At 43.9% G+C, this 121,896-nt stretch overlaps 1 protein-coding gene across 1 annotated transcript; it reads left to right on the top strand.

The window, feature by feature from the left end:
- The first annotated feature begins 1,937 nt into the window (after positions 1–1,937).
- SLC15A4 (solute carrier family 15 member 4) lies at positions 1,938–62,187 on the top strand. The gene is made up of 8 exons (XM_044990264.1): positions 1,938–2,591; positions 18,454–18,749; positions 20,186–20,354; positions 23,474–23,551; positions 32,693–32,861; positions 39,104–39,259; positions 54,922–55,080; positions 60,617–62,187. The coding sequence occupies exons 1-8, from the start codon at positions 1,986–1,988 to the stop codon at positions 60,763–60,765; spliced, it is 1,782 nt and encodes a 593-aa protein (XP_044846199.1). The 5' UTR covers positions 1,938–1,985; the 3' UTR covers positions 60,766–62,187.
- The last annotated feature ends 59,709 nt before the right edge of the window (positions 62,188–121,896 follow it).

Genomic DNA, 121,896 nt, shown 5'->3' with positions numbered 1-121,896 from the left:
CAATAATTTACAAACATAAGATCCTTCACCCACATTTGGCTGTATGAACTTTGCTGCACTTTGTCATTCAGTTTAAACATTAAATTGAGCAAATATATTTCATGAGTCACTTCCACGGGGTCGGTATGTTATTTACAAAAGCCCTTCTTTAAAGATAAGTGCATTTTTTACTGGGACCAGCTGTTTAATTAGCAGCACTTAGCTACACTCCTTTACTGACAATATAAAATCTTATAAAATCTTGATTTGCTACCAGATGCCTGGGTGTGGTGGTATATTGTCAGTCTGCCTTTTTACTGAAAACAGGAAGAGTGCAATATCTCTTCCATTTTGTTCAGAGAAAACATTTTACCTTAGGGCCTGATCCTATAACACATACTTCTGAGCATAGTGTTTGCCTTTGTGACTAGTCCCAATGAAGTAATTAAATGCCCTTATTCATGATAAGTTGCACTTACTCACAAAATTAGGCCCATTAACTTCAACTGCTAATTAGCATAAGCGAAGGTGGCAAAAGGGGAACTTTAAGACCCTGATCCAGCAAACACTGACACGCATGGTTAATTTTACTGCCTGAGTAGTCCCACTGACGTCAAGGCCTTAATTTCTTCAGGTGATCTGGTGACACACTGCAAAACTGAAATACAGTGGGAGAAAAAAATAAAAGGCAAGTCTAAACTATGCTTCCTAATCACTTATCTTTCACATCTTCCACAACACCAGCAAACGCTAACTATAAATATTAATAATTTTGAAGGTGTGTCAATTGATCAGTTTATAATATCAGTGTGATGCAAAAGCATTACATAAACAATGGGACAGTTTAAACTGAGAATTCCATTTTTTCCAACATGATTTTTTCCTGTCTGTCATTCCTATTTTCTTAGTTTTCTTTTTTCTGACTATGAAGAGCAGCAAGAGCAAAAAATCACATTTTCATAGTAATATTTTATTGTGATCATACAAGCAAATTTAATTTTAATTCAGTGTTGAAATCAGAAAAGGAGAAGATTAACTGGTCCATCTGTTTCAAAGTATGAAGACAGGATCTGTCTCAGGCTATGACCATTTAAAGAAGTGAAAATGAAAAAAATTATCAGAATTAGGCTCTATATATACCATGAAGATAGCAGCATCATAAGAACCTAAAAAGAATAGAAACTATGTGGGTTTTCCTGGAAATGAGTGAGAGGCAGCAGGGTATTTCATTGTTTATGGCCAAAATTTATTTCCAAAGAGGAACTCATAACGTACTTGCTTGACATAAAGTGTGTGTAAAATCATGATCCTTTTCTGTTATACCATCCCCCCCTCAATCCACTTGTCCCATTCTTTGTTGTTATCCCTTGTTTTGTTGAGTGTGGAATTACCACATAAGGTCCTGAATCGATCATTTCATCTTTCAAGTAAAGTGGTGTGCACGCCTGTAGGACTGTATAAATACAATAAAATCAGAGAGCGTAATAAAGATTATCCAGTCCATAGAATAATATGCCAAAACACAATCACAAGAGAGCGGTTCCTGGTCCTCTGAAGACAATGCAGGCCCAAGAGCTTCAGGAACTCAGGTGGGTGGCAAGTAACTATTGTGTGGCCCCCTCATTGTAGCACCTGGAGTCCGAACTGACCCCACAGCCAAGCTAGCCAGGGAAGGAGGTGTTTATTATTGCCACCCAGGGCTCACATTCCCCCTGCAATCCCTCCCTCCAGTCAGCCACGCCCCCACCCAGCCACGTCACTCCGCCCCCTGGGCGGGACCCGGCTAGGGGCAGCCCCCGCTCAACACCTGCGCGCGGAACCCGGAAGCGCCAGCGCGGAGTGACAGCCGAAGCAGCCAATCAGCGCGTACGGCCCGGACCGAGCGGGCGGGGCTGGAGCCCTCACTAGAGACCCGAGGGGGAGGGGCAGGAGAAGTTTCTTGGCCGGGGGAGCGTTGGCTGAGGGGGCTCCGGGCGGGGACGGCGGCGGCGCTGGGCGTTAGCGCCATGGAGGGGCCCCGCGGGGCCGATCCCGGCGAGCGGAGCCCCCTGCTGGGGGGCGGCAGCGGCAGGTGGCGGGGCCGGGCTCCGCCCGGCGGCGGCGGCTCCTTCCAGGGCCGGCGCCTGGCCTGCGCCGCCGTGCTGCTGGCCGAGCTGCTGGAGCGGGTGGCCTTCTACGGCATCACCTCCAACCTGGTGCTGTTCCTCAACGGGCCCCCCTACAGCTGGGAGGGCGCCCAGGCCAGCCAGGCCCTGCTGATCTTCATGGGCATCACCTACCTGGTCTCGCCCTTCGGCGGCTGGCTGGCCGACGCGCTGCTGGGCAAGTTCGGCACCATCCTGCTCAGCCTGGCGCTCTACCTGCTGGGCATGCTGGCCTTCCCGGCCCTGGCCGCCTCGGGCCCGCGGCAGGCGCTCTGCGGGAAGATCGCGCTGGTCCGCGTGGAGAACGCCTCCTCCTCCTCCTCCGCCGCCGCCAACGCCACCCTCGCCCCCTGCTCCCAGGAGGGCGCCGGCCGCTACTGCTCCGTCGCCGTCTTCGCCGGCTTGGCCCTGGTGGGCTTGAGCGTGGGCTCCGTCAAAGCCAACATCACCCCCTTTGGGGCCGACCAGGTGGGGTATCGCCCGGCCGCCGCCGCCGCCTCGCCCGGGTATCGGATCCAGGGGGGTGGGAGGTGACTGGCCCTTTGGGACTGGGCAACCCGCCTATCGAGGCAGACACTTCAAGGCTAGGAGAGGGGCCAGTTGATCATCTAGTCCAGTGGCTCTCAAACTTTTTTACTGGGGGCCCCTTTCACCTACCGAGTCTCCGAGTGTGACCCCCCCCCGCCCCTTATTAATTAGAAACACTTTTTTTTATATATTTAACACCGTTATAAATGCTGGAGGCAAAGCGGGGTCTGGGGTGGAGGTTGACAGTTTGTGATCTCCCACTTAATAATCTCGTGACCCCTTAAGAGGTCCCAACCCCTGGTTTGAGAACCCCAGATCTAGTCTGTCCCTCTGTCGAACACTGCACCCAGAACTTCACTTTTTAACTTGTAGCAATTACGTTAATCCAATGTAGGGTCTTTATGGCCCTAAATTAGCCACCACAGCCACATGCAGCTGTTCTCTTGACTATCCAGATCAGGTTTTCCATATCTCCAAGCAACATTACTCTTATATAAATGTTGTAAGGGACCTAGTGTCGTGGGGTCCATCTGTGCCGCATTATCCCCCTCAAGGTCCAGAAGTACCTGACATATGGGAATTGTATTAGTTTTATGGGTGTTTCAGTTGGATTGTGTGGGTCCCTTTAGGATTAGCTCTGTATAATCCCCATGATAGTTGCTTGTTTAACAGTGTGTCAAACTGAAGCCTGGCAGGTGAAAGAGCTGCTGTAAACACAGTAAATTCATTATCAGCATTGTCTTTTCATGCAGCTATAGGTCCTGTCAACACAATATCTCTCTTCAGATTGGGTGAGGGATCGTTCATTGGATCATCACTGCAGAGCAAAATGACTACATGAAATATTTGACAGACAGTACAGCATAATCTAACTTTGGATAGCATATTACATGCTGTTTGTATAGTCCTCTTAGGCTGTGGGTAATAATAATACAAAGCACTACTACTGCACACTCCAGTTAGAGATGTAAAATTATTTTACAAAGAATAGCAATATTATTCCCACTTCATGGATTCTGAATCTCAGGTATAAAGAGAATGTGTCTTGACTAAGTAAACAGTTTTAGTTAGTGGCATAGCAGAGAGTAGAACTGATTTCTTAACTCCTTGTGCTGTGTTCCTTCACTGGACAATTGAGTTTTGGTCTCTGTGGATGTTACAGTATTTTTCGTAAGAAGGGATTATCACAATGTCTGTGCCAAAAGTCCTTCCCTTCTCCCTATATGGAATGTTATGCAGTTTATCGTATGTAGCTTGGCTCTGCCCTTCATTGGCATATAACTTGGGAAGCTCTTTGGGACCTGTCTGGGTGAAAGATGTTATGTAAATACTAAAAGTGTTGTGTAAACATTGTCATAGCCGAGAATTGAACATCCTCAGTGTATGGGTTGTGTCAAAGCAAGTATAACTCCCTCGTGAGCCCATCAAGTAAAGTAGCTTCAATACGACTTTATCTTGTAAGGCATTTTTCAAACTGTCTGTCCCCCAAAACATTTTATGAAGGTAAATATAACAGATGAATGATGGCAGACACAGAGTAAAAAAAGAGCTATCATCACTAAAAGTGAAGCTGCCTTTAAAGAAAAATAAAAAAGCTTTCCCCACTGGTGTTCAATCAAAGACATCTATGTCTTGCAGGTATTTTGCAGTGATTTATTAGTACTATAGGCTGAAGCAAAGGAAATTTTCTCTTCTGCTGCTTAATAATCAGTAACTTTCCAGTAAAGGTGTGGATTTTTCCCATTCTTTGTTTTTCTAGCTTATTATTTGTTACATATATTACAACATGCTATTTACCTTGTTCTGTAGTTTTGAGCTCTTTAGGTGGTTCTCCCTACCTAGGAATGTCCCAAAATGCAGGGTAGATGGATATGTATTGTTTGGAATAAAATCTTTGATGTGATGCTAGAATCAACTTTGGAGGCACCTGTGCAATATAAAGGTTTTGTTGTCAAGGTGTGCTGACAAGTTGAATTTTTTAAGGAGAGAAAATAGTAACTTGATGAAATATTTAGACCTGTAGTGTATGCTTTAGTTCTCATAAGTTGATTTCCAAATGTTGTCTGCAAATATATTTTATTATAGGCCTTAAAAATTACTGTAAGTACTTCAGTATTCGCTTGGTAGCTGGAGGATCCAAATTAGTTTTTTGGGGGTGGAAAGGGTGGCAGACCTTCAAAGTAGAGTAGGACTCATACCAAATATGATACTAAACTATTTAAAAATCCCTTCAAGACACACAAATGCATTCTCCAAAGTTAGGGAGAAAGGAGCGTAATTATCGGTGTTATTCTGTTAAGTACAAATTTAGAGGTATTTACAGATATTTTACAAGTGGCTGTTTAGTACAGAACAGTTTTTGCCAGTCACTTTAACACCCACAATTGCCATAAATTTAACTACTGAATTTTGCTTATTCATAGATTCTAAAGTTGGATGCGACCATTGTGATTTATGTAGTCTGACTTCCTGTATAATACAGACCATAAACTTCCCTAAAACAATTAATAGAGCATATCTTTTAGAAAAACATCCAATCTTGATTTAAAAATTGTGTGTCATGGAGAATCCACCATGACCCTTGGTAAATTGTTCCAGTGGTTAATGGCTCTCACTATTAACAATTTATGTCTTATTCCCAGCTTCCAGCCATTGGAATGTGTTATACCTTTGTCTGCTAGAGTGAAGAGTTCATTATTGTATATTTGTTCTTTGTGTAAATACTTAATAGTACTTTGCAAGACTTGGTTTTTGTAAATGGTTTGGCATGATGCAATATATTGTCCTAAGACTGAGACTGGTGGTTCTCAGAATAGTGTTTATAAACATGTGATTTAACATGACACTTTCCAGTTCCCCTTTTGAGTGTACGTACATTGCAGTTACTTCCTGTTTTGCTGGGTAAGGGTTCATGATTTAGGCCCTTTCTGCATTTGGGAAAGTTTTTCTAAAGCTTTTTCAGTGTTGCTAAAGCTACTTCAGCTCCATCAGTATAAGCAACATTGGCAATGATGTACATGTATTGTCATCTACCACCATTGTTTTGATCACCAGGACAATCAGACTTCCTTGGAAAAGATCTGCTTAAACTAGTGATTTAGAAGGGCTGGTTCATCTGTACTGAGAAAATCTGACAGGCATATAGAGTGGTTACATCTGATGGCAGCTAGTGGCCTAGCAAAAGTCCTGCAGTTTGGTAGCACTGATGCAGCTAAAGCAGTGTTAGCAATAGTAGGAAACTTTTAAACATGTTTTCCTAGTGTAAATATAATTTAAGGCATGGAGTTCAAATCCGTGATGACCTAAAATTGACAGTGAGTTTAAAAACAAAAAAACTGCACAGACAAGTTAAATACCGATGTGATCATGAAACGGGACAAAGCCTAACAGCAAACTGTCCAAATTTTACTGTAAAGGTTTGAAATTATGGAGCTGAACTGATATTGGATAAACTTGTTTTCTGAGAGCTCATCAGTATATTCTCAAAACAGTACTGTGTCTATAGTAATGAATGGAAAGGTGTAAAGAACAGCTTCATAATCTTATAGGGGTGAATTTGACTACTGAACTGTCCTGCATCACTCGTTCCTTCTGTATGCTGGGGACAGAGGAACATTTTAAGTGTTTAGTCCTTTCTGTCCTGTATGGCCACTCACCTGTCTTGCTGTGCTGAGAGCTTTTTATTTATTTATGCATATGTGCTGCAGGTGGCATGCATGTATCTATCAGTACTAGGAAATATTCTGTGTGCCAAATAGCCTCTGTACAGCACTTTACTCAGCTAATAAGTGAACACTGACAGTGTTAATATTTTGGAAACACACACAGTTTTTGGTTAGTTTTTGTAAGTGACTACATGAGGAAGCAGTGACTTGGGAATGAGTAACTAGAAGGAGTGAGATACATTGAAACTTAGAAATGTCAGGGACCCAGGAGTCATTAACAGCTGATGTCGGGATCAGATTTCATTATATTCTTGTGCTAGTTGGTACCAAATAAGAATTCTGTTTGTGCAGAATTCAGTTCCGGTGTAACCATCTGATCTGCAGTTTTGTATATTTGTGAACATAAAGTGTCACTGTGTTTGATTAAGAAGCATGCAGTTTCATAACCATTAAGATAAATGTCATTTGGGGAGCGAGCTCACTGATTTATCTACCTGTGGAAGGCACAAGATGAGGGATTTTGCCTGGGATTACTTCAAGACTCTCCTAACCACGGAGAACTGGGACACTACTTTATTTAACAAAGCAAAACAACTAGATGCTGGAGAAAGGAATAAAGTCTGCTTGAAGTGCTGATTCTACTCTTCCAACCATTTTCTATGGATCTGCAGGCAGGGCCGGCTCCAGAGCCCAGCGGGGCAAGCACCCGCCTGGGGCGGCCCTTTCCCGGGGTGGCGGCAGGCTGGGCCGGCGGACCTGCCGCAGTCATGCCTGCGGGAGGTCCACCGGAGCCCCGGGAGCAGCGGACCTCCCGCGGGCATGACTGCGGAGGGGACGCTCGGCCGGCGGCTCCAGGGGACCTCCCGCAGGCATGACTGCGGACGGTTCGCTGGTCCCGCATGACTGCGGCAGCTCAACCGGAGCCGCCGGACCAGCGAACCGCCCGCAGCTGCGGGAGGTCCAGCCGAGCCGCCCGACCAGCGGACCCTCTGCAGTCATGCCAGCGGAGGTCCGCTGCTCCCGCGGCTCGGGGGCGCCTCCCGGGCATGACTGCTTGGGGCGGCCAAATTTGTAGAGCCGCCCCTGTCTGCAGGCATGATACTTCGGTCTGTTGTCTCACTGGTTCCTAAGACCAGGGTCTGGCCTGGTCAATACTTTGATGATGGCTCTCTAAAGAAAACACTGGTTCAGCAAGATCTGATTCAGCAAGTGGCCATCTGCCCTCTAATTTATTGTTTAACCAATATCTAAGCATAGTGTTAAGGGCAGCTGTTCTGCTATAGGTCCTGACAGATGAGACTTAAAACAGCAGTCCTCATCTAATGTGGAAATTAAAGATCTGATGATTCTTCTCTTCCAGTCTGTCTACTTTGCCTACCTAAAATTTTGTCATAGTTGCAATGGGCTAGGGCATTGGCTTCCTACCCTGAACTGTTTTGTAATGTTGCAGTGCACTGTTAAACAGCTAGGATGTTCATCCCAGCAGTGGCTGCATTTAATTGATTTAAGTTATTCCTATGTGTAGATTGGTGGAAATATAGTTGATAAAGCACTTTGGGATTCTTGAGGATGAAAGATGTAAGTGAACATCTCTGACAATAATCAAATCTAAGTACAAAATTGTATGTTTGAAAACATGGTCATGGACTTTCCTGTTACTCTTTCAATGAGAGCTTCTCTTTTATATTGACCCCTCATTTAATACTAACTCTGTGTGGTGCTTTACAGCTCCGTATAAATTATGCCTCACTATCTTATGAAAGAGGTACTATCCCCATTTTATAACTGGGGAGGTGGGTTAAGTGATTTTCCCAGGAACCCACAACTCTGGGAGAACTGGGGCTGGAAATCAGGCAGTGGAAGTTCCTGGCTCCCAGCCAGTGTTCAGATCCTCAGTGCACACCCTTCCAGTTCAGCAAAATAGGTGAAAACCTGTCCAGAAGCTGCTCATCCTGTGGAAAACGGGGGCTGTTCATGAACTCACTTGCAGAAGTGTACAGAGTGTTCTAAGTGTTTGCATTAGCTATTTGCTTCTGTTCAGTGTTACCTTGGAAGCCAATATATTTGAAGTTATTGGTCTGTATTAGAAAGCCAAGGGGTTGAGCCATTGAGTTTCTCTAGCATTAGCTGTATTAGTAAGGCCGTTTTAGCCAAAGTCTGTAGACACTAGAAAGATGACCTTACCTTATCTCCAAGAGGCCAGCTGAGCATTGGACAGCCAGCTGTCCAAGTGTCAGCCACATTTAGAGCAGGGCGTCAAGCAGTGGCTGTTTTGCCCATTTGTTCTGGAAGAAGGGAGTCTCTAACAGCAGAAGTGGTGAAAAGTCTTTGTGCAGAAGAGCTGTTCAGTAGATTTAGAGGAGAGGGAGTCTCACATATGGGCAAGAAGTTTGAAGTTTTCCAGATCAGCAGAGTTGACATCTGTAATTCTGCCCAGTGATTGACGTGGGTAATTTTTATAGAAATTAGGTAAGGACCGGTAAGTATTAGAAATTTAGTTTTCCTGCACATGATGCTTCCCTTCCTGTAAAATGTCTGGATGATTTTAACTTTATTCTCTTGGAAATAAACAGTTTCCCTATGGCCTTTTTTGAGATGGAGCTGGCGATGATAGATTAATTTGTTTTACTGAAATATTCAAGCCAACTAAGTAGTTGTCGCACTTTACCTTGTAGCTTTTGAATTTCTTGGACTTTGCACAGAGAAAAGAAGGTGGTACGTTGAAGTAGCGACACTTCATTGTGAATGCTCACAACTAAAAACATCTTGCATTTTTATACTGAATTTGTTGTTGCTGATCGGTTACTTTTATTGGACAGTTTTATTGGTACATGGTTATTTTGCTGTAATAGAATCATAGAAGTCTAGGGCTGGAAGGGACCTCAATAGGTCATCTAATCCAGTCCCCTGCACTCAAGGCAAGACTATGTAATAACTAGGCCAGTGGTTTTCAGACTGGGGGTGTGTGTACCCCTATGGGTTTGTGAGCTCTCATTAGGGGGTACGCAAGAAAAATCCTATAATGGCGGACAACGCTTTTTATTTAGTGCAGAGGTTTTCAAACAGTGGGGTGCGCCTCCCTGGGGGCGGGCGGGGGCACAGAGGAATGTTCAGGGAGGCAAGCAGCAACACCAGGCGGCTCGGGACAGCCCTGCATGGTGGGACTCGCCACTTCCACCCCCGACTCACCTCAGTGGGCTGCTCAGGCTCTCTGGGTTTAACTGAGACCCCCTTTGAGTTACAATTTTTGGTTGTCCGTCCCCCCCCCCCTCCACAACCCAGACAGATTGGGTGGCCCCCTGAGGTGGTTCGGGGGGAGAGAGGGTGTTCTCTCCCTGAGGCCCCCCTGCGCAGGGCTGGCCTGAGACACCTGGTGTTGCTGCCCCCCCCCCCGACCCCTCTAGAAAACCTCTAGAAACTGTTGCTAACTGGAAGGGAGAAATCGGGGGCGGGAGGGGAGTATGTGACCCAGCGCTAGGCCATTCCTGACAGGTGTTTGTCTAACCTGTTCTTAAAAACCTCCCATGATGACATTCCACAACCTCCCTAAGCAATTTGTTCCAGTGCTTAACCCTGACAGTTATGAAGTTTTTCCTAATGGCCAACCTAAACTGCCCTTGCTGCAATTTAGGCCCATTGCTTCTTGTCCTGTCCTCAGAGGTTGAGAACTATTTTTCCTTCTCCTCCTTGTAACAACCTTTTATGTACTTGAAAGCTGTTATCGTGTCTCTCTTCTCCCTCCCCCTGTCTTCTTCTCCAGACTAAACACCCTCCCCCCCTTTTTTTCCCCCCCTAATCTTTCCTTATAGGTCATGTTTTCTAGACATTTAATCGTTGTTCTCTGGACTTTCTCAAACTTGTCCACATCTTTCCTAAAATGTGATGCCCAGAACTGGACACAATACTCCTCTAGCTGAGGCCATATCAGCACAGAGTGCAAGAATTACTTCTTGAGTCTTGCTTACAACACTTCTGTTAATACACTCCAGAATGATGTTTGCCTTTATTGCAATCATGTTACAGTATTGACTCTCATTTAGCTTGTGATCCACTATGACCCCCAGTTCCCTTTCCACAGTTACTCCTTTCTCGTTAGTCATTTCCCATTTTGTATGTGTGTAACTGATTGTTCTTTCCTAAGTGGAGTACTTTGCATTTGTCCTTATTGAATTTTATCCTATTTACTTCAGACCATTTCTCCAGTTTGTCCAGATCATTTTGAATTTTATTCCTATCCTCCAAAGCACTTGCAACCCCTCCTAGCTTAGTATGTTCTGCAAACTTTGTAAGTGTACTCTCTCTGCCATTATCTAAATCATTTATCAAGGTACTAAACAGAATCAGACCCAGGACCAATCCCTGTGGGACCCCACTCAATATGCTCTTCCAACTTGACTGTGAGCCACTGATGATTACTCTCTGGGAATGGCTTTCCAACCATTTATGCACCCACCTTACGATGGCTACATTTCCCTAGTTTTTTGAGAAGATCATGTGAGACACTATCAAAAGCCTTACTAAAGTCAAGATATACCACTTCTGCTTCCCACCCATCCACGAGGCTAATTATAGGTATGAAACCTTTTAATAATACCAATTTCTACTTTCTGTGTGCCTGTATAATGTTCTTGGAAGCATAGGGAAATGGCCATGCCTGTGCCTCTTGCATGCTAGCACTGTCCTGCTGCAGCAGTCACCAGGTCTTAAGAATTTAATCAAACTGTTGGTACTGCTATGCCTGAGCACAGATGAAATTGAGCAGAGTGAGCTAAGGAATTTTTCTGCTTGGGTGAATGAAAATAATGGGAGTGTGTGGAGAAAAAAGTAGGATTCCTGCAGTGTTGTGCCAAATATTTACTCCTTAATAAAAATCCTTGTGCAATTCTCTAGTACTTAATCTCTTAGTAAAATTTAGTGTCTAGAATGATAGGAGCAGAAGGGGTAGATTTGCCTGAAATAAGTAAAAATATTTTGGTCTATTAATTCATAAGTGTTTTTTTAGAAACTGTAGAGACTAGACTAGTATTTTTCCTGCTGTCACTCAGCTCAAGTCATTGCCAGCCAGGTGAATTACAGGGTGAATTACTTAGGCTTAAATAGGACTGGGAATGGCTGAGCCATTACAAACATTGAATCTGTCTCCCCTTGTAAGTATCCTCACACTTCTTATCAAACTGTTTGTACTGGGCTATCTTGATTATCACTTCAAAAGTTTTTTTTCTCTTACTTAATTGGCCTCTCAGAGTTGGTAAGACAACTCCCACCTTTTCATGCTCTCTGTATGTGTTTATATATCTCCTCAATATATGTTCCATTCTATGCATCCGAAGAAGTGGGCCGTAGCCCATGAAAGCTTATGCTCAAATAAATTTTAGTCTCTAAGGGCTTGGCTACACTTACAAGTTGCAGCGCTGGGAGTTACAGCGCTGGTCATGCAGCTGTGTAGGGCCAGCGCTGGAGTGTGGCCACACTGACAGCTACCAGCGCTGCAGTGTGGCCACACTTGCAGCACTTTCCAGCGCTGTATTTAGAGGTGCATTGTGGGCAGCTATCCCACAGAGCACCTCGTCCCGTTTTGGCGCCGTTTTGGCGCTGAGTATTGTGGGAAGGGGAAGGAAGTGTGTGGGTCATTCCGCTTCCTGTTCCAACGCCCCGTGGTGCATCGCTTCACATCCCAGCATTCTGTCTTTCTGGCAACGTTTGGCGCCATTGTGAGTGTCTTTCTGCTCTGTGTGTGAATCGCGATTTCTGTGGGAAATGGAGCCCGAGCTGCTGAGGACTGTGCTGATGAGTGTCGCCAGCACAACACGTTTGGCAGTCGAGCTATTCCTTCAGCTCCAAAGTGACAGTGAGGAGTCTGACGATGATATTGATATCGATTCTCCTGCCGCGTGTGACACTAAAGTGCTTGTGGCATTCACGGAAATGCTCAGCACCGTTGAACGCCGCTTTTGGGCTCGGGAAACAAGCACTGAGTGGTGGGATCACATCGTCATGGAAGTCTGGGATGACGAGCAGTGGCTGCAGAACTTTCGTATGAGAAAAGCCACTTTCATGGGACTGTGTGCTGAGCTCGCCCCCACTCTGCGGCGCAAGGACACAAGATTTAGAGCTGCCCTGACGGTGGAAAAGCGGGTGGCTATTGCAATCTGGAAGCTGGCAACTCCAGACAGCTACCGGTCGGTCGGGAACCAGTTTGGAGTGGGAAAGTCGACCGTTGGAATCGTTTTGATGCAAGTTTGCAAGGCAATTAATCGCATCCTGCTAAGAAAGACTGTGACTCTGGGGAGCGTGCAGGACATTGTGGATGGCTTTGCACAAATGGGTTTCCCTAACTGTGGAGGGGCGATAGATGGGACGCATATTCCTATTCTGGCCCCCCCCACCTGGCATCAGAGTACGTTAATCGTAAGGGGTATTTCTCTATGGTTCTCCAGGCGCTTGTGGATCACCGCGGGCGTTTCATTGACATTTACACAGGCTGGCCTGGAAAGGTGCATGATGCACGCATCTTTCGGAACAGTGGCCTGTTCAGGAAGATGCAGGCAGGGACTTTTTTCCCAGACAGGAAGATCACAGTAGGGGACATCAAAATGCCCATTGTGATCCTTGGAGACCCCGCTTACCCGTTACTGCCTTGGCTCATGAAACCCTATACAGGGAAGCTTGACAGGAGCAAGGACCGGTTCAACTACAGGCTGAGCCGGTGCCGAATGACTGTGGAGTGTGCTTTTGGGCGTTTAAAAGCTCGCTGGAGATGTCTCTATGGGAAGCTAGACTTGGGGGAAAGCAGCATCCCCGCGGTTATATGCGCTTGCTGTACCCTCCATAATATTTGTGAAGGGAAGGGTGAAACATTCAGTCAGGCATGGACCACCGAGGTTCAAGTCCTGGAGGCTGAATATGCACAGCCAGAGAGCAGGGCTAATAGAGAGGCCCAGCACAGGGCTTCAAGGATTAGGGATGCCTTGAGGGAAGAATTTGAGGCTGAAAGCCAACAGTAATGTTTGCTGCCTTGCATGGGAGTGAATTGCACTGTTTACACTATTATTCTATTATCCCTAAAATGATTTGCAGTGCCTCTTTCTTTACTGGGCTAAGGTATCTTTCACTATCTGCTATAATAAAGACTGTTTTCAAAGCCAAGAATTGTTTTATTGAAAAGAAAAAAACTTCCTTGACAGACAGACACACAACATTTCATGAACACAAGAGGGCAGGGGTGTGGGTTGGTGAACTGTACAGTCACAAGTTTGCATATGCCCTGTCTGGAGTGCTGTTTAATGAATCCTGCACTTCAGGGTGCATATACTGCATGGTGATGGGGGTTGAGTGCAGAGGGTAAGGGTGGTAGGTATCAGGGCTGGTTGGTGAACGTACAGGTGTTGGAGGCAGCTGGTGGTGGTAAGAACCTGAATGCTGGGGAAAGGTGGTTTGAGCTGACATTGGGGCACAAGGCAAAAAGCTTTGGGACGGGGGGGGAGTAGCACGGTAGTGCTCTGCTTGCATGGCAACGAGTGACTCGATAGAGTCCGCTTGGCGCAACAGGATGCTTAGAAGCTGCTCTGTGCTTTTCCTTTTGGCCACTGCATTTCTCTGCCGGTTCCTGCTTTCCCTCTGGCGGATCTTGCTTTCCTTTTCTCTCCACTCCTTCAATTCTTTACTCTCTCTAGCAGAGTGTTGAAGAACAGTTTTCAGCATGTCCTCTTTGCTCTTTCGGGGATTTTTTCTCAAATTGTGCAGCCTCTGTGCTGTGGAACATCTGCTCAGTCCAGTAGTCAAGGTCACTGTAGAAACCCAGAAATGACAACATTTAACAGGGGCAGCATTGTATCCACTATCTCCAGACATGAATTGTTACACTGAGGGAGTTCTCACTTTAGCATTCTTTTCCCACACACATAACACAACAGAAGCCACAAAATGGTGAGTGAGGGGTGCTTATAGAGGGAGAAGTGGGGCTTGATTGATAGAGGGGAGCTGGTTGCTTCGGGTAATCTGGAGTGATAGAGGGGTTGAGTGAAGATGCAGCTGCAGGGGTGATCTTCACTATCTCCCTATCTCTTCACTAAAGAGTCTCCCAACATTTTTCACAGGAGTTAATCCTGGAAGATGTCTCCCTGCTGCGAGTCACTAGGGAACAGCGGGAGGCTCTTTTACAGCAATGTGGATTCCGCCCGGGACCCTATGCGGCTTGCCTGTGTTCAGAAATGGTCCCCCCCCCCACTCGCAGCACAGTGGCGCGGACGCGTCAGCGTGACTGGGACAGGGAACACAGTGGCTCTGCCTATAAACCTGTGCAGGCATATTGCCCACGCTCTGGCTGAAACTTTTGCTGAGATAACTGAAGCAGATTACCGCGACGTGATAGACCACATCAACGGGCTATTCTAGTCTGGCATGCATGCAGCCATAACCCCCCTTCCTCTCCAGAAACATTTCCACCCAGAAAATAAAAGCCGCTTACCGGTAACCCGCTCCTCTGCTTGTCCTTCTGCAACTGCTGGCTGCTGCGATTGGGTACTTTTCCTCCTGGCTTGAGAAGAGCTCCTGGCTGCATGCCCACTCTGGGGTGTCTTCCCCCATCCCAGGAGCTTCACTCGCGGTTTCCTCCCCCCCCCCCGCCTCCGCCTCCTCCTCCTCCTGTCCCCCAGCCTGCTCAGAAGTGTCCATCGTTGTCCTGGGATTGGCAGTGGGGTCACCCCCAAGTATCGCGTCCATCTCCCTGTAAAAACGGCAGGTCGTGGGGGCAGCTCCGGATCGGCGATTGCCCTCGCGGGCTTTGTAATAGGCACTCCGCAGCTCTTTAACTTTCACCCTGCATTGCAGCGCGTCCCGATCATGGCCCCTATCCAGCAAGGACCTTGATACCTGCTCAAAGATATCGTAATTCCTACGGCTGGAGCGCAGCTGTGCCTGCACAGATTCCTCCCCCCAAACACTGATGAGGTCCATCAGCTCGCCATTGCTCCATGCTGGGGCTCGTTTGCCGCGTGGAGGCATGGTCACCTGGAAAGATTAACTGATTGCACTCCACACACACCTGGCTGCAGCAAACAGGAAGGAGATTTTTAAAATTCCCGGGGCATTTAAAGGGCGGGTCACCTGAGGCAAGAGCAGTAGAGTGCAAACTGATGAGCAGAGTGGTTGAACAGGAATTCTGGGATAACTCCTTATTCCCTGGAGGACACTTAAAGCGCTGGTGAGTGTCCACACCTGCTGAGCAGCGCTGGATCACCAGCGCTGCACTCCTTATACCCCTGCCGGGATGGGTTTTCAGCCAGCGCTGCAGCCAGGGAGTTGCAGCGCTGGTTGTGCCCTGCAAGTGTGGACGGGGTGTAATTGCAGCGCTGGAAAGCCTCCACCAGCGCTGCAACTTGTAAGTGTAGCCAAGCCCTAAGGTGCCACAAGTACTCCTGTTCTTTTTACAGGGTGGAGAACTCTGCATATACGGTATATCTAATCTCTTAAGGAACCAGTGCTACATTTGAAAGGAAATGTATTGATTGCCTTTTAACTGTGCTGTATTTTCTGTAACTGACAAGAAATTATCTTCTGCCCCTTTGCTATAACTAACTTTCTAACAGGTAGTTTTACTATGGTTTTAGCCGGCGAACCTGCTTTGTCAAGGAAGTGGTTAGTAGAGACACTTCATCGTGGAGGGAGATCCATTTTATTGATGAGTCTGGCTTATTCAGCTCACACACTTCCTTCCTTTTTCCATTCTCAAACTCTGCTTTCGTTTCCCCCTTTTCTCTTTTGACAAGGTGACTGAGTTAACTCTGTGCATGGAGTGGCACGTCATAATAGTAGGGGTAGTGGAACTGACAGGGCAGAATGAGAGCTGATTTTGCAAAGGGAAAAGGGAAGTCGTCTGCCAGAAACGTACTTACTCTTATGCAAGTTGGAAGGTTGTGTTTAATGTAAATGGTGTATCATTCGCTAGCACTTCACTGGCATGTATGCCACTTTGATTTAAAAAGAAAGTTGATGTGAAGCAATATTGAAAGTGTAACTGATGCCGATAAAGTGATCCTGAACAGGTGGTAACTGTCCTGAAGCCTGAAAAAGAGAAGTGGCTGGCTTGAGGCGTTAGCCTGTAGTATATGTATTCAAATGCTTAACAATGCTAGTAGTTATGTATAGCAGAAGCAAGTGCTTAATACTTCTTTGTTTATACCATTTGCATATTGTCTGTTCATTACCATAAGAAATACAGATTCCTAGAGGGGAATAATATGCATGTATCTAATGGGAACAGGACCCAGGAACCTCAACAGCAATCAAAGTTCAGTCTTATTCTTTCTTTGGTCTCTTATAGACCAAAGTATCTTGGAAGGGGCAAGGTATTCCTGCTGTCTCTGACCTAGTATATCTATTACTTTCTGCACTGATCTGTTGGCCCATGATCTATATTTCACTGTAGCATCCTTCATTTCCCTCTTTTTTTTTTGTGTGTGTGTCAAACCCTTGACTGAACAACAAAGATGGATTATGGGTCTCTCTTTTCATCGTAGATTTAGCATTTGATCAATGAGTGGAAATCGTAGTCTCCTCTATAAAGCTTTTTTGCTTGTATAACCTCTTGCCAGTTTATATAAGTAAAGCTTGATGACTGTGCATCCTCTCCATGGCCTACTGTCTGAAGCTCAGTACAGGCTTAACTTTGTTTGTATGGAGACACCTTCTCTTTGAGAGAGTTGTTGTATGTAAATTTGGAGAAAAAATAGAAACTGCAAGGGGCCTCCAGTCTTCCATGGTCCACACAGCAGCTTTGTCAGACTAATGGTTGCACCTCCTCCTACCGCAGTCTAGTCAAATAATGTAATCAAGGTTTTGAAAGGTACTTTTCACTGCTTTGGATACAGAAGCTACAGAGCAGTACCAGCAAGAGAACTTCTTTTCTGTAGAAAAAGCTGGATTTTCCCTGACAGAGCTGGGTTTTCATAGCATGTACGTCCAGTTTTTTTTGAGTGCCAAGGGAAATGACTTTTGCTTCTCAATCATAAGACATCTGACTCCACTGAGTTGGTACATGATGCTGATTCATTAGTTGCTCTGAGTTGATTTTCAGCTACAGGGTGCTGACTTAAGTGTTGCAGTCACAAGAGTTATGGGATGCTGTGGATTCTGTTGCAGAGTAGCTGATTCCTTAAGTAAATTTCCTTCAAATTTTAGCTTCTGGTAAACCGCATCCTGTCCTGAGTCATACAGAGCTCCTATGATTTAACTAGAAGCAGTGATTGTTTACACTATTTAGTATAAAATAAGGAGCACTTGGGGGAATTGCACAGGTTTAAAAAAAAAAGCATTATCTTGACTGTAGAGATGTTCAGTTAAAGCTTCTGGCAGAAGAATGAATTATGTTCAATTATGTCATACGAGGGGAAATATATATTGTAATCAGTTTGGTGGGGCCTGTTGGTGATAAAGATAAACCTCTTGAAACCTAAACACTGCATTTTTATAAAATGAGTTAGAGTACGGTTGCAGTAGGAATAATATTTAAATTTAAAGTTTGTGCCTTATTCTTCAAGTGGTCAGCTGCTTACTCTTAAGACTTTTTCCCTATAATTATAGACCACTTTTTTAGGAAAGCTGTTGAAATCTCTGCAGCTGACCTGTGTGATATTGGAGAGCAGAGAACTTCATTCAGATAATCAAATGTAATAACTAAAGTATGTGTATTAGAGCACGATAATACTCTTAGCTAACTTATAACTGCCTTATTGGAATGTAAAACATGAACATTATTTTGAATCCTTCATGGACTGCATAGTTGTCAGAACATTTCATTTTAGGAATTCATGTTTAGAGATGTACCATAATCAAGAGATACTAATGTTGTGGAAGTAATTACTGTAACTAAGAGCAAAGTAGGTCTGCTCTGATACAGCTCTTCTGTCCATGTGTTGAATATGTACTAACTTAATTGGAAGGCCAATGATGTCATGGAGAACACAGTACAGTGTGACTTCATTAAATACCATATTAAGCCTAGAACATTTTAGTCATTTTAGTTTGACTATAAATTACACTTAACTTTTGACTGTGTATTGTAGTTGACTGAATTTTAATAAACAGGCTTCAGCCCTTTCAAAAAACTAATGACTTGTTTATTTTTTAATCTCTTCCAGGTCAAAGACCGAGGTCCAGAAGCCACAAGAAGATTTTTTAATTGGTTTTATTGGAGCATTAATTTGGGAGCTATTGTCTCCCTGGGAGGCGTTGCATACATTCAGCAGAATGTCAGCTTCGTTATTGGATACATCATCCCAACAGTTTGCATTGGGATTTCGTTCTTGGTGTTTTTGTGTGGTCAGAGTTTCTTCATCACAAAGCCACCTGATGGCAGTGCCTTCACAGACATGTTTAAGATTCTGGCGTACTCTTGTTGCTCACGAAAGAGATCCAGGGAACACCGAACTAATAGGTTTGTAAAAAAAACTCTTCAGTACAGGCTTAACTCACTTGAAATTTAAACTAAGGTCTCAAGCCACTTTGCTTAATGGCTGGCTGGCTGCTGCTTCATATTCTGAATCTAGTCTATTCTGTACCGTTTTAGACTTTGACTTTCATTTAGATCTTTGAGTGCTTGAGGGTATATGTCCTAATAAAGAATAGATCATTGTTTTCCATCTAGTTCCTGTGTACAGCAAAATCAGACTTGCTGTTCTTCCACTACTCCAAAATTTTGCCTGTGGTTCCTCTCCTTTCAAGCCTGGTTTATACCTATAGCTTAGGCTATGTCCTCTCTAGCAATGCTGCAGCAGCCCCACTGTAGCGCTTCAGTGTAGACACTCACTGCAGCGACAGGAGGGGTTCTCTCTTCACTTTAGTTAATCCACCTTCCCAAGAGATGGTAGCTGGGTTGATGAAATAATTCTTAAGCCAACTAACCCCTGGTTTAAACCGTGTTAGGTTGATGTAACTGTCACTCAGAGTGTGGATTTTTCACCCCCTGAGGGACATAGCTGGGTTGACTTAACTTTTTTAGTGTCGACTTGTCCTTATGTCGACCTAGTTATGTCACGAAAAATTTTGTGCCTAAACACCATAGTTAGGTCGACCTGGCCCTTGGTGGCGATGTGGCTAGGTCAATAGAAGGATTGACCTACATTAGTGGAAAACCTCCTTCTGTTGATCTAGGAAACATCTACTTTACAGTGCACAGTTGCAGTGCTGTAGCTATGCCACTGTAGTGTAGACATACTCCCAGTGAATCTGGCCACACCTCAGACTCTGGACTAGCATTTGCTAAATACGTTTTTTCACAGAGCACTAATTAACCATTTTTCTTTTGTGCTTTGCTCTCTCCATGGGCACATCTTGATTTTAAAAGGGCTTTTATTTGCCTTCGTATCCCAACAGACTGGATGAGGCAACTGAGCAGTATAATTGCTTTTTCTAATGACCTCTTAGAGCTACTGTCTTCCACATGCTATGAAGTCCTCGTGAAATGGTGGCTTCAGCTACCCACTGTAGAGTTTCAGGTGCCTCATGCAGCACAGAATTTCATGTGTTCATTTAGTCAAGTGCATAAATTAGAATAACTTATTTTCTGATGTCAGTAAACCAGTTGTTACTTTCAAATGTTGCATTTTTTTAATGCTTAGTTATGTCGAGGGACGGAGAAAGATTTTAAAATGTCTAATAAACTTTTATAATGAATACTTCATTTAATTTGTCCCTTTCACACACTTCTGATCCACTTTGACTGGCATGTTTTCTCTTCTGTATCTAGAAGTAGTTCCCACTTCTGAAACGCACAAGGTGTTTTTATGATGAAAAAGCAATACAAAGTTGTCCATGAGTGTTTTGTGGTTTTGGTTTTTTGTTTTTAATTAACTTTAACTTTATTTTCAAAAGTGAAATCCAGGAAGTGCTTCAGCAGCCTCGTAAGCAAAGCCTGTTTGAGATGGCGAAGATGTCTCATGGAGGGCCGTTCAGAGAAGATAAAGTGGAAGATGTGAAAGCCCTTGTCAAGATTATCCCTGTCTTTTTGGCTCTTATACCTTACTGGACAGTGTATTTTCAGGTGAGTGACTCTGACCAAACATAAAGACCATACGTTTACATTCTCAACACTGCAATTGGAAGCTTTATAGATGCTATCATTAAATCAAAGCTCTGCGTCTAAACTGTAAAAATTCATTCCTCTCTGAAAATTGCCTTAAAAGCATCAACTTTGAAGGAACATTTAAAAAATAATTGGGGAAAATGTTCCATAAGCTTTTTGTTAAATAGAATCGTTTAGCAATGTTAATGCCTAAAATTCTGAAAGAGGCTGGAAATCTAACAATTTTTGCCTAGCCTTATTTTATTATGGACTAGCTGACTTTTATGTTAGGTTTGGGGTTCACCCCAAACCAGTTCTCAGAGATGTATATTTGCTTGCACAATGTGATTAGAATTTATGTAACAAGCCAGTGCTTAGTAATGACCAAAATGTTTGCTGGCTCATTGACTTTTTAAACAAAAAGGTCCTGGGGCGAGGTGTATCAGTTCACCAATATGCCCATATATCTAAATGTATATTGCTACGTAGTGTCTTTCACGAATGTAAAATTCCCTTTGAAGTTGAGGGATGAATAAATGGTCTAAAAGGATATTAAGAATATTTTCAAAATGTGTATTTTAACCTGACAATTGGAGTCTTAAAGCTAAAATTTGTAAATCTCTAATGTACTTTTCAACATTAAACTGTTTCCTTTTCCAATTCGCTTATCTTTGTCAGTGAAAACAGTTTAGTCAGTTTTACTTTTAGTCCCTTTCACTGTATTTCTCTACCTTGGCAGGACGCTGCAGAGCATAGGTTGCAAACACTTTAGACGGCTGTTTAGAGCTTTAAAAACTTCCACATAAAAGTAATTTAAAATTGTTTTTTTCTGTGAATGGTTCTGTTGCTCTTAGGTCTTGTACACCAAGATCTGGACAACCTTGAAAAGTGGAGTAATAGAAATTAAGTGAAATTTAATACTGTAGTGCAAGGTCATGCACCAAGGGCTTGTCTACACTACCAAGTTTTGGTTGAAAAAAAACTTGTCAAAGCCCAAAAGTCAACAAAACAAAAATTGTCAAAGGTGTTCACACTTGCTCCCTCTGTCGGACAGATCACATCCACACTGGGGACACCATCATTGCTGGGTGAGCAATGCACTCTGGGTATGTATCCCACAGTGCAGTGTTGTGGGAAGGAAGAGCTGATCGCAGCACATCCTGGGATTCTCTAGAAATTCTCCCACAACCCCCTCAGCTCCCAAGAGCAGCATCATGAGCAGCTCTGTGAGCTCTCCCTGCTGAGGAATGGCAAAGCAGCACGGCAGTCTGTCCCCGTCTCCCTGCAGCAGCAGTCTGCTTGCTGCTGTGTTCCTAGTGCAGGGCAGAATGGGAGCATTCCAATGACTTGCTCTTTGTTTGTTCCACAAACGGAGCAGCACACAGATACTTCCCGGAGCTTCTAAAGGGAAGGGGCGCATGCCTGCAGGGCAGCAGAGATCAAAACACCGAGCAGAGCAATTGGGGCAGGCATTGTGGGATACTGGCTGAAGCCGGTTCTGTGGACAAAACAATCAGCAGTGTCTACACTGGGCCTTTGTCAACAATAAAGGGAAGGGAAAAGACAAAAGCCTCTCATGGGGTGGAAGTTTTTTGTCACCAAAACTGGGTGGTTTTTTTGCAACAAAAGTCCCATTGTAGTATGTATGTTCTTGCTGTTTTGTCGCTAAAAGGCAATTTTTGGCAACAAAATTTGGTAGTGTAGACAAGGCCTTAGCAAAAATTCTTGTTGTTAGTCGCTATCAGCTGGGGACTTATCAGTTGGAAGAGACAGAGCGAGAGAGAGACTTGGTTGTATTGGTTGATCACAGGATGACATGAGCTGCCAATGTGATGCAGCTGTGAAAAAGGCTAATACCTCCTGCTGCATCCTAGGATTGCATTTCCACTTGAGATAGGGAGGTGGTAGTACCAGTATACAAAGCACTGGTGAGACCTCATCTGGAATACTGTGTGCAATTCTGTTCTCCCATGGTTAAAAACGATTAATTCAAACTAGAATAGGTGCGCTGTGCAGAGAAGGGCTGCTAGGATGATCATAGGAATGGAGAACCAGCCTTATGAGAGGACCAAACAAAGGCTAAAGGATCATGTGTTTGCTTTCTGTAAATACATCAGCAGGATAAATACCAGGAAGTGGGGAGAGGAATTATTTAAGTTAAGCACCAGTGTTGACACTACAACAAAGGGATATTGCTGGCCATCAACAAGTTTAGGTTTGACGGTTTCTAACTATCAGATGTGAAGGTCTGGAACCAGCCTTCCAAGGGGAGCAGTGGGGGGCAGAAAACGTTAACTGGCTTCAGGCCTGAATGTGATAAGTTTATGGAGGGAATGGTATGATGAGACTGGCTACATGCCACTGTAGGAAATCTGCAATTGCTAGTAGCAGATATCCCCAGGAGCCAGTGATGGGATACTAGATGGGGAGGGCTCTGGACTACTACAGAGAATTCTCTCCCAGGTGTGTATTTGTTGGGTCTGAGCCAAGCTAATGGTCCAATATAACAAGTGGTGATATGGACACTAATTGCTTTTGTTGGGGTTAAATGGAGTCTGCAGGGAAACTTCACTGTAGTGTCAATTTTCCAGTACAAAGCTGAAATTTGTATTTGCTCAGGGTCTAACTGATCGGCATCAGAAAGGAATTTTCTCCTGGTTCAAATTGGCAGCGTGCCTTTTTTTTTTTTTTTGCTTTCCTCTAAAGCATGGGGTGCAGGTTTAAACTAGTGTAAATGGTGGATTCTCTGTAACTTAGTCTTAAAATCATGGTTTGAGGACTTCAGTAACTCAGTCAGAGGTTATGGATCTATTACAGAAGTGGGTGGGCGAGGTTCTGTGGCCTGCAATGTGCAGGGGGTCAGACTAGATGATCATGATGGTCCCTTCTGGCCTTTGACTCTAAAAGTTTGTGCTTTTTACAAAACTCCAATTTTGGGCCTGACGAGATGTGGCACGGTCTGACTGGAAAACCTTGTTTTGAACCACTCTCTAGTACATACAAATGCATTCCTTGTGAGTCACTGACATTTTAAGTAGTTTCGCTTCGGAGTATGACTTTATCAAGTAACAATGTCAACTAATTTTTCTTAATGTTAGATGCAGACTACATACGTTTTACAGAGTCTACATTTGAAAATCCCTGAAATTTCAAACGTTACCACCCGTATTCATACGGTAAGTTGGGCAAAATGTGGAGGGTACTTTTTGTTCTTTTTAACTTGTTTTGTTCAGTTGAAACTCCCTGAGCTAAGCTAATGGTCCAAAATAACAAGTGATGATATGGACACTAATTGCTTTTGTTGGGGTTAAATGAAGTCTGTAGGGTAGCTTCATTGTAGTGTCAATTTTCCAATACAAAGCTGAAATTTGTATTTCCTAACATTAAGTAGTAGAATTGTAATTTACCTAACTAAACTTAATTTTTATTAACTTAAATATAGGCATTAATCTTCTACATGCTGTTTTGTTCATTTAGGCATATTTCAAAACTAAACCACTAGGTCTGTCAATCAATTAAAAATATTAATGTTACCAATTGAAATGTATTTGATTCTGTTGTTTAACAGTGTGATTGTGATGAATTTTTTTAATCATGTGAGTTAACCGATTAATCGACAGCCCTACTAAACGTTCATGATACTGCAGTCCTTACCTACATAAAAATTCCAATGAAGTACATGATGAATTGACTCTACAGTAACCCCTGAATCTCCTCTTAAATTAAGCAAGTATAAGTCAGTCGGAGCCCGGCAGATGTAAAATATGAGACTGTATCTGTGGTTACTATCTTAAGGGCCCAGTTTTGCTTTTGAATGCATGCAGGCAGCTGCCACTGACTTCGCCGGGAGTCTCCATGTTCCTTGGTGGCAAAATACGTCCATTAGAAGAGGCCTTTAAATACACACAAGCTAAGTTCCCTGTAAGCTGCGTGGCAGACTATCAAGGGCTGCACAGACAGGGAGAGGCGGCCCTGCTGGAGCTGCCACTGCAGTGGGCTGTGGGGAGTCCTCCCTCCCTCTGGGGCAGCCTTCACCCCAAACCCCTCATCCCTGGCCCCATGCCAGAGCCTGCATCCCCAGCCGGAGCCCACACCCCAGCCCTGAGCCCCCACTCCACACATTACCTCCATGTTGGTGCACGAAAAAGAGTTAGAGGGAACACTGCACACAAGTAGTCCCACTCAGTAAGATAACTCATGGTAAAAGTGAAGCACAGGTCATCTACACTGCAATGAAAATCCCACAGCTGACCTGTGTCAGCTGACTCAGACTCATGGGGCTTGGGCTGTGGGGCTGCTGAATTGCAATATAGACATTTGGAGTTGGGCCCAAGCCCAAACTTCTACATTGCAATTAAACAGCCACTTAGCCTGAGTCAGCTGGGTTGGGCCAGCTGCAGGTTTTTAATTGCAGTGTAGACATACCCTTACTTATATTTGCATTTTATCTTGGTTAATCAGTAATTGGAGGTAACATGGATAATCTAGCATATTGAAGGACATTATGGAGCCAACTTCAAAGAAGAGCTTGCAAAGTCTAACATGAAGTGGTTACTGAAACAATCATCATTTCCATTTTACACACAATTTATCAGTATAAATTAATTACCAGGCTTACTAAATATGCCTTTGAAATTAAACCCCTGGCATAAATTTGGTAATATGAATAGGTCACAATTGCTTTCATTGTTTTTATTCACAAATGCAAATAAAAGTAAAATTAAAGTAACATTAAATTTTGAAAACCATCTTTGTGTTTTGATCCTCTTCTAAGTCTTAAAAATGATCTCATAAATGGAAGTAAAATTGGTTAGGTGCATCAAACCAACTTCTCAGCTACCTATGGCTTCTGTTTGCCTGATTAGATAGAGTTAATAAGTTAGACTTAGTGTTCTGAGACTTCTGCATGCTGAAAGGGATGCAGTCAACTTAAATCTATATTTTAAATTTTTTCCTCAGCTATGTTACTACTAATAACATGTTAGATGATGAAAAGTGAAGGTTTTTTAAAATTCTGTTCACTAATTTTCTGCTGCTTATTTTTAAATTGCCCTTAACTTGAACAGTGGCAGTGATTATGTCAATTTAACTTCCAGTTTTTTAGTGCTGCAGTGTTTGAGTTTCAGTTAGTGGAGGGGAATGTTAATGTAATTTCCAATAGAAATTTTTAAAAATGGAAATACTGTCATTGGTCCAAGGTTTGTTAAATTTAAACTAAGCATGATCAAACTTTGGGCCAAATTTGAGATGTCCATTTAAATAGAGCACAGTTTATTTCAACTTGACCATAGGTCCCTGGTAGTTTTACCGGGTACTTTATTCTTACTATGAAACCCTTCCTTCTTTATTAATATTAATACTTGCATTTCTATAGTGTTTTTTTTCATGAGACAGTCTCAGAGCTTTTTCAAATATTAATTAAGCCTCACTTAAACTGTCATGTTTGAGCTTCCTGGTTGCTAGGCTGAATAAAATGAATAGTTTTTCTCTAACTTAAAGGCACAGGCCTGTTTCATTAAGTCTTAGTTATCTAATATGGGGGAATTAGTGAAGTGTGGACTGATCACTGCAGTAAATGTTCTTTTTAAACAAAGCACAGTGTGATCCTTCTCTGCTTAGGCCCATAAGGAATATTATGGATATAAATATGCATTAAAAAATTACAGAAGGCTGTGTGTACACACCCCTAACCTAGTGACTCTAGAGATGCACTGTAACTTTAAAAATACTGTAAGTGTGCGTTTCTGCTTTGGGAATAAACGTGATCAGTCAGAGACTTATTCTAGCCTTTGGCTCCTTTATATTTTGGTAAGCGGAATGTTAGGTTCAGAAATTGAATTGGTTCAAACAGGGCCGGCTCCAGGGTTTTTGCTGCCCCAAGCGGCGGGGGGGGAAGCCGTGATCGTGATCGGCGGCAGCTCCACCTCGCCGCTTTCTTCTTCGGCGGCAATTCGGTGGCAGGTCCTCCCCTCTGAGAGGGACCCTCCGCTGAAGAGCCCGACTTCCTGCCCCTTCCCCTTGGCCGCCCCAGGCACCTGCTTGCTGAGCTGGTACCTGGAGCCGGCCCTGAGTTCAAATAAGCAATGAAGATTATTACTAGCTTTGGTTGAAAATGGTTGAAAATGCCACTCATACCATAAGACCATTTCTTCTAACTTTAAACTGTGGCTTTAAAAATTAGTTCAGTTGTTTTTAGTGTTTAATAGTGTGGAATTTGAGGCATGGATAGTGGAACATCATCCTAGTGTGTCTGTCTTGATATTTTAAATGATTCTTCTACCAGCTACTCTGTAAGTGAATGTCAGCTCCATTTTCTGCAGTGCTTCCATTGCAGCCCTTTTGCTGCTTCAATCTGAAATCTTAAAAATAACTCTGCAAATATATTTTTAAACCATCTCAAAGTAGGTTTGTGGTTTTATCACTTTTTTTTCTATTTGGGTGATATCAAAGGCATCATACAACACTGCATTTCTAAAAATATGTGTACATGTGTAGTCTCTCTTTTAAAGCTATCAGACTTGCTCTTAGCCATCAGGCTATGATGATTTGCGGTAGCTAAGTAAAAGAGCAGTTGAGTCATGACTCATCAGAGCTACATTTTTCTTAGACAAAGATGCACACAACATTCAATGTAAGCATTATTGTATTTGTCTAAAGTGAACAGGATAAAGATTGTACACAGTTTCTTGATATGGAAATAGTGGAATATATAAATATGTGCATACTCCCCATTTCTACATATCAGGAGTTGGGATATTGAAAGGAGTGAGTCTCTGGAAAAACTTGTGATTTAATTGTGTGAAATATAGCAGTGCTGATGACACTTGCTCATTCTGTTGTCCATTATCAAATTCAGTAATTCCAAAAAACTTTCTACACTTTTGGATAATACAGTGTAAAAAAAAAAAAAAAATAAATCAGTCTTTTTGTTCAAGTTTTGTGATACTGGTTAATGTTGTGGTGAGATAGTAAAAGTTGGTTACGCTAAACACATTTTGTGGGGGGTGGGAGGACACAACCAACTGTGTGAACATTTTCCTGAATGGGGTAGATTGAATTCAATCAGTGATTTTAAAGCCACTGATTTTAATTTTGATTTAAATAAGCTTGAAACCTTGATTTAAATAAATTTCAATCTTGTTTTGCATTTGTACTCTTTATTTATTTTCCAAAAAGAGAGGTTGTTCCTCTTTATTTGATAACCGTTAATACACATTGATTTGCAACTAAATATAGCCTTCACGCTAAATTTAGTACCTTTTGCTAACCAGGAGGATATATATCTACACACATTTATATAAGCAATTATATAATTTAACTTACATTTATTTAGTTTCTTAATTCTTATGTTACAAAATGCATCATTCACCATTTTCTATTAAATAGACTAACTTTTTTTTATTTGTGATTTTGTGTCAAACTCTACTTGGATGGTAATTCAGATTCAATTAAAATGTACAAAAACATTTTAAATGCTTTTTTGTTAAATAAAACTGCCTTAAGTGATGGATACATAAGAATTTTTTTTATCAAAAATGTATCAAACCATTTTGCATTTAAAGCTAACTGATTTAATAAACAAAGGAAATATCTGTAGCTAATGAATTGAACTGATTTTTTTGGTCACCATAACCTTCAGAGTTTTAGAACTAGTAGATCACACCGCTTCCCATCTAGTTTCTATTCAGAGATTGGAAGAAAAACAATTTTTCCTACTTTTTCAATTCTTAATTGGGTTTTTAACTTTAAATGAACGAGTAATTGAATAAATATTCCCTCTGCACCTGCCAAAAAACTAATTTAGCACTTCAACAAATTCTGGTGTCAGGTGCTTAACTAGTGACTTCCACCCATTCAGTGCTTTGACTTTCTTTAAAACTTGGCAGTAAACATGTATTGCTTAATATTTTTGGTATTTAAATGAAATTTGTTTTAATATCAAATGTATTTTAAAAATTAAACCTATTTAACTTTAAAAATCAATTTTTAATATTTTTTAATCATTTGTTTTAGACCACTCTTGCTGACTGTCTTTAGTGGCAAGCAAAAAGATGATCAGGTCAGCAGAATTTAAGAATTTTTATTTTCCAGAGTATGTGATGGTCCCTTTAACCATAATCTTGCAAATTTGATCTGTTTGGAAATATTTAACAGTTTGAACAGTAAATCATTCAAGTCTTTTGAATCCATGTCTTGAAATAGTTGGAACACCAGAGTGCTATATGGAATAAAAAAAATTTCAAGCATTAGTTGTTGAATTAATTTTTAAGGTAACTTCTTGTCCCCCCCAAGTTCTTAAGCATAATTCTATCCTTCCATGAAAACATGTTTGGCACAGTTCAATACAACGGCTCAGTCTCTGAGGCTTTCCAGATTCACAGCAGAGTTAAGCAAGGCTGTGTACTTGCCCATCTCTGTTTGGGATCTTCTTCTCCTTCCTATTGAAACAAGCTTTTGGTTCCTCAATTGAGGGAATCTACTTGCACACAAGATCTGATGGAAAGGAGTTCAGTCTTGCAAGACTTGGATCTAAAATGAAGACTCGGGAGGCCCTTATCCAGTATAACCTCTTTGGTGCTGATGCAGCAGTGACAACCCACACAGAAGTGCATCTTCAAAACTTTCTGGACAGTTTTTCCAAAGTCATCCAAGACTTTGGGCTTACCACAAGCCTAAAAATGATGAACATAATGTGCCAAGGAGTTGAGGAAGCACCCTTCCTCAAGATCAACTATGAACCTGAAGTGGTGAATGAGTTCACATACCTAGGGTCCACTATCACAGTCAATCTCTCACTTGAAATGGAACTAAACATCCACATTGGAAAAGCTGCCACAGCGATGTTTAGACTGAACAAGAGGGTATTGCAAAAAAACTGACCGAACACATACAGATCTGTATGTATTGTGCATGCATTATCAGCACACTTTTGTGTGGGAGCGAGACATGGACCTTATACTCATCTGGAAAAGAGGCTCAACAGCTTTTCATATGCATTGCCTTTGTCGAATCTTTGGAATCTCCTGGAGGGACAGAGTCGCTAACACTGAGGCACTCAAGCGGGCCAGCATACCTGGCATGCAAACACTCCTCAAAAAGAGATGCCTCTGCTGGCTTGGGGCATGTGTGCTTAATGAATTATGGACACATCCCAGAGGACATCCTCTATGGCGAATTGGCATCTGGAAAAAGGCCCAAAATTGCGTTTTCAAGGATGTATGCAAGCAAGACCTCAAAGAATGGGCTTGGATGTGGACAAATGGGAAGATCATACAAGACCGCAGCCTTTGAAAACAAGAGCTTAAGAAAGGTCTCCAGAGTTAGGAGAGAAAGCAGTCCAGCTTAGCAGAGGTGAAAAGAACTCGCAGAAGGCAGAGCCCAGAGGGTTGAAACAACATCACCTTTAAATGTGGCAGAGATTCTCTGTCTCGAGTGGGTCTCTTTAGCCATGGTTGCAGCTTCCGTAAAACCAACTGGGTTTCAAACGCTCAAAGTTGAGTTATGTTATTTAACTTGTGCACACAGCCTCTCCCCAAACCTGACTGGTATGGTAGAAGGATTTAATGATGTTAAATTTTGCATCTTCTCTCCAGGGGTCCAAATCATATGTATAGCTCCTAGACTTACATGGACTGTCCCCCGTTGCTGGCACAGTCGTGAGGCTTTATATACAAAGATTCTGCTTTTTAGAGTCCTCCTTTAACAAAAACAGTGGCTGGAGAGTTAGATGCTTGGAAATGTTCTAAATTTTCATTTGGACTTTACTAGTTGGAATAGTATTTATAGTGGAAATAGTGCCATCGGATAGGTTGAATATTTCTAAAGCTATTTTTGGAGTTGCATAAGAACATTTCCTTAGTGCTTAATGGAATATCTTAGTTTGCCCATATAGAACTGATTCTAAACATTTTAAAGCTTGGTAGACTGGGAATCTCATTGTGAATTACTGAATCTTGCAAATTAGAAAGGATAAATGTATCCCACAATAGACTTTGTTCATTTGACAGATACAATTAAAATGAAATGAAATTATATTTTGCATTTTATTAGTAAAATATTCTTTCTACTATGCTGTTGGAACTATGAAAAGTCATAATCTTAATGGAAGAGCTACAGCACCTGGCTACTAAATATTTCTCATGATTAGAATAGAAACAGTTGACTGACAGGAAATATAAACCTATAGTCAGACTCAAGAACGCATTTTTGGAAGCAAAATAAACAAGCAGGGAATACTTAATTGCGTTAAATCATTTTCTACCATATTTGCCATTAAGATTGCCTTTGATTGCTGTTAGACACATCGTGGTGTATTTGTTTAAATAATATATAAGTATTTGTTTACCAGACATGAGTTGCACAATCAGTCATTCAACAGACAGGTGCTCTCTGATTGATGGATCTTAATGGCATGAAAGTTCCCTCAGGATAATAAATTTTCTATTAAGCACGTTTCAAGACTTACAGAAAACAAGTGTTAAGATGCTAAAGCTCCTCCCTCAAAGAGGCAGCACTGATCATGACATTCTATCAGTTATTCATATTTTTGTTCTATCCTGTGATGGTTCAGGTGATGAGTCTGGCTCTGTCAGCCCTCTGAAGCTCATTGGAGTTCTGTTTAGAAGTGATAGCATAATCTAATCACGCCCATTGAAATTCATTAGTGTTGAACGCCCAGGTGGCTTGCAGCATGGGGCCTGTAGGCAGCAGCTGGCTAGAGATAGAGGGGCTTAGTCTCCCCAAATCTGTGTCTACCAGCCAAAACCCCTTGCCAGCTATCATGACAGAGGGGCAGCTGAACCAAATCTGAGTGGTGTTATGCATGGGCTTCTGCTCCCCGTCCAAACTCCATGTGGTGGAACCTGTGCCCGTTAGAGAGTTTGAGTGGAGGCAGAGGTGAGGAGCAGCAAGGACCCTGTGTGCCAGGTTGCAATGCCACACAAATTTGGCACAGCCACTTTTCCATCACACCAGCAAGGAAGGGGCTCCACAGTTAAGCCATCCAGCTATGGTTAATGCCCACTCCCCTATATGAGTGACAAAGAGGTGGTTGAGCCTGTGTGTTTTGACCTAGTGAATGGGCGGTTCCTCCCAGTCCAAGGGCTCCATTGTTTCCCATCGACACAAGCTTCAGCTGCATCCCATGCCACCTGGCTCTGCTTACTTCCTCCCCATTGGCAGAGGTATGGCCTGCCCACTGCTCTCATCTCCCAAATAGTCCACCAATGGGAAGGCAGACAGTAACTGGAGGTGGGTGGCATCAGCTGGTGTCTGAACCTGTGTTAAAGGGGAAGTGGACGTGAGCAGAGTGCTCTGAGGCAGCAGCAGCTTTACTATAAAACCGCCCCTCTCAGTAACCTGGCTCAATCTTTAAATACATTTTTTTTTCTGGGTCTGCAACCTCCCTCACTTTAAGCATTGTTCCTGGTGCTCAGATTTGGCTGGGGGTGGGTTCTAAGTGCATGGGCCATGGCCCACCAATGGGAACAACCCTATTCAGCTCGGCCCCTCTCCTCCAAGGAAAATTTTACCAGCCTCCCTGATTGGGCTCTTAAGTGTTTGAGATGTTTGCATTAGAGTGCCTGCCAACTATATTACTGTGCATCCTGATAGTCTTAAAGGTTTGATTAGTGGACCTTCTTTTTCAGTTTTATCTGCAAACAACCAGCAATCTAGTTAGCTGAGGTACTCCATTTAGTAACATTCCTACTATGCCCAAAGGTGCAACCATGCTGTGCCATCATTTTCAAAGCAGAAGTCCAGTGACTTATGAGTCAGGTGACTTTTGGAGAGTCTCTTCATATTCACACTCTGTGTCCACCTTTCCCTCTTCCTCTGAGTTCTGCTCTCAAAACTACTGGGTTCAGTAGAAGGAACTGAGGCAGTTTGGTCTCTTTTATAATCTTGGTTCTGAACACTGGATGTTGCAAGAGGATGCCTGTACAACCCCAGTGTGCACTGCTTTCTGGAAAGCTCCCAAAGCTCAGCACATGTGGATGTGAATTCCAGGAGTGGGAGCATGCAGTGGCATCCTACTTACTTGGGAGAGGAACCCTTTTTTACTGTTGTAAGCCAGAATTGTAAAATACGGTAGCTAAGTAAAACCTGAAGAGCTAAACTAAGAAATATGTATTAAATGTAGTGTTGAAACGACTGAACAATTTTATTTTAATGTGAGTCTGTAACTTGTAACACATACTTTGGTTTCTCCCAGGTTTTCATTATTGCATGACAAATATGATGCTATTTTTAAAGAGAAGAACAAATCGGGTGGTAAGTAGAACATGGCTGAATTAATCCATTTCCTCTGTTCTCAGTTTCCTGCAGCCTGGTTGACTATGTTTGATGCAGTGCTTATTCTGATCCTAATACCCTTAAAGGATAAAGTGGTGGACCCCATTCTGAAGAGGAATGGCTTGCTCCCATCATCTTTGAAGAGGATTGCAGTTGGAATGTTCTTTGTGATGTGCTCTGCATTTGCAGCAGGTAAGAAGGCAACTTAGATACACATTTGATTAACTTCTGCAGAGTCCTGTTGTGAGTATCTAAAATGTTTCTGGAGTCTTCAACTGATGACTGCTCAGGAGTCTCTTGGATGGGCTGCATGAATGTGTGTGCCCAACTGTTACTGTTACTCACACTATTGCTAAACCTTAACGTTTTTATTTATCATGTAAAACTACTAGACCATTTTTCTGCTGAAACAAGGTTATACATTAAAACTTTTAAAGAAGCGTAACTTGCGGCAGTTTGTTAACTAACAATCTCCAGGATGAGGGATTTGTCTTCTCTGGTAAGCTTACTATCAAGGTCAAGCATACTGAAAAGTAGCAGAAGAGCTACTTTTATCATAATCAACCATATTATATCACTGAGTTCAGCCTGTTTTGGCTCACAGCTGGTGATCAGATGGCAAAGAATTCCACTTCATAAAATAAATGCAAAATTCTGATTCCGTATTCTAAATATTAAGGAGGCCCCAAAGCAAGGTAACCTGACTTTAATCATCTCTTCACTTAAAAGTTAAGCACAGGAAAAACAAGGACCTGTAAAAATCAGTGTTTGCCCTTAATACAGTCTGATTTTCAAATATTAAATAAACTTGAAACTCTGTTTAGAACTGTTTGTCTTTAGCTGAAGTAATAAAATTGGCTTATTGCTGAGCAAGACTTTCCTCCGACTTTGGCTTTTTTTCCCCCTTGCCTTAATGTTCCCTAATGTTTGGAATTATTGTAGTGTAAAATAGCTTAGCTGTTGCACGAAAGGAAAAAGATGGCATCGCTGTTGGAACCATAAATCATCTGCTTATGAGGATGATTTAAAGTTGTTAAGCACTGCTGATGTGGAACTGAACATCTCTGAGCAATGCTTCATAGAACCTATACCCTTCACCCAGTATCACTATAATGAACATATTGATAAAGCATTATAGCATTAAATAAATTAATCTCAGCACTTGTAATCTCCTATATTTTAGAGAGAGGGACACTTTATAGGGCTATTAAGGTTTCTCCCAATGAGAGAGGTAATTACCTTATTAGACCAAGGTCATTTTTTTGTATGTGGACAAGTAAAGTTCTTACTGTAAAAGTCATTTGAACTTAAAATAGGAATATTTCTCTTATTCTATGGCACTTGAGAACACGTGGGTAGAGCTCCCCTCTGCCAATAGGGGGTGACAGTGCCAGAAATGTTGAATGTCAGCACTATAAATAGAACTTGCTGGCTCAAAATTCTTACTTAACTTGACTTTAAAACCACAATTCGTGTCCTCACTAGTGTAATTGAGCTGCAGACTGGTTTTATATAATAGAACCCCACAAAAAGGTTCAGATGACTTAATTTTCAGGATTAATATCTGACTTAGAAATGTGATATCTGCCTAAAACCACCAGCAGAAGTCCAGTTGTTTTGGTTCATTTGGGCTGGGAAAAACTAATGTGAAGCCAGGTGGAGAAATTCAATCTTGACCTCTGGTTGGAGTAAGCTAGAATGTGAGAACCAAGTCAGATGACTTCTGGGGCTGAAATTAATGCACATTTACTCCCATTGGTCTAAAATTCATGGAGTGTTTCATCTTATAGGGCAGGCTAATCAATTGGCATTTATAAAAGCTCTTTTCATTTGACTCTGAAATTGCAGCATAACTACCAAACCACCACCGTTTCTCTAGACAGAAGTCTTGGTGACAATATGGAACAATATGAAGATACCAATGTCTTTAATCTGTAGTCTTGGAAATAACTTGTGTGCACCTTATTTTCATTTTTAATATATTTGCCTAACTGGCAGTAGTTCTGGACACGAGTTAGGCTGCCTATTAGGTTGTTTAGATTATTTTAAATACCTTTTAAATTGAGTAAATACAACTGATTAGATTTAATGAACATCTGCTGTGCTTACTTCATGCATTTTATTGTAAATTCTTAGCAGCAGTATTTAAGGTTATTCAACTGGAAAATCGACTTCATTTATAGACTCTCTAAACAATTACAGCAAGAATTTAATCTGAAAGTTTTAATAGTTAAAAGAATCTTAAACTTGTCTTGAAACTTGTCGCATTCAAATACAGTCTAACAAAGAATCAATAGATTCGAGCTTCTAAAATCTTCAGGTTTGAAGAGAAATTTATGGTAAGTTAGTCTGAAGTTGAAGGTTCATAAATAGTAGCCACGTCTTGGTCGCCGGATATCTGCTGAAGTTGCCTATAACTAGAAGAGTATAGTATACATAAAGGATCACCATACACTTTTGAAGTGAAGTCATTTCACACTATTATATATGACATAATTACATTTCAGCAAGACTTTAACTGGTTTTGCAGCTTAGTTTATTTGTAAACATTCTAAAATTAGAGTGAGAATCTGAATTGTCAGTTCTCTAGAGTCTCTATTGCCATATTTTTTTTAAAATGTAGAAAACTGGCTACATTTTAGTTACATTTTTGCTCGGTATAGCATGGTGCATTGAAATGACATTGGACAGCTAATGAAAGATCTCTACAATAAAGATGGGCAGATGTTCAGCTAAAAAGAAATGAGGGAAATATAGATGAGAGAGTGCTTTTTGGCACAAGAAAATGTTGCGTTCAGAACCGCCTTTGCCCTAAAGCTGTTCATTGTTGATGAAAACCGGTATTTTTTTAAAAGTGTGGGGATGACATTTTGTTTAATCACTCAGATTAGTAGGGGGCTCTGTCGCTGTCTGCCCTGTAACCTTGAGTACCTTAATGCTATGCTCAGAGCCCTGACTCCAGCAGCCAGCCTACAAGCATAAAGGTCTCATCCTGGCTTCTGCCAGCCTCGTTACTCCTTGCAGGGTGACCCCAACAAGGAGTTTCCTTGAATCCACCTACCCCAAGATCTTAACTACCAGACATTCTCCTCTGGTTGTCATCCCCCAAGGTGTGAAAACAGCCCCCAGTTATCATGGGGGGGGGGGGAACGGCATGCCACATAGTTTGCACAACAGAGATATTGCATGGAGTAAGAATAAACGAAAGGTTTATTTCATAGAAAAATCACTGGTTCAGAGATGAAATAGTAAAGAAAAGCAAACGCATACAAATTACCCAGGAAATAAAGATGCGACTTCACGTTTTACTGTTCTATATTAGCTAAATTCCCTTTTCTACTATAAGTTAGCTGTTGCCTCTGAACAGTCATAGAGGAAATCTGGTGTTTCACTCCACAAATGCTGGCCCTCAGTTTCTGGATGTCCTTCACTTCAACTTCCTTCTCTTTTAAGGGTTTGCATTTTTTTTTCTCTTAGATTGTGGTGCCTCACGGTGGGGGAAATTCCCTCCTCTCTGAGGGCTGGTCTACACCTAAAACTTAGGTTGACCTAGCTACGTTGCTATGGGATGTAAAAAATTGACACACCTGAGGCCAGGTCTACACTACAACCTTGCATTCATATAACTACGTTGCTCAGAGGTGTGGAAAAATCCCCGAAGGATGTAGTTATACCGACCTAACCCCAGCAGAGACAGTGCTTCTCCCATCCATAAAGCTGCAGCCTCTTGAGGGGTGGATTAACTACATTGATTAACTACATCAAGAAGTTCTCCTGTCAGTGTAGTAGCACCTTCACTGAAGTGCTGCACCACTGCAGCTTTTTTAAGTGTAGCCCTGGTCTACACTAAAAAAATTAGGTTGGCATAACTACGTTGCTCAGGATTATGAAAAATCCACACCTCTGAGCGGCGTAGTGAAGCCAAGCTAAGGGCTTGTCTATACTTACAGCACCACTGTAGTGCTTAGTGAAGACACTACCTGTGTCTATGGGAGAAGCCCTTCCGTTGACCTAGCACCATCTACAGCAGGGATTACATTGGTATTACTGCGCCGCTCAGTCGTGTGGTTTTTTCCATATCCTTGTGTGATGTAGTTATACATATATACATTTGTAGTGTAGACCAGGGCTAAGTCCTTGTGTAGACAGCACTAGGATGGAAGAATTCTTCTGTCGATCTAGCTGCGCCACTGTAATGCTTAAGCATAGACAAGCTTGTCAGCACTAGGTCAATGGAAGAAAGCTGGATTTGCTACAGCTTCTAACTACAGCAGCATGGCTGCAGCTGTTGTAGACATACCCTCGTGTTCCAAGACGGGTTTTCTTTTCAGTTTCAAGTGGATGTAATGGCTTCCCATTAACTCTAATGGTCGTCCATTGTCTTTTTCTGGCTGGACAATGGATGGTTACTTGAAGTTAGTTTTGCGTGAACAACTGGCTTGGAAGGAGCTTTTCTTTGCTGAGAGAGGTAATTGAAATTGTTGTACTGCTCATGAACATATTATTCAATATACATATGTTCATAACCACAATCTGCATACATATCTTGTGATGACCATCAAGTTCAGAACATTACAGCCTTTCATAAAAGATCTTACTTGACATTTTTTCTACACAATAAGATTGCGTACAACCAGTTGATGCAATTGCTTATTATTTGGGATTTGCACCCCTATTGTCTCCTTCGGGTGTGTGGACCCTGGTTGTTACAGGGGAAAGTATATTTTGAAATGTGTTCAAGGAGGTAGTTGCACCACAAGATATAACTGAAGGAGTTTCAGGATTAATAGTATCCATTTTCCCCCACCTGCTATTTCAATAAAATAGACTATGAAACAGTTAGGAGCTTTCTTTTCTGCAATTGATTCTGAACTAACATTAATGGTTAAACTTGTGCTATGGTACAGGAAGCTTTCCACCTTTCTCAAGAGCACGTTACAGACCACTTACTGCACATATAAGCATGCTTGAACCTTTTGGCTCACTCCCAGAGCTCGAGACCCAGCACAGCTATTGCACAGCAGTGAACTACAAAATTATCTTTAGTATGAAACTGTAAGCACCTCCATTCTAGAATCCATTTGCTCAGTTTTGACACCACATTCAGACTTTCAAAACAAGAGCAGAGTTTTTTGTTTTGTGTCCTCCCCCCCCCCCCCCCAAAAAAAAAAAGCTTTGGCTGATGTCATATACATGATTTATCTTATCAGGGACTCAGCATTATGGCACCTGTCTGGGTAGTGCATCCACTGCTTTTTATCTGGATCAGATAAAAGTGAGGAAATTGATTACTATACTTAGTCATTTTAAGCACAGTGTACCAGCAGTGCCTTATACATGGTATGCTGCAGATGTATGAAATCTTTATTATTATTATTATTTATTCCATTGTTTTGCTGCTTGGGTATAAGGTCAGATCTTGATCTTCTAACCTAAACAGGGCTGATCCTTATCTGCACTCGGATGGAGACCTGCCCGTACAACCTGAGTACTTCAGGAAAGTAGAGTTAATGATTCAATAGGTCCTGCTCTTCCCTTTGAAATAGCAATGAGCTAGTGTACCAAATTGGTTGGGTGGTGGGCTCTGTGGTACTGGTAATTGGAAGTGTATTCTTTTGGATGAGGCATAAAATAGAAGCCCTGGTCACTTGTGGTTATTAAAGAGCCCAAGCATTCTTTGTAGCAGTATGCCTAATTTCAGTCTGGGTAAACTGTAAGCTAACTGCTGAAATTTCCCCTACAATTTCATTGGGATAAGATTTACTTTCTGCTCTGAAGTGTCCTATTGCACTGATGAGCACTGTTAAACTATTGTTGCATTTCACACTCTGCATGACACTGAAATGCAGATACTAATGTGATTTCCATGTACAGTATAACTTGTAAATCAGCTTGTAAACAGCTTTGGAATTCTCTGTGATGAAAGGTGCTATGTAAATGTAAGCGATCAACAGTAAACCATTATGAATATGGTAAACAACATTTGTGTAGCACTGGTGACCATTTTTAAAAAGTAATATAGTCACTGATGTATACTTTCATGCTTGCAGATGAAATAATTCAACTTTGCGAAGGAGTAGTTTGCAGAAGTGAGATTGCCTTTAAAAAAAAAAAAAACCTCTTAAGTTTGTATTAGAAGGCTCTGTGAGCTAATCCACCTGAAATGGGGTAAAGATTTGTGTAATTATAGCTGATAAATAAGAATAGAATAACTGTAATCCTGTGGCAGAGAAACTGGATTTTTCTGAAATAGTAATAGCAAAAGTAGACTATGTAATGCTTGATATGTGAATATTACGAAGTACTTATTCCTGGTACCTAAGCTTTTGTTGCATGGTTCAGGTAATCACGTCATGCAGTAATTTGATCGTAATTTAGTCCTACGTATGAAGAAATAGCTTTTGCATTTTAGGATTCTTTTTTTTTTCTTTTAGGAATTTTGGAAGGCAACAGACTGAGTATTGTAAAGGTTAAAACAATTAATCAGACAATTGGAAATGTTACATATTATGCTGCTGATTTGCCAATATGGTGGCAGATTCCTCAATATGTACTGATTGGATTCAGTGAAATATTTGCAAGCATAGCAGGTAAGTGTGTTTTGTTTTGTTTTTGTTTGTTTTTTTGGTGGTTTTGTTTTTTGTTTTTTTAAATCATAACTTTTTTGTCCATCTCTGATCATTTTTTCCTAATACATTATAATTATAACATAAAAAGATGCATAGTAATTTTTAAGGGAAGGGAACTAAATTATTGTAGGTTACACTGGGTCAAAAGATTAGCAGACTGCTTTTAATTGTTTTGACATAGAATCACAGAATTGGAAGAGACCTTGAGAGGCCATCTAGTCCAGTCCCCTGCACTCATGGCAGGACTAATTATCTAGGCCATTCCTGACAGGTATTTTGTCTAACCTGCTCTTAAAAATCTACAATGATGGAGATTCCATAACCTCCCTAGGCAATTTATTCCAGTGCTTAACCACCCTGACATTTAGGAAGTTTTTCCTAATGGCCATCTTGAACCTCCCTTGTTGCAATTTAAGCCCGTTGCTTCTTGTCCTAGCCTCAGAGGTTAAGAAAAACAATTTTTCTTCCTTCTCTTTGTAACAGCCTTTTACATACTTGAAAACTATTATGTCCCTCAGATCCCTTTCTGCAGTACTCCTTCCCATTTTGTATGTGTGCAACTGATTGATTGTTCCTTCCTAAGTGGAGTACTTTGCATTTGTCCTTAATGAATTTCATCCTGTTTACTTTAAACCATTTCTCGAGTTTGTCCAGATCATTTTGAAATTTAATCCTATCCTCCAAAGCACTTGCAACCCCTCCCAGCTTGGTATCATCCACAAACTTTATAACATTTACCAGTTAGATTAAATGACCAGTTGTGATAAAATTAATGCACAGTAGGACATATATTAATACTTTAGAGGAATAAGAGGCTTATTTAATCTCAAATGCATCAGATAATATAATGGCAGCTTGATTAAGAACTTAAGTTTACAATTTAGAAATGGACATGAAATAATGAAGGTAACTAGTTGAGGGTTTAAAGCATGTGAGACAGTTATTATGTACATAGAAAATGTTTATTTAGAATGCAAGATCCAAAATTTCTGGGATGCAGACGAGAGAACAGTGGCATCCTGATAAAGATAATGGATTAACTGTACCTTTCCTATGACCAAAGGTAATTGTCCTTTTTCCAGCCTTTCTTAAAGATAATGAGGGAGGTAGTATGAAGCAAAGGATGCATCCTTGACCAATGTGAACCACTAGCAGCAGCAACAGGTGAAATCCAAAATGATCTATAGTTGAGTGTGATCCCAACCAGTAAATATCCATGTTGAAGCTTGGAAGTGGTGGGTGCCAGGTCAGAATCTCACTAGAAGTTTTCTCTTGTTGCTATTTATTGTCTAGATATTACAAAAGATGAACCTTTGTAGCTTTTACTGAGACAAAGTGAGTTTTCCCAGAGTATGAACTACAAGCCTGGGCCAATAAACAGTCAAGGTGTTTAATTAGGCTTCTTCACAGCCACAGGCTCTTTGACACTAACCCAGGTTATTATCCTACTGACCATAAGAATAGCTTGGAAAACTGCCTTTTAGCAGATGTTCAGAAGATGGCGAACACATTTACCGTTCTTTATAAACATATTCCAACTACCAGGCAGGTGCAGGGAAGGAAGAAATGCATTTTCTGTTAATATTAATAGTATCTATAGTAGAAAAGCTGATTTCCTCCCCCCAACCCTTCAAGTGCATTTCAGATGTTGTGCTACATGTATGTATCAGACACATTGTTTGGATCCTAGCTTTAGGAACTGATGTGCTGTTCTACCTCTAATGTGGAGAGGTAAAATTATTTAAAACGTATTTAAAATTAAAACAGCAAGCGTTGGTAGGGAGTGGGGGAGAAGCAGGACGTGGTGGCATGCTCAGGGGAGGAGGTGGGGTAGGGTGTTGGGGGGGAGGTGGGCCATGGAGCTCACCCACCAATTTTTCCCGTGGGTGCTCCAGCCAGGAGTTAGCGCCTGTGCTCTGGTCAAGAAAAGCCACGGGGTAGGCTAGCCTCAAGATGACAGTGGTTTGAGAAAGCTCTCACATGGCTTGCTAGTGCAGCAGTTAATCTTTTGCTTTCCTGAGCATGAAACTTACCATGAAAAGTTAAAACAAATGTCGCCTATTGTTAATTTACCATACCATTGGAATTGAAAAATGAATGCTTTTAGCCCTCTAGCCCACAATAAAAACAAACATTTTTGATCAATCTTTCTGGATTGAAAAAGAATCTTTCAGGATCACTGCCTTGGCTTGGCTTGGCATGCAGACTGCTGGTTTGTTCTTAAAGCAGGGCTGATGGTTAGTGTGGCTATGCCAGTCAGGAGGCATTGGTCTATAAGTCAACAAGGTCAAAGGACACAGTATTCTGCTTACTGTTAAGTAGCTCTAGTAAAAAGCTTTAAGGAATCTGCTGGAAATGATTTTCAAGACCTGCTTTTGTCTCTAGAATTGTCCTACAGGCATATTTTTATTTAGTACTTCATGTGGTAAGTACCAGGTAAACTGAAGCACTATTCAAACCACATCTTCCTGGAACTGAATCACAAGTCTCTGTAAATCTCTTGGATGCCATCCTTGTGTTATGTAGTGGACAGCACTGTGAGATCATATTGATTTTAGGCTGAAGTGGGAGGAGAGTGTGAATGAGACTATAAAATCTTATTTTCTGGTCTGTTTCACACACATTAGGGTTCATTAGCACAAAAAAAAGCACAGACCATTTATCTGTTGTCGCTGTTTTGTACGTGACATGGCTTGCATTGGTTTCTTCTTATAATTCAACTATAAATGCATTGCTGTTGTGATTCTTTCAATAAATTTCTGTTTACTATTTGGAGCTTGTGAACAATATTCAGTTAATAACACTAGCAACTTACTGCAATTAGATCTATAAATAGGTATTTTAATACACTATGAACATCGTACAGCTAGCTAGTCCTAATGCGAGATCACTCCCTCAGTGACCTTATTCCAGTTAAGTCACATGGAGCTTTTGCTTAGAGCCATAACATAAAATGATATATTAACAGCCACAGTAATTCAGTATCTTAAACTTTAAACATCTTTAGGGGTTCCTAACTTAGGTTCCATACAGAAAAGTTTAAGAAAAACCAATTTCCCCCTCCCCCGTAATTTATTGTGACAACACAAAACTGAAAAATTGCATACTTTGCAAGAATACAAGTAATAGTTAAAGGGCTTTGATTGGTATATAGGTTTGAGTATTTGTCAGAAGTACCAATTTTATTTCATAAAGCACCTTTTGTGTTCAGAAAATACAGATCAGAGCAGCTAAAATAACACTGCCCAAATGCTTTTGGAAACCGTAATGCTGACTGACACTGCAACTCCTCCCCAGTTTTCAGAGGCCGTGGGAAGAAATGACGGGGTTCATGGATGCTGGGCTCACAGGTAGGGAGCAGGGCCCCCCCTTTAGTGGAGGTGGGCAGGAGCAGTGGGGTTCCTGGGCAGTGAGGCAGAGTATGGTACTCACTGGTCCAGCAGCACTATGAGCTGTGCGTAGGTCCAATCCAGCAGGAAGTCGATGAGAGTGCAGAGCCGGTAGCTGGGATGGGTCTCTGCTGTGGTATGGTCAGGGAAGCTGGGGCTATACCTGGCGGAGACCAACTGGTTACTCTCCAGCTGCACTGGTGCACTGCAGAAGTCAGCACATCATCCAAGGCAGGAACTGCGCAGGACCCTGTCTCTTCCTGGCACCTGGCGTGACCAGGCACAGGCGCCCTGTGGCACCAGGGAACAGGGAGGAAGGTGGTTCCAGGAGCTGCGGCAGAGCTCAGAGCCCACTTTGCACAGGGGCTGCTGTTGTGATGTGGGTGCAGAACTGGAAGTTAACAGCTGCAGCTGATCAGAAAGAGAGCCCTCCTCGTCATCCTAATTTACCCAGCCTCACTGCCTAAAGGTGAGCAGCAGATCAGTAGTGAATGGACGGGAGCCCTCAGAATACAATGGGAATGAGATGGGACCTGTGGGAATGGAGAGGAGCCTTTCTGATGCTGTATAGGCTACTTCAACCAAAGAGAGCACAGGGGAGATATGGGGGTGGCTGGGGGAAGACAGGGAAGCAGGAGAGCCCCTGCATTGCTGTGGGCATAACCAAGCTGAGGGGCAGAGCACTGGGTGAAGCTGCTTTCCCTAGTGTCCACCCCTCCCGGCCAGCGCCCACACCAAGCGGAACTCTGAATCCACTCTGGCAGCACTACACCCTGGTCAAAAGACACGCAACTGGCACTTCCCTGGCTCAAGGCTGTGCCGTCTCAGGGAGTCTGAGAACGTCTGCCTTAGATGATTCCCTCAGATAGGATTTCCCATTATGGGACAAGATGGTTTTCAGAGGCTGCTACTCCTTTTGTCACACTTGACTAAATCAATAAGTTAGAATCAGAACATGTGACCCCAGTTCCCATATAGTCTGTTTTCCCCCTCAGGTCAATAGCAGTGAGCCTTTAGCTCATCAGCCCTTTGCTTCCATCTGTCCTGCTATGGCACACCAGTACTAGGAAATGGTTAGACTCTCTGAGCGGGCTGGGTTTTGGTGCAAAAGGAGAACATAAGAATGGCCATACTATGTCATACCAATGGTCCATATAGCCCGGTATCCAGTCTTCTGACAATGGCCAATGCCAGGTGCCCCAGAGGGAACGAACAGAACAGGCAATCATCAAGTGATCCATCCCCTGTTGCCCATTCTCAGCTTCTGGCAAACAGAGGCTAGGGACACCATCCCTGCCCATCCTGGCTAGTAGCCATTGATGGACCTATCCTCCATGAATTTTGCATGTGAAACAAGCAGCGTGCATTTACATGAATGGGCGCTAGATGCTGGGGTTTATGATCACCTTTTACAATATGAAGGTGCATGAAACTATCTCAAGTCATCTAAAAGTCCACCATATTCAGATAGGTGCGGCATGGCCTCAGAGGCCATCTTGGCTGTAGTGAACTGACCAATGTTGTGGCCTACTTGGTACTGATTTGTGTTCCCAGCCTGACTCTCTTTGGAATAGAAAGGATCAGCAGCTTTCATTTCATGCTTTTTACATGTTTATTTCATAGCCTTTAATTCTCTGTACCTCCGGCTACGTTCTCCTCTACTTCTGAGGCACTTGTCCTTTTACATGTTTTCCCCAACGTTTGACTTCATTTTGCTCTTCATTACTTAGGAGTTGTCATGAATAGTTAGTAAAGGGTTAAAGCATAGTACCTGGTGGGCATCTGACCTGAGGACCAATCAGGGAAGAGAATTTGAAACTCCTAGGAGGGAACTTTTCCCTCTGTTTGGGGGGGTCTTTGTCTTTAGCCGTCTGGAGTTACAAGGGTCCAGATGTTTTAATCAAGTCTACAAGTTTCCACCTTTCTGAACTAATTTCTTCTAGTCAAGATAGTGAGTATTAGAAAGATACGTTGTGTCCTCACCTAATAATCCTATGCTTGCAATTCTGTGTGTTTGTTATTGATTATTCTTATTCTGCTGTTTTGTGTACTGAGAAAGGGAGAGGATTCTCTCCAAAACTTAGCAAGGTTATACCCTATGAGTGTCCAGCTTGGGCTCATAGAGATTCTGTATTTTCTTGTTTTCCTTTTAATAAATTCTTTCTATAAAGACTTGATTAAATCCCTTCTACTGTGGATAGGGGGAGGGGCGAAGACACTCTCTCGGTGGTGAGACAGGCTTATCTCCGGGCAGAGAAGGGAGGGGGGAGATAGTTCCTCCTGGGTTTGATTCAAACAGTTGAATCAGGTATCTCTTTCCAGTGGCTAGGAGAGAGAGAGGGGGGGGGAGGTTTCCCTCCGATGAGTGGATCTGTATTTCCCCAGGGAACGTCTCTGGAAAGGGGAGTGGGAGGGGGAATATAGGGGTGTCTCGGCCCACGTAATCGACCGAGTGGTGGCAGCCTGAAGGAGACCTACCCTAGGATTTTGGGGTGGGGGGGAAGACATGCGGGTCCTCACTTTGAAACCGCCCAGTTTCAAGTGAGGGTAGACTCCTGACATGGTGGCAGCGGAGTTTCGATCCCATTGTTAGAAGGAATTTTTTTCAGCTGGGCTACGCTGAAGGGAGCATTCTCTTTTTCTTACTTGTTGCTTGGACAGGCAGCTTGAGAAAAAGGTGGTTTTGAAGCAGTTTCAGGGTTAGAAGATTTTCAGTTTCTTCCAGGGCTTTCTGTTACAAAGCCCCCTGTGGAGCGGTGTTTTCGTCCATTGTGAGACGAGATATCACTCAGGATTCCTAAGGTGGGGGGAAGTGCTCGACAAAGTACATTCCCATCCAACAGGAAAAACAGGTTTGGGGGGGGGAAGAGACAAACCCTCCAGCCAGGTTTTGGAGAACACCAATCCCTGAGGAATAGACCAGATTTTTCTCAGGGGTATTGTTAGCAGCAGCCTTTCAGCTGGGCTGCTGAGTACAGCAACTCAGAGCAGAGGGAGACAGAGGAATTTTTTTTTTTTTACTCTTTCCCTCTTTCTCAGTACAAAGCAGTAACATTACACAAACCACAGTTTGCTATACAGAGGATTGCTTTATCTTTCTGTACTCAAGTTATCATAGCCAGGGTTAGGGACTGTCAAACACCACAAACAGTTCACGGACTGCAGAGGGGTGTGGCCAGCGCCAGGACACAGACACAATGAGTGCCAAGGCCGCATCTAAACTGGAAACAAGACACAAAGAACTGCAATTACAAGACATGGAATTACAATTAAAACTCAAGGAGATTGAAATGAAAGAAAAAGCCAAACAGGCTGATCACAAGAGAGAAATGGAGATAATACAAGCCAAAGAGGCTGAGCACAGAAGACAATTAGAGTTAAAAGACAAAGAACTGGAAATCCAGAGACAGGCTCTGGAATTAGAAAAAACTAAACAGCAAACGCCACCCAATCCAACCCCTCTTCAACCTAATGACCAACCTTCTCGGAGAAAATTTCCCGCCTACAGGGCCGGGGATGATGTTGAGGCCTTTTTAGAAAACTTTGAGAGGGCCTGTATTGGATACCATCTTCCTAAAGATCAATACATGCTGGAGCTGAGGTCACAGCTCAGCGGACAATTATCCCTGGTGGCAGCTGAAATGCCTAGAGACCTGATGGACGACTTTCCACTGTTCCTAACCAAGGCCAGACTCAGAATGGGCATCACCCCTGATCACGCCCGTCAGCGTTTCAGAGCCCAGAAATGGAAACCAGAGATGTCATTTCCAGAGCACGCTGCTTACCTGGAAAAACACTATTTCTCCTGGATATCAGGATCCAAGGTTAAGGAGCTAGACGACCTACACCTCCTGATATTGATGGAACAGTTCCTAGATGGTGTTCCTGAGAACATTAGACGCTACATCCAAGATGGTAAACCAAAAACTCTCACTGAGGCAGGAGAGATTGGAGCCAGATGGATGGCATCGGTAGACAACACGAAAGCTACTGCCAAGGGGAGCGAATCCAACAGGGTACACACCGACACTAAACCCTACCGTCGTGGACCAATCAAACCCACACCTACAACCCACGGACAGTCACACTCTACCTCTTCTTCTACCTCACCAGTCTCCAGTAGACCAACACAAACCGGTGACCCATCAACTGGGCGATGTTTTCAATGCAATGAATTGGGGCATATCAAAGCCAAATGCCCAAAGAACCTAAACCGAGTGCAACTCCTTGCACCTTCACACCAAGGAAAGCCGGACATAGATGTATCTCAAATACCCTTAGAACATAGGGAAACTTTGAGAGTGGACGAAAAGGAGATCATCGCATGGAGAGACACTGCAGCACATGTGTCAGCTATCCACCGAACCTTCGTGGACCCCAAATTCATCAACCAGAAAACCAAAGTGACAATTCGACCCTTCATGTCAAAACCTGTAACATTACCTACTGTGCGTTTACCTGTCCAGTACAAGGGCTGGTCAGGGAAGTGGACTTTTGCTGTCTATGACAACCATCCGATTCCCATGCTACTGGGGAACGACTTGGCCCGACACATTGAACAGCAAAAAACAGAGGGAGTGGTTACACGCAGCCAAGCCAGACGAGCTGCCGGACCCATCCCTGTTCCTGAGCCATCCACCGAGACCCCGTCTGTATTACCAGAGACCCAGACAGAGGTGGTGGAACCGGATCCCAGGCCAACACCTACAGCAGCCATAGTACATCCAGTCCCAGAACCGGAACTGGAAGAGCAACCAGCGCCAGCACCGGCGCCAGCGCTTGCAACTCCACCGCCAGAGGGCGCCAACGGGCCTGAACTGGCAGAAGCAGCAAACAACCCTACCCAAGAGGCTCAGCCGGAGCCTGAAATGACACTTTGTGCACCAGCGGGGAGCGGTCCACAGTCAACGGAAACAACCTCATCACCTACATCGCTTCCAGAGGAACTGGTGTCTCCCGCCTCAAGGGAACAGTTCCAGAAAGAGCAGGAAGCTGATGACAGCCTCAAGAAAGCATGGGCGGCGGCACGCAGCAACCCACCGCCTCTCAGCTCTACTACCCGATCCCGGTTCGTTGTGGAGAAAGGACTGTTATACAAGGAATTTCTTTCTGGTGGACACCAGGAGGGCTGGCATCCTCAAAAACGGTTGCTCGTTCCGACCAAGTACCGGGAAAAGCTCTTAAGCTTAGCCCATGATCACCCTAGTGGCCATTCTGGGGTGAAACGAAGCAAAGACAGGTTGGGAAGGTCCTTTGACTGGGAGGGGATGGGCAAGGCGGTAACCACTTACGTCCGGTCTTGTAAGGTATGCCAAACGGTAGGAAAACCCCAAGACCAGATCAAGGCCCCTCTCCAACCACTTCCCATAATGGAGGTCCCATTTCAGCGAGTAGCTGTGGATATTATGGGTCCTTTCCCAAAGAAGACCCCCAGAGGAAAGCAGTACATACTGACTTTTGTGGACTTTGCTACCAGATGGCTGGAAGCAGTAGCTCTAGGCAACACCAGGGCTAACACTGTGTGCCAGGCCTTAACTGACATTTTTACCAGGGTGGGTTGGCCCTCTGAAATTCTTACAGATTCGGGAACAAACTTCCTATCAGGGACCATGAAAGACCTGTGGGAAACTCATGGGGTGCATCACTTGGTTGCCACCCCGTACCATCACCAAACTAATGGCCTAGTGGAAAGGTTCAATGGAACTTTGGGGGCCATGATCCGCAAATTCGTCAATGAACACTCCAATAATTGGGATCTAGTGTTACAACAGTTGCTGTTTGCCTACAGGGCTGTTCCACATCCCAGTTTAGGATTCTCACCATTCGAGCTGGTGTATGGCCATGAGGTTAAGGGGCCATTACAGCTGGTAAAGCAGCAATGGGAGGGGTTTACACCTCCTCCAGGGACTAACATTCTGGACTTTGTAAGCAACCTTCAAAACACCCTCCGAGACTCTTGGGCCCTTGCTCGAGAGAACTTAAGAGATGCTCAAGCGGAGCAAAAGGTCTGGTATGATCGACATGCCAAGGAGCGGTCCTTCAAGGTAGGAGACCAGGTCATGGTCTTGAAGGCGCAACAGGCCCATAAGATGGAGGCGTCCTGGGAAGGACCATACATGGTCCAGGAGCGCCTGGGAGCTGTTAACTACCTCATAACATTCCCTGATTCCTCTTTAAAGCCTAAAGTGTTTCATGTTAACTCTCTAAAGCCCTTTTATCCCAGAGAATTACAGGTCTGTCACTTTACAGTTCAGGAAGGAGATGACACCGAGTGGCCTGAAGGTGTCTACTACGAAGGTAAAAGAAATGGTGGTGTGGAAGAGGTGACCCTCTCCACAACCCTACAACGTCTACAGCGGCAACAGATCAAGGGACTGTGCACTGACTTCGACCCCTTGTTCTCAGCCATCCCAGGACGGACTGAGCAAACCTACCACTCCATTGACACAGGTAATGCTCACCCGATTAGAACACCACCCTACCGGGTGTCACCTCATGCCAAAGTTGCTATTAAACAGGAGATTGACAACATGTTGGAGATGGGTATCATCCGCCCTTCTACCAGTGCATGGGCATCTCCAGTGGTTCTGGTTCCCAAACCAGATGGGGAAATACGCTTTTGTGTGGACTACCGTAAGCTAAATGCTGTAACTCGTCCAGACAACTATCCAATGCCACGCACTGATGAGCTATTGGAAAAGTTGGGACGTGCCCAGTTCATCTCTACCATTGATTTAACCAAGGGATACTGGCAGGTACCACTAGATGAACCCGCCAGGGAAAAATCTGCCTTCATCACCCATGCAGGGGTGTATGAGTTTACTGTGCTTCCGTTCGGACTGCGGAATGCACCTGCCTCCTTCCAAAGGCTGGTGGATGGTCTACTAGCAGGATTGGAAGACTGTGCAGTTGCATACCTCGATGATGTGGCCATTTTTTCTGATTCATGGCCCGAACACCTAGAACATTTGAAAATGGTTTTAGAGCGCATCAGGCAGGCAGGACTAACTGTTAAGGCCAAAAAGTGTCAAATAGGCCACAACAGAGTGACTTACCTAGGACACCAGGTGGGTCAAGGAACCATCAACCCCCTACAGGCCAAGGTGGAGGCTATCCAGCAGTGGCCTGTCCCAAGGTCAAAGAAACAGGTCCAATCCTTCTTAGGTTTGGCCGGATATTACAGGCGATTTGTACCACACTACAGCCAAATCGCTGCCCCACTAACTGATCTGACCAGGAAAACCCAGCCAAATGCAGTTAAGTGGACTGATGAGTGTCAGAAAGCCTTTACCCAGCTTAAGGCGATGCTCATGTCGGACCCTGTATTAAGGGCCCCAGACTTTGACAAACCCTTCCTAGTTACCACCGATGCATCTGAACGTGGGGTAGGAGCGGTACTAATGCAGGAAGGACCGGATCACAGCTTCCATCCTGTCGTGTTTCTCAGCAAGAAACTGTCTGAGAGGGAAAGCCACTGGTCCATCAGTGAAAAAGAATGTTACGCCATTGTGTATGCCTTGGAAAAGCTACGCCCATACGTTTGGGGCCGGCACTTCCAGCTACAAACTGACCATGCTGCGCTAAAGTGGCTTCACACCAACAAGGGAAACAACAAGAAACTTCTCCGCTGGAGCTTAGCTCTCCAAGACTTTGACTTTGACATTCAACACATTTCAGGAGCTTCCAACAAAGTTGCTGATGCACTCTCTCGTGAAAGTTTCCCAGAATCAAGTGGCTAAAAACTGTTCTTAATATGTTTTCATGCTTAGTAGTCGATGTAATAGTGCATGTGTTTTATTACTCTGGTTGTTTTACAGTTCTAGGAGGAAATCGCCGCCAGTGGATCCCACTGTGACGATTTGGGGGGCGTGTCATGAATAGTTAGTAAAGGGTTAAAGCATAGTACCTGGTGGGCATCTGACCTGAGGACCAATCAGGGAAGAGAATTTGAAACTCCTAGGAGGGAACTTTTCCCTCTGTTTGGGGGGGTCTTTGTCTTTAGCCGTCTGGAGTTACAAGGGTCCAGATGTTTTAATCAAGTCTACAAGTTTCCACCTTTCTGAACTAATTTCTTCTAGTCAAGATAGTATTAGAAAGATACGTTGTGTCCTCACCTAATAATCCTATGCTTGCAATTCTGTGTGTTTGTTATTGATTATTCTTATTCTGCTGTTTTGTGTACTGAGAAAGGGAGAGGATTCTCTCCAAAACTTAGCAAGGTTATACCCTATGAGTGTCCAGCTTGGGCTCATAGAGATTCTGTATTTTCTTGTTTTCCTTTTAATAAATTCTTTCTATAAAGACTTGATTAAAACATCTGGACCCTTGTAACTCCAGACGGCTAAAGACAAAGACCCCCCCAAACAGAGGGAAAAGTTCCCTCCTAGGAGTTTCAAATTCTCTTCCCTGATTGGTCCTCAGGTCAGATGCCCACCAGGTACTATGCTTTAACCCTTTACTAACTATTCATGACAGGAGTATAATAAACTGGCCTGCACAGCTGGTGCAAGCTTTTCTTTGTTGTTTTTCTGTCTGCTGGGATGGTGTAACTTGCTGTCCGGACTAGCATTGTATTGGACTAGAAGAAATAAAATTTAGCACCTTGGGGAATTAAGTAAGTAAAACACCAGGCTAGTAGTCTGTGGGGTCTGTTCCTGATCTTGCCGCAATAATATATAAGAGAGGTCACTTAACATCTTTGTCTCAACTTAACTGCTTGTAAAATGGGGAATGGTGCAACTTAAGGTGCTAACTTAAGATGTGCTGTGGGAGTGCAGAGCGGATCCTTTGCAATAATCAGTGCTGCCCTTTATCATGTTAAGTTTTATTGTATGTGTAATAACATCCATAATATCTCCTGTTATCTTAAGATATTTTCCTACCCCCAGCTACTAAAGACTGTTTCTATCACTTCAGAATAAGCAATTGGAATTCTTGCTTAAACAAGTCACTTTCTGAATGTCATCTCTGTTTTAATATCTTTCTCAACTACAGAGAAAGCTTAAAGCAGAGAATAAAGCAGTAGTTGCTTAGCAACATTAGGGGAATCATGTTAACTCTAAATCTGAATTCATGTACGCAACTGACTTACAAGAAATGCCTGTATATTTGAAAAAGGTATTTGAGATGTCGTCTTTCTCTTTTGACTATCAGAATTATTACACAGTTTATAAAAGTTCCCAAACAAAATATAACAAATATCTTCAGTGTATTTGTCAAAGGATCAGTGGTTTAAAAAAAGAGTGATAAATTCTTCTGTTGAGTTCTAGATTCCAGGTTGTTTGTACTACTTGATTTAATAGACAGAAAGTAAAACCTTTTAAGTCCTGTCCTATTCTCATGCAATTACACTGCTGTTCTTTTGCACTTGTTGCAGCTCTAATAATGGTTTTATAACTTGAGCATTGGCCTGCTAAACACAGGATTGTGAGTTCAGTCCTTGAGGGGGCCATTTAGGGAACTGGGGTAAAAATCTGTCTAGGGATTGGTCCTGCTTTGAGCAAGGGTTTGGACTAGATGACCTCCTGAGGTCCCTTCCAACCCTGATATTCTATGTGAAAATCTATGTGAAAACCTGTATAGCCAATTTTTTTTTTTTGGTTGGCAGGTGGAATATAAATGTGCCTGTTTGAACTGAGGAGTTCATGCACATCTTAATTGTTCTTTATATTACCCTTTCCTTCCATTTAGTTTACAAAGCTTTGTTTCAATCTTCTGATCATTAGAAGGTGCCTTAAGATTGAATGGAAAATACTTCAAGAAAAACGTAATTTTTAAATTTGATCGGCGTATCCGTAGTGCTACGAAATTCAATTTTAAAAAAGTGAAATGTTAATGGTTACAATACTGTGATTTGAAAGCACTTTTTGTTCAAAAAAGAACTGAATATGTTAAAACCTGAAACATAAGTTTGTTTTTGTTTACAGTAAAGCTGAGCATACTTTTATTAAACCATATTAGTTTCACTTCAGGTACCTTTAAAAAGATGACACACATTGAATTAATCTTTTGTATTATTCCCTGCAATCCTCTTAAAGCACCCTTATTTAGCTGGGAATCGTAATCTCACATGACACCACCAACTAGAGGGTTTAATTTCAAAACTGCTTATTTGAGGTAGCATGAAATTGCTATCAATGGCTGCCAGCAGGCAGCAATATCACTGACGGCAAAGAAAAGATTTTGTGTTCTTTAGGCCAGATTAAATATTCGGGTGACTAGGAACATTATTCAAGTTTGGAAGCATGATTTTTTTTAATTACAGAAGTATGTAGTATTACATTTCCCCCCAAAGGTATCACTCAAGTCTAATGCTTTTGTGAAGGAACTAAGAAAAAAAAAATCAGACTGGAGTTCTTTCACTCAGTGTACTTCAGTTGGAGTTGTGTGACTAGTATCCAGTGTGGTCACCAGACTGAATCTCAGATAGTCTGGAAACTTTTCTGACAGCTGGGGTTATTTAGTGCAAGGTTACAGTTTTATTTAAGATGAACAGACTGCTGCATTTTTAATAAGGGTTTGGCCAAATAAGAATTAGAAATGATTTCAAATGTAATGTTAGTGGCAAAACATCCCAATAAATAGGATTTGGACAATTTTTTAACTTTAGTGTTTGTTGTATTAAACAGAAGCTTTCTTCTCCCAGAAAAATACTGTTGGCTTCCATACATCTATAAGGACACTGAGCCTCACGTTCTGGGTTTACCTTTCTTGGAGCCTCCCGTCTGACTTCTGAAAAAGGGCTCTTCAGCACTCTTCAATCCATAGAGATGTCACTTGGCAGCATTCAAGTGCTCTCCGCTTCAAGGGAGAACAATGTGGTGGTTCAGACATGGTTTCCCACGTGGCACTACAGATCAATAAGGGAGAACATGTAGTTCTGATGCACTGCCTTGTCTGAACAGAACTGCACCCTCAGGCCCTGAATAATTGACCCATCTGGCTTGAAGTCTTAAGCCTTTCCCCTTAAAGGAAAACACCATTGTCTTCCTATCAAGCACTGTGTATGGATGAGTAGTGATAGTCAAGCAGTGTTAAAGAAATATTTGCAGTTTCAACATTATGTGAACCAAGGATGGCTCTGAGCTTGCTTCATGGGCACAGCCATGCCCCTGCAAAGAAGCATAAAGGAGGTATGGAGAGTCTTTCCCATTAATTTCAGGAAGAGGCAGACTACTTTGACTTAAGTTTCCCATCCCTTGCTCTTACCTGTAGACAATACCTTGGCTGTGATTCTGCAAAAAATTGTCCTTGCTTTTATGCCCTGTGAGTAGTCCCATTGACTTCAGTAGAATTCTGACTATATGTAAAGTTAAGCATGTGCGTAAGTTTTGTGGGATCAGGCCTATAACAGCATATCATGTTGGGGCACTGGGGCTGCAGATTAGTCTGATATGCAGATTCTAGGTCCCATCTGCCCACAGTAAAGTTAAATAGTTAACTGTGTTGGGAGGAGGGGAAACTTTTTAAAAACTATTGAGACTTACCCTAAGTGTTGCAAATTGAGAGAAATGAACGTCCATGGGGGATGTAGGATTTGCCTCAGTCAAAACATGACTTGCCAAAACATGGTCTAGCCAAGAAGACCATATGGGAGTCAAGAGAGCTGGCTTTTGTTATGAAAACTACTTTAAAAATTTTCACATCTCAGTCATATTGTAGTCACCTTCCATCAATGCTCAAACATGGCCTTTTAAAAACTGTTCTAAAACAGACTAGCCAAACCATGATTAAAAACAGTTTTGCTGGACAGTGTCCTAGCTGTTTAACTCACTTTGGATAAGGTTGAAAGCCAAGTATAATGTAAACTTCCCTAGATGGTATGTTGATTCTGGTATACAATGAGACTTGACTGATATCAGTTGACACGAGATTTCTGAGAGAACTTGTTTGCTATAAGGTTGTACACTTGCTAAAAGAACAATAAAGTGGTGCAGCACATAAAAATCCAAGTATTTTATATTTATATATGTTCAGGATTTAATGCAAATATAAAACATTGATAACCTTGACTAAGACTTTCAGAGCAGCCTAAGGGAGTTAGATACTCATTGGAAATCAATGGGAGTGGGTACATAAATCCCTTAGTGTCCTCTGAAAATCCAAGTTCTTGTTTTTAACCTTGTACAAATGTATTTTCAATGTTCATGGATATTTATCGTTAGCAGGCACATTGAGCTGGTAACCAAGCACATAAATTTCTTACAGATTGATGCCTTTTTTCTTTTAATACAGGCCTAGAATTTGCATATTCAGCTGCTCCCAAATCCATGCAGAGTGCCATTATGGGACTGTTCTTTTTCTTTTCTGGAATTGGGTCATTTGTTGGCTCAGGACTGCTGGCGTTGGTGTCTATTAACGCAATTGGCTGGATGAGTAATCATACAGATTTTGGTAAGTAATCCTCAATGTATTGGAGGATGATGAAGTAAAATGCTTAATCAGAAATCATATTTCAGGGGTGGGAACTTTCTTAGCTTAGAATTGTAACACTTTGAATTTGTAAACCCTCTTAATATGGCAAAGACATAATTTCATCTTGCATATTGCTACAATTAGAGCTGAGATACTGCCTTAAATGGATACATTAGAAATGCATATGTTGTAAAGTGGACTTTATAAAAGAGCTGATTCAGTTAATTGCTCAGCTGTGTTACTATTTTTGCTCACCAGAAGATATTTGTACATTTAAGAATATTTTAGCTGGAATGTCTAGATTAGTAGAAGCAGTTGAAGAATTTTTTTTGCTCTCTTAAAAAATTTTAAATTACACACATTTTCAGTGAAAATAATAAAACAGGTTTTTGACTACAGAGTGCTGATTATTTGCAACTCATGTTTCAGGGTACTTTGTGGCAATTACCATACAAGAGTTAAATTTGCATTTCTACCTAGCAATCAGTTTATCTTACAGTCCAACCTAAGCCATACGTTTCACTGTCAGTTGAAGTTAAACAAAATCATTGGCACCAGTAGGTGGCACCTTGGGAATTTCATAAGATCATTTACAGACTTCAGTGGCTTGATTAGTTCCAGCAAGAAGAGTGTGTGAAACATTTAATAAATTAGGTTAACATTGATATGCAGGTACAGTTTTATGTACCCTCTACAAATTATGCCTAAAGTTAAACTTGGTGTTGAATTTTTTTGCCCTTTCTGCTAGATCAGATGTGATGTAGACTTTTTTTAACAGTCTGTCTGGAAACTACATTTATGCCATAAGTTGGCATCTTTATTTTACAAGTTTCTTCTTTAAAAACAGATGGCCAAAAGCTTAATCTTTACACAGGAGTCATCACGAATACAAAATTTTATTCCAAAAACAGAGGTCCCACATTTCATCTAGTTGTACAGCAGTAACAAGCATTTTGTTCTGACACACCTGTAACTGTTGAGTTTCTAAGGATGTGGGGTTTTTTGGTTATGACTTTCATAGGAATAATCCTTGTTGTAGAAAATATTTCTATAATTTAGCATTTTGAGATTTTTTTCAGATGAGGTGAATGGGAAACTGTTTGTTTTCCCTGAGATTCTTGAGCTGCCTGGGAAACCCCGTATGCCGTGTTGTAGTCGTGTCAGTCCCAAGACTTTAGAGAGACAAGGTGCGTGAGGTCCAATAAAAGTTATTACCTCACCCACCTCATCTCTCTTGCTAAACCCTAGACAGCGTAAGAGACTAGTAGAGCAACGATTGAACAACACAGGACCAGACCAGCAAATTCTCAGTGAGAGACTAAGGGCAGGTCTACACTAAGGGCGGGGGTCGAACTAGGGTACGCAAGTTCAGCTATGTGAATAGCGTAGCTGAACTCGAAGTACCCTAGTTCGAACTACTTACCCGTCCAGACGCCGCGGGATGGAAGTCCGCGGCTCCAAGGTCGACTCCGCCACCGGCGTTTGCAGTGGTGGAGTACCGGAGTCGACCGGAGCGCGCGGGGAGTTCGAACTATCACGTCTAGATTAGATGCGATAGTTCGAACTCCGAGAAGTCGAACTCACCGCGTCGACCCAGCAGGTAAGTGTAGACGAGCCCTTAGTTCCTCTGGGGTTGATGTTTGTTCATCCTGAAGATAAAGACTTTTTAAAACCAGTTGTTAATATTGGCCAAGATTTATTCTGCCATGGCAACTTTGGTGATCAAATCTGTCCATTCTTACAGCATACATATAATTCAAGAGATGTGCACTAAATATGGAGGAAGCTACTAGTTTATAAAATGTTTGTCATACTTGATATTTTTAATTAGACATTTTTGCCCCCTTTTCTAGCATGATCCATCCCATCTTGTTTTCCTTAGGCTATGATAAAACAGTCCCAGAAAAGGTAGCACCCCCATATAAAAATATAGATTGGCTCAAGTGCTTCCTGGGTTAAGACCGAAAGGTGTTGCCTCGGGTGGCTCCTTTGGTCAGCTGTGTAGAGTAAGCTGGGGATGCTCAGTCTGCTTCCCAGTGGACAGCTGTTACCAGGGAATTACCAGAAATCCCTATCTATCTTGGCCCTAAACGGCAGCTGCGGAGCTCTTATCTCCCCTTGCGTTCCCAAAGTTTGTACCTTGGAATCGGGGGTTGAGGCCTACCAGTGGGGTGGCTTTGGTTTGTAGTATCTTGTGTTGCTGCTACGTGGACTGTTACTCCAGTGAATAAATGGGGCTTCATTGTTTTTTAGTGCTATCGAGTACTTTTCAAAGTGTTAAATTCACTGTTTTATTTTAAAAATGTTTTAGCAAATGTATCAAATTTTAAATTTAGTAAGATCTAGTAAGGTCTTCAAGGTTCCTGCCCATCAGTTGTGAGACTGAAGCTTTATTGTGAATGAAGTGTGTGTGAATTTTTCATTAGATATTCTACAACTATAAATTTTTAAAGAAATGCAGTATAAACTAGCGGCATTAAATGTTCTCCCATGTGTTCTCTCACTACTTCCCATTGATGGCAGTAGAGCACACTGTCTGCTGGCACTTAAGCGTTGATTGCTACATTGAAATGATTCAATTATTTCTGTGATCACTCCATGAAATCTTGATTTTTTTTTTTAACATCCCGTCCCACAAAGGAAAATTACTACTTCTGCTCTTCAGATGGAGTTTTGAAAGTATATTGTATTTTAAATGTCAAGAGAAGACTGCTTTTGCTTTTATTGCTTTTTATTATAAACTCATTTAATTAGATCTTGCGTTTCAATAATTACAATAACTTAATCTCAACACATGTGTACGCTGCATTCAAAGCTTGTAAGGATTGATGTGTGCTTCTCTATTTCTTGCTTCCCCCTTTTGCTTATAATAGTCGTAATGGTCCAATTTGGCTGTAGCTCGTGGCATGTTGGAAGCAAGCCATAGTGTATTCTTGAAAATTCAGCAATAGTAGGAGCTTATTTCTTAATAGAAGGATAATGTTTTACCAATGAGCTTTCTTAATTTAGAAGCATTTAATGTGCATAAATCACTAGCTTAAAACAACTTTGAGGAAATGTCAGAGGTGAATTGAACCAGAAAGAAGTTCCACATAGCTGGATGGATTCCTAACTTTGCTCTGAGAGGGCTGAAAGAGAATTGCAGTAATGGCTTGATATGAATAATGCTGTTGAATTTTTCATGATGAATTTTTGTAACTTTATTTCCCCATTCGGCTGAGCAGGGAGGGGAGATTGAGGACTTCAGACACACAGGCACCGTTAACACTGAACAAGGCTAAGAGGTTGTCTAAAGAAATTGTAGTATATGAACTTCAGAATTCTGTTTATGCTTCATCAATTTCAATGATGTTGTAAAACATATGTTTTTACCCTAAAGCTTTACAGTTTCACTATATTCTAGGAGATCATTAAAATTAGATCATTTACCGTCTTCATTGCATAAACTTCCACTTTCCATGAAACAGCTTAGGTAGTATGGGCTAAAAACTGTGGATACATTTAATTAGACCACTAGATGGTTAAAGGGATAAAAAGAGAGTGATCCAGTGGACCTAGAAGAAAAAAATCTGTCTTGTGGAGCAATGACAGTACAAACTTTGCTTTCACTGTTTTGCGCTCTGTAAATACATTAGCAAATAGGATTTCTGCCAGGATTGTTCATAGAATGCCTTTTTAGTGAATATTGAAGACTATTCAGAGAAAGCTAGCTTTGATCTTGTATTTAAAAGTTCACTTTGGAGACTTCATTCTCAGTTACATATCCAGTTGAGTTAGAAAGACACCATATGAGTGGTATCATGCAAAGCTCTGATCTCAAATATTGCACGTGCATAATGTACGGCTTCTAAACAGCTTACAGTTCAAGGGTTTGTCCACACTGGAAGTGTTACAGCTGCACCTCTGTAGTGCCTAGTGAAGACACGAACTACATTGACGGGAGAGCCTCTCCCGTTAGCATAGGTCTCCACCTCCCCGAGAGACAAAGCTATGTCAATGGGAGAAGCCCTTCCATCGACATAGCACTGTCTACGCACCCCTGAGCGATGTTGTTATACCAATGTAAGTTGGTAGTGGAAACCAAGCCCAAGAATTAATTGTACAAATTTGTGGCAAGTGGATTAGAAAAAATCAGGTTTTTGACAATTCAGGTAGTAAAAGTGAAAAATCATCATTCGTAAATCTTTCAGATCTACATTACATCTTGTGTGCAGAATTGCTAGGAAGTTGCTGTGAAAATGCCTCAGCAGGTTAAAAGAAATATACAAAAAACAATGATGATGCTTTGAGTGAAGAATTAGAGGTGGAGGAGGTGCCGGGCAGTTGGAAATGTTCCTCACTCATTCCTTTGAATATACATTGGATTAGTTTTGGCCATACAGTTTTGCATATGTCTGTGAGATGAAATCTTCAGTGATTTAAGTCATTTTCATATAAAAACTTTTTCTATATCAACACAATTCATTTAATTTTTTTTACTGATTACCTTTCTATTTAGGCAGTGAGCCATAAACCTGACCACTTGTTGATACAAATCTTGTATCAACAAGGAGAGTAAGATTGTCTGCAAGGAGAGTAAGATTGTCCATTTACTTATTAAGCTCTGTTTCAGAGTGAGAGGGCATTGAGGAGAAAATACATTTTGGGGGTTCTGATTTAAAATGAAGAAACTATAGCCTGTAAATTAAAAGTACATTAAGTTCAGAGGCTTTTGTCTTACTCTGATAGCAATCTTGAGAGAGCATATTCGGCTTGTAGCATTTCCAGCAGGGGAGTTGGTTTCCTTTTTTTAGCAAGGTAGCTCATTTTATATTTAAAAAAAAAAAAGGGGGGGGGGGAGGGGAACCTCTGTGTGTGGTCTCCTTTATTTAAATTGGGAGAAGCGCAAAATTCTATTTCATAGTTTTTCAGCTAACCTGTTTTATCTGAAGTATGAGTGAGTCCACAAGGCATTGCATAGGTACATCACTTATAAACATTTCTGGTTAGCACTTACATTTCTCTCTCCCTTTTAGGAGTTTACTAAATGAATTCAGGTTCTGCATTAGTTGAAAATCAATTATATAAAAAAGGAGGCATCTTCACAGCTTTCCTGTCTCTAAGTCTACTTTTCTCAGGCTGCTAATTCTTTTTAAAAACTGTTTAGGCCTCAGGGGCCTTGTGCTCCCCTCTGTACACATGTAATTTCTGTAACATTAAGTGGGGTTGTGGGCAGTCATTGAGGAGAAATCGTATTGTGTGGGCTAAAGGGGTCTGCTCTTCTCAAGGGCATTCCTGACTTTAAGAGGTACAAGCACAAAATACAAAGCACAGCTTGCAGGCTGTATATTTTCCTAGAACTGCAATTTATATTCTAGGTAATGCCAAAAATTGAAATACCGGTTACATGATGGAAATATGATCTGGTTCTGGTTTTGCCGACACCTTTTGCAGAGATAAATCTTTATTATTATAGGACTGAGCAGGATTGTATACTCCCTATGTGTATTTACTTTTCCTCTCCAATTCTTTCTAGGTAACATTAATGGCTGCTTTTTAAACTATTACTTTTTCCTGCTGGCGGCTATCCAAGGAGCAACCCTCCTGCTTTTCCTTATTGTTTCTGTGAAATACGACCGTCAAAGATCAAGGACTAATGGAGTGACTGCCAATGGGAGGACCTGACAGTATCTGAAGTGGAAGAGCAGTTTATTAGACCAGCATGCAATAAATTAACTGGCAATGAACTGATAGCTTGCGAGATCTTAAACTGTTCTTCAATGGGACTCTTTCCTTAAACTTGCATGTTACATGAGTTCTCACCCCTGCCCCTTTCCCTGTAGGTAAGTGCCTTATGTTGGTGGGGCTTGTATGCCCTGTTGTAGAGAGAATGCAGATCTTGGAAGTGCATTAACTCTAGGTATTGAAGGCGCTGTGCTCATGCTGACATGTTGGACTACTTAGCATCTTTGGAAACTGAATATAACTAGTCAAAACTAATAAGGCAACATTGTATAATGTGGCTCACTCCTAAGTGAAGAACTTTGTTCAATGAAGAAAGGTGGATCTGGGGTGGGGAAACACTTTTTAGCAGTCTTTATTATGTTAAAGGCACCTGTTTTTCCCACAAAATGCTGCATTTCCTTGAAGTTCTGGTTACAGTTCAAGAGGCTCGGTGAAATTAGTAAGAGATCTCCTCCTCCTCTGAATTTTAAAAATTTGAGGAAATGAAATTCAACAGGTCAATTTTGGGACAAGTGGAGGCAATCTAAACTTTATAGTTCTGACTAGCTGGATAAAAAGGGATGGCTTGTATGCAATGGATCTTTCGTTGCAAATAGGAAAAATGTTTTAAGCCTACACTTCAGTATTTGATATAAAATGGCCTTGGGTGCATTTAGACAATACAATAGGTTATTTTGTAGCTGCTATCATTTTTTTATACATGTTAGACACTTTTGGGGACTGAACTGGTTTTACTCCAGGATTTTTTTTTAAGGTCAGAGTTAGGTGTATTAGGACATTAGGGAAACTTGTGTCCTTGAATAAGCAAGTCTTTTATCTAATGTTATCAGTTTCATTATCTCTATTTAAAGATCCTTAAATATTTTCAAGCGTGTGAAAAGAGATTGGAGACTGAATTTCAGTAGGCTTCTCAGTAAATGAATGTGTAATATCAATTGGAGGTCTCTTAGCCCTAATATCTTCAGTCCTGGTGTCTTTTATGTAATTCTTGCTAATGTGCTACAGGGCTAGAACCTTTCAGCAACACATTCCCATTATAGAGTAAATGTAGTTTTTACTCTTTCAGCCTGTTCGACTTTAATTGCTTTACCCTATTGTATTTAATACTGCATATGCAAGGCGATATGGAAAGCAATAGTTTGCAAGTGATGATAAAGAAAACAAACTGAAAAATCAATATTTTTATTAAACAGTTGAATGTGCTTGAGCTTTTACAGTTTCCTTTGGTGACTGCATTTAAAATGTTAAATATTTTTTTGGTACATAGAATGTCCTTTTAATGAGTTTACAAAGCAAAATGAACTCTTGTGCTGTGACTTCTGACCCTTTGTTCCTAGGTGAATAAAATTACACTGCAGATCTTCAGCGTTCTTTGGTCTTTATTTCCTCAAATCCATCTTTCAGTCCTATTAATTGTGCCACCCAATGGAATGAGTCTGGGAGTAATTACATATATTCGTCGTCTTGGTAAAAGACCCACAAGCAAGTGCTAAACCTGCTGGGACTAAGACCCTAAATGCATCCTGATCGTGGTGTAAGACTTGAACAGAATAGTGAAAATAAGAACTGCATCTCTTGTAAGCAAAACTGTAAATATTCCCTATTGGCTAATGTAATTTCTATTCTATTTAGCTTTTAATGCCCTATTTGTGGTATATCATCTTTAAAGCTGGTTTGGTCTGGTGGGATTAATGTGCTTGACAAAGACTGGAGTAGGCTGCAGAAGAATCATATGGCTATCTAAAAATCTATTTATCAAGAGATCTCCTTTTTTAAGATGACAGAACTCTAAGGAGGAGATGAATCAGGAAGGTTTGATTCCATGTGAAGACTGGTTTGTATTTCTAAAGCATTTGTAGTTGCAGAAAAGAACTTTGCTATATCAGCTAATATTTACCCGGTTATACCAATAAATACTTCCACCATTTAGCTAATTTCTTGCAAGGCTGTTTTTAGAATTCTTTAGACCCCCATCTGCATTGGGGGTTAAATCTCATTAGATTAACTTGTTCTCAGAAATCTGCTCCTTGATGATAAAACTGTTCCTGTTCCACACTTGTCTGGGAAACTTATGTTGAGTAGGGAGTGTGTTAAGACCATATCTACACTAGGGAATTTGAAATGGCAGTGCTGCAAGGTACTAGATTCTTGCTACAGTAGGGCTACCACAGATTGAAGTCTTTGGGGTAGACTAGATTTTAATGTGGTTCAACTAGTTTAATCGCCCAAGTGGGTGGAGCCTTAATATGCATTCCACTTGGCATGTTTTTCTCTTTGGAGGGCTGATAGTGTTTGCAGTGAATGTTCCTTTTGTTCTCTCTCTAGTTTTTCACTTCAGTCTCGGGTCTTCTGCTAGGAATACAACAGCCTCCACTCTTCAGTCACAGGGTGAAGGGAGAATCCCCGGTGTAAACTCATACACCGGTGCAGTGTGCAGGCAGCTCCGTTTCCATAGGTCTCCTTGAACATCACTTCTGGTTTAGTCAGTTATTCATCTGGAGGTTTGGTTCTGGAACTCCTTATTCAAGGAGCCCTTTTGGGGGCTAGAAGGTATGAATATCAGTCTGACATAGAAGTGTGTCACCTTTGGCCGCCTTTAAATGCTGTTCTCATCTGTGGCGATCATGGGACTGCAGGGCTTGCGTGAGACACATGGGTAAGGACACTAAGGTCCCCTTGACAGAAGAATCCCAAAGAGGGGCAATCTTCCTTCACTACCTCTTCCCGGAGATCAAAGGTTCTGAATGGTGTGCATGAAATTCCTAAACAGTATAAGACTCAAATGGTCTAATTAAAAATAATTATTATTGAGGATGGAGAGTAATCCAGAGAAACAAAGAAACTGTAGGTTGTAGCCTCTGCCCTGACACATTGCCAAAGCTTGGCAGTGTCGTCACTTGGGTTCAGTTGCAGTGAATAAAAATATATCTTTTGTCTGGGCCTGCCAATTTATCAGACATAGGCTCTGGATTCAGGTGTCCTGTGTCACTCATCCTAATTACTTTGACTCAGCTGCTCAGAGCTTCTTTGCGCTTGGCTTATTCTAGCGAAATATAAAAGTATGCAGTGACCTGAAGGTCACTTTTGAAGTGGGGATGAGGCCAGGGTGGAGAGGAAGGGAAATAAAGTCCATTATGGTTGGATAGGGAATTATTTTAAATGATTCAGGGCCGCTCCTCAATAACTTATAATATCGGTTAATCCTTGGTTCTCTCTTCTGTTGTTTCTTGTCTTTAGACTGTAAAGCTTTGGGCAAAGGCCCCCATGGTAGTGTTTTCCAAAGTTCCTGACTTACTTAAGGTATGTTTACACTGCAAAGAACAAATGGCGCCGAGTCTCACAGCCTGGGTCATTTGACTTGGGCTCAAAATAGCAGTGTAGACGTTCCTGCTCAAGCTGCAGCAGGGGCTCCAAGACCCTCTTCCCTCGCCCGGTTTCAGAACCTGGGATCCATCCCAAGCGGGAATGTCTACACTGCTATTTTTAGCCCCACAAGCCTGAGTCACTGGACCTGAGTGCTGAGATTTGGCACCACAGTTTTTTCTTTGAAATATAGACATACCCTTAGGCTTCTAAGTCATGTGGGTACTCTGCTTAGTATAATGGGGCCCTGATTAGGGAACTTTGGATGCTATCCTAATATAAGCAATGGCATTGTAGCAGGGGTGAAAGTAACTTAAAGGACTTACCGGTACTCCAGAGTCCTGTGGAGGGGGAGCCGGGCCCTTTAAATCACCCCCGGAGCTACCAGCTGCAGAGGCGGCTGGGAGCCCTGGGGTTTGGGCAGGGGTGAAAGTAATTTTACATTTCTTACCCATATGGTCCAATCACAAGCAACCCACCTCTCCTACGTACTTCATGGATCCTTCCCATTGCATGACATAGATAGTAGTAATAGTTGCTTTTTTCTCTCTACCAGTACTGTCTGTAATAAAACTTTACTATTGGAATAAGCCTGAAAAAGTGAAAACTCACTGTCACATTTTTCTCCGTGTCTTCCCTCCTCCTCCAGCCAGGCTGCCGACACTAGGCTTTGTGCTTTCTCCCTGCCTGGCACTCAGCAGCTGCAGGGGCTTTCCTCTAACTTGCAGCAGGGAGACTGACTAAGGGAAGGAGAAGCCTGCCTCCTGCATAAGAACAGTTTAAACTCAGCTGTTCCCTGCATGGAACAGTAACATTCAGTAACATTTCAAAGAGGATCTGCAAGCAGTTTGGACATCACAACCATGATCCTCTGCTGGGGAGGGAATGGGATAGATTTGAACTTGGAAATGGTTCCTGATTTTGATTGTGTTTTTTGTATATAGGAGATCCCCCTCATGCCGGGGGTAGAAAAGAACTGCCCCTGCCATGGTCAAACACACCCTCCCTCTAGGTACTGTGAGTGAAATTAACAAGGATGCCAGAAACCAGTCCTAACCCCCGGAGGCTGAACCACTCAGGGAACAGCTGAGTTTAAACTATTTTTATGCAGGGAGCAGGCTTCTCCCTCCCTCAGCAGTCTCCTTTTCTTAGCGGTCCTCCATACCGTCTTACTTTCACCTCTGCATTGTAGCTATATATTCTTGACTAGTTTCTTCTGTTCAGTGGTAGGGGGATACTTTCTACACTGTAATAAGTAAACAGTCGATGTCTGCCTGTATTATAAGGCTGTATGGTTGTTCTAACACTCTTGAGAGGAGACTGAACATGCAGTCAGTTGTATAATTTAATTTTTATTTGGAATGACTTGGCTGAGCTCCAGGCACAAGTAATTAGACCATTTATGAAGATTAATCTGGCACTTCTCATCAAAGGGATAAGGTCTTTGTGACTCAAAGGCTTAGCTGATTCATTCTCCAGGCCTTATCTTTTAGTGTTTCCACTCCATTCATAGAAGTAGGATTAATCAATTAACTTCATGGCTGAGCCCTATAGCTAATTAATGGAATACCTTGAAGTGTACAATTTGCATTTAGTTATGTTCATTTTTCAGATTGTTCCAGTGTAGTAGAAAGATCCTTCAAGAGTCACCATAAATGGACATTTGTAAGCACCTGACTAATTTAAAATGTAATATCAAGAAGTTCATACTTACTGTTAGAGGCATTAGACTGTACAGTGCTTTCAAGCTTACTACAATTACTATTTACAACAAAGTATACAAAGAATAAGTAATAAATCATGGCTTCCATACAAGAATGTAATACAAATATGAAGCATAGTAGTCAGGATGTTTTATTGAGATCAGCGCTTAGATACATTGCATTTTCACATGTTCTAATTTTTTTGCATCTCTTCAGTAATATGGAAAAAAACTATTCTCTCCTCATTGTAGGTACCTATTCTACAGAATGAATTAACGGTCTCTTTTTAGACCAGAGGAATTGATCAGAAAGCCCCCATCAATCTCTTTCCTTATACAAATCTTCAGAGTGAAGTACTTTAATTATAGCATTGCTGGCTACTGCCACTATAGTTAAGGGTCTGTCAGCCTTTCCATTGTATTCCCTATTTAACTCTGTTGTAGAAAGTTGCTCAGGGCTGAAACTTGTCAAACAAGGTTTTAGCTTGGTAGTGAATCTTTGCTTATGGATGCGTGGAATTCTTAACTTTTTGGTTTGTATTTGAAATAGGTTATGCTTTTCAAAAAGCGAAGTCATGTTAACAAGTGTCCTTACATATATGCAGGGCAGGCTACATTAGTATAGACAAACCCCGTAGGAAATAGAGGTTATAATGTTTTTCATTTGAACAATCAATAGCTTTAGATGCAAGTGTCCTTATGGAACCTGAGAACTTTTGGACTCTCTGTTGGGAGCTAATGTGTATACTTGAGTGTGTGTGGTACCCTCTAGGGCCAATGCAAGGACATAACTCTACGGTGAATGAACAGAAAATAAAAAGAATTGCAGGTAATACCAGTTGAAGGATAAATGCGTGCATAAGGATGCATTGCTCCAGGTCCTATCAAATCCAAAACAGCAATGAATAATGGATGAAAAAAGATGGCCAAGTGCTGGTTACTGTAGTCTGGCTGTGTGGTGTTAAGAAATGTTACAGAATCTGGCTAAACACATTCCTGTCCAATACTATATTTATTGTGCCATTACCCTACTGCAGAATATACTGCACGTTCTATAAATGTGTGTTAAGGACAGTCCTCAAACTGTGGCTAGCCAGAAGTTGGATCCGCTTGCATCAGATTTACAATAACCCCATAACATGAGAGTGGTGGTGGTCTGCAATCAACACTCCGGCGGAGGAGGAAGCTGATGCTTTCACAAACATAGGATCATAGGAACTGCAGTGGTTCATCAGTACTTGGTCCTGCTAGTGAAGGCAGGGGGCTGGACTCAATGACCTTTCCGGGTTGCTTCCAGTTCTATGAGATGAGTATATCTCCATATATTTTTATATTATAACAGAGTGGAACAGGGCAATGCCTGGTGTAAGGATCCAGCTGGGGGAAGAGGCGCAATTTAGGCACCCAGATGCCTACACTGAGGCTGCTGTGTGCATGCACATTAGCAGAAATTTAGGCGTTATGAGGACTTTAATGGTGGAAACTCAGGCACCTAGGGACTTCAAGCATCTCTAGGGTTAGGCAGCAGCTGAGCAGGAGTATCGTATATGCCACTGGCACTTAAATGTTGGCTGTAGGTGCTTGATTCTTTTTGGTGGATCTAGCCCTGAGTACCGCTATGCATTTTTTAAAAAATTATTTATTTATTTAAGACTTGGTATCCAATTCCATTGATATCTAGTTATCTTTTTATGAGGGCTAGTTAGTTTTTTGCTCTCCATTCTCTTAGAAACACCCACAGCTCCAAAATTATTCTTCTGCCCCTTGCTGATATAAAACCCAGCACACCAAAACATAAAGTAGTCCTACCATATGTTTAATGTATGTAAAAAACCACACAGGTCTTAAAATTAGAAGCCACCTGCAATGGATCATGGGGACAAGCAGTTTCATTGCTAGCCTATAGAAAATCTAATTCCCTGCCAAGAAAACCTCTGCGAGGAGCAGTGCTCTACGCACAGATGAATCCCTATTTTTCTTCAGGCTTCTACCCAGACACTGCAGTGGCTGAAATCGTGGTTTTATTTTATTTTTATTTTAACATCTAACTTTACGTGCAGGGTTAAAACTCAGCTTCTTGAAGCAGCCTGGCTTGCTAGTATTCTGTATAGCAAAATCTGGATCCAGCGCTGACTAGCGAGATGGTTAACCAGGCAGCCTTGATGGACTTGCTGGTGAGTTTTGTCCAACCTTTTGTTGGAAGGATGGTAATGGATCCCTGGTAACTGTTGATCTAGGGGACATTGCACAACTTTACATCTTAAAATTCCTTTCATTTATTGCTTCCAAAGCCCTTTGTAAAAATTATCAGTGCAACAACACTGATATGCAGCCACTTCTGAGCTGGGGAGTGGTAACCAATCAAATACAAGATGACCAAGAGAATGCTTCGCATTGCTATCCAGAAGGGTGATGAGATACAACTTCAAATGATGTTTTGTGTGTCGTCTATATATCAACATCCTACCAGACATAATACACACTAAGTCTGACTGTCTTCCTAGCTTATTTCTATGGAAACTTCTGAATTTGAAGTAAACTTGTGGAGTTGGGGGGGGGATGGGACCAGAGATTGCTGCTCTCCCTTTGAGGCTACTAAATTGTATAAGTCTTGAGTTTAATAGGGAAGTTGAGCTGCATGGAGTCAAAAAGGAGGAAAATACACAGTCAGATGAGTACTGGTTATTAATAGGCTGATGAGACAGTCGTGCTATTAAGAAATTATATTCTCCAACCTTTTGAACTTTTGGCTGGCTAACTGTGAATATCAATGTTGACTTCAGCAGATTCCAGAGTTACTCTTTCAGTTATCTTCAATTTTTTATTAAGAGGTTGCTAACTGATAACCTCCTGTCAAAAGAAATGTTAGGCGGCGCCTCATAAAGTGTGTGAAATATGCTGTTTGGTAGGTGTCCAAAAGCTATATTTAATTGGTCAGATTTCGGATGCAATTTATGCCGTATCACAAGTCTGATTGGAGCGCTGATAGATGAGTGGGCTCCTGTTGTTCAAAAGTAGCAATGGCGTTACCCATGTTCTTGTGAACGCTACTGCCTGTAGTGGCTGGCTGTCTCGTGGGGCATTGGCACTGAAGGCAAGGGGAGGGGACATGGAAAACAGCATGGTATTAGGGCAGGGGTGGCCAATCTGTGACTCCGGAGCCACATGCGGCTCGTCAGAAGTTAATATGCGGCTACAGATGCCAACTTTCCAATGTGCCTGGGGGGTGCTCACTGCTCAACCCCTATCTCTACCACTGGCCCTGCCCCCACTCCACCCCTTCGCGCCCCCTCCCCTGAGCCTGCTGTACCCTCGCTCCCCCCCCCCGAGCCTCCTGCACACCACAGAACAGCTGATGGGGAGGGAGGGAGAGGTACTGACTGGCCGGGCTGCCGGTGGGTGGGAGGTGCTGGGGATTGCTGACTTATTACTGTGGCTCTTCGGCAATGGACATTGATAAATTCTGGCTCCTTCTCAGACTCAGGTTGGCCACCTCTGTGTTAGGGAATCCTGCTGTCTCTGGTTTTAGGCCTAGAGGCTGGAGCTCCCCTCTTAGCTCGGTAACATAAAGGTTAGAGAGCTCGCCCACTGTGGCCATCTTTATAGGTCTGCTCGTAGCAATGCACGGCTGGTGGGAGAACTGTAGGTGGGTATTAGCTGGTGACCGTGTCTTTCGGTGTTTATGTATCCAAACGCTTATTGAAGTTCCACTGCATTTCGTACCCGTGAGACACCTGTTTTGAGAGGCATGAGGTGCCCAGTAGGAGCATGGGCTGTGGGTGTGGCTACATTGTCACAAACCCAAGATGGATCCAGGAGGACTTGGGTTGAATGCATCACAGAAAGGAGACAAGTTGCATTGCATAAGATAAACTGGCGGTATAATTTTATGTGTTTGTTTAAAAAGCCTTCCTCATTTTTGCTAGCCTGCAACTTAAGTTTTGATAAATTTCAGTTTATTTCCTGAAAGGAAATCTCCACTCCGGCTGCTAAGGTATCAAATTGAGAGAGATGATTACCCTCAAACAGCAGAGCACAATCAGGTAGAAATATAGAACAGGTGCTTCTCTGCTGGTAAATATGTCATTTGCGTGATGAATGGAAAATTAGTCAAAGTGGTTGAAAGAAAATGTAATAAAATCAACAAAATACTAAATTTTACCATCTCTCTGTCTACAGCCTTGCTGCTATTTACTGCATGTGTGATGTTGTGTGTTCTTCCACAATGAGGAAAAGTGCTGTAAAATACTTCGTTAAATGAAGTAGTTGCTACTCACTTCTTTTCAACCTCTTATTGGTTTATTACTGTTTGAAAGGCCTGTGGAGAAACAATCCAGAGCTTTCAAAATTGTTTTGCAGGAGATGCAAGAGTCAGAGCCATTGTGTTTTGATTTAGGCCTTGTTTATGCATGGCTGTTTGTACAGGTATAAATATTTTGGTCAGAGATGTGTGTTTTACTGATATACTGGTACAATCCCCGCTCCCCACCACTTGGGTGGGTTTTTTTTGTTGTTTTTTCTGCTTTGCCTATATTGACATAGTTATAGTAGCACAGATATTACTTTTATGAGAAGACAAGGTCTTTGATACAAATCTTACATTGTGAGGGGAGTCATCTGTCACTTTCAGTTGTATGCTTGGTCCCCTTGACTCTTAAATTGTTATCTCAGCTGTTTCATCGGCTCTTCTGTCTTGAGCCAGTCACTTAATCTTAGTGCCTCAATTTCTCTAGAGTAGAGATACCTACTTTACCTCACCAGGGTGTTACGAGGCGTGATTGAGTTGTTAGTGTGTCAAGTGCTTGGAGGATACAAGTTTAAATACTGCCGTAAGGTGTAGAAGCTCTCCAATATATTCCAGTGGCCATGACATCTTGCCTACAATCCAGGAAGAATATTTCTTTGGTATGATCCTCCCATGTTCTTGTCTTGCACCTTAGCTGATGCTTGAAAAGCACCTGTCTCATCTAGGCTGGCACAGAACTAAATCCAAAGAGACTCACTTAATAGATATTGATGGTCTAAGGAAGCACTTAAGATTCAGAATTCTTGAAAAAATACCTAATAGTTTAACCTTTGCCAATATGTTAATCTTCATTTTTCCCAGAGCTGTCTTAACACAGCCAACACTTCAGGTCTGCAGCAGACAAATTTCTTTACGGGTACTAACATTGCCCATTTAGGGTCCAGCATGGGTGAACCCATCACTGATGCTGTTAAGCGTTTTTGAAAGTTTAATGATTTTAAAATTACATTGCACACATCCAGAATCCCGATCAGTTCTAAACTCCCACTCATAAAATTTGATGATCTCCAATATTATTAAATTGCTCCACATGGTAGAAAACTGTGCAAACCCAAGTACTTATAAAAAGAAAATATGTGAAGTGCTGCAATAATTTAAAATTGCTGTGTGCACTGCAGAGTGCTTTAATACTGCTGGAACATGTCAAATGTTTTTATAAGGACCTCACACTGGAATAGAGTCAAATATCCTTGTAATATAAAAGTGTAAGACATATTGAACCATTCTGCAGGTGTGATATGTAACACTTGAATTTAATTTTAAGAAGTTGTAAGACTGTCATACCAGCCTGACTGCCTTAAACGCTATGGGTTTACAGACAAAGGCGCGCCTGCTTTCTCTCGCTCGCTCACTCGCTCGCTCTTTGGACTGACAAAGTTTAGTGATTCAGTCAGAGGACAGGTGAGCTGTCCCTTTATTGCTGTGGAATCATGGGAGAAGGGAGGGAATGGAAGGCCACATGGACTATGAATCAGAAGAAAAGGTTCTCCTCCCGGCTCTAACACTTGCCTGCTGTGAGGCTGGGCAAGTCGTTTCACTTCTGCGTGCCTCTGTTTCCTCTTCAACCTTTCACGTTGTCTAGTTAGACCAGGGATAGGCAACCTATGGCACGCGTGCTGATTTTCAGTGGCATTCACACTGCCCGGGTCCTGGCCACTGGGCTGGGGGTCTCTTCATTTTAATTTAATTTTAAATGAAGCTTCTTAAACATTTTTAAAACTTTATTTACTTTACATACAACAATAGTTTAGTTATGTTTTACAGACTTATAGAAAGAGATCATCTAAAAACGTTAAAATATATTACTGGCATGCGAAACCTTAAATCAGAGTGAATAAATGAAGATTCGGCACAGCACTGCTGAAAGGTTGCCGACCCCTGAGTTAGACTGTAAGCTCATTGGGGCAGGAACCATCTCTTCTGATTGTACAGTGCCCAGCAATGTGGGCCTCTAGGTGCTACTGCAATACAATACGTGTCGGAATAGACCATACACGTATGACTAAAAGAGTTGCTGAAAACTTCATACTAGAGCTATTGGATTTCCTTTTTCAATTTCATTGTAAATAACAGAAGGCTTTCAGTTGTGCCTATCCGTACACCTGGATGAAGACGACAGCCTATCCTGCTCCTAGATTTATGCCTGCATCCTGCAGAATGTGTGTGCTCTGCTTCACGTGGGAGTAGTCTTCCCAAAATCAGTGGGACTTCACAGCCATGAAGCAAGGCGTGTGGCCACTGTGAAGCCACGTGATAATTTTGGTTCCATAACAGCTTCCTTAGGTGTCCCCATGAGAAATGTTAGTTAATTACTGGGACCATCCTGTAATGTATCTGAGTAAACGGGGGACAATAACTCTACAGTAATGTCTCTGAATGAACCCCGCGAGACAGTGGGAATGGATAATGTAGTGCAACCTTCTCGGGTTGCAGTGATTTCAGCTGCTTTGTAGGGAGTTGATGCTGCACCAGCACATCCCAGGTCATGCCACACGTGAAAGTAGGTGATGTGACCCAAAGTGTCTAGAGTATGAAGTAGTCTTACGTTTCCCAGTGCAAGGGAGAGAGCGACCTATCTCAGGGTCCTGCCCATCACATCAGTTAGGCTGTCAATAGCAAAGTCCTTACTGGACTTTATGGAGTCTATGGTGGCTCTTCCTTTGGTTTATAGAAAGCTCTGCTTGGGTGTGGTCTGTCTTTTCACAGTTTATTCATGCTGAACTGAGCAGCATTTCTCTCTTTTTAAATGCTTTTGATTCCTGGAGTGAGCAGGATGAATGCAGTTGTCTTGTAAACCAGCAGGACATGATGGGCACGGTCTATAATCTATTAAAATTGTATTCCTGCATCGCCCAAGCAGACTTTGTGGTAGGTATAAAAACCATGATAACATCTTCCCTCAATTTCCTCTTTATTTTCTCGTAGCGCGTCTGCATTTTCTTCTGCCTCCTGCACAAGAGACTACAGCGTCTTCCGAGTTAATAAAATGACACAGAGGTCATTTATATTAAGACAGTTAAATATTTGCTGGGCCCATTACAGTGTATTAAACAATGCTTTATTATTTGCTCTCTCCTGACCTGATGCATGTCTCCAGCAGACAGAATAGCCTATTCTGTCTGCTACTTGTGGCAATTTTGAAATAAAAAGTGGAGATACAGCTTTAATGCTGAGTGATGGGTTCAGTTAAGGATACAGCATTCAAATAGTGTGTCTCTCTCCTCCCCCCCCCCCCCACATCCTGGGTGTATGACAACTCATTAAATGATGCCATCACCCCCTGAAATTCTGCCTCTGAGACTAGTGCAGTCAGGAATAACTTCCATGGGCCACTGTGCTGTACAGGGCACCCTGCAGGCTTTAAAATGAATGCCATTTCCGTAGTAAAGAGAAGAACCCAGCTTCCTGCATCTTCTCCACTCTGAAAAGTACTATAAAAACACCGCTGAAAATCTTGCATATGCAGCACGGATGGGCTACATACCGTCTGAAGTTATTCCATATTCTTAGTAGAGATACTATATCCGCACTTAGAGGACCCATTATACTAGTCACTGTACAAGCACAGTAAGAGGTGGTCTTTTTCCTAAAGACTGTGAAATCTAAATAGACAGGCTAGACAAAGGGCATATTGGCTCGATTTTCAGACAGGGAACTAAAGCAGGAAGATATTAAAGGACTTGTTTAAGGTCACCCGGGGAGTCTCTGTCAGAGCTCGGAATAGAGCACTGAACTGGGACAGAGAAGACCTCGGTTTTCATTCATGGCGCCACCATTTGTTTGCTAAAAGTATCCAGATGAAATTGCAAATGGCAAATTTGGCCTCGGGGGTTAAGAACTTGGGCTGGTTGCAATTGTTCAAATAATAATAATGATGGGAAAATTAATAATAATAATGAGGGAAAAATTAAATTATTAAATGTCTCCCTCCAAATTTCATTTTTTAAATTTCCCCAGTTTTCCTCACCTGTGAACCCTCTCCTGGAGTTAGACATCTAAGCTGCTCATGTCCTAGTAGCTAAAATCCTGACCTTTCTTGCCGGGAAGGGAAAAGAGAGATGGACTATTATAGCAAACAGCCTGGTGGTCTGGGTACTCCCCTGGAATGCTGGGAAGCCTGGCTCCAAATCAGTCAGAGCAGGGATTTAGCTTCTTGGTGACTGCCCTAACCACTGAGGCTGGGGGACACGCATCCTCGCAGCTGTCGTTTGTGACAGGTGTCAGGTCTTTGCCATGCTCTGAGCACACTCGGCCTGGCTGGCAAGCTCGGTGGAGGAATGCCTCGCTTGAGAATCCTGCTTTGGGGCAGGTGAGTTGGCTTTGCCTCCTCCTCCTGCTGCTGGGAAACATAGGCACCGACCGGGATAGGCATCAGCTGAGCAGTGGTTCTGATGTCAGTGGGGCTCGAATGATGGACTAAGGTGCCTGAAGAGGCAGTTAGGCACCTATATCTGGTCCCTGGTGTTTTATTTTCAGAAGCAGGTCCCAGGCCCTTTGAAAATCAGACCCGAGGTGCCTCAAGCTGGGAACTCGAAAAAAGAGGCACCCAAACTTTGAGGCCACCTTTGAAAAATCGTCTGTTAAGTGAATTGCCAAAAGCCTCATAACAAAGTGGTGGCAGAGTCAAGAAAAGAGACTGGGACACGGGATGCCTAATTCTCCACACTAAACCCTTGACGACACTTATTCTCTGAAATTCAGCCCAGGGTTGGTTGTTTCAATGCCCGCAAAATGAACTTTTTAAAGCAGGATGTTGTGAGGACTAACCAAGAGATGCGTAAGCAGTGGGTGAGCTACAGCAGTGATAGCTACCTAGCTAGTATCATGGGGTTAAAAGAGACCGCAAAGGTCATCTAGTCTAACCCCTACCAAGATGCAGGATTTCCTCACCATGGTATCTGAGCACCTCACCATCACGAATGGATTTTATCATCACAATACCTCAGTGAAGTAGGGACATTTGACCCTGTTGTAACGACGGGGAACTGAGGCACAGAATTGCTTGAGTGACCTGTCCAAAGCCACACAGAGAGGCAATAAAAGTGCTGAAAGTTCAACATGAGTCTCCAGGACACCTGGTCAAGAAACATGGTGTCTTGGCCGTGGAAAATAATGGATGGAAAATGAAAAGGGGGGAAAAAACCAAGTTTGTCACATTTTTCAACAGCTTTGTTTGTGTTTTTTCAGCCTTTTGTTGAAAACGTGAAACCTGAATTTTTTTTTCAATTGTTGGCAATGGAAAGCTGAAAAATCTCAGCTGGTTGAGCAAAAATGTTTGTTTGCTCAACCTGCTGAAAATGTTTCAGTTGCCAACAAGAACAACAACAAAAAAGAGCCCTAAATGGCCATCTTGTACTAGCTGCTGCTGATTTTCCTTTCATGCAGCACTACCTATTTCTGAGGAGAGGGCATATTCTTACAGTGGTGCCCGTCTGCATATGATGTGCTTGGGTGGGGAGTAGGACTGGGAGACACTAACCCTTGAGAAGACTGAGGGTAAACTTGGATTTGGCCAAGCTTATTGCTCTGGTTTTTGTTTTAGAAAACCAGGGCTGGTTTGCATCCATTTGCATTTTCCTGGAATCCCTCAAGTTTGAGTGAAGGTGATAGTATTCTGGGTTTGGCTGACTTGTTTGTATTGTCTTAGCACAAACACGTGAGATCAGACAGTACTGAGGTCTTCTTGGGAGACGTTGAGCATTCTCAGCTCATATTGACAATTGGGGCTAATGGTGCTAACGTGGGGTTTCCTTGCAATTTTTCTCTTTCTCTCAAGGATGAGCCTTTTTTCTCAATTTGCTACCCCATCTACTAAGTCACAAAGCTCTTCAAGGATTAAACTATGAGGCTGGCCATAACCTATCATGCAATTTTTACAGCACGCATCTGTCACTTTTTTTTTCCTGTCATGGGAACATAGTGCAGCTCAACTTTTTGCTTTTCTCTACTAGTCTTCTTGCTATCACCATGGCAACAGTATTGTGGCTATGGAAATGAATGACTGTGTATTGTAAAAGTGGGTTACTGGGAGTGACAGTGTAACCTGCAGAGCAAGTTACCTGCCGAGGTAGGAAAGCTGTCCAAAGACAGACTGGGATATGATGGCAACTGGGAGGCAGTGTTGTTTAGAGTTACAGCAGTGCTCTCGGGGCCAGGTGTCCTAGGTTCTATTCCTGATTGTGCCACAGCCTTGGCCGTCGATCATGGACAAGTCACTTAATCTGTGCCTCAGTTTCCCTTGTTCTGTACAATGGTCATAATGACACTGATCGACCTCTCAGAGGCATTTTGAGCCCTGTTTGTTGTCTCGAAAAAGAGCCTTGATACTGTTGTCATTCACTCAGAGGACATTTTTGCCACTGGCTACCTCTTGGGCCCAATCCTTCTGTTGCCAAAATGACCATTGAGCAAATCTAAGCAGAGCTGGGGAAGTTTGGCAAAGCAATTTTTCAGAATAGTTAAATGACTCTGCTCTGACTGATGGTGCCCAGGTTATGTTTGCTTTCTGCCTGATCTTCACTTTGTGCTGAGGGATCAGCAGAAAAGGACTCTGTATCTCTCAAGTCTGCTTCAATCATTGGCCTGTGCTGGCTCTTTTGAGGAGGGGTGATTTTCCCCCCCCCCCCCATATCAAACTAGGTCAAATTCTGCCCAGGCCCTGCTGGGACCTCAATCGATTTTTTTTCCCTCCACGTAAATTGCATATTTTTATCACATTATTTGTGCCACTTCAATATACCCTTGGCTCCTCTGTTTGTCCTTTTTCCTCATTGACCATCACTCTCGTTGCCTCTACTGTGCTCGGAATAGCAGGCTATCAGGGAGAGGCCATTACTGTATTTATGATCACATTCAGTGCTCCTGTCACCTGCGTTAACTGTCTTTTGAATGCCTTTGTACTAAGTTCCCAGGGTCAGCTTTAAAAAAGTGTGGTGTCGACAGCGGTGTATGTCCGCTCTTGCAGAGCCCTCACCCCGTGCAGATGGGATGTATTTTGAATGCCTCAGGCGTTCCAGAAGGAGCTGCAGGCTAGTGACACTTTTTTTGTGGGTCACTATTTACTTGTGGCAGAAATGCTGTGACTTCACACCTGCATGCAACACAGCACCACACAATACACAGCAAACTCATGGCCTGATTAACACACCTCCATAAGCAGAGGGCTGCAGTGTGGGATGCAAAGTGCAGAGAGCAATCACAGCAGGAGAAAAGCAGTTTTTCCATTCTCCAGGGGCTTCTCGAGGAAAGGGGTGTCACGTTCTTCTTTCAATGGCAACAAGGGAGGGTTGCAACATGGTTCCCCTGTATGGCTCTGTTTTGGATTACAGACTTGTATCGCTTGGGCTTAACGTGGGTCCAGATAACATGAACAACGCCGTCATCTGCTGAACTCTCACACTCCTGGTTACACCCCGCGCTGCACTCAGTGGGGTTAGTCGCACTGACTGCTGGGCGTGCATCCCAGAGTTTCTAGCTTTGCTCCAACTTGTGGTGCATTGTGGCTGGTTTTGTCGGGCCTTCTGAGACACCTTATGTGCCCACAAGGATCTTGTGGAAGGAAAACCAAAATGCTCAAATTTCCCACAATCCACACCTTAGCGAATCCCAAGATTCCTCAGGGGTTATCCTCTAATACATCAAATGCAACTAATTTCATGTCCCTGCTTGAAGCACTGCTGCTTGCATGGCCCAGATCCACGTCAAGGAACGCGGTGCTTCCGGAAGGGTTCCTCATGGAGCTGGTGAGATTTAGGCAGCTGCTGAAAGTCATGGGCAGGCATTCTGATGGGTACGATGGAGTTCTGCTTTTCTTCCCGTTGTTTCCATCTTAAACCTTAGCTGGGGGTGGCGTCACACTGAAATCTGGCTCTCAGCTAGGGACTCAAACTCCAGTTACCCATAATGCATGGCAGGTGATGACTGCTTAGCCACTCGTAAGTCTTGTTGTACTGACAGTGTATTCTCCATCAAGTTGATTTTCCAGCGCTGCTCTATGTCAATCAATGCACATGCTTCTGCATCTCTTGGCTTGTCTGCTGTGGTGCTTTGTGTTAAGGTGTGAGAACCGTGAAGCAAAGCTGAGTGCTCTTGTCACCCTAAGGGAGAGACACAAGGCAAACCTCTTGAGAAGCCAAGACACCTGAAATTACATGCATGAATGTATTATAAGCTGTCTGGGCTTTGTGTGGGGGGTTTCAGGCAGTGGGTGGCTAGAGGTAATGATGCATTAAGTTAGAAGATAATATCAGACATGTACTTTGCAAAAATTAAAATAAAGGTTATGGGACTTTTTGGCTTTGCTAGTGGCTGAAGGCTATTTCTTCTCATTTATTAACCCATAGCATCCTGGCATTTTCCAGCCTGCCAATCAAATGAAAGCTTAGGCATATGTCCAGTTATCAGTGAATTCTGCAGGCATAAATAGTCAGCTCAGATGAAGCCTGGCATCTTTTTCCACGTATGCAATTTCTGCCTGTGAGATGTGTACCTATAACTGTGCAATCACTGAATGAATCACAGGTGAAAATAAGTGTACATGACTCCAACTACTTGGCTTTCTCCCACATCAGGGATGAGGGCTTAGATTCGAAGGGGGGATTAAAATAAAATGTGTGCAGAATGGAGAAAATCAGGCCTGAACTATGGGTGTGGTTCATCTACCTCTGTTGGACTGAATTTCCTTAACATAAGAACATAAGAGAGGCCGTACCGGGTCAGACCAAAGGTCCATCTAGCCCAGTATCTGTCTACCGACAGTGGCCAATGCCAGGTGCCCCAGAGGGAGTGAATCTAACAGGCAATGATCAAGTGATCCCTCTCCTGCCATCCATCTCCATCCTCTGATGAACAGAGGCTAGGGACACCATTCTTACCCATTCTGGCTAATAGCCATTTATGGACTTAGCCACCATGAATTTATCCAGTCCCCTTTTAAACATTGTTATAGTCCTAGCCTTCACCACCTCCTCAGGTAAGGAGTTCCATAAGTTGACTGTGCGCTGCGTGAAGAAGAACTTCCTTTTATTTGTTTTAAACCTGCTGCCTATTAATTTCATTTGGTGACCCCTAGTTCTTGTATTATGGGAATAAGTAAATAACTTTTCCTTATCCACTTTCTCAACATCACTCATGATTTTATATACCTCTATCATGTCCCCCCTTAGTCTTCTCTTTTCCAAGCTGAAGAGTCCTAGCCTCTTTAATCTGTCCTCGTATGGGACCCTCTCTAAACCCCTAATCATTTTAGTTGCCCTTTTCTGAACCTTTTCTAGTGCTAGAATATCTTTTTTGAGGTGAGGAGACCACATCTGTACACAGTATTCGAGATGTGGGCATACCATGGATTTATATAAGGGCAATAATAATTTCTCAGTCTTATTCTCTATCCCCTTTTTAATGATTCCTAACATCCTGTTTGCTTTTTTGACCGCCTCTGCACACTGCGTGGACATCTTCAGAGAACTATCCACGATGACGCCAAGATCTTTTTCCTGACTCGTTGTAGCTAAATTAGCCCCCATCATGTTGTATGTATAGTTGGGGTTATTTTTTCCAATGTGCATTACTTTACATTTATCCACATTAAATTTCATTTGCCATTTTGTTGCCCAATCACTTAGTTTTGTGAGATCTTTTTGAAGTTCTTCACAATCTGCTTTGGTCTTAACTATCTTGAGAAGTTTAGTATCATCTGCAAACTTGGCCACCTCACTGTTTATCCCTTTCTCCAGATTATTTATGAATAAATGAACGTTGAGGCCAAATCAAAATAAAGCAAGGAGCAGGACAAAGAGCGTACAGACCCTGACCCTGTGTTGTTAAGAGGGCAGCAGCACCAATGGAGGAATGAGGACACAGAGGGGAGCGTGTCCAAAGTCCACAACTTCCCCAAGGAGCTCACGGGGAGCAGGCGTTCACTTGAGTTTAGTTTCACTTTATGTGACTGGGATCAGGAAGGCATCCTGCACCAGAAACTCATGTGCACCCTTGAAACCAGACAAAATACTCAAGTGAACGCCTGCTCCCTGTGAGCTCCTTGGGGAAGTTGTGGACTTTGGACACACTCCCCTCTGTGTCCTCGTTCCTCCATTGGTGCTGCTGCCCTCTTATTAACACAGGGTCAGGGTCTGTACGCTCTTTGTCCTGCTCCTTGCTTTATTTTGATTTGGCCTCAACGTTCAGCATCTGTGCTGTGAAGAATCAAGCCCGAAGTGTGAAGAATGCAAACACATGGAAACCTAGATTAGGAGAGGAAAGTCTCCTTTAAATTAAAGCTCAAAGAATTCCTAAGGCTTTCAGCATGATTTTCAGATAGCAATGGGGTATTTTTTATGTCCCCTAGTCCCCTCAGCTGCCTGCTTAAAGCAATACAGTAAACCACTGCTGAGCTCAGATTAGGGATGGGCATTTGAACAGTTCTAAGCTCCTGCTTGGCCAGCATGAACGCTGTGTTCGGCAGCTGCTATGCACAGCAGTGGCAGGCCGCGCAGGGCTGTGGTTACATTTTTCACAGGCATTGCAGCCTGAGCGCCTCGCATGTGCCCTCGAAGGAGCTGGAACTTTAATGCGAAGCACGATGCAGTAAGCAGAGCAATTCAGACAGTATGCATCAGCTGGGAGAAGGCTTCTTCTGGCTCCAGCCGACTGGCTGTTTAAAGAGCTCATAGAAGCACGGAAGCATTTTTAGCAGGGGGAAGCGAAGCGGGCTGAAAGGCTGTCCCTGCATGTGCTTGGTGCTGCTGTAGTTATTTAATGTGCTTTCCTCTAGCCACTGGCATACCCCCACCCCAAACACCTCTCGGACTGGAAGCCTCACGCTTCCTTGTAGGATATAATAGTCTCCGCTGGATGCTTTTGCTGTGTTAGCTCAGCACTCGTTCTTTCTTGACCTAATGGAATCAGGTAGCTTCTATATAGCATCTTTATATGCGCAAACAAACCACTTCCTAAGCATTAATCTTCACCATGTCCCTACCACCTATGGATTATCTCCATTTGACTAGGAAGGAAGTGAGGTATAGGAACTTAGTGATTTGTTCAAAGCCACCCAGGGTGTCAGATGCCAGCTGTGACTGCTAGTAGCACATATCTTCAGCTGGCTGGACATGGGACACTACAGGAGAAGTGAGCTGAGTTACTACAGGCAATTCTTTCTCAGGTGTCTGGCTTCTGGCTCTTGCTGCTATGTTCTGGGTCCCCCTGATTGCCAGGTTTGGGGATGGGAAGGAATTTCCACCTTGCTCAGATTGGCAGCGTCTGGATTGTCTGTAAATTGAAGTTTTTAAATCATGATTTGAGGACTTCAGTAACTCAGCCAGAGGTTAGGGGCCTATTACAGAAGTGGGTAGGTGAGATTCTGTAACCTGCAATGTGCAGGAGGTCAGACTAGATGATCATGCTGGGTCCTTCTGGCCTAGGAGTGAGCCAGGATTAAAATTTGGGAGCCCATGTGCTCATTCTCCCAGTACACTGCCTGTGCAGCTATATAATCTGCCCAGTTATTTGTATTATGATGCTGCCTAGAGGTTCTGATTGAGAACAGAGCCCCTGTCTGAAAAGTGCTGTACAACTATGTAAAGAGAGCCCTTACCCAAAGAGTTTATAATCGAAAAAGGCAAGGCAGAGAATGGCAGTATGATCCCTGTGTTACAGATGGGAAACGGAGGCACAGAGAGATTAAATGACTTGCCCAAGGTCACACAGGAAGTCTCTAGCAGAGCAGGGATTTGAATCCAGTTCTGTGGCTTCTAGTCCAGTTCCTTAACCACAAGGGCAATTTGCCCGCTTAGAGACAAGACTTGTTTCTGATTTGTGGGCTAGTTGCCTATCCTGCGGCCAAACCTCCTCTAACGGGGAGATGCCTTTGTCCTAACGATCAGTGAGCCCTCTCCCCACCGAGCACAGGCTGGGTAATGCTGGATCACTCAGAGCAGCGGCAGCGCTAACTGCGCTGCAGTCTGTCTGTTTTCTTCTTAGCGTTGAGAGGGCAGAAAGGCTCCCGGAGCTGGGATTTCAGGCCCCTACTTCATTTTCATAATGACTGGCTTAACGAAGGCAAGGTCTCGCTGGGGAACATTCCTGGACACTGTGCAAACACAAGGCTTGCTCGCCCCTTGCCTGTGGGCCTCTAGGCAATGCTTAGGCGGCCTTTTCGTGTGCTGTCCAAATATTGACTGTGCTCACTGGCTACAGCACAACAGTTGCTGCAATCACTTCAGGCTAAGGCAGTTCCTGACATGCCAGCGTCTAGCTTGCTGAAGGGCTGCTTTTTAAAATATCCTCCAAGGGAAAGCGTTTTATTGTCCTGCCCATTGGCTGGGGCTGGGCCTGGGCCTTAAACCATTAGGAGGGTGTGGGGGGGTGGACCGTGGGTGAATAAACGGATGTAGCGGCTTTGCAGATTTGTGGGAGCTTAGGCAATTGGGGATGTGCTTGTTTGTTTGTTGGGAAGGGACTGAGGCAACTGGGAGAGGGATTGAAGGAGGTGGCAGGTAGGAAGTGAGGCGCGTGTTATGAGGTGGGGAGGGATAGCTCAGTGGTTTGAGCATTGGCCTGCTAAACCCAGGGGTGTGAGTTCAATCCTTGAGGGGGCCATTTGGGAATTGGTCCTACTTTGAGCAGGGGGTTGGACTAGATGCTCTCCTGAAGTCCCTTCTAACCCTAATAATCTATGATTCTATGAATAAGATGGGAGCTTTAGATGGGGAGGGTCACCTTTAAAGAAAGGAATGATAGGTGAATGCAGGGAGGGGGTGCACCCAGAGCAGGGCCTCCAGAAGTATTTCTCCCCCCCCCCATAGAGGGACACACATGACACCTGTCTAGCTCTGGCTTTGGAAGTGAGGGTGGCAAAGGACAGAATCTAAGGTGGGACTGCTCCTCTTGTGGCCACCTTGTCAGGATTTATCCCGCCATTGAACCTCCCACCCCCAAATCCCAGTTTTGTTCTATGTTAATATAGAGCCTGATTTTGTTGCTCTGCTATATGTTACCTTTATCTGGAAGGAGCCGGGTCCTATATTCTATGGCCAATAACACTGCTCAGTGAAGGGAGATAGACTAATTTGTATCCTCTGTGTTGCTGATAATAAAAATGTAGCTCCTAAATGTATTCCCCCCACCCCCCCTTAAACTGCAGTTATGTTTCCTCGAATAGATAAATGCAAGATAAATTTAATTACAGCATAATTTCTCCCAGGTTGAATAACCTTTAAACCAGCTCTGATCTTGAGAACACATTTGTAGATAATGCACTGTCCATTACACTGTCTAAATCTACACGTCTGAAAATGCATAATAATGCCACTCTGAATACCAAATGAGTTGTGTTACTCCTCGCCGCCTTGAATCCCCAAAGAGCGAGTAACACTGTGACAGCCCACACAAAGCGTCAGCCCTCTTAAGAAGCCCATTCTGTGAGTTTTAATGGTGGGGAAAGGTGCTTGGTTGACAGTTCTTGGTATTGCAACACTGTGCTATTTATTTAGCAGTGGAGCAAGCTTCCTCTCCCCTACCTCCGTGCTGATGGGGATTTTTCCCTGTTCGGGAGAGACAGCTGTAGAACTGAAAGCTTAATTAAGTCTTCCACTTGCTTTAACTCTTTAAGCCTGTGCTGAGACTGCCAGTTGTCACATCAGCTAGGAACTAAACTGAGAACACCAGAGCATTTCACGAGATACTGGTGCCCTGGCCTGGAGCTGAACTGATCTATGGCAGAAATGTGTTGTCGCCTGCATCCCATTACCTGAGCCAGCCAACTCATTAGTTATCAATCCTCTTTCCATTACATCTGTCCTTGGCTTTGGATGTCTGCAGACCTTGTTTAGATCAAATGGGCTCAGCTGTTGTCCCGTGCACCACAGCCACAACATTTGATATAAACATTCAATCTCGCTCAAGGGCTGGGATGCTAAAGGGAATGTATGTCAGGGTTTGAATTCATAGGACAAACAGCTGCTGCTGCACCGGGCCTACATATATGCTCTAGTCCCTGTTACTTGTTCCTCTCCTGTGTGCTAAATTCACGCCGTGTAATGCCAACCTACACATGGGCATCAGCAGCAGGGACTCAAACCTGGGACCGCTGGAGCTAACCACATGAGCTGATGCTGCATGAGCTACAAGACACATCTCTGTTAGCCAAGGCTGTAGCAAGCTCATCATTCTGTAAGGGGCCTCGCCACCACTAGAGGGGGACAGAGCACCACGCCGACCAAAAACAAACCCCAAGAGTTTCCGATTTTTTTTCCAGAAACGGGTATTTTAAATACTGAAATAACTGATTCAACCAAAGGGCCTATGACTGTGAGTACTGTCAACTCTTCCCCATGTCTTCAGGAATTTCAAGTATTTTGCAGGATGTGCTTACTTAAAAGCAGGTGTTTAGCTCCTGCAAAGCCCTTGGTCCTTTCACTTTGTCCTACAAACTACCCAACAAGTTTAGAAAACAAGTTCTTAGTGCTCTTTTTAGCAGCAGTTTTCTTCCCTGGTTTTGAAGGCCTGCATAATGTCAAACAGAAAACACAGTCAGGTGTAAAGAGCCAATAATTATTGAGACTATTACAAGGAGCATTGATCCCACAGATCGCTTGTGCAGGTGTGCCTCCACCTCCCAAACACACTGTGCGTGTTAAAGCTACCAACTGAAGGGTCTACACAGCTCATTGCACTACCCTGATACTATCAGTGGGTAAAAAAAGTTGAGTAGCAGATTCTCACTTGGAGCAGGTGAGCGTCTAGCTGGAGGAACATTTGCAGCTGGACGTATGCTGTAGATTTGCCTTTCATGTAACCTTAAATCTAAGGGAACTGCCCACGGGCATGAGCCTCTGACATTAGTGTGAGTTCCCCACATGGTGCTCAGCACGCTCAGTTCTTACTGAAGTTCCTGGACGTTGGCGGTGCCGCATGTCCTCCTTTGTAACCATACTCAGGTAGTGTTCAAACTTCTCATGGCTTCTCATGTTGGCAGATCAGTCCTATTAGTGCCTTTGTCTATTCATGCGCCGGTGAGAGAGAGCTTCACTGGGGGTGGAGTGAGTATGTAAAAACTATAAGGTCCTGTTCCCAGAATGGATCATCAAGACGCTCAGCCTCTCTCAGTATCAGACCACAGCGAAGACGTTCCATATGTACACACAATGTAGGCATGAGCTTAAGTCCTATCTTGCAGGGTCAGAGCTTGGGTACCACATGCAAGCATAACTGCCGGCTGTGGAGGGGAAGGTGGGGGTCCCGCTGAGCAGGGCCGGATTAACTCTCCTGTGGGTCCGGGCCTATTAGAGTTTGTGGGGCCCCCGTATACACGTCTGTTTCCTAATTTAAAACAAAATGATCACATGGAGGCTATTAACGCTATACTAAACGTGCCTTTTAATTAACATAAAGCTGTTCTGTGGTTACATTTCAGTCTTAAAATATGTAGACTATAGTTAAGTTAATTCAAACTAGCCTACTTCTTACCTTAGACCAGCTGTTATATTAGTTTCTTTCTGGGAGGGCGTTTGGGTGCAGGAGGGGGCTCCAGGCGGGGGCAGAGTGTTGGGGTGCAGGAGAGGGTGAGGGATGTGGGCTCTGGGAGGGAGTTTGGTGCAGGAGGGAATCTGACCTGGGGTAGGGGGTTGGGGTGCAGGAGGGGGCGCGAGGTGCTGACCACAGGTGGATCCCAGCCAGCGGCGCAGCAGCCCTACGCCATTCCTGGAAACCGCTGACTGCTGGCACGTCTCTGCGCACCCCTGGAGGCGGACAGCATGTCTCTGTGCGCTGCCTGTGCCCGCAAGTGCCACCCCTGCAGCTCCCATTGGCTGGTTACTCTCCCACCTTCCGGGGGCTAAATGGAGTCACGGCCTTAGCTCGGGGCTCTGGGCTGCAGCCCCTAAGGCCCCTGTATTAATCCGGCCCTGCCGCTGAGAAGAAAAGTGGAGTTTTCTAGAGATGACCTGATAACGAGCATTACATTTGTGGAGTAGAAGCATTTGGAAACATGTAGCTTGTTCCTCTTTAATTGTATTAAAAAAAAAATTATTGCCTTTTGTGTGAGAGAGAATTAGAGATGCAGCACAAATACCCGAGGTATGCGACATTTCTGTGAGCACATTGGCACACCCACCCCATCCCTCACAGGCTGCCATCTTTATTCCCCCAGGCCAGTCAGGCATCCAGAGACAAGCCTAAATAGAGACAGACACTAGAACACATACGCTTACATATTTGTCTCTCCCATGAATGCTTCCAGGTTGGGAACAAGAAACAGCCTGACAGCCCTTGTATAGCGAAAGCAACAGCCGCCAGGGGCTCTGTTGTAGACAAGAAGTTTAGGGTGAGATTTTTTTTTTTCACGCTCCCTTCATGCTGCTTCCATTTCGGCCAAAGATAAGACTCCCATTGACGTTAGTGCTGGGGGTGGTGGTGAGCGCTTTTGAAAAGCCCACCCTGAAGCTGCCAACATTTTCAACAGGGGCCACTAGTTTTTAGTACCCTAACTCTTGGGCACCCACTGGAAGGCAACTGGGCCTTGACGTTTACAGATTCTTTTAGCACCTTCAAAATCAATTGAAGCCCATGAGGGCTCTGGGTGCTCAGCGCCTCTGCAAATCAGTCCCAAGGGTGCCAAATTGGACACCTCAAAAATGTAGCTACCTAACTTTAGAACGCACCTTTGATAATGGTGGGCTTACCTGTTTCCATTGCAAGGCCTGCCTGGTGTTCTTCAGGGTATTGCAGTATTGTCCCTGAGCGCTGGCCCTACTCTGCCTTCGGCACATGCATCCACAGCTCCTGCTGACATGATTAGAAGCCACATGCTTAGCTAAGTGCAGGCCGTGCCCATGCCTGACGAACACAGGTATCGACCTGTGCAGTGTACGCTATATTACTGGTCGACTAAGCTAGCACACCAGAGGCATAGGAGAGTTGCTGACTGAGAGCCCGTAAACCATGCTAGGAGCTCGGGATACTCAATACCCCTCGGCATCTGGGCCTCTCTTTAGCTAAACAAGGTTCTGTTCCCCTTGTGGCTCCTCGTCAAGTCCTGGGAGTGCTGTATTATGGGCTAAACGGTGGATCTCAAACTGTGTGTGTGTCGGGGCACCAAAGTGGGTCATGACTCCATTTTAATGGGTCACCAGGGCTGGCATTAGACTTGCTGGGGCCCGGGGCTGAAGCTCTGGGTGGCAGGGCTCAGGCTTCGGCTGCAGCTCTGGATGGTGGGGCTCAGGTTACAGGCCCCCTACCCAGGGCTGAAGCCTTTGGGCTTCAGCTTTGCCCCCATGCCTGGAGTGGCAGGGCCTGGGCTTCAGCTATGCCCCCTCAGCCGGGGCTCGGACAGGCTCAGGCGTTGGTTCCCCTCTCCTGGGGTCATGTAGTAATTTTTGTTGTCAGAAGGGCGGGGCAGGGGAGGGTCGCAGTGCAATGAAGTTTTGAGAAGCCCTGAGCTAAAGCTTGATTCAGGGCTAGATTGTGGCCTAAATGCCCCCCCTCCATGTAGGGGATGGTGTAGAGCTGTGTCCCACCAAGAGGTGCCTGGGAGATGTTCTGCCTTAGAGGTAGTGTAATGAAGCCACTGGCTGGCCCCTGGTGCGGCGGCTCTGCTCCTTGGGCCAGGAGGGAGGTGGGAGGCACCGTATCCTGTTTCTCAGGGCAGGAGTCCTGCATTTCCCAGAGCTCCCCAGGGACTGTTAGTGGCCTTTACACAGCCGTGTAGGGAAGGGGTGAACTTTTCCTGCATGTGCCCTCACAAACTGTGTTCAGCCTTTCCTCAAGCAAAAACGCCCACTGAAATCAAGGCCCTCTAGCTTTGGTGGCATGCGCCAGCCGCCTCGCTGCTCGCCCCACGCTACATTTCAGAAAGGCATCAGAACACCAAGCAGAAAAGAGAAGCTGCTGCGTTCGCTGGAGCAGGAGTTGAGCGTGACAGAACAAAAGGCTTTCCTTGCTCACCAACCAGCAGCTACCCCCTGTTCATCACTGGAATTTAGCTGGCCGAGTGTGACAAGTTGCCACTGCTAAGCGACTCTACAAATCACGATATGTTTATCTGTCTTCATTTTCCTCCCAGCCTGAGGAAGTCACTTTGTAAAAACAAAAGCTGTTCGTCACAAAATCTCAGTCCCAGGGAGTCAACATAACATGAAATAAGGCTGTCAGGTGTGATTTGCCAAAGGAGAAAACCATTTACATTTATTTGACATAACCAACAATAATCATTCCCTGCGTCTGGGTTTTATTAATATCTGTCCATCGCCAGTGATGATGTATGAAGGAGACAGCAGAAGATGCTTTGGAGCTTAGAAACTAGGTTGGCCCTGCAGGCTTGAGTAAGTATAAGTATATATATAATGTACAACATAAGGTGTCATTTTTATGGCACAGTGAAAGCTCCCTGACAGAAAACAGTTACTGCACTAGTATTATTTCTCCAGCGAGTGGGTGGGGGTGAGGGAGTGGGCAGGAAACCCTCTAGATTGGAGATAATGGGCTTTGCTGCCGAATCTGTGTTTCATTTTTTAAATGAATGTAGCGGTAGGAGGATACCAGCTGTAAGCGCTGTGAATTGATTGTTGCTTTGCCAGCCAGGAGGACAGACCGGTGGTGACATTCAGGAGGGCCTGCGTTCATATCATACAGGCACTAAGTTACTACTGTATGTGGCATGGGGAATCGCTTTACACCCCGCCTCGATTGCCCCAATCTGTAAAATGGGAGCTAATCTTTACCTATCTGCTTCACGGGGTGTGTGTGTCATAGCTAGGTAAGTTCTGCACAATGCTTTGCATTTATTTAGTATTAGCTGTACCCACTGAAATCCAGCCTACCACTAAAGGGGTTTAGGCTGGGGCAAGGCTCTCGTACCAGGGATACCCTGCAAGGGTTACAGAGGAGATTAAAGTTCAGCCCTGGCAAGTAACGATTGCTTCAGAGGAGGGGGGAAAAAATGTGTACTTGCCACTCAGCATGGCAGATCTTCATCTGTGGCACGACTCCCCTTGAGCTCCAGGGGTGTTTTATATGCCGAGGGACTGAAAAATTGGCCTTTGTGTATATAGCTGCTAATGCAAAACATCTTTGGCTTTCCCTGGCTGTTGAGGTGGGCTCAAAGTCACTACACAGTAAATCATCCCTGGTTTGAAACGTTCTTTACAAGCTGCAGCGTAGACTGAGTTTTGCTTTCAGAGCTAATTTGACACTGTGAGCTTATTGGGCTGGACACATACTGTATATTTAATGGAGTGCAGGCAGCTCAAAATCTGAGCAGCCAATCGATAGCTGAGGCCCACTACAGTTCAGATGAATCCGTTATACAACCTCCTCTGAGAGCAGAATTTGACTTAAGAAACCATTTAGCCTTAATAGGGGTGTACTAGCCTCTGTTCAACACCGTAGACACCAGAGCTCAGCTGTTGTAAACAGGGTGTCGCTCCCTCTATGACAAGTCACATCTGAGGGGCTGGTTGTATTTGTCTGATGAGTCTCACTGGAATTTTTTAAAGGTTTATTTGTTGTGCTTGTAGTCCACGCCCAGCTAAATGAAATAAGGCCGGACTGTGAGGCCCTTGGGAACCGATCACTGGTCTTCACAGAGTCTCAGACTCCTTTCAGCTCAACCCTTATTCAAGTGTGGTGATGGCTCTTATACAAGCGATCTTTAAGGGGCAGAGTCTCAGCTGATGTAAATTATCAGAACTTCACTGACTCAGCAACTAAGGATGGATCCTGCTCTACTCCTGGATCTGAAAAACTACTCACTGGCTGGCTAATTGTCAAAAAAATGTATCGTTGTAGGGAACAGTAATAGAGCTAAGCTTTCTGCTGCTCTAGTGACAAGGCCATTGTGCGCCCCTAACATAGGAAACCCCACAGTTAATCAGCCCCAAGAGCCAGCGGGTCCAGGATCCTGTCTCGGACAATGACCAGTACCAGATTCTTCAGCAGAAGGTGTAAGAACCGCACAGTAGCAGCTATGGGACAATTCCCCCACCCTCCACATTGGGTCTCATCATGGTAACTAATAGTCTCAGCTTTGTCAGTTGGCTTAAGCCCTGCAGCACAAGAGGTAATATCTCTTCCAAAATTTGTCCTAATTATAACCAGATATTTAAAACATAAAAGCTGCATGCGCCCCAAGCATCCCTGAAGCTAAGACACTGGAGCGAGGTGTTTGCCCACTTCCCAAGCAAAGTGGAGCCTGGTTCCTTGACAAGCATCTTTTCTGAGAAATCTAGTTCTGAGTGCAGGATAAAATCAGTGGGGATTTAATAAAGGAAGGTGCCTGTTAAAACAAGGCTGAGCCACATACAGCACAGGAAGCTCATGACACAGTTGTGCGAAATGTGCAAACCTTGAACTCTGAGGCTTATTAAAGTTGTTCTTAGGTTGTGATTATTTCTGGTTAGTCAGGTAGTTTCCCGGAGAAGGAGTCACTGCCCATGGCTACTTCACCGTTGTGTTGTGTCTTCATGCACATTCATAATCATGTCCCCTATACTACTTGATCTATAATTACCTTCACATTGAGTTACATTAGTGTAAGCTGCCTGCCGCTCAAGCTGCTCTGGTGGCTGCTTAAATGTTCACTTCTATCCCTACCTTACGCTCCCAACTTAAGCGTTTCATCATGTAACAACATGCTATTCTGTTTTAGTTCATTACGTAAAACAGGTTCGGAAATATTTATGTCTTTGAACAAAGAATTAAAACGGTGAAATGCAGCCGGCTGAGAGAAAATAGCTTGAGTCCTGCAAAAGGGAGAGGGTTGCCAGTTTTGGTTGGATGTATTCCTGGAGATTTCATCACATGGCATAATCTTTAATGACCAATTAATCTTTAATTCCTGGAGACTCCAGGCCAGTCTTGGAGGGCTGGCAACACTAAAGGGGAACACAACCACCTGTGTGCACATGGGTGTAATCATAGCGCACTGAAATCCCTGCACAATTCTATGCACCTGTGACGAACTGGGACTGTGCTTAATGTGGTCTTTGAATGCTGAGTGGGGAGTGTTGGCCTGGGAGGACAATCTGCATTGGGGGATGAGAGACTGGCCTTGAGGGAGGATACCTAGGACATGTAACAAGAACCCAGGAAGGGGTTAGAGGCCAGGTGACACCTCTGTCCGGGAAACTGAACAAAGGCTGTGGGAGGAGATGCCAGGGAATGAGAGGGTTTTTCAGGAGCTGGCTGGAGAATGGAGGGAAGGACAGAGAGGGCTCTGACCCCCCCCAATGGGGCAGTGGTGCTCCGGGGACCCCAAGATGGACCTAATTGGGGGGGAGGGGGAGATACTGTTGTCTGTGCCTGCAAGACCTGTCTTGGACTGTGTTCCTGTCGTCCAAATAAACCTTCTGCTTTACTGGCTGGCTGAGAGTCATGGTGAATCGCAGTAAGCCAGGGGTGCAGGGCCTTGTGTCCCCCTCCCCCCCACGCCATGACAGCACCACCTTCACTCTAGCCGCTGAATGAGTGGGGGGAATTGTCCACTCCTCTTGGAGTCGCCCTCACCTTTGGGCAGGAAAAAGGACGGCAAATTGAAACAAAAATGTTCTCCACCCCTCCCCGCCCCAAATGTTGGCCCTGTTGATTCCACGCCTATCGACCCAACTTATTGAGTCTTCTAAAAGCGGGGCTTGGTCCCACTGCCAGGCCAGGATTTTAAATACACTGGCTCAAAATACAGCCTTGGGGAAAGCAGGAGTCACGTTAAAACGGTAAAGAATCCTAGAACAAAGCAATCAGGACGCGTGGGAATGAGGAATTCATATAGACTTCTTCTAACACTGAGGAAGGAACTTTAATGGAGCAATGAAAACAGTGTTATCCCTAAAGCTTCACACATTCTCCACTGCAGTGTGTCTGCCAAGAACCGTGCGCTGCTGGCTAACTTCTGGCTACAGTTAAACACATCCCCTCACTGTAACGCTACTGAATTCATGGGAGAGGCGCATGCTTATACCAGGACTGAATTTGTCCCATTGGCACTGGAGACAAGCACATTAGTTTGTTCAATGCGCTGCAGCCATGGACTTGAATATACACCAGCATTTTGGGCATGTGTTTGGCAGATAATTAGGCAAATGCATAGGGCTGTGAGCTGAGAAAGGCAAACGTTGGATGCCGCAGGAGAAACACTCCTTGCTTGTGTGGATTTAAAAAAAAAAAAAAAAAAAAGTTTGCAGTGGATCAAGTGGGTAATTTTGAGCCTGCAAGTGATGTAAAAAATGCATTCTGAAAAGAAGCCCAGAGAATTCTGCCATAATTGAATGGCTTAACTTTGGTTCTATTTGTTTATTGCTGTCTTTCTTGCATCAAGTAAGATAAACAATGTGATGGTTTGTCTACACGTATAATTCTCTCTGATGAAGCTGGTTGCTTGATGGTGGGAGGAGTTGGTAATTTAGAAGCCTTTTGTAATGAAAAGTGGCTTTTGTGAACAGCTTGCCAGTTTTTTTCCCCAAGCTTCCCCCACCCCTTTTTTTGTCAAAATGAAAAATTTTGAAATGTCAAAAAGTCTTAGTGTTTGGATTCCCTCCCCCCTTTTTTCCTTTTACTATTAACTGCAATAGAATGAGGGGTTTTTTTGGCCACTGTAATTTTTCCAAATCCTCAACTTTGAACAAAGGAAACACTTACGCTGCTGCACTGTAACTCTTCTAAAGTTAGGCAGGTGTGGAACTAGATATCAAAATGAAACAAAATCCTAACCCTGGCCATCATTGACCGCATTCAGTGACTAACAAAACAAAACACTTCCATGCCTTTGCCAACAAGGTGAGATTCTTTTGTATCTTTAATTACTCCCATTTTGAAGGCGTAATTTTAAGAAATCCAGACAGTATTAATGAAGCCATCGGGTACAATTTTTAAAAGTGCCCAAGTGACTTACAAGCTGCAGGCCGAGTTTCAAAGAGGACGTAGGACTGTATGTTAAAGGTATTTAAGCAGCTAGCGATGCAGATAGGTGTCGAGGTGCTTTTGAAAATCCCAGTAGGCACCGAACTCCCCTAGAAATCCTTTTGCAAGTCTGGTCCTTAGCAGCCTACATCCCATTGACTTTCATTGTGACTTAGGAGCCTAGGTCACTTTTGAAAATTGGACGTAAGCACTTTTGAAAATTTTACCCCTTGTGTCGATCAGAAAAAACGTACACTGGTGTCACTAAAACAGGTCTTGGGATACCCTTATTATGGATGCACTTAACACTGGTTTTAAAATAAAAATCATACGTAAGCCATGCTAATACATCAAGCTAAATTGGTTTATGCATGTCTATATTAGGGGCTCGTACTACTTTGGTTTTAAGTTACCTTGCTGTAAGTTTTCTGACGCAGACAAGGCTGGGCTCGAGAGCTATGGCAGCGTATAAAGTAATGGAAGATGATGCACAAGGGTAGAGTTAAAGGGAATGGGAGAGACTAATAATAAATAATAATAGGAGATATACCTATCTCCTAGAACTGGAAGGGACCCTGAAAGGTCATTGAGTCCAGCTCCCTGCCTTCACTAGCAGGACCAAGTACTGATTTTTGCCCCAGACCCCTAAGTGTCCCCCTCAAGGATTGAACTCTCAACCCTTGCTTTAGCAAGCCAATACTCAAACCACTGAGCTATCCCTCCCCCTTACTATAGCTGCAAGGGGGCAACAGAACATGGCGGGGTCCAGTGGGAGGGAGACAAGGGCAAAATAAGGGACACTTGCTTCCAGACTTTTGTGGATTTAAATCTCAGCCTTCATGTTCCATTTATGCACCTTTTGTGGACTGAATAATTCTGTATTCAATGAGCCTGTCTGAAAGGTCCTGAGAGATGCAATGTGCTGGGTAGACCTATGAGAGCAAGTATGTGACATAATAGGCTCTACAAGATGACCTTTTAACATCCAAACCCCTACAACAGCCACGAGAATTGTTATCAAGCCACAGAATCACAGAGATTTGATTTTACAGAGGCCAGGTCTGCAGGCACTTGGAGCTACCCTTGGAATGAATGGCAGTGCTATGCCAGCATCAGATGGCAAAATTTGGGTCTTCATTTTTTAATCAAGCAGCTTCTCTGTTCAAAGGGCACAGCTGAGAGCCTTTAGTCAGTCCTGGCTCAGGCAAAATTCCCAGGAACACTCCATGGGAGTTTTTCTTGGGTAAGGACAGCAGGATTTGCGTCAAAGATCATAAAAAGGAACCAGTTAAATTGCTAAGAGGAAGCGGAAGCAGGATGATGAGAAGTGATGGTCAAACCTCAAATGACTTGGGTGCAGATCCTCTTGCTGCCTATCTCCCATTGATGTCAAAAGAGTTAGTCACCTAAAGACCTGTGAGTATTTGGGGCATGGAGCTTCCCTTGAAAAATCTGGGATGTTTCTCCAATCCCATTTGCTTTCTGCTTCCATTGCAACTTATTCAGATCATTGTTCTAGTCTCCCACTCCAGTCCTTTGCTTCCACAACTTTCCCCTGGAACCCAATGCCACCTTGTTCCTCAACTCTTGCTTGGATTCTTGCCAGCTTATTTCAACTGAAGGCAGCAAATGGCCCAGGAGAGATGGATCTTGTGAGGCAGTGTTGTTGAGTGGATATGGCGCTGGCCTCTGAATCAGGAGACCAAGGTCCTATTCCTAACTCTGATACTGAGTTGGTGTGTGACCTTGGGAAAGTCTCTTCACCTCTCTGACATCAAAGAGAGGCACATATTAGCTGATCCAATGGGCCTTTCTGGCCTTTAATAAATAAAATATATATTTTTTTAAAATCTGAGAGTCTTTTGAGGTATCTAAGCTAGAGTTCAGCAAAAGATGAAGCCTGTTTTAGTGAGGGCAGGAAGCTAAGAGAGGAACAATGTATTTATATCCAGACTATCCCAAACTTTAAAATATCAAGTGACTTGCCAAGAGGCTAATTGTTAACTGGTGAAACTCCAAGAAAGGTACCCTAGCCAAATGGCACATCGATCTGGGAGAATTAGTCATTACTTTATTGATAAAGCTGGGGATTTGAAAAAAAATACCTGATTTGAGTTCTCTTCTAGGTATAATCAAAAAAGTCAGGACAGTTTGCTGTGTATATGTTTGTGGGTCCTGTGCTATTGTGCACACAGGTGCCTTTTATGTTTGTTTCTGTATTACTGTATTATTACTTCCCGTACGTGATTTTTATGTTTGTTCTCTTCTTATCCCACTGTCCTTTGTTCCTACTTTCAAAGCTATTTTAAAAAATCCTTGGAAAAATTCTCTGGTTAAATTTAAATGTAGGTTCTGAACTGAGCTTTAGAGTGGATATAGTTTTTCCTGAACAAGTTTGTCCTTCCCTAACGGTGAGGTGCTCTTAATGTATGTAGAAATATGAGCATTGTGGGAATGTGCATAAGAGCACTTCAAAAGCCTAAATCGACTCAAAGTACCAAAGTATTTTATCTTTGTATTTGTCTTTTCACTGTCTTTCCTCCCCGCTTCCCTGCCAGGAAAACATTGCTAGGGCTGAAAGCTCTGGTCTTCTCCTCACACTGTTACCACCCAGGAACTGAAACAACATCAAGAAACCCGACCTTGTATTATTCTGGACTCACAGACTGTTCCCTGAGTCATTAAAAGAGACCATGGGAAATATAAATACAAATAAATGCTGCTTGAAACACAAATGAAAATCTAAACCTGCCTCCTGCCCATACACACTGCTTGACCTTAAGAGGCAAAGGATCACTCAGATATAGCCAATGAATCAGAGAAATGTAGGGTTAGAAGGGAGCTCAAGAGGTCTTCTAGTCCAGCCCCCTTTGCTGAGGATCAAATATACCTACACCCCATCTGAGATGTGTTTGTCTACCCTGTTCTCAGTGCTGGTGGAAAAATTATATATTGTTATCCCTCTGCCATACAGTAACAAATCAGGCACCTTACAGGTCAGCTTCCCATTGGAGGAGAAGTTAGTGACGTGGCATCTGGGTTTATTTCTATCACAACTTGTTTTATTTACACCAGTCCTGGAAAAGAGGTGTTGGAATGGTGGAACACCCCTTAGGATTAGCAGCATCTGAAGTGATTTGACATCTCTGGCAATGCATGGTTAGACTAGACAGCCAGGACATTTTTCTGAGAAGGACACGAGTTGCACTATGAGGAGGGAAAATCCTGTTAAAGGGTAGGATCAGTCTGGCAAACAGAGGCTAGGGGACACCATCCCCTTTAACTATAGAACTGATGACTCAAGATTTTCCTCCACGTTCAAAGCCATGTAGGCTGCCACCATTATCCATACACTACTACAGGATTTGTTTAAGAGCACGTTTGCTTGTATTCTGAATTCTTAGCATTGACTCCTCAGTGAATAATTCCAAAACACCTAGAAAACCCTAACCCTAGGATGGGAAGCCCTACCCATAGGAACCCTAACCCTAGCTCCAAGTGCCCTACCCTTAGGAACTCTAACCCTAGCTCCAATTGCCCTACCCTTAGGAAACCTAACCCTAGGGTGGGAAGCCCTACCCATAGGAACCCTAACCCTAGCTCCAAGTGCCCAGAAGCTGGGAATGGGCAACAGGGGATGGATCACTTGATGGATGGATCACCTGTTCTGTTCATTCCCTCTGGGGCATCTGGCATTGGCCACTGTCGGAAGACAGGATACTGGGCTAGATGGACCTTTGGTCTGACCCAGTATGGCCACTCTTATGTTCTTAGAGTGGAGTTTTCTGTTGGCTTTGGTTTGGCTATGAAGGGCACAGTTCTTGTTGGGAATGTGGATGCGGACTGCACTGCAGGCAGCAAGAGGCTTGCGGTGGGAGGTGATGAATAGTTCGGAGCTGTGTTCAGCAGCAGAGCGTATCATTGCATGGCATCTGCTCAACAGGAACGTTCTTGATATCTAGGGAGCAAAGCCTATGCCCACAAGTGACTCTGCAGGGCTGCAGAAGCTAATGAGAGTCCTGTGCTTTTGTTTGTTTAATTTCTCTATTAATTGGCCCTGGATAAATACACTTATTCATATAAACAACAGGGCCAGATTCTGGTTCCCCTGTAGGACAAAGCAGCCAGAAAGCCAGCTGGCTACCCAGCATTGTCTAATCGATTTAGGAGCCTGTCTCATTTTCAAAAAGAATTTAGGCATTTAAGAGCCAAACTCCCATCAACAGGGATTTAGGTTCCTAAGTGCCTAAACTCCTTGTGAAAATGAGACGTAGGTGTTGCGACACTGAATGAGCCAATCCCTAAATACCTTTAAAAATCTGGGGCCCAAGGCCATGAAGTTTGTGACAGAGCCAGGAACGGAACCCTGATCAGACTCCGAGTCTAGTGCCTTAACCACAAAACCATGCTAGCTCTGGTTGGTGCAAACAGGCAGACATCAGGAGGCAGCAGCAGTTCATTTAAAATGTGGGCATGCCTGTGCTAAGATAAGGTGATTATGAATGTGACAAATCACAGACCCACATTCATTATGCAACCAGCCTGAATCAATTGCTCTCAGATTGATTGGCCCTGTTGGAATTTTTCAACTGGAGCTCTTGGGGCTGGAGCACGGCTATAGAATTCCAAGAGGAGTAATTGATAATTTAATGCTTTCCCTGCTTTTTTGTCCTTCACAGATCACTGCTACCTACACAACTGAGCCACTTAATTCCACAAGCGAGAGGGCCACAATAGGGAAGGAGAATGAGCGAGAGAGAAGGAGAATTCAAGCTATTTGTCAGTTTTCAGGAATTTCATTTAGTTGGTGTTTTCATTAAAGACAATCCATGGGATCAATACTGAAAACCAAGCCAAGTAAATGGGGCTAAAGTTATTTTTTAATTCCAGCTGCAGAAAAATAGAGTCCAAATCGGAAAATTAAATAAAGTGTGTCAGCATGACAGCAGCAGTCTTATTTGTCCAAAGCTTGTTGGAGGATGGGATGGGGACTGAACTGTTAAGATTGGGTTTGAATACAAGTGGAAGTATTCACCTAGGGAACATGAATATTTGCTGGCAGGTGAGAATGGAGAACAGGGCAGATTTGTCAGTTTTCTAGACTGCAAATATTGCACACTTGTGTTTAGCCATGTTGCTCTGGATGAAATTTGCAGCTGCTTTTCTGCTAGTGTACAAAGACTACACACACAAACACACCCTTCAATTCTTGGTGGTACTTAAAATAGATTATAAAGAAAGAGTAATTCTCCTTCAATGATCACAAATTTATTTCACGCGTAGCTTAATGAAAATGTGTGTGAATAGGCCATAATCAAGGCAAAGGAAGTAATAACACTGTACATTCTTTATGGAGGGATGTGTTAACAGATCTTTTTCTTACTCACCTTGTGAGATGCTGGTTTGTCTGGATGTCTTCTGCTGATAAGATCAGTCATGAACCAGTTAGAAAACTTCTTGGTGAAAAGTTCAGCCTAAAGGTTAGTAACACAGACTTTGGACTGATCAGTGGCTCTGAGCAGAGAGAGAGGAATTTATATTATATTGCTCAGCAGCATATGTGTCCTTGACTTACTGATCCTTGCTGGCTCCTCGTCATTGGTCATCACGGTATTTATTTGGTGGCCTACTAGTTGGCACTGGGAACTTTGTTGTATGACAAGACGAACCATCTGTGTGAAATATTTTGCATAAGTAGCCACACCCATGTACAGTTCTTTTAATTTTCTCAGTAGCTATGACCATAAACTTCCTTAGATTTACTTTAAGGTAATTTACCTCCAGCCCTGATCCTGGTGCTCCTGCCCAATGAGTATCGCTCAGCATGATAGGACAGAGCTCCTTGATCCAGGCTGTTGCTACAACATCTGCCACTGACTTTTGTTCTTGTTGTGTATATGTCTGTTTTCAGCCAGGTCCTCTGCTTGTGTAATCAGCATAGGTCTATTGATTTCAGTGGAGCTTTGCTGATTTAGACCGGCTGAGTGTCTGGTCCTGTAGCCTGTGATGGTTATTTGAGAGGTTGGGCAAAGCTTTAGCACTTTTACTTTCCTATTAGGTGGGTTCATCTTTTACCCCCTTTGGGCTTTGTCCTTTTAAATTTTATGGGATTTTGCTTTTTCTACTGACACTCCCAGAATTTCCTCTCTCTGGGTATGTGTGTCCCTTGCGCGCGCACGCGCACACGCACACACACACACACTGAACTGCACTATTATACAATTTTCTTTTTTTCAATCTACTATTATTTTCATCCCTTTTAGTGTTTCTTCTGACACCCTTTGCATGGACTAGTGGTCTGGGCAGCAGAAACAAAGCAGTGCTTTTTATTAATTATTATTATTATTTTATTTTAAGTTATTTGCTCCTGGTGACAAAACACTCATGGTTGAGAATGGTAATTTTTCTAGCTGGCGATGAGAGCAGTTTTACCTTAGGTACAAAATGTCTCATACACAATTCTAATGATCAGTTTCCATCTCCAACCGTATGAACAATGACGATTTGAGACTGAACTGATGGATTCTCGGCTATTCACTTAAATGCCAGTTGCCTTCCTGGAATGTGCCTGCAAACCTTCATAAAGCCTTGCATTTAGAGGAAAACCAATGTCCCCGCTCTGTGATATCTCCGGTGTCACATGGGCACACCTGTTAACATTCTTACTAGCAGCACAAACTCTTGTACCCCCTGAAATTGAATGAGCAGGTACATGTGGGCAGGCCAGAGGCATGGCTGTCTGTTTATTCAGTGGCATCTTAAATGTCATTAGTCTAGCTGTGCATCTCCATTTAGTCAATGTGTGGCTCTTATCATTAATTATTATTTAGATTTTTTTTTAAATCCAACCATCTGGGTTGGCAGTGCTGTGTTGTCCATCTCCCACACACCCAGTTAGTGAGGGACAGATTAGATGCAGCAATCATTGTGATAATATTTTCATCTGAGCTAATAGCAGATGCGTGAGAGAGTGCAAGCGTATTTTCACCCTGCTAATAGAGGCTCAGATTCTGATCTCAATTACACTGATGTAAGTACACTGACTCCAGCATAACTGAGATTAGAATTAGCCCCCAAGTGAAGCAAATAGTTACTTTGCTTTCAAGTCTTTGAGAATATTCTGCATTTCAGAGGAACTGCGTAGATTTGACAGAAAGTCCATGCCTATGTCGGCATTTTCAAAGTTAGAGAACTTCCATTGTCTGACTAAGGACTATGTAACCCTTTGCAAGAGTTAAAAAGGGAGATTTGAAAGGAAAAATGGTTCCTATCTAAGGATAGAATTCTATCTAAGCATCAAACAACTGCTCTTTTGCCAGCTATTCTATGTTGAAGCTGTAGCGCAGACCAAGAGAACTTTTCTTTCAGTCACCACTGAAGCCGTCAAATCCCACCCACAGCAGCTACATCAATCCCAAGGCATCAGAACCAAGTACCAAATGCTGCAAAGAACTGTCATCATACGGTGGGGAAAAGCTCACACGGAGTCGGGGAGGCTTTCCAAACACCCTGGATCCTCCCAGCCTGCACTCACCAGCTATTAGCCAGCCTACATTCCAGCACCTTCGCTATCAAAGTTTTGGATCCCCTAAACGCCTCTCAGTCCAAGTCCTGCCAATCCGACCCAGGCCTTCCCGGTTTGTGAAAGAGTAATGAGCTGGCTGTTCTGAGAAAAATAGTATATTTATATATTGTTTTGGGTGAACTCAAAATGAAATGTTTTTGAAAACTAAAAAGAACAAATATATCATTCTGGATCAAACAAGTCATTTGACCCAAAGAAAACACGGAACTTTTAAAAATATAAAATGGAAGCAAATGGCTAATCAAAAAGTTATTTTGAAGCAAAAGAATTGAAATGTTTTATTTTATAAATGCCAAGACAAAATGTTTAGCGTTTTTCAGAAGTGTTGTTTTGTTTCCCCCACTCCAACCCTTGGCCAAGACAATTTGGTGAATTCAACGCACATTTGCTAAATATTTCTGTCAACCTGAATCTGTATTTTTTTGGCGAAAAAAGTTTGGCCAAACTACGTCAGCCAGATCTAATCATGACCAGTTGGTGTCACTCATGACTGAAATAGTCAATGCCTCATTCAAGGAAGGAGCCTTCCCTTCTTCCGTCAAAAAAACAATATTTGGACCAACGTTGAAGAAACCCCTGCAGGGATACATTGCGTCTAACAAACAGCTGAATGCCAAACCACCCCTCCTGAGAAGCTTAGCCAAGGGCTCACATCATGCCCCCCTAATTGAAGCCAATATCCTAGACCTGGCGCAGTCTGGATTCAGGCCAGGATGTGGAACTGAAACTGCTTTAGTGGCACTAAGGGATGATCTTCTGCTGTCAATGGATAGAGGGCAGGGACCCATTCCCATCCCCCTGAACCTTTCTGCAGCATTCAACATGGTCACCTGTAAGATGCTGCTGTGTTGCTTGTGAGAAGTAGCAGGGGGTTAGGGCAAAGCACTACCATAGTTTGAGTCCTGCCTCGGAGTAGTGCTGGAAAACTGCACCTCCGCCATGCGACCCAAAAGGATCAGTGCTCTCCCAGGTCCTATTCAACATCTACAGGCAATCATTAGGTGAAGTGGCCAGACAACATAGACTGAAGCTCTCTCGATCCTTTCCCACATGTGACCACACCCTGTCCACCAAGAGGGCCCTGTGCTTGGATGAGATCAGCTCACGGCTGAAGCTGAACCTGAGCAACACAGATGATGCTGGTGGGCTGGGGGAAATATTTGGAGGAGTTTGCAGCCATGGTGCAGTCTCCTTTCATCAAAAAATATTGTTTCAAGCCATTTATGTAGAACAAGTGAGGCTATAAGAGAAGACGTGTCTGTCAAGGCTCCTGTGAGCATGAATTGGGGAGCAAAAGTATCCCCCTCTCTAGTTTTGTTTATAAAGATTTATTGTATTGCGCATGCACACCTGAGTGGTTTTTGCATGTTCCGTCAGAAGCAAGAGTTCCCTCTTTCCGGTTGCTATAAATGGTCTTGCCCATATGAAAATAGTTATTTGCATGTGCAGTTGCACTCTAATTATTTATCTAAAATATGCCCTTCAGAACAGGAACATAGGTGGCAGTGCATTTAGAGACTGCACGTCTAATATTGCCAACCTCAAATATTAAAAAAAAAAAAAAAAAGCAACCACAGGAATCATCCCCACCCAGAAAAAAGCAGATCTTAAATACATGTTGGGTCCTTTTTATCTGCTTTCCAAACCCTAAGGGTTCACTTGAGTCCAGTTTGAAGGCTTTACTCTGGAACGATGAGAACTAGAAATACAGACTTTTTAAAAATGAAAGCTGAGATTTTTCACTTAATCACAAGTCTCCAGGAGCTGGGGCTTTATTGCCAGATTTGCAATAAAACCAACACTGCCTATATTGTCATACATATAGCCAAGCCTTGAAATCCTTTTTTATTCAGTCCTTAAACAAGTAATTTATTATTATTCCTATAGCGATTGGTGTATAATAGCAGCTATTCTGGGCTATACAAAGAATGGATTCTCTCTACAATGTAACATTACAAGGGTTACAGAGCAGGGGCAGGGAACGTCTTCTTGATTTGCATTTGTACAGCGCCTAGCACAATGGTATCTTGGTCAGTGACTGGGGCTCCTAAGTGATACTCCAATACAAATGAATAATAATGGTGGGGAAGTTCAAAAGATACCAACCCAAGGCTAGCTCATTGATTTCTCATCTGTCTCACTCTATCTGCTATCTAGGCACTTCCACCCACAAATTTTCAAACTTGGCTTTAAATTAGGCACCTAAATAAGTGGCTGGATTTTCAGAGGTTCTCAGGCCTCTCAGGTTCCATTAGCTTCAACTGGGAGCTGAGGCCCTGGCTGCCATCTTGGCCAATAGACCCAGGGTCTCCAGGGCTAAACTCATGAGTTGCTACTGCCTGAGGTAAAGTTCCAGGCTCTCTAACTGAGAGACTCTCATCCTCTGTGGGTCAGGCACAGAGAGGTCAGCATGTATTACACATACTGTTATACTGATGGCACTCAGAGTGTTTGCAAAATCAGGCCAATTACTTAGATGGCACCCATCTTTGGGCATCCTAGTTTAAAAATGTCAGCCTTCAATCTTACAACTTAGCAGAGGAAACAGCAGGGAGGGAAAAATCACCCTTTCACTTATGTATTACCTCCTACCTCTAATATCCATCACCACAGAGTGAATGCATTGATTGTATAATCTAAGTTTGTATATACCAAGTAGCTTCCACAACTGCTCCTCCGTAGCTCCCTAGGTTGGGTGCAAGGAGGTGCACAAGATAGATGCAGTCTGTCCTACTGTACATATCTGTGTGTATTAGCATAAAACTGCCAACAACTACAGAGTAATCAGTCTGCTGCTGCTGCAGAATCTGCTCCAGGTGTTATAATTAGCACAGGGTTTTTTTTATTTCCTATTTTTTCACACAGCAATAAAAATACAGAAACCAACGTATATATGCCCTCTGCTTTTCAGGAGGAGTGTTTTTTTTCCCCCCACACACAGACGTATATGATTAATTGTAAAGGAAGTTGGTTAGAAAATGCAATTGATCTCTGCTGAAATTCAATCGGATTAAAATATTATTGTTAAACCCCCGCCCCCTTGAGGGAAAAAACAGAGCAAAAGGCAGTGAAATGTGTTTCCACAGCAACATCTGTTTTACTCTTACTGATAGTAATAATAAACAAAATGAAAATCCTTGAAATGGAGGTATCTCCCTTACCACAGCACTGTTTCCATGTAGTGCCATGGACCACACTAAGAGCCAATGGATATTTTCTTTTATTCTGTGAATCCCAGAATTTTATTCTCTTTATTTTGATGGATCTTGGAATGCATCTTTGGAGTTTGATTCTTCACCTTTTAGCTTATACTACTCAATGAGTAGTCCCAAGGGTTCTACTTGCACTTGGAAGCACTTAAGCAAGTTGCAAAATCAAGGCCTAGATGTCCAACTGATGCAGTCACAGTGTGGTCTCAGACTACTTAAGTCCCCAGAATTTAACACAGAAATTCCTGTGTATGTAAATCTTACTGGACTTGTGGAATACAGGAGATATTAGATTATTGATGAGAGCTGAACATGAGATTTTTGACTGACAATTCCAGATTTACTACTAACTAATAGCAGTTCTGTTATCCCAAAGGCAACATTCACAGTACGGCAAAGACAAAACATAAAACACCTGCTCCTCCCTAACCCTCTATTATTATAAGTTGGAATTGTGGCCATGCCCAAAGGTTCCGATCAGGATCAGGGACTCACTGTACAAACACGCAAGTCAACAGTCCCTGCCCCAAAGTGCTTACACCCAAAGTATATACAAGCGCCAAGAAGTGGATTCAGACAGGGGAGCACAAGGAAGCAAGGAGGCAGTACTGGATGCATTATGCTGCATGCTGCTACAAGACTTTTCTCTTCTTCCCTATCTCCATTGAAGTCCCTTATCACGCTGCCAGGCACCCTCAACTCCCATTGAGCCTTTAGCATCTCTCAGAATTGGGCACGTCAAACCAGATGCTCTCTCTAAGTTTTCAGAATGTAAAAGAGCATTCTCCTCCCATAATGCTCAGCAATATTCCTAATGTACCTGGCAAATTATTCTTGAGCTTTTGCTCCATTACCTCTGACCCCCGTGGTGAATGGAGGCACGATAGCATTTGCCGTGCTGGATTAAAAAGCGGCTCTGTGAAAGGATTCAAAAGGCATTTGTACCATTGGGCCACCAATATCCAAGGGAGATTTAGTAATTTTCTAATTCCAGCAGATAACCAATTCTGTGTGGAACTGAACTAATTAAAATGTGTCTAATTAAGTCATTGGGTTCTGCTGGGAAATGGCTAGTGAGCAAAGTTGCAGACCTTTTTAGAACCCATATTGCACCAGCATTATTCAACCATCCATTTGTGATTAACACACAAATGCAGTTTCATATGTATTAGTGGGGGGGGGGCAGAGGGACAGGGGATTCATCCTAGCTTGACTCCCACATCAAGAGCAGCTGAACTCCAACTTTACCTTTAAAGGCCCCCTTCAAACACCTGCTTATCTAGTTCTTCATAACCTAACTTTGCTACTAAATGCTCTTCCCTCTCCAGGCATTTGTTATGGAATTCAGTGCTTGGGATCAGGGCCGCCCAGAGGATTCAGGGGGCCTGACCCCCCACTGCCGCCGCCGAATTGCTGCCGAAGACCTGGCACTTTGGCGGCGGGTCCTGGGCCGGAATGACCCCCCGCCATGGGTCTTTGGGGCACTTTGGTGGCAGGTCCCGGAGCTGAAGGACCCCCTGCCGTTGAATTGCCGCCGAAGACCCAGAGCGGAAGAAGCTCCGGGGGCCCGGGCCCTGCGAGAGTTTTCTGGGGCCCCCGGAGCAAGTGAAGGACCTAGCTCCAGGGGCCCCGCAAAACTCTTGTGGAGGCCCCTCTGGGACCCAAGGCCTGGGGCAAATTGCCCCCCCGGGGTGACCCTGCTTGGGATATCAATCCAGCAGCACAAAGCCCTCTGCTGCTCCACAGAACAGGCAAAGCACAGACAGCTGCAGTGCAAACCACCTCACACATACCTGTCTCTTTGTACACTTTTTTTTTCTTAATCAGTGCCATGCAATTGCAGGAGGAACCTGACACTTAGGAAATTACAGACATAGACCTGCACATGGGCACACAAGAGAATCATAGAATATCAGGGTTGGAAGGGACCTCAGGAAGTCATCTAGTCCAACCCCCTGCTTAAAGCAGGACCAATCCCCAATTTTTGCCCCAGATCCCTAATTGGTCCCCTCAAGGATTGAACTCGCAACCCTGGGTTTAGCAGGCCAATGCTCAAATCACTGAGCTATCCCTCCCCCCAACATAAGAATGGCCATATTGGGTCAGACCAGTGGTCCATCTATCTGCCTTCTGACAGTGGCCGGTGCCAGATGCTTCAGAGAGAATAAACAAAACAGGGCAATCATCAAGTAATCCACCCAGTCAAGGGTTGGCCAGTCCCAGCATGTGGCGGTCAGAGGTTGCTGGGACTGCTCACCAGAAGGCCAAATTCAGTGGACTCATAAAGCCAGGGTTGGGGCTTTATGCAGGTGGAATGTCAAATGTACCTCCTAGCTCAGGTCCAGACTGCAGGGCTACCATGCTGCTGCCCCCACTGTTGCTGTCGAAGCCTGATTTGAGAGCTTCTCAAGTACACTGTGCCTACACTGGGAGGATATGCCAGTATAGCTACACTGGCAAACCTTTTCTAGTGTAGACCTGGCCAAAGAGATTTTCTAGGGGCATTATCAGGTACTGTAATTAGATGTGTAGGTGCTGCGAATGGTGCCCACAAATAATTGCGCCTGCCAAAAATGGAAGCCAATTTTGAGGGACTTCTGAAGGTCAAGGACAGCATTTATTTGTCAGCTGCACTAAGTCATGTGTTCTCAACCTAGGGGTGTGAGCTCTTCCCATAGGAAGGGGTCCTAGTTGGATCTTGGCTACATGGGATGGAGCCCACTATGGAAAAGAAGTTGTGGTCTGAGAAAAGTCAAGGGACCACTGTACTAGGTAACCCCTCACCCTCTCTGAATGGTTAAGACATTGCATTTCTCACTCTGCTTGCAAATGAGTTTGGAACTTATGGATGATGGCACAACAAGGATTGCCAAGGCTGAACTTTCCGAGCCTGTGAAAACCTACAGGAGATCCATGGAAAGCTGCATGACAAGTGTCCTGCTCCCAGGGACCCGTCTTAGCAGAAAGCTCTTAGAGACACTAAATGGGAAATGTTACACTTATTAACAATTTACTGATATCATGAACCTTAGGGCTCACTCATGATTGCATATTACTCCAATGGTAATTCATGGACATTTTTACAGAGTAAATGTCAAACCGTTAATTTTATTTAAAAAATACCTTTATGGTCTTTCTATTTAAGACACAATTGATGTTATTTTATTAACCACATTACTCTTCTAGTGCCCCAAATCCAAGATAAAGATTCTAGCGACACCTATAGAATACATCAATGCGAAGCGGGTCCGATCTAGAACACCCTATCAGTGAACCTAGGAGACAAGAGGCAGCCTGGTCTAGGCTAGGGATAGGGACCCAGAAGACCTGGATTCTATTCCTTGCTCCGGCCCTGACCTGCTACGTGAGTTGGGCAGGTCACTCACCCCTTTCTTTGCATTCTTACAGAGTCTCCCTGGTAAATTTGGACTCTAAGAGCCTCAGGACAGAGACTGTTTGGGTCACCATCGTGCTAGACACTGTACAATCTCAATTGGGGTCTCTAGCAGCCTGTCAAATATAAGTGCTAACAATCAAATGGTATTAGCAGGTGTTACTAACCCAGAAGACCTTGTACTTTACATTCTCTCTCTCGACTAGGGTTGCCAACTATCTAATCACACAAACCCAAACACCCTTGCCCCGCCCCTGCTCTGCCCTTTCTCGAGGCAGCCCCTAGCCCCGCCCCTTCTCCAAGGCTGCACCCCGTTCAGACACTCCCCCCTCCCGCCATCACGCACTCTCCCCCACCCTCATACACTTTCACCAGGCTGGAGCAGGGGGTTGGGGGGCAGGAGGGGGTGAGGGGTGCAGGCTCTGGAAGGGAGTTTGTATGGAGGAGGCGGCTCCGGGCTGATGCAAGGGGTTGGGGAGCAGGAGGGGGTGTGGGCGCTGGGAGGGAGTTTGGGGTGGGAGGGGGCTCAGGGCTGGGGCAAGGGTGTAGAGTGTGGGAGGGGGTGAGGGGTGCAGGCGCCGGTCGGGGGGTGCTTACCTTGGGCAGCTCCTGGCTGGTGGTGCAGCAGGGCTAAGGCAGGCTCCCTACCCGCCCTAGCCCCGCGCCGCTCCTGGAAGCATATTCCTGCAGCCCCTGCAGGGGGCAGGGGCGGCGCAGGGAGGCGCTGTGCACTTCCCCGCCTGTAGGCTCCACCCCCACAGGTCCCATTGGCACAGTTCCTGGCCAATGGGAGCTGCGGAGCTGGCACTCAGGGCAGGGGAAATGTGCAGAGACCCTCTGTCCCCACCCCATGGACAGCAGGGACATGCCAGCTGCTTCCGGGAGTGGCCAGGTGGGGAGCCTGCGTTGCCGGACATTTAGTGGCCTAAAATCTCCCGGTTTGGCTTCAGTAGTCTCCAGGAGATAGAGCCCGATTCCAGGAGACTCCTAGTGAAACTGGGAGGGTTGGCAACCCGACCTGTGACTGAAGTGTGGGGGAAATGGAAGGACGTCCTCTCAATACCCAGCCTTCTAACTGATCATGCATATCCTTATCAACACTCTGGGCCCGACCCAGCAGCCCTTTCTCACCTGCATCATGACAGTGGAGTGAACTGGACGGCTTGGATGAATAAGGGCTACTCAGATGAGATGCTTTAAAATGTGATCAAGGAGTTGGGCCAAACTTGGAACCCTTCTCACCTGTGCAGCTTGCGAGCGGATAGGCCACAAAACAGCCATCAGAAGGTAACAACCGTCAGTCACTAGGAACCAAATATAGGTTGGCAGCTGTTGGCATCTGATGGCTGTTTGGTGGCCTGTGTGAAATGAGCTTGGTGGTCTCACTCCAATTCCAGAGTCTTGGTACTCTTTGGGAGAGGCCAAGGACAGAGTGGACTATGGAGACTGATCTACTTTCTCACGGATAGAGCGGAGAGGGGAGAATCCTTGCAGAACAGGTTGGAGGCACAGTGGCTAAGCAGATTGGGAAGTTTGCCTTTCCATTGCTCATGCAAGACCTGTTCTATGGATTAAGAGAGGGCTTGGTCTCGGAGGATCCTGATCTAGTGCACTTCATGAAGGCTAAATCCACAATACATTTAAAAAAACCCTGAAAACCGTGAAAATGAATGCGGAAAGAACGTCAGAAAGGGCACCACTGCTTACTGGGCTCTACCAAGCATCCCTTGATATGGGCATCTCATCCCAAGGAAGCTGGTGGAAATGTTGCACGCGCTTTGTTAGCGACTGACTTTCTCTGGTACATGGCAGGATGTCAATTTAGCACAAAACAAAGCTCACAAAGGGCCCAAGAATTAAGTACACAGCATGTTGTCTCGGTCTCTACTCACTGCTACAGGGATGGGGGAGGGGGACAAATCAAGCCTGCAAACAATGAGGATAATGTATGAAACTGTGCATCTGTTCTGGGACATACACCACTGCCCTAATCTCAACTCTAGGCCATTTGTGTAACTATGAATAATTGCCTCTTCCGAACTGTGAAACATGAGCAGTTACCAGATTAATGCATTTTTCAGGAGCAGATTCCACTCACCCTATAAAATTAGTCAAATTATTCATGTCATACATAAGGGTTTGAGTCATAGAGGAAATAATGTATAGGTTACTTGGTAGGATCAGGGGTATTTCTTTGTGAGATTAAAGGATTTGCCATATTGGAGCTGGCCATTGGTTCATACAGTCCAGTAGCCGACCTCCGCTAGTTGATGCTGCAGAGGAAGATTGAAACCTGTATGATTCAAGCTGGTTAATGGACATGTGAGGGCCCCATAACGCCACTGGAAAAGACGAATAGAGAAACAGGTAGAGCTGTGTGTGGAGAGAGGTAATTACGGCTCGTGAAGGACTTTGATATTTTGAAATTTGGTTTCATTTCGATTCAGAACAAAAAAAATTAAATATTCCGAATTCTCCACAAAAGGGGAATGGGTCCTCAGCTCCAGGGCCATTCTGCAGATGGGTTGGTCTGGAACTGAGGACCCTGGAATCCCCAGGGCCCTGGCTCTGAGACAATCTGGCAGGTAGGCTGTTGAGGAGGCGGGTGGGTGAGCTGGCAGGAAACCAGGCACAGTTCTGTTGGATCCCTGCCTATGTGTTCCCTCAGAAATCAAATAGTCTCTGGGGAGCCTTCCAGTTTTGAAGAATCTACAAAAGCCAATGAAAAAATGTTGCATCGGAATAGTCACCTCTAGTCACAATTCCTGCACCCCACTACCTGGCGTGGTCTTGCCAGCCTGAATTTGTGGGCTCATTGAGACTGATATACCTCTAAGCAACTGGACCCAGCAGAGTGTGTGTGTTGCGGGGGGGGAGAGGGTGCCGGGGTAGAAGGAGATGTAGGAAATGCCTTACCTCCCTGCCTGCAAGAGGCACAGTCAGGGACCTGCCTGCAGGAGAGGGCGACCTCTCTTCAGAACAGGAGAGGGAGAAAAAGAATGGAAACTTTGTCCCTCTCAGCTACTGTCAGGGAGAGAGAAGGGGACTTAGGTTTGGCTGAGGCGTGAGGAAGGGGCATGCCAGAATTAAGATCGGGGCTAGGTCCTCTTTGTTTCATAAGCAATGGAAGAAACCCACCTACTGCTAATTAACCTAATCAATCTAGTGATGACGCCTAACCCCTCATCTCTGTCACAGCTGGATGCAGTATGAAAAAAGTGTTTTAAAATATACTCATTTTTGTAAGAATCCCCATAAAATGTTAAGTACTCAGATCTGATGGTGGTGGTCCTGGTGGTACAAAGAACCTGGATGGATGAATAGCTAGAAAATAAATGGCAGATTCCCAAAATACAAAAGGGATAGGTGGGTGTGTGAAATGACACTCTGCATTGCCAAAGTGGTTCTGTTAAAAATATTAATCTATTTATACAAGTCCATGGAAAAAAATTCCCTAGCAATCTCATATTACATTAATCGAGTCTTATTGTTATGGTAACCTCGGCTCATTCTTTTGTAAAACCCACAGTGTCACAGAAACCCAAGAACGGCCCCTGTGTAATTCTGCTCTGATGGCTATTGTTCTAAATGGCGCTAAACTGTCAGTCATTACTCATGTTATTAGCCCTCTATTTTATTATTTGTATTACTGTAGCACCTGGAACCCCGGCCATGGCCCAGAATCCCATTGTGCTAGTCACTGTACAAGCAGAACAAAGAGACAATCCCTGCCCCAAAGAACCACCTAAGTATAAGACAAAAGACAACAGAGGTGGATAGACAGACAGATGGTGGGGAGGAGGGAGTAGAAGGCAACGGAGAGACGCTATTGGACCACACAACAGGCAGCGGTCTCTGCACCAATACATTTCCAGTGGTCTGATTATTACGATACCCAACCTATAACACCGCTGTCTCTTTACTCTTTGAACACTAACCCCTTCTCCTCATCTGCTCTGATCCTTTCTCAGTGAAACCAAGGAGAGGGTTTGCCAATGACTTCAACTGAAGCAGAAACAAGACGTTAGGGCCTGATCCTGCACTGTCGTGTGCCTCATGTCTTCATTCACACCTGTCCCGAGTGGGCAGAAGGAAGATGCCACTTGTGTGAGTGAGCACAGAATTCTGGGAGCAGCTTACACCGACTTCACACAGGTGTCAGCGACTAGGTTGAAGGAAGTGGAGAATCAAGCTCCAGGCCTTGAGCAGAGCAATGCCTGTTGACTTTCGCTGGGGCCATGTGGTGAAAACCCAGCTCACCATTACAGATGGGGAAACTGAGGTACAGAGTGGCAATATTTTCAAGTGTCCACTAATTTTGGGCGCCAATCTTGAGCCACATTCAGCCTGACTCTCTAAGGGGCTGCATGCCCGCAACTCAATCTGAAGCCCAGGGAGCTATGAGTGCTCAGTGCCTCTGAGTATTGGGCTCTAGGTGTGTCGAGAGGGGAACCCAAACACCAAGACACCCGAAATTAAGGGAGGCTTTTGGTTAAATATCTTGCCAAAGGTCAGCCAGGGAATCCATGACAGAGGTGGGAATAGGACCTGAGTCTCATGCCCATGAGAGTCTCTCCTTCCTCTCCATGTTTGACATTCACCACCCTCTTGGTAAATCTTCTGCCGAGCGCGTGAATCTATTGTATGCGAACTGGGGGACATGGAGACAACCCTTACAACAGTAGTTCTGTCTTTTCTGCACAGTCATCAGTGATCTTCTGGCACTTTCTGCAGGAGTAAGAATTTACACCCAGAGGCGGTGCACTGCCTGTGTGACCGGTTGCTACTCTCCACCAGACAGATGGCTGGGTAACCGAGGGTGGCGCATGCCCACTGCACATAGGGGCAGAATGTGAACTTAATATCCAGGTATGTATGGGGAGGTGCTATGGGGTTAGGTGGGATTGTGCCATGCTTGGCCGTAATCCTCGAGGGGCTTTGGGGAACAACTCTCCTTGTGCCCATTTCCTCCCACCCCACACATGCACCAATCGCAATCTGCCCCCCAGAGAAGATGAATGCTTTGGCAGCTTTCACAGGACAAGGGCACTTTAGAAAAGGGAGGGGTAATTTTTAATACCTAGGTAGCTAAACCGAGGGCAGAATGAAAACAGCAGCACCAGGGAGCCAGGAATAGCGCTGCACTCTGGGGTCTCTGCTGGGGAAGGCTCCCGCAGCAATGCCTACGCTATGTCAGTTAGATGGAGCAGCGGAGCCGCAGGAACAGCAAGTGTTCTGAAGATGGGGGAGATGTTACTGCTTCAAGGCAATGCTTGCAGGAGAGAGGAGGCTAGAGATGCTGTAGCCTGGAGCAAACAAGAACAAAGCCTTTCTTCTGAAACCAGGCAGGGCACTAGAACAACCCGCAGCCCTGGGTTATGCTAGAGAGTTGCAGGCTTTGCCCATTGTGGCGGGTGCACTCCCCACCCCAGGAAATGTGTTAATCTAGCTACCTAAGCAGAGAGAATCTAGAGAGATACCTGAACAAACCAGGAAGCTGTAGGCACCTTACATACACAAAGATAAGGGAGCATTTCTCCCTCCCCTTCCTCCACCCTTCCATTTTGGTTTATATCAAATCTTTGTTTCTCTTTCCCCTGGAATCTCAATCTCATTCTCTCGTGTCTGCAGAAAAGAGTGTCCACCTCTTCCCCATCGCCATCAGACACTTAAAACAATGGGAGTTTACCAAACTGCATGAATTTGCGCCAGTGGCTCTTTAGACTTCTGACATTATTAATAATCAGCAACCGCAGGGAGCTAGTTGGTAGGTCATAAAAATATTCACCAGGGTGAAAGAAATGAATACAAAAAAACCTAACAAATGAATTAGTAAACGTTTGATAGTGGCCAACAGCAGAACAGGGATTTCTTAGCTGCCTGTTCAAGCAATGCATGTGTAATGCGAAGCCATGGAAAAAGCTCCCCTTTCTTATCTGTTTCGATCCAAACAGAGCCAGTTGGAATATTATTATGCAAAAATTTGGCCTTCTTTTCAGTTTGTGAAGCAGTCAGACCTCAGTCCTGCTTTGTTATTCATGAGTATTTGCTAAATAAGCTGCATGATCAAATTTCAGCCTAGCCATTGTTTGCAACCTATTGCAAGACTGCAACCTGAAGGCTGCTCTAAATTATGCCAGCTGCCCACTGCTCCAAGGAACTGTCCAACAGCCAAAATACAGATGTGCTTTGGCCACACCTCTTCATCCTGGTCCTTCCCCTCTGCTGGAGACTGCGCTGGCATCCTGAACTTTTACATAGGGGAAATTCCCTGGCAGCCAGCTAAACCAGCTTCCTGCCTGCTCTGAGCCATCAGAAAGGTGCAAAGTGACAGAACTTAATTGAGGATCCAACTTTGGGTTTAATAAATAAATGAAGAAGCCAGTTCATTATTAATTAGCTCAAAAAGTATCAATTCTTCAGAAAGATGCCTCTGGTGCTACCCAGGTGGATCCAATGTAGCGTCTGCACCTTCAACCAGGCGTGGCATTAACTGGGAACAAACACAGGCAGCGCTACGCCCGAGTGGGGCAGAGAGTGGGGCATATTGTACAGAACACTGATAGCGGGCACCCTCCAACACCAGAAAAATCAATAAGCAGTGCCATTTTTATACAAAGTTTTCTCTTTACCCTCCCCCACTACAAATAGATGTACAAAAATCAGTACAAATTTGTCCAGGATGAGCCGTCAAGGATGAGAGTTATTTGATCATTTGCATCACAATCAGCCTCTCTTCTTTTGCTACCAAATCGTCTTTGCTGACGACTTATTTTCAACATTGACATTCAGCTTAGGATCATTTCAAAACAAGTGGAGCAATTTCCCTCAATTGATGCCTGCTGCTGCCCGAGAGCGGCTGTGTGTTTTGGGAACACGCAATTGGGCAGTTATCTGATTTCCAAAGCAGGAAGCGGAGGGGGTGTAATGTCACAGAAAGCGGTGCGTGATAACTGGGAGCGCAATGCTTTGCTCAGCCCATTCCTGCTTTGCAGCGTCAAGAAGAGCCCATCGCCGTCGCTTCCCCAGCAGAAGCAAAGCAAGAGCCAATGCGATTGTTTGCTTAGTGGAATAGGGTCTTGGGCAGGAGGCTTTATTGACTGGCCGACAGGGATGCTGTGTGGAGACCCACCAGTGAAATGTAAATGTACCATAAGAATGGCTACGAAATAGTGCTGTTCCTTTAAGATACTACAAAGGCTGGAGGTCAACACAAAGGACGTGCCTCAGTTTCCATCCTAGGGTGTGAGACAGAGAGTTAAGATCGCTGACGCCACAGGGGAGAGACGGGGTAGACACCCTCCTGAGAGCAGGATCAGACTCCAGGGCTGCTGTTCACACAAATCAGGGTTTGTGGGACTGGATACATAGCATCAAATCCTAAACCCGGTTAGGGCTGACACTGGCTGAGGGCCGGGCAGAGATGTGCAAGCCTGCAGGGGCCTGGGCAGAGGAAGTCTCCCCCAGCTGCTTGGCTGGTCCACAGAAGCGACACCAGCCTAATTCCCACCCTCCCGCACACACACACCTTGCAAGGGAGAGGAGGATGGCAAGAGTGCTCTGTTGCCAACCCCAGTGCTGCCTTAGTGGTGCATACTCAGCTCGCTGCTGCCCCCTGCAGGCTGCCATGGAGCACACACGGAGGAGAGCTCTTCAGGGAATGCAAAAACCCTTTTATGGCCCTTCTCACATCCAGCTCCATTATTTGCAGCAGTGCCACAACCAAGGAACTTTTCCTCTGTGGCTTCAGGGCATGGGACAGGCTATGCCCCTGGGAGAATAAGTTTCCCCTTTGCCCAGATGGTGCACTTTGGTGAAGCTCTTGGTGCTATATATATCATGGGCCAGATCCTCAGCTGGTATAAATCACTGCAGCTCCACTGAAGTCAGTGAAAGTACACTGATTTACACCAGCTGGCCCATAAGATTGTATCATACAGATCTACCTACCTCCAGTTGAACGTAGACAGCTGGAGACGGCTCTGAAGCTTATACCTGCACGAGCCAGGATGTGCTATTGTGATTTTTGGAGGCCTGAATACTACCGTGCATACACAGTGAAACATTGTTCATCAACGCACACTTCATAAAGCGCAGTTACTATACCGGCAAGCAATAATATCTGCATGCTGTTTAGTCAATTTGTGTTGGCACGAATAGTGTTAACAGACACTAAGTGCAGATACACTTCCCACAGTGAGAAATAAGCTGTGACATTTGGGCACTTATCTTGCTTTACTTTAGGCAGCTTTTCAGGGAAATATTGGTTTTTTTAGCTTATTAAAAACTTTGACATCTTAGAAGAATGCACAGAAGATGCCTACGGAAGCAAAGCTGATTAAGCAGAGTTTCTTTACTCTGGCCTTTGCACCTTATTCAAAAAATATCCAACCATTCATTAATCCTTCCATCCCATCTCCTTACTCCTTGCATTGGGAGCATTTTCAGTTACTCTCGTAATGACATAATAAGTTCTACTTTGCAGTTTGATTTATTGTTCCAGTTTCATTCACATGTATTGATTAGGCCATGCAAATCTAGCCCCTGGGATTTCTCTGTATGCAATAGGATGTACTTTGAGGCTGATCAAATGCATGAAGCCAGCCACTTTTTAGAGCCAATTTTCCCCTCTTTATCTTCCACTCTGTAGTGGAAGGTAGTTCTGGTGTCTTGTTAAGTATGTCTCCTGGACTCTTTGTAAACCACCAGGCATATTAAAGGTTTTTTCCTCTGACTCATATCAAATTTACCAAAGGACTTCCTGGCTCATTTGTCAACACGCCAATCTTCCTTACTTCAGTAAGGTCACTGCAAGAGTGTTTGGCTGTTCCAACTCCAGATCATTTGAACCATCATTAGATTCACAATCAACTCCAATCCAGCCTCAAGGTTTGTAATAGGCTATATCTCTGTTGGCTGACACTTCTTTCCCGTCTGCTTCTGACACCTTGTGTCATGTAATGTTACTGGACCAATGGCAGGCGTACACCACAGCAAGGCATTTTGATTTTCCCTGGGGCACTATTTCCTGGCAGGTGTATTTATTTTTTTTAAATCCTCCAGTAATGAACTCAATAATTTTTCTATGGGCCTGATCCAAAGCCCATAGAAATTCACAAGAAAACTCCCATGACCTCAACTGGCTTTGGATCACATCCTGTACAAACTGACCTGTTGCTCTTCAATACTAGTGATTAGCAGTGGACGAAGCACACACAGATCTTGGTTCTTTCACAAATGCAGGGTGAGTCCTCTGTATTGTATACAGTCTTCAAGGATTTAGGAGTCCTGATGCTTACACAGTTCACTGTGTGTTACCCTTCCTGTTCCCACCCTCTCCTTGCCACACCTCTCACTGGTATGAAAAAAGGGACCCTGAACGGCAGTCATCATAGTAACTGAATACAACGCCACAGATTAAAATTTCGCTCACAGCTATTCCCATGAACCTCCATCGACTTCAGACAACTAGGCAAGGGAACTCCTGATTGTTCTAGCCCAGTTTCTGACATTGAATCACTGTCATATAAAGGCTCTGTATTTCGATTAATCTGGATTTTCACTAGTGCGATTGAGCAGAATGTGGCCTTAACCAGTGTGTGCTTTACTTTAGTGGCCTGCATGGGCCAGCCGACCCTCACTGGTCCAGGAGGTTAGTCAATCACTTGAGTTCACCTCTGGTCCTTGGCTCTGGGTACAATTTATTGTTTAACGTCAACCTCTTCCCTGCAGCTCTCGGCTCCCCTTCCTGGTTGCAGCTTAGGCTCCACCGACCATCTACCAGAAAGTCGCATATGAACTGAGCTCTCTTAGGCCTCAGCACAGTCACTAAGGTGACTTGCTTCTCTTACCAATGCCAGTTGAGGGGACTTGGCCTTCCAGCTAAGCCCCAAGAGTCCACCCCTTCAGGGGGAGCAAAGTTCAACAGACACCACCAGTCTTCCATACTGGAGCCACACCAGGCACACACACATCCCTTCTTCCTCCCCTTAACACCAGGGTCACTGCTTTACCTCGCCTGGTGGCAGTGTAGGGGGAACCTGCAGTCACTCGTTCCTATGGGTCCACAGCCCTGGGACCCCTAAAAAGTTGGACCATCTTCCCCAATAGCAAAAAAGGCCTCACTCTTTCCCCCAGTCTCTTCCTACAGGACCAGCAGACCTGGTTGGCGTCTCATTCTTTGAAGAGCACCTAGGACTCCTCTCCTTGGAGCCAAGCTCTGCATGGGCCTTTCCTCTCCAGAGACTCTTCCGGCTTTCAGCGGCCCTCCTGCCGCCCCCACCCCTTTTCCTGCTGCTGTCTCTTCTCCCGGCTAGAGCGCCCCTTCCAGCCACAGCCTTCCTTCCAAAGCAGCATCCACGCAGCAGCACGCCTCCTTTCCAAGCCCAGCAGGCCCAGCTCTGAGGTGCCTGGCTCCTTGTCAGCTGACTTGACTCTTCCTCCACCTGGGGAGGCAGGCAGGCCAAACCTGGCACAAGTGCAACTGAGTCACCCTCAACCATGTTAAAGGGCTAGCTCCCCCTGTTACAGCCTGTAAGAATACCTACCTTCCATCGTGGATGTGAGAATAATAGGCCAAACCCTGCCTATCTTACTCACTGCTGGTTAGACAAACACCTGTCAGGGATGGTCTAGATCAGGGATTGGCAACCTTTGGCACATGGCCCGTCAGGGTCATCCGCTGGTGGGCTGCGAGACGTTTTGTTTACATTGACCGTCCACAGGCACGGCCCCCCCGCAGCTCCCAGTGGCTGCAGTTTGCTGTTCCCGGCCACTGGGAGCTGCAGGAAGCGGCAGGCCGCAGGGACGTGCTGGCTGCTGCTTCCCACAGCTCCCATTGGCTGGAACTGGCAAACTGCGGCCACTGGGAGCTGCGGGCGGCTGTGCCTGCGGACGGTCAACATAAACAAAATGTCTCGCAGCCCACCAGCGGATGACCCTGACGGGCCGTGTGCTGAAGATTGCCTACCCCTAGTGTAGATAATACTTAGTCCTGCCATGAGTGCAGGTAACTGAACTAGATGACCTCTCGAGGTCCCTTCCAGTCCTACAGTTCTGTGATTCTGTGTCACCACCCCCACTGAAAGAGCCATGCTTGTAAATCACTGAACTCCTCCAATGAAAGGCTCTCTTTCCTGTAAGTGCAAATGATTACTAATGGATTTCCATTCCGGCTCCCTGAAAGAAAGCGTAACTCACAGCATATGCTATCTTTGCAGCCATACGCCCCTTGTACTTATAGATTTCCTTGTCTGGTGAGCCAGGCGCAGTGCCAAGAGTAGCATTCGGAGCAGCAGTCCCCCCCCAACCCAAGCACCTTCGGAACGGCAGAGTGGCAAAGCTTCAGAAATGTAAATCAGGACATTTGACCCAATGTGAATTTCTCAGATAAATGATATTTCACAGCCTGGCAGTTTCCTACCTGCCGAGACGAGCATTTACGCTGCTCTGACAGAAATGGCTTTTGATGGAGTTTTTGGTCAGCAGAAGATAAATTGAAAAATTTCAGCATCTGTATCCGTCTCTAAAGCCTGATGTTCCACAGCGAGAGAAAAACGGAACGTGATGGCAGGGCTGCTCTTTCACTGTTTTAGTCTCGCCCCTGGTCTTTAAATAAAGCTTCTCCTCATGACAGATACCACAGAGACACTCTGATACAACCACAAGTTACTGGGCACAATGCAGGAAGCATCGGGTCAAATTCTGTGATGCAGGAGGTCAGACTAGCTCATCAGACTAATGATCCCTTCTGGCCTTAAAAATCTACGGGCAGCCTTGACTGGCAAAGAGCTGCATTCCTTAGGAAAGAGACAAAGCTCCCCAGAGACATCACCGCCTCTTTATTCTGTGATACACTAATGGTCACGTCCTATGCCCCCTACTGAGGATCAGGCCCCCAAATGCGCTGTTGGTGACACTAAAAAAAACGGGTGCCTGAAGTGAATTTTATGCATTTCATTTACTGGTCCCCATTATGCTCCGGAAGCTAAAACAGGGTTCTTAACCGTTTCCATGCCGTGACTCCCTATTAAAACAGAGGTGCTTTCAAGCCCCTTCCTCCTATGCTTTTAAGAGCCCTGCACATCTAATCTGTGGAAAGGCCGTGACCCTCGGGTTGAGAGCCCATGAGCTAAGAGCAACTAAGACAACTGCACGTGGTTGTCATAAAACATTCTGCTGCTGTGAGGATATTATTTTCCCACCCCCGTTTGCTTCAGGGGTGGGGGGGGGAGGCTGTGTTGCATCTCTTTCCCATGTTGTTACTTTGTCACTCAGTCAAGTGGCAAATAAAGATGAGGATTAAGAAGAGGGAAAAAAATAAAAGCTGGAAATGTGTTGTTTATTTCAGCTCCCCTCAGCAGTGCCTCTGCTGCAGCCGGATTAGTGGGACCCAGTGACCTTTTGTTGCAAAACTCCAAGCTTTAGTTTAAAGCACGTGTCATTCCCGCAATTGCCTTGTCCCGGTGCTTCTCGTCCTCATGTGATGTCATGTGCTCAGGGACTGCTGCGTATTCAGTACTGATTGGGCACAGCGGGGAGATCATTATGGCCTTGAAAAGCTAGTGAGGGGTAAACTAGCTGCGTGATGAGTTGTGCAGCCAGTGTCCGTTGTGATCTGTGTAACGTGCCACTTCCCTCTGAATGGCAAATGTACACGTTAGTGCAACACACAGGGGTTTTCAAAGGGGCTGTTTGGAGTCAGGTGTCTAATTCTCATTGACTGTCACTGGAATTTGGGAGCCTAACTCCCGTTGAAACGCTCAGCCTATCCGCCTGTCTACGCTGCAAGCAGAGCGGTGACTGCTGCCCGTGTAGACATACCCGAGCTAGCTTTGATCTAAATCATTGTGGGTACCAATAGTAGTGAAGCCACAGCATCACAGTCTTCAGTGAGGTCTACAAGCCCTCTTGGGACCCTGGGTACTTACTCACGCTGAAGTCCAACAAAAATTACTACATGACCCCACACGGGCTTTGGCTTCAGCCCCGGATGGTGGGGCTCAGGTTTTGGCTTCATTCCCGGGCCCTGGTGATCCAATTAAAAAGGGGTCACAACCCACTGAGCACTGCTGCAATCTAGCTACATTAAAGCTTAGCTTGGATATTTCTATGGGCACTTCAATCACGCCACCAACTGCACTGCAGACAGACCCTTAGAGGTTCTGTAAAGAGACACAGTTTTGATTCAGGTATCATGGTGAATCAAAGACTGATAAAGGAAAGTGTGGTACACACATAGCTCATCATCACTGAAAGCTTCTTTCCAAGAGGGCAGTAACTTGCACACTAGTCTGGTAGATGCCAGAAATATTGTCATTACTAAAGGAAAGTAAATCTTCCCAGGCAGTTGTTAGTTCAAACCAACCAGCCAAATTCCAAATCTGTGGCACACAGAGAAATATGCATATCCTTATTAGGTCAATCCATTACACAAAACAAACTGAGATTCCTATTGCTTATAAAAGATCCATGTGTTTCTTAGGAATAAAAAAAAAAAGTGTCTCTGAAGTCAAAGCTAACTTGAGCTGCACAGCAGTGCACAAACACATATCTCAATAAAAATCTTCACTGTATGTGTTAGAAATATTGTTTTTCGAGAAAAAATGTTTTTTTTTAATTTCCCGTGAAAAATGTTTGTTTTTTGATGAAAACTTGAACATTTTGAGGAATTGGAATAAATTTCTTTACTCTGACTGGAATGGTTTTGTTAAGCCAAGCTGTTGCCTGCTAAAAATGGCTGGATTTGGCCCTAAAATAAATGCTGTCCCTGCCCCTGTGAGCATATACTCTAAGCTGTATTTCCTCCAGCTGTTTGCTCTTGGTAGCCAAAAGTTTCGTATGTGATTATCAACTGATGAAAAGTGCTATAGAAGAACTAGGTGTTCTCTTTATTATACGGAGATACCACCTCCTGCTTGGCTCCTGTCAAATCTTAGATGCCAAACTGGGTCAGACTGACTCAGAAGCAACTAAGTGCTGCAGGGAGTGGTGCCCGTGACTGACAAGGTGGCCCTCTTTTCTCAAGCCAGTACTGAACCACTTCCCTAGTAGATAACAGGGTGCACTGTGTTGCTGGAGGTGCCATCTTTCATACGAGATGTAAGTCAGTGTTCCTGCCTAGTTCAGATCATTAACAATCCTTTAGCACTTTTTGCAAATGTCCAAGGCCAAATTTATTTTTGGTAATAACATTCTGGCTACGTACATTCTGCCAGGATTTCCAATTGGGTATCGTTCTTCCTGTCTTTACCTGTTGAGCTGTATGGTTCTGTGGTGTTTCATCCCAGAGGTGGCTGCATTTTGTGGGTAGGATGCAGTGAGTGCCCATGTCTGGTTGATGTATCACTTTGCTTAGCTTGTAACATGCTTTGGGTTCCTTTGCGATAAAACGTGCTTTGTAAATGTCAGTTATTAATCAATGCAACATACCTACATCCAAGCTCGCGTATCAGCCACAGAAGCAGCACAATTACTTATGACTGGCTGCAAAAAAGTTGCACACGTCAGAAGCAAATTTTCCGGAGCTGGTCATGCTGATGATGAAGATGAGCATGATTAATAATGACACTGCCTCAGAATCTGTCGGCCTGCTGTCCTCTCCTGCCATCCATCATCATCGCCATAGAG

The sequence above is a fragment of the Mauremys mutica genome, chromosome 16, assembly GCF_020497125.1.
Source record: "Mauremys mutica isolate MM-2020 ecotype Southern chromosome 16, ASM2049712v1, whole genome shotgun sequence".
NCBI lineage: Eukaryota > Metazoa > Chordata > Testudines > Geoemydidae > Mauremys > Mauremys mutica.
This window is presented reverse-complemented; position numbering and strand designations above follow the sequence as displayed.

What these genes read in the sequence shown, in the direction of transcription:
- SLC15A4 (XM_044990264.1), top strand. Translation starts at nt 1,986, where the DNA reads ATGGAGGGGCCCCGCGGGGCCGATCCCGGCGAGCGGAGCCCCCTGCTG. An exon ending in AGGGAACACCGAACTAATAG is followed by an intron (nt 18,750 to 20,185) that starts GTTTGTAAAAAA and finishes TATTTTCAAAAG; the next exon opens with TGAAATCCAGGAAGTGCTTC. An exon ending in AATATTTGCAAGCATAGCAG is followed by an intron (nt 39,260 to 54,921) that starts GTAAGTGTGTTT and finishes CTTTTAATACAG; the next exon opens with GCCTAGAATTTGCATATTCA.